The 135,918-nt window shown below is 41.4% G+C and overlaps 9 protein-coding genes and 1 non-coding gene across 25 annotated transcripts in view; 2 read left to right on the top strand and 8 right to left on the bottom strand.

Annotated features, from left to right (window-relative positions):
• Window positions 1-15,315: 15,315 nt before the first annotated feature.
• On the bottom strand, window positions 15,316-23,907 carry prkg3 (protein kinase cGMP-dependent 3). The gene is made up of 21 exons (XM_040125727.1): window positions 23,820-23,907; window positions 23,267-23,329; window positions 22,973-23,099; window positions 22,643-22,809; window positions 22,303-22,416; window positions 21,932-22,037; window positions 21,611-21,674; window positions 21,160-21,237; window positions 20,958-21,046; window positions 20,058-20,123; window positions 19,832-19,879; window positions 19,697-19,738; window positions 19,492-19,603; window positions 18,505-18,641; window positions 18,284-18,373; window positions 17,712-17,853; window positions 17,417-17,580; window positions 16,870-16,986; window positions 16,458-16,520; window positions 16,160-16,235; window positions 15,316-15,815 (listed from the first exon to the last, which is right to left on the bottom strand). Exons 1-21 carry the CDS (start codon window positions 23,905-23,907, stop codon window positions 15,729-15,731), a joined length of 2,040 nt encoding a protein of 679 aa, XP_039981661.1. The 3' UTR covers window positions 15,316-15,728.
• A 4,074-nt stretch (window positions 23,908-27,981) lies between these two features.
• Window positions 27,982-33,462, bottom strand: LOC120788563 (phospholipase ABHD3-like). The gene is made up of 9 exons (XM_040124418.1): window positions 33,366-33,462; window positions 32,417-32,577; window positions 32,098-32,280; window positions 31,811-31,856; window positions 30,460-30,572; window positions 30,139-30,312; window positions 30,000-30,048; window positions 29,715-29,880; window positions 27,982-29,507 (listed from the first exon to the last, which is right to left on the bottom strand). Exons 1-9 carry the CDS (start codon window positions 33,369-33,371, stop codon window positions 29,302-29,304), a joined length of 1,104 nt encoding a protein of 367 aa, XP_039980352.1. The 5' UTR covers window positions 33,372-33,462; the 3' UTR covers window positions 27,982-29,301.
• A 1,530-nt stretch (window positions 33,463-34,992) lies between these two features.
• ctsbb (cathepsin Bb) lies at window positions 34,993-37,618 on the bottom strand. Its single transcript, XM_040125568.1, has 9 exons — window positions 37,496-37,618; window positions 37,229-37,314; window positions 36,942-37,056; window positions 36,667-36,782; window positions 36,488-36,573; window positions 36,265-36,408; window positions 36,041-36,157; window positions 35,214-35,342; window positions 34,993-35,087 (listed from the first exon to the last, which is right to left on the bottom strand). Exons 1-9 carry the CDS (start codon window positions 37,616-37,618, stop codon window positions 35,011-35,013), a joined length of 993 nt encoding a protein of 330 aa, XP_039981502.1. The 3' UTR covers window positions 34,993-35,010.
• Window positions 37,619-42,417: 4,799 nt separating this feature from the next.
• On the bottom strand, window positions 42,418-49,645 carry fdft1 (farnesyl-diphosphate farnesyltransferase 1). Of its 4 annotated transcripts, none has more exons than XM_040125801.1 (8): window positions 49,446-49,645; window positions 47,417-47,514; window positions 45,943-46,126; window positions 45,653-45,781; window positions 44,760-44,951; window positions 44,147-44,323; window positions 43,688-43,840; window positions 42,418-43,592 (listed from the first exon to the last, which is right to left on the bottom strand). In XM_040125801.1, the coding sequence occupies exons 1-8, from the start codon at window positions 49,542-49,544 to the stop codon at window positions 43,365-43,367; spliced, it is 1,260 nt and encodes a 419-aa protein (XP_039981735.1). In that variant the 5' UTR covers window positions 49,545-49,645; the 3' UTR covers window positions 42,418-43,364. The 4 variants fall into 4 exon arrangements, with proteins under 4 accessions (XP_039981735.1, XP_039981737.1, XP_039981736.1 ...); XM_040125803.1 differs by lacking the exon at window positions 49,446-49,645 and adding an exon at window positions 49,086-49,242; XM_040125802.1 differs by lacking the exon at window positions 49,446-49,645 and adding an exon at window positions 47,712-48,855.
• A 6,263-nt stretch (window positions 49,646-55,908) lies between these two features.
• On the bottom strand, window positions 55,909-86,648 carry ppp1r13bb (protein phosphatase 1, regulatory subunit 13Bb). Of its 3 annotated transcripts, XM_040124631.1 has the most exons (19): window positions 86,597-86,648; window positions 84,912-85,465; window positions 84,472-84,640; window positions 76,985-77,132; window positions 75,469-75,588; window positions 74,286-74,356; window positions 69,145-69,246; window positions 67,613-67,787; window positions 66,861-67,060; window positions 66,573-66,713; window positions 66,092-66,284; window positions 62,432-62,565; window positions 61,765-62,218; window positions 60,100-60,884; window positions 59,859-59,996; window positions 59,639-59,772; window positions 59,350-59,516; window positions 58,921-59,120; window positions 55,909-58,359 (listed from the first exon to the last, which is right to left on the bottom strand). In XM_040124631.1, exons 3-19 carry the CDS (start codon window positions 84,478-84,480, stop codon window positions 58,318-58,320), a joined length of 3,213 nt encoding a protein of 1,070 aa, XP_039980565.1. In that variant the 5' UTR covers window positions 84,481-84,640; window positions 84,912-85,465; window positions 86,597-86,648; the 3' UTR covers window positions 55,909-58,317. The 3 variants fall into 3 exon arrangements, with proteins under 3 accessions (XP_039980565.1, XP_039980563.1, XP_039980564.1); XM_040124629.1 differs by lacking the exon at window positions 69,145-69,246 and having other exon boundaries at window positions 66,549-66,713; XM_040124630.1 differs by lacking the exon at window positions 69,145-69,246.
• On the bottom strand, window positions 86,028-92,935 carry LOC120788674 (histidine triad nucleotide-binding protein 3-like). Of its 7 annotated transcripts, none has more exons than XM_040124636.1 (7): window positions 92,337-92,935; window positions 91,743-91,967; window positions 91,528-91,645; window positions 90,810-90,879; window positions 90,453-90,579; window positions 89,380-89,446; window positions 86,028-86,543 (listed from the first exon to the last, which is right to left on the bottom strand). In XM_040124636.1, the coding sequence occupies exons 2-6, from the start codon at window positions 91,827-91,829 to the stop codon at window positions 89,399-89,401; spliced, it is 450 nt and encodes a 149-aa protein (XP_039980570.1). In that variant the 5' UTR covers window positions 91,830-91,967; window positions 92,337-92,935; the 3' UTR covers window positions 86,028-86,543; window positions 89,380-89,398. The 7 variants fall into 7 exon arrangements, with proteins under 7 accessions (XP_039980570.1, XP_039980572.1, XP_039980573.1 ...); XM_040124638.1 differs by lacking the exon at window positions 86,028-86,543 and adding an exon at window positions 86,733-86,818; XM_040124639.1 differs by lacking the exon at window positions 86,028-86,543 and adding an exon at window positions 86,832-87,136.
• Window positions 92,936-93,054: 119 nt separating this feature from the next.
• LOC120788673 (histidine triad nucleotide-binding protein 3-like) lies at window positions 93,055-95,857 on the bottom strand. The gene is made up of 5 exons (XM_040124632.1): window positions 95,628-95,857; window positions 94,474-94,591; window positions 94,096-94,165; window positions 93,768-93,894; window positions 93,055-93,488 (listed from the first exon to the last, which is right to left on the bottom strand). Exons 1-5 carry the CDS (start codon window positions 95,727-95,729, stop codon window positions 93,408-93,410), a joined length of 498 nt encoding a protein of 165 aa, XP_039980566.1. The 5' UTR covers window positions 95,730-95,857; the 3' UTR covers window positions 93,055-93,407.
• Window positions 95,858-96,320: 463 nt separating this feature from the next.
• On the bottom strand, window positions 96,321-114,017 carry LOC120789182 (nuclear receptor coactivator 7). Of its 5 annotated transcripts, none has more exons than XM_040125743.1 (17): window positions 113,748-114,017; window positions 112,613-112,796; window positions 108,177-108,334; window positions 105,941-106,011; window positions 105,717-105,824; window positions 105,524-105,625; window positions 104,554-104,679; window positions 103,868-104,052; window positions 103,181-103,335; window positions 102,184-102,789; window positions 101,797-101,968; window positions 101,396-101,543; window positions 101,071-101,196; window positions 100,812-100,964; window positions 98,456-98,551; window positions 98,290-98,363; window positions 96,321-98,135 (listed from the first exon to the last, which is right to left on the bottom strand). In XM_040125743.1, exons 2-17 carry the CDS (start codon window positions 112,648-112,650, stop codon window positions 98,000-98,002), a joined length of 2,454 nt encoding a protein of 817 aa, XP_039981677.1. In that variant the 5' UTR covers window positions 112,651-112,796; window positions 113,748-114,017; the 3' UTR covers window positions 96,321-97,999. The 5 variants fall into 5 exon arrangements, with proteins under 5 accessions (XP_039981677.1, XP_039981679.1, XP_039981676.1 ...); XM_040125745.1 differs by having other exon boundaries at window positions 98,000-98,135; window positions 103,181-103,302; XM_040125742.1 differs by lacking the exon at window positions 113,748-114,017 and adding an exon at window positions 113,573-113,691 and having other exon boundaries at window positions 98,000-98,135.
• Window positions 114,018-114,042: 25 nt separating this feature from the next.
• trnae-cuc lies at window positions 114,043-114,114 on the top strand. Its single transcript has one exon. It is a non-coding gene; the product is annotated as a tRNA-Glu (tRNA).
• Window positions 114,115-131,123: 17,009 nt separating this feature from the next.
• gata4 (GATA binding protein 4) overlaps window positions 131,124-135,918 on the top strand; it is a 9,741-nt gene continuing 4,946 nt past the window's right edge. Inside the window, exon 1 of the mRNA XM_040125208.1 lies at window positions 131,124-131,905. Within this exon, the coding sequence (XP_039981142.1) occupies window positions 131,383-131,905 (523 nt within the window). The 5' untranslated portion in view covers window positions 131,124-131,382. The remainder of the gene's footprint in view (window positions 131,906-135,918) is intronic.

The raw sequence follows: 135,918 nt of genomic DNA, 5'->3' as shown, positions 1-135,918 counted from the left end.
GGTGGTATTCAGTGCTTTAATATTCAATACATTTGATAGTGCTGTTTTCAGTTTGTAGCCTTATAAAACACATTTACAATACAGTCATGTTGCAAACCAAGTGTACTTGTTATTCGAAATGTCTATAATTTAGGGGTTATTGGGTGGAAAAAAGAGTATGTATTGTTTTAAAAATTGACTATATTTGTTTTTTGTTACAGTACACTTCCACCGTCTGTTAGTTTTATTCCTTAACTAAACGGTAGGACCCATTTGCACCAGCTCTATGTAAATTTAGATGTAGCCTAGTTATAACTTAAGTGACTGAGTGGAGATTCATACATCACTAAATTAAAACAGGTTCCAACAAACAAATCAGGTTTTACATAGAGGTAAGTATTTACTAAAAATTTACACTCAGTAACTGCCGGTGGTAACTATTACGTAGCTAACCGACCCAGCTGACAAATGTTAGCCCGCTAATATATTACTCATTTAGAAAGAAGACTGAAAGAGGTAACGGGACCTGGTCGACATACCTGACCACAAACTTGACTGTCTAATGATGTGTCCTAGTGTATTTAGGAGATTTTAGAATTTAGCAAAGATAACAGATCAAATTACAAAATGTTATGCCAATAATGTTATCCTAAATGACCAAACATCAACAAAACAACATCAGCTAAATCAGCATAATTGGATATTTCCCACTCATTCTAAACTGGATTTATATACTACTAACTCTGAAACGCATAATGTATTTTTCCATGTATGCGCATGTAAATGAAACTAAGTAATCCAAAGATTTAGGAAGGATCAGTGACTTCCTGTTTACACAGTTGATGGCTTTCATTAGAAAGGGTAACAGATGTTTCCTTGAAACTGACCCATTTACACTTTACGTTCCTAACGCCATCTTGATTCAGTAAATTAATTTATGAAAGTAGCCAGTAGTTCCAAAGAATTGAGAAAAGACACACAAATTTAGCAATGGATTTACAAACAGCTGGTGCAGCCTAATCCAGGACTATTAGTAGGTTTCAGGTTTGCTCTCTTTTTCAATTGGTCTACTACCTTAAGCGTGAGCGCTGATTTGTGCAGAGCTGCTACGACTGCAATGTAAGGTCATCAGCTGTCATGTGTAATCCAGTCAAAGAGGAGTCACGAAGAGATTATGAATAAAATAAGACAAGAGTAAGGATATGAGCATAAAAATAGCAAAATGTTCTTTTTATTATGCTTCTGAAAAGCAATCAATAGCATCGAAACACCTACTGTCTGTCATACTGACTTGCAACACACAATGAAAGAAAGACTACCAGTACATTAATGCTGAGTTGCCTGGGGGGGGGGGCGCAATCCAAGCTTTAGTGCAGCTGCTCAAAGCAAAGCCCTAAAACTGTGGTCCTACTGCTTTTTCCCAGTCAGTCGTGTGATTGACAGCCACTGAGGGGCGAGCTGTCAGTGCTGCAGAAAGTCAAGGAGTGCTGTCAGTGGAGCGTCATGTGATATGTCAGGCCATGAAAGGCCAAATGTGAGGATACATGTGCATTATTGTGTTTACAGTAAGTGTGTGCGTGTGCATGAATGAGTGTGCGGATGTGTGCGTGCATTGGTGGTTTGAGGAAATCCACTGCATTTCCACCCACACAAGCATTTCCACATGGCATCGTCTTCTTCTCCCAGGTTGACAGTTTTTAATTACGTCTGTACCTCGCATCAAAGTCCCAGTTTGAGCATGTTGAATGTATCTAATCATCTATGACAGAAGAGAGGAGCCTCATTATGAATGTAAGCACATTCATGATTTAACATTGTGATTTGTATGTATGCAAAGGAGTTCGATTAGCTCAGTGGGTATAATGTGAAGACAACTCCGGGCTTCTTAAAGCCACTCGCCCTCATTTACCTAGAAAACATGATGTCATAAAAACATGATTACGTACCAGTCACAGACACAATGATAGATAAGAGTTATCATGTGGTTTCAGAAAATCGTATTAAAAATGTGCATTAGTGGAGTCAAGATCCATTTTTCATAAACCGCAACTTTGGATTAGATTTAGTCATTTGCTAAAATTTCTGCATGATGATCTTTTTAAAATGAGGCCCGTTGTGTCAAGGAAAGTCCGTCTGTAATTTTTACATTTCTAATGATCCACCTGTAAAAATTTGCCAATATACGCACATGTGAGGGGTCATGTACACACATGCACATTTAAAAAAAAAAAAATCGTCATGATTTCAACAAGTGTTGCATGCTACTGTAAGTGATTATAGATCAGATGTGTCTATTATCCCAGGCTTTCCTTCGGTTTTAATAACAGTATGGCAACCATGTGTTTCCAGTATGTTAATATGTTAAATGTGGGTATGTCACCTCAAATCATGACAAACTTTTCAAAAGGTTTAGAATAAAATATTTTATATTACCGAAACACTGAAGATCACTGGTTTTCTTTCCACTTAAATTATAAGTATGGTGGTGATTTATTATTTTTTGAATTGTCAACAAATCCCATGAAAAGAGCAAAAAAGATGGTGCATTAGTCTATTTCTCAATACCCTCTGACTTCCCAAGCCTGTCTGTGGCCCTCAGCACAGTGACCCCTACTTAAGGTATAACGCTTTAAAAAAAGCTCACAAATAAAATAGTTTCACTTTTTTATAAAAGGCCCAGAACAATGTGTCTGGACTAAAATATACAGACATAACTTTCAGAATATGATTCCTATTTTATTTTGTATACCAGCGTATTGCGTTCCTATGCTGTGGTGGTTATAGTAATTTGTCATGGTGAGTTTCCACATAAGACCCTATTATTCCCATAGAACTGCACAACAATGTCCCCAGATAAAGAACGTGCAGCAGACCTTTCTTTGCAGCTCAATAATAAAGGAGACAATTGTGTTGTAATCACATGAACACAATGACGGCCACCACCTGATAATGGATCAGGGCTGACAAATGGATGTGAGTCACAAGTTACAAAATGTTCTTCGTGGCCCACAAGCACAGCGTGGGCCGCGAAGGCTGCCACTCATAAGTCGCTGCTTTGGCACCTTCACTTAATTTGTATATCTTACAGTTTTTTGCAACTGCTTGCACACGGGTTGTGGAAGTTGGCTCATCATACACAAATATGACACAACACTTGGAGATGAACATCTCACTTCTATGTCAAAATGAAACTCTAATCAAAACTTAACGGTCCTTTTTTAAAATGGCATTTCTGTCACAAAATGATACACACATGTGCCGTTTGAATTAGTTTTTCAAAGCAGCAACAACACCACGATATTCTTTATACAAAAACACTGCTGTCTTTAGTACTTTGTGTACCTTTTTAATTTTCTCATACAGGCTTCAGTAAAAGATATCGGTACAGGACATCTACTCTCATTATACAAACTCAAACAAAAAATTACAGTACATAATCAACACAATATGTTACTGTAAACGCACAGAAACAAAAAATAATTAATCTACAATGATAAACAAAAAATAGTATTGAAAGGGATTATAAGGGATGGGTCGGATGGTTTATGGATCCTGCCTTCTGTTAGGGTCTGGCGACATCTCCTCATCCACACCACAAGCAATGTCCTCCCTGGCCAGGCAGCGGGGCGAATATCACCTCGCATGCTGTGTCCAACCTTGGACTGACCCATCCTCAGGCTACAGGCAAGCTATAGGTTCTTCGCAAAGTTCCCACAAAAGTGAGCGTACCTGAGGTCTGTCTGTAGTGCTACGGCTCAGACTGATTGGTGTTCAATTAGTGTTTTCATGTGTGTGTGTTCGTGTGTGTGTTGCCAGTTTCAGGTATGTTTTGCATTTTGAATAGGAGTGTTTTCCCAATGATTGCAAGAGATTTCAATCTTGAACAAAGCGTCTAATGTAAGAAACAGTGTGAAGTGTTTTGGAAGAAGTGTGTTGCAGAATTGCAAATGTGCAAAGCAGAAAATGTGTTTGTACATCTGGTGCCTTTGTTTAAAGGCATGGTTACAAAAGTCAAGGTTTTGATGCTTTTTTCTTAGCATTCACTTCCCGTGTTGTTAAGCAATCAGCAAAAACTGCAAAAACCTCCCATTTTGCTTTGAGGATTTCTTTTTGTAGTGTTTGTACAATAGGCCGACTTTCCTACAGTCCGTCTTCTGCTTTCCTCTATACATAACACAGGGATGCAGAGATCTGATCAGAGTCTTGGACAGTTTCCCTTAATGTGAGCTGACAGGTTACTTAAGAGATTCTAAAGATAGAGAGTGACATTGCGCGTCGCCTTCCAGCCTCTTCCCTGTCAACAGACAGACAGAACCCATGAGCACATCCTCTGATGCTGGACACGACCATCAACTCTGCGCCTTTCAAATGGAAGCCAGTATGACTCACAGATGTGTGAGACTGGCTTTATATAGATGCAGAAAACGCAGAAAACAGCCGATTGCATGCTTTTGCTTGGTGTTTAAAGCTCTAATCTACAGTCTCACTTCATATGGTAAATACTGTAAATTTAGAAGAATTGGTAGAATTGAGTAAAACCTTGAAAGATTTGCTGTCAGCACAATATACAGCACAGAGTAGACTATCTTTATCTGCTATCTACGCATAACTGTATTAGTGAATCCATGCAGACACTCACAGCACTTAAACGGCTGCTTGAGATATACTTAGATGTAAAGAGGGAGTAGTTTGTGTCCTGCAGACAGGGAACCACAGAGCTAGGCCGGCTGGAGATTGAAGAAAAAAAAAAGAAAAAAAAAACAGTAACTCAGCCAACAAACACTACAGTCTGGGCCTGGAGGGGTACATGGTGAGAGCGGCGGCTACCTCACACATCGAGAGCGAGCACAACTGTGTGTGTGTGTGTGTCTGTGTGTGTGTGTGTGTGTGTGTGTGTGGGATCACTTAATGTGAGAGGTCCTTTTCACACTGTCCAACTCTACAGTATTATTCATCTTATAATTGGCCTCATAATGTCTTTTCCTTTTTCTTAAATTTGTTTTAGATTTAGTTTTTTTGCACCTATTAAGAAGCACTGAGCCAAGCAACTGTGACCACAAAAAGCCCACACTATTCTGTCCCCCCATGATTTTGAAGGTTTTTTTCAGGATTGTTGCAGTATAAACTGCCTGATTTCACGGTAGCTTTTCCGGTAACCATGTATGTTTTAATATAACTCTGATTCTTTCAGGACTTGCAATAGATCTGGATGTAACAGCCTCTGTCATGGTGATTTGTCTTGCCTGTTGTCCACGTGTTTCAGCCATTTTCTGGGTGTGTTTTGTGGCAGAAAAATTGTTCATCAGTCGATGACTTGTTTTTGCTCCACCACAACGTTGCACATGGTACAAAACAATTTACCCCCGCTTTCGTGCAGAACATCAGGGAATTGCCTTGCACGGTCTTTACCAGTCATTTTTGTTGGTAAATGTGAGACGTTCATGTCAAACATTTACGAACTTTCTGAATACATTTAAGAATATCGGTTTTGCAAATACTGTTCGGTTGACTCCATTGTGGTATCCACCTACTGTCTATTTGTATTGCTGGTTGCATGTCGCTCCCAGCAGTACAGTATTGACAACCTCGGCTGAATAGGACATGTGTCGCTGTAGTTACACGAAAAGGAAGGACCTCTGACGTTCTTTGAAAGTCAATTAGTAGCCCATCAATATCAATAGGCCTTCAAAGAACAGTGTGACATTTTTAGAGACACGCTTATACACTTTCTTGCAGACAGATCACAAGATCGATACCACTCTTATATCAGTGTGTTAACTATGCAGCTGAAGCCAGGAGGCAATTAGCTTAGCTCAGCGTAAACACTGGGAGCAGAGAGAAACAGCTTGTGTGGCTCGCTCCAAAGATAAAAAAGACTAAATCTACCATACCACGCTAGTGTCTCTGAGGCTATACTAGCTGTGCCTCGTGCTAAGCCTTAATGTCAGTGTGACTAACTTTGTTCGGTCTTTTGCGTGTTTGTGAATTAGAATGTGTGGTCCCCTGTGGGTAATTGGCCCCGATCTTTCTTCCTGGCGCCCATCCTGACAACCTTTATTGGAGGGGCGTCCAATACACCTCTCCAGTCAAGAGAAAGCAATTTCCTCATCAGCATACTCCATATATGTCCAATGCATTTACTCACCATGGATATCTCTGCCAGATAATTGGCAATCCATCTGGTAATTGTCAAGACGTGTCAATAAAAACCAAAAATGACAACCTCATGGTGGCACATTGGGAAACGTTTTAGGATCACCAAAGTCTGTAGGTTTCATCCTCTAAGCACCGTGAATATCACAGATAACAGATATTGAACAGATAGAGATTTTTCAGTCTGGACCAAAACAATGGGCCGAATTACCAAGCACTCTACATTTCCAACCTGAAAATATGAGCAGCATGTCTAAAGCTCACAGATAAACATGTAGCATTCTTTTAATCTGTACACAAACCGGGAGGAGGGGGATTTATGTTCTGTACCTATTTCTTGGTTTTGAGTCTTGTCACATTGAACTTGCCAGGCAACCAGCGGAAATGCTGCACAGTTAGTGCTGGGTAGATGGATAAACTATTGCAGCGTGTGATACTGAGGTGTTGGTAGATGTGTTTTTGAACTTTGGTAATAGCTGGGCTAGCTGTTTCCCCCGTTCCCTGTCAACGTGCGGAGCGAAGCTAATCATCACCTGGCCCTAGTTCCATACTTAGACAGGGTGACATTTTGGGAAATATGCTTATTCACTTTCTTGCAAAGAGTTCGATGAGGAGCTTGATACCCCTCATGTCTGTATTGTAAATATATTTGAAGTTTAGAGAAAACTTCAAAGAAACAACAACGCTCTAAACAATGACCCAATCACCTGAAGCCTATGAAGTTGGATATCCAGTTTTCTTCCATACTAATACAGAAACTATGTTAAACAGGGTGACGGCCACTTATTTTGACCTTTTAAATCAGCTAATCACAAGTCTAAAAGCCAACTTGACAACAAAGACAAACTCTTTAACCCAGAGGGGAATGATTTAAACTTTGACCTTTAGCTGAATTTAACAGCATTTTCCTGTTGTGTCCAGGCTGTTGCAGATAGGATATCCTCTCACGCTGAGAGGATAAATGACATCCTGACCTTTACTGCTTCCATACTCCCTGTGGAGTATGAATAGATGTAGTTGGAGAAGGTGCCCTGAATAAATAGTAATGACAGCAACCAAGCACTAAGGCTTTTAACATACTTTGAAAATTTTTTTTAGCGTGTCACTGACAAGCTAAGACTCCTTTAAGATACATAAAGGTTGCAAAAATTGTAATTATTGTTGCAATCCAAAAACAAAAGAAATTTTTATTGGGTCTCAATTAAAATTCATCATTTTGATTTTAGATTTTAGATACTGAGCTACCATTCTTGTTATGGCTTACTTTATATGCTCTCAAAGTCTATTTTGGAGAATCTCAACATTTTACCTTAAAATCCTTCAGATGTTAGTAAGAGATTGAAGCATCTCTGAGAGGCTATGCAGCAGGAACTCTTTGCCTAAGGCATTACGGTTGACTTCTCAAGCTCAGGTCAGAACAGATTTCTACTCCCTGAGACACATTTGTGGTTTAACAGCACGGCACAGTTGTCAGGGTGCTTTTATGCCTGTGAGGTTTTTTGGGAACTTGCATCCGCTGCTATTTGATGCTTTAGCTATATCTTTGAAACAGGTTGAAGGAACAGGTTGCTCCAGTTCTTCCTTGTATAAACAATCCACAAAATCTCTCTTGAGACAGAGCTTTCTTTCAGATATTTAGACAGTTTCTTACAAGGGGCCTTTTGTGAAATAGCTTAATTTTGCACCAAAAATTGTTTGTATGAATTATTTGGGGTGGCTCAAGTTTAGGGAAACGATCAGATGATGGTCACCAGTTCATTTAATCTAATTTGAAATCAGCTCATGAGACACAAAGTGGACCAAAAATAGTCACAGAGAACAAGTTAAGCTTGAAATGTATATATAATTAAGACTGTAAAGAATCAAAGAATGAAAGATCTTGGGCATTCTGAAGCCCTAAATAAATTAAATCTTTTATTAGAACATGGCAAGAAACAGGAGAAAAAATGTATTAACAACTGTGTAATGTGAAAGGAGTTATTCGTAGGAATGAACCAACAGATTTCTCTTCAGCTCTATAGAGTGTTTTAGCGACAGCTCGTTGTTTAGGATGTAGTGTTTTGTTTCAATCTCACATCTCTTAACAGCATTGTTTACAGCTTCAGCAGGCAGCTGGTTTTTCAGTAAACAAACTCAGATAAACCCACTGTACATGCCTGCTCAACACCAAAACGCGACTAGCTGGTGGTGCATTTAACCGGATATTTCCCTCTCGTCTTGTCATTCCGCACCTCATTGGTGGAGACCAAAACTATCGTGAATACTGGACTTAAATTTATCAGATGGCCAGAAATACAAAGCGAATGCCACAGACGTGATGATATGTCAATAAAGTTTGCCTCCAAGTGGCCAAAAAAAAATCTATTAATACTGTTTGAGTTAACTATCATTAAATATTTATACACAACTGTGCTTACGAACTGTACTATATACTTATTTAGAGTCAGATTACTATTAAAGGATCATTTAAAGTCTTCATGTTTTTCTTGAAGTCACACAAACTTAGATTCATCGCTTTAAGCACCATCTGCACTGTTCAGCAGCAGAGAGCTGTCAAGCCGATGTGGAGGTCGTTGAGTGACTGGAGTCGCAGCAGTTGTCACTGTTGATATTTTTATTAAAATCTCTGTGCCTCTGCTGGGTCACAACCATATCATTCCTCGACGTAGACAATGAGGAGAAAAAATAAAATGAAATTTATCCAATTTGGAACGTAAGGCTACATGACAGTAGACTAACTCCATTTGGTAAAGCAGGAAAACCACAGAAAGAGTCTCTGTAACATCTAGATGCCCAAGCAAGCCATGGCAGCAGCAGCATGCCCAGTACCTGTGCGCTCACAGCCATCGTTAATGATACTCATGTCATGTCAAGGCCTATTATGATGACATTGTGTTTGTTTTTTCAGTAATGTACAGCTGCCCTTTAAAGGCTGAGGTCAATTGAAAGAGCTATTATATCCTGTTCTTTTAACTTTTTTCCTTCACGGCCCAGTTAATTATAGGTACATCAGAAATAGAAATGACGGATATGACACACAAACTATGTATACCTACTCAGCCCGTGTAGTTCTCTGCTGAAGCATAGAAATTATACATTGTAGGTACCTGCAAGTGCAGCTGTTCCAGAGGGATTCATGTGCATTCATGCACAAGAAAAAGCAATCACTGAAGCCAAATAAAGAAGCAGCTTTAGATCCTTTGACATACACATAGAATTCACGCACAATCAAACTCCTGTAACTTTAATTGGTGTGCAGAAAGCTTTGGCCTGTTGGGAAATCTGACATAATCGTTGGCCTCTTGGGAAACAGCAGCAAGCAAAACGTCAGCATTATACATACAACGGAACAGTACACACAAAGTTAGAAATGTGCACCTATTTGGCAAAAATCTGTGTGCACTGTTCATTCAGCTATTATTATTTGGCGAGCTGCATTTTCAAGTAAGTTTCCATGCAATTAGAGATGGGAGGTTGAAGGGTAGAGGGAGCAGAAAGTTGTGATGTAATATTTTACAAGTCATACTACAATCCATTGCTTTTTTTCTATTTTAATCATCTGGAAATTTCTCATCATCTCTTTGTTGTGAATGTTTTCATCAGAGATAAGGACCGACGACTTAATAAAGAAGGTCAATCAGCAAACACACTGATTAACATACAAAGAAGAGCAACTCAGCTTTTATGCCCAGTATCTAAAGAGCTTTAATGAGCCCATTATTCAAATACGCACAAGCAAAATCACTGACAAAACTACGAAACTGCAGGGCTTCACTGAAGACTGCAATTAATTCAAGACCGAGACTTCCTCAGTTAAAATGTTTCATAACTGTTACACAATGATTACTGGCAGGAAAGCAAAATATGTTGAAGGTTAAGGCCCTGCATACAAACTGTTTATGCCTCTGCAGGTACAGTTATACCGTGCATACACAAGCAGCCACAGGCAGTTTTATAAATTATAAGCAGCAGAGCAGATGTACTATCATATAATTGCTTTGGAAGAAAATATTTCAGTTTCATCATTGAGATCAGTAAACAAGCTGTATTTACTGCCAGTGTGAAGCCCAATAAAGTGGATAGTGTAGTGACAAGAGAGCAAAGCTGCATTATTCCTGGCCCACTGCAACAGGTGGGGATTGGGTGGATCAAATAAATAAGAGCTGCCAATTCTTTCAGTCACAACAGTTAAAACGCCCAGGGGAGACGCCTGTGATAAGTCAGGGAAAAACAGAGAGAAGGAAATCTCAAAGGAAATCTCACACAGGAATTGACACAAGATGAGAGTCCTAACTCTGTAAACAGGAACGAGCGTTTTGTCACAGTAAAACACAGGAGGGAAGTGAACAGCAATCAAGAACTTCCATAGACGGCATAACAACAAGTTCTATTTTTTTAATTCTATTATATTCCCTGCACATGCCAACACACTTAATGCAGACAATTAAAATACATGTGAGCTCGGTGTTGGTGGTGTGTCTTTTTCTAGGATTGGTGTGCTCTCTGCCATTATGGCTACTCTAATCAATATTCTTTATATTACAGTAACAAGGGATAAAAGTCTGTGTGTAAGTCTGTGTGGATTTGCAGGAGATAACCCATAGAGAATTTTCAACCAAGTCTGCCCTAAGGAGTATAGCTTCTCGTAATTAATTGTTTTGGTTTATGGCCTGCACTTTGACTGTTCTGGCTGAGTCTCACAGTTCTCATTGGTGTGAAACCCAACCTCAGCTCCCCCCTCCTCTAAAAAGTTCTCTTCAACTCATCGTACAATTCCTCCCGAGCACTTAAAAAGACAGGAAAGCAGAAAAAGTACGAAACAAGCTGGTGAACGTAGTGGAGCAGACATTTCCCTTAGGAGTTGGTGGAGACCAAAACAGAGCCAAAGGAATCTGAATAGGGGACTTCTGATGCTAGCCACATCATAGTCACATCATTTGAATTAGCTACTTTTGCTGTATCAGTGTATTTGGATCAGTTTGTTAATAGAAACCAGATACGAACAAACTGAACAGCTCCTCTTTAAATTTGCCAAACAGATTCTATTAGCCTTAATAATGGATTTTATTTAAATGTTTCAGCCAGCAATAATACAATGGTTTGTTGTCACTTCTGTATTTCTTTTCACAAAGTAGGGATATATCGTTGCTGTCGGAAATTCCCGAGTCGGAAAACACATTCTCTGTCAGAGAATGTGTTTTCCGACTCGTTTTTTTCCATACGGTCTAAATGATTAGACATGAACGTGCCTTTACATTCACCAGGTGGCCAGAAACACAACTGTACATCAATGCAAATGTTGCTCTGTGCCTACTGGATGTATAAATAGGTGACTGTTTGTTGACATGTTTGCATTTATAAGGTGATAACATGTGAATGTAGAGTTTTGTTGCCCCCACACAGCCAGAAAAAAAAAAAAAAAAAAAAAAAAACTATAAATATTGGTTTTCAGATTTTGGGATATTGACAGAAGGGGGGACTCATCAAGTCTTGGAGTTCCTCGCAAATGGATGTTAAAGTGAAGTGTGCAAACATGGGTTGTTGTAGTTATCTAACATAGTCACTGTTCCTATGGACTTACACTCTACCATCCCTGTATGCAGACTGCTGATTAAAGTGGTTACATAAGCACACTTGTGATAGGCTCAGCATGATCATGTCTGTGCACCCCAAATAAACACACACATACAAACACTTGTTATATATAGCAAGCAATGTACTGATGCATTAACAGGCATGTTTAGGATACATAAGCTTGCATAAGAAACATGCCTATGTTGTGCATCAGCTTCCCTGCAGTCTCCGGTTATGAGATGCCAGTCCACATCGGGGAATACTATCAAGCTATGTGATGCAGAGCAGGATATTTAAAATGATGACTGAGAAGGAAACACTCACTTTTAAACACTAAATTGTGCATTAGAGCAAAAAGAGACCTTTGAAAATATTGTAAGTGACATGAATGGAAGTTCATGTTGTGAAGACTCTGACAGAGACCGAACAGAGGGTGACTGAGAGACTGGTCAGCATCGTATTCTTTCTCACAAAACTAAGGCAAAAGGCAAAAGCTCTCGGCAGGTCAGCAGGCTGTAGCTAGTCATTTATCAGGACTGCCCACACAGAACCAGATACACACTCAGACCTCTCAAATATAATGGGAAAAGCAAAGCTGCGAGCAAACACAGGAGCCTAAGTAGACTGAGCAAAGGTGCAACCAATAATAAATCAACACAGGTGTAAACACTGAGTCCAATTAGCCCAAGGCTGCTCAGAAGAGAAAACTCAACATCCAGTGACGAATCAGATAGGAAAACTAACAGAGCAAAGCCCTGGTGGTCTAAACTGAACCTCTGGCTGCAGGAGTCAGTCCTCACGGCACACCGTGCTCATGAAGACCGTGAGAAAGACGTGAAGATGTTCACAGAAAGAAATCAGGAAACTGTCTGTTGTTCTGTGCGAACGTTTGTTTAAATTCTGTCTGGTTGACATTTACAATCTGAGTCTGGAGATACGTTCACTGCTAGGTGGGTTCAGTGAACAGCGTCATATGATTGTTGTGTCAGTTAGATAAAATCTGTGAGTGGTAGAGGCCAATATGTATCATACGCCGCGCCATGATGCTATATGTGAAACATACAGTTCAACGCATAACATGATTATGTGATATGATTTCACCATGGGCTGGAACACAGTGATCTTCAAACAATAAATCCTAATTTCATTTGTTATTGTGCTCTCCATTACGAGTAGTCGTCCAAAACAAAATGAGAAACGTTGCTGTATTAATAATGGACATTTAACTCACTATAAGGCCCATGAGCAAAAATGTGCTGTGGGCCCACGTATGACCCTCACCTCCTCCTTTTTCTGTATGTATTAAACGTTCATTAATTTAGTGAAATGCACCATGTGAGCACTATAAAGACTAAAATAATAAAACCCTTTAAAAATACATTTTAATTTAAATATTTGCGGTCAGTTAAATTACTACAAACAAATTTTCACAAAACCCCCTGCGAGTCTGGGGCCCAGTTTGCCCAGTTGGTAGTTCTGCCTTGGATTAATACACCATTCCTACTTAAGATCCCAGTTTTTTTCATTGGTAGAAAAATGTTGTATTTTTAATTTTTTCCCAAAAAAAGAGAACGATCCTTCACAGCCTTAACTTAAATTGATGGTCATTTCTACTGTCTTATGGGAGAATGTCAACTTTTAAACAAAATACAGATGAAATGAATTAATATTAATAGTTTTTAGTTAAGTTTACTGCTGTTATTAAAAGTTAATAATTCAATGTAATATATACAATAAATGTTATATATTAAATGTGCAATATATATGATTTAATATATTATACTACAATTAAAAACAATCTAATAGGATTTGATACGACACAATCAAGGTCTTGTTCCAAGACCTTTAGATATTTGTGTTTATGTCTGTGTTTTCCTATTTTTATAAGTGTTTATTTGTGATATCTGTTTACATTACATAGTTTAGAAAAATGCATAAAAACAAACATACAAGTGTTTGTATTCAGCAGGACTGATACCAAGGCTGGCGATGTCCCATTAAAAGACCAAAACCAACAACGACTTTCTCCTGCTAACCAGTTTGGCCTGTTTACTCAAAGCCTAATATATGTGTGATACATCTGTGCAATACCAGTTCTAAACTATTTAAAATACATCGGTAAGGGCCTAACTGTTGCACTGGATGGCATGTTCCTTCATTATAATAAACATGGGGACTGTAGTTTAATTGTGTCATTTCCACATACACTGTCCTACTGCTGCAAATACTTATAAAAGCACCAAATGTGTATCCATCCACGGCTGAAAATAGTTCCAAATAAATGCATGTTTTGCTCCAGTTTGAGTAATGTTTGCTAAAAGCTACAGTGCCCGGCTCTTATAGGAAATTACTTGTAGTTTTTTTTTTTAATGAAACTATGTATCGCTGACCAGTATTTTCAAGACCTTCATCTTCGCTAATAACAGATGGGCTTGTGGCTGAATGCCACAGACAGTAGCCGATTCAGAAAGTATCGAGAAAAGGAATGACACATTGTTGATTATTGCTGTTTTCATAGGATTTGTTCACAACAAGAAAAATACAGAACAACACATATGCACTGCAGGTAAAAGAAGGTTGTCTGCAAATAAATCCCGATCCTACATTCAGGAGAGCAGGAAGCCACATTTTACTGCTGCAGAGAGATCATTTTGTACTAAACAGTACATCCTCTGGGCCACTGCTGTCATTGCTGTCAATGTAATAAAGTCTAGACTTCAATGTGTTGTGTATTTTCCTGCAGGAGGGAAACATCTGGTAGAGTATCTTTCCCACTATGGAAGATATGATTCCTTTCATGTAAGGTTTTTTTTTTCTGTTTTGTTTTTTGTTTTTTTTTGTTTTTTGATGTGGAAAACTGGTCTCAGCAGTCGAATCACAAGCACTAACAGGAAGGAACAGGATGACTTCTTCCTCCTGCCTTAAAACGCGCTGCCATGACAGACAGCTGTAGCTCTCCCTAGGGGTAAACTGCAATCAGCTGAAACCAATGACTTCAGATGAAACATCAGATTAAACCTGTAAACCCCACACTCTGTCTCATTTTTATCAATTTTATCTCTCCGATAACATCTTTATAAGCACAATATTTCCCCCTCTTTATTACTCACTACCTCACATGCAATCTCCAAAACTTTATTGCTTACTGTTGGCTGTATGTGTTGTCATGATCTGCCCCTCTCAGTGACTCTTGACCCAGACTCTGCATATTAGTGCAGGAAGCAAACACAGCGAACTCGAGCCCATGAGAGCACTTTTATTAAGTAAACTCTGGACATGTGGAAATTTGTCATCAGGATATTCTATGATCTTTTTAAATTACAATCAAGGTGCGTGGAAATAATCTGCACACAAAAAAGGGGGCAGACTTTCCAGGAACAAAGGAAAAACTCTAAAAGAAAGTGACAGTTTATAATAAAGCAACAACTTTAACAATGCTAACAGCCTTGCAATGACCAGGTAAGCATGTTTTATCTCTAAAACTAACGTAAAAATATGGCAGATATGGTAGCATCAATTTTTCAATTGGATTTTCAGGTTTGGTATGAGCTGTTTTTTTTTAACATATTGTACCACATGACTCAAGTCTCTCACTTTATTCTGAGCTCAGCACTCGAACGGGTGTTTTATTCTCCTCAGTGAAGAGCATCATCCCGATGATGTTAATAAGAATTCCTCGTCAGGCACCAAATCTCCCTGCGCTGAATTTGGAAACAGAGTGTCCGGACCTCTTCCACAACACTCCCACATATTTCTGCTTCAATAAATATACTGGAATTGGTGATTCCCCGCAGTTCCACTCTAATTTAATAATCCAATTAGTATGAAATGGGTTACGCTTTTTCAATATAGAGCTCCTACCATCTACTACCATCATGTGGCTTTAGCAGTGTTTCTGCTCCGGCTGAAGTTAAAAGTCTCGAGTAAGCCAAGGTCAGCTGGAATTATTCTGATTTGGCTCCATAACGGGGTGGTGTGGGCGAATCCTGTGGCACTGGATCCTTTAAACTCGGGAGTCATAATCAGAAATCACGGTCCCACCCGGAGAACTCCTCCTCCGCCTTCGTCTGGTCTAGAGGGAAACGATCAAAGTTGATGTAGCAGGGGCCCTGATGGAGCAAAAAGGGATTGTTGATTGAGAATTGTGTCGCATGAGATATTTTGGTAAACCACAGCCAGACAATCCCGAAGAAGCACATTGGCTGTGTGTTTTTGGAGTGTTAAAATCCTTTCCTTTACAAAGAATTAGTAATGCATATTCAATGTTATAGAGAAATACTGAAGATTTTAAAACCACACTTTAAAGAGCTTTAAAAGTCAGTTGATCTTAAAAAATTGCTCCACAAAATCCTCACTGAAAGTGAACCAGCTGAATTCTTGCCTCCATTTTCCTTAAACCACACAAAAGGTGTTAGCCACTATTCACTCGATAGACGCTGGTGGTTTGACTTGCCTTGCGTATGAGCCTGACCGTGGGGGCATCGAGCTGGCCCATCCGCAGCTTGTGCCAGTTCATAGTGCTGAACCACCTGAATGGAAACGATGAAGGATATTAAAAGTAAGATATAGTGAGAAAGGACTGAAATTATTGATGCTAAATCGAAAAGCTCAGTCAGCAGGAGAGGAACTTAAACTGTACAGGCGAGAAAATGCGTCCAGAAGATAAGTCGGTCTTTTTATCCAAGGACTGTGTGGTAATATACCTACTTTACATTTTAACACTTATTTGTCTGACATGTTGCCATGGTTACCTGTGATGCCGGACATCTTTGATGCCATTCTTGGTGTTTCCTAACCTCTGACCTGGCCGGGGTCTGCGAGCAAAAGTAAAGGACATCATTCGGACAGAGAACATTTACATATCATTTTTATTACATGGGTTTCCACTTTTCAAGCAATTTGTATTCAGAAACCATAAAAAACCCAAATGCATGTTATAATACAATGTGTTATTTTCTGACATGTTCCATAATTCATGATACACACTGGGAGAATTGTATGAAATGTCCAAACCTCTATGTAATTTTCACATATTTGTTGCACGATCCAATTCTACTTTATGAGAGAGCCATTCAGGCAACACATTGAGTTAATGCAAACTGCAGCATTATCAGTACCTAAAATTTTAATCATGATGCAGTCAGTAGCCTATATGCTTCTCACCTGCACAGCTTACTGATAATGGACCTGGCTGCTTCATTCATGTAAGGTGGATACTTGAGCACCCCGTCCAATATTTTGGCATAAATCTTCTGGGGCTCTGAACTTGAAAAGGGAGGGCTGGCAAGAAGAAAAAGAGAAAACAATTTTGTTGTTATACAATCTTTTGATATAAATATCTTATGACATTAAGTCTCAGAAATCATTCATTGAGGCCCTTTTGGGTAACTTTGAACCTGTGACCGCCCACACTAGATTATGAGAAAAGACAGAGATGTGTTTCACCGCTGCAGATGTCGGCCCATACTTTCCTGCTGCCATCTACTGGTTAGCATTAAGACTTGACTCATTCAGGATTTATTCTCACTCAGCCATAGTTGTGTGACTCCGCTATCACAAAATCTTTTTTTTTGTTTTTTTTTTTTTGTTCCTTAATAAATAAAAATGAAAAGCTTTGGTCATTTATCTTTATAAGTTTGTGAGATATGAACCGTACAAGACAGCAGAAAATTGCCAGGTTATCCAGACGGGGCAGGTGTATTAGTATTACCTTCCCACAAGTAGCTCATAGATCAGGATGCCAAGGGACCAAAAGTCAACTGCAAAGTCATGTCCCTGGTTCTTGATGATCTCTGGGGCCATGTACTCAGGCGTACCGACAAACGAGTAGGTTTTCTCACCACGCACCAACTCCTTGGCGAAACCAAAGTCCACCTGGACAGAGACAGACAGACACACAAACACAAACACACACTCACGAATGGAAAAGCACAAAAATGCTCACATTTTCACTTTCAAGTGTATTTTCTTAACATTTAATTTGTTCTAATAGATTAAGGACTCACTAGTTTGACGTAGCCCTTTACATCCAGCATCAGGTTCTCAGGCTTCAGGTCTCTGTACATGATGCTCTTCTTATGGAGGTAGGCGTAGGCCTCCACCACACAGGCAGTGCAAAACACAGCGATGGGCTCGTCAAAACGCCCCCTGAAATCACAGAGATGCGCTTTCATTTGCTTTCAAATAAATTAATTACACCCCAACACTTTTTATTGCTGTTATTTTCATCCGTCTGGGCAGGAGCAGCTCTTGGGAATTGAAGTTTATTTTATTGTTTGGCACTACAGCTTGCATCAGCACGTATTTCTCTGTGTCCGACAGTGGCAGTGAATGTTGGTGCAGTTTCGGTGTCTTTCAAGTGGTGAGCTCAAGTTGTCCCAAAGCCAACAGATTGAGTTTCCTACCAATAAAACCATCACAGGTTTTAACAGTGATTAAATAAAACTGCCTTTTTTCATAGTATCCTATTGTTTACGCTGACGAATAATTCTACCTTGTGTAACAGCCTGCCCACTATTCTGCTTACATAAAAAAACACAGTGCCATTTCACTCTGACTTTTTGTCTGTTTCTCTCACACTTCTTTGAGTTTGGTCCAGATCTCCCCACCACCACAGAACTCCATGACCATGTAGATGTATCGCGTGTCTTTGAAAGCAGCATGAAGCCTAAAGAGAGAGAGAGAGAGAGAGAATAGTAAAGCAGGATAAATTACTAATATTTTTAAGTTTTCTGTGCATCCAACTGTTACACATTGTTATTAAATGGTTAGAGTCAGCGTTTCTCAAGTCACAGCTACCTGACGATGAAGTCACACTGGATGGCTTTAAGGATCTTCTTCTCAAACAGCATGTGCTCCTCCTGTCTCTTGGCAACAATGTGCTTCTTGCTGACTCGCTTCATGGCGTAATATTTCCCATGGTTCACTGTGGTCATCTTAGAATTGAAAAAAATAAATAAATGAATAAAAAAAGATCACCACTTAACTCTTAGTGCGAAATGTCCTGGGTTTTTACAATATACTGTATAACCCAAAGGAAATTCCACTATCATTCCACTATCACACAAAAACATGGGGTTTTGTGATAGATGGATGTTGTGGTGGCATTTTTGGGTCTAATTTGGAGGTAGAAAATGATCTTTACTGGATGAGTTTAGAAGCACAAGTTAGCTGATAGATAAACTCAACTGGTACAGAGACAGTTGTGGTAAAATTTTAAAAGTAAAATAGAAATGTCACTGACTTTTTTCCCTGAATATTTTATTAATTACATTTAAAGGTGGACAAACTACCTGATAGTTGACCTAAATGTCTTTACTGTAGGCTAATATTGTTAGTTTGAAGCTGGAGTGTCAGCAAGGTCAATCTTCTGCTTAATGTGGCTTTGTTAGGGACTGTATGAAAATATTAGGAGGGGAGAAGGGGTCAGAAAAAGATGGAGTTAATGCATATTTTTCTTTTTGCTAAAGGGAGGTTCTATGTTATTCTTCCATTGTGTCTCTTCCCTTATAGTAAAAAAAAGCATCCAGTAACAAGAAATACAGTTTATTTAGCAGCACCTCTCTCAAAAATAGGGAGCAGCTGGATTGTGTGGGGGGGGGTCACGCTTTTACAGGGCTTCAGTCTGATGTATTTTAACCAGAAAAAAATATAATTAAAGTTTCTCTCCTATCTCAAAGTATTGCTTATATTACAGATATGGTTTCGGATAAGAGAACTTGTGCATTTCACACTCCAGCAAATATTGAAATAGAGGTAGACAAAACAAACAAAAAATACACTCACTAGATCAACACGTCCAAACCCTCCAATTCCAAGAGTGACAGGATCTCCTTGGTAGCGACCCTCCTGGTACAGCACAGGAACCAGATCTTTAAACCTCATAGTGGAGGTGGGACTGAGAAGGACAGACAACATTTAGTTAATGAATTATTTCATCTCTAGGAACTCATTTGTGTGATTTATATGATTGTGTTACATCAACACTCACCTCAACATTTGTGCAACTTGTGCCTCCTGCAGCATTTTGGAGCTGGTAGTAAAAACCAAATGACAGTCAGTACATACTAATCTTGGAGAGAAAGGGATAGAAGTAATGACTGGAAACATTTGTAATGGTACGCACTCATCAAACAGTTCCAGGTGTTCTATGGGAATTGTCTCTTCAAATACCCTGAAGAAAAAAAGCATAATTAATCAACCTGACAAACACGCAACAGAAAGCAAACACAGTGCAAACAAGGCGGCAGTGACAGAGAAAAAAAATACAAAGGAGGAACTCCCTCAAGGATCTTTGCAACTCCAGGAACAAAAGCCGTCTCAACATCAATTTAATGTCAAGTCAGACTCACTCCTTGTCGATGGAGAAGCATGTAACGGGGCCGTCAGCAGTGCAGGTGGCAGTTCTCAAAACTTCCCTGCAAAAAGGAAAAACATTGCATGTCAACCCAGGAAAACTGTACGTGCTTACTGTATATAGAAATCTGTCAACACCTCGGTGAGGAAAAAGTGAATTGTATCTGTCAATAATTTGAGGAAACGTTGAATTAGCACCTGAAATCAATGATATCTTACATGTTTAATCTTTTGTTTTTTCTGCAACAGGACTGTCATCATCTAATTTAATAAAATACAGCCAATAGTGGAAGATGATTTGTTGATGTACAGGCTTTTCCAGCACATTGATATATGTGGATACAGAAAAGTAGTGTTTTCCAAAGGAGTGAGGAAGTGTTGCATATTTATTAATTCATTGATATCTATGATGCACAAATCTGCATCTGAAAAACCTTCCGATAAAACAACACATATGCTGCCTTAAACTCAACAATTTAGAGGCACTAGCTGGATGGTATTTTATTTTTTACAAAAAGCCAATATCACCTTTATATAATCAAAACATGTCTGTTATTCTCCTGGAGATTACATAATGTATTCTGGGTTTTCATGCAGCACTACTGAACACCACAACAATCGGGTGCAAGTTTCCCGCATACCATTTTAGCAACTTGAAATTTGCTAAATTACAGAGCTCAGTGATTTTTGGAAACTTTCAAAACTGCTTAATTTAGCAAAGCAATTTTAATTTTCTTCAGTGGCTGCAAATGACTGTTCCCATGTAGAGGATGATCAGCAGGTTTTCCGACCAAAATGTCAAAGATGACAGCAGCCAAAGAGGGTGCACAGAGCCGTGGATGTTGCCCAACGCTCTCACAAATGTCCTCAGGCCTGTGTTGCGTTGCCATCGTTACCGTATGAGGGCTTGTTCCCCGAAATGCTCCCCTTTTCCCATCGTGCGAATCTGTTTCTGATGCCCATTCACGTTCTTCGTCACCAGGACCTGAGGGGGAAACACACATGGGAGGAAGAGAGAATGAGTGCATACACACACACAGGCTGGTACAATATCAGGTTTAAATATGAGTTTGTGCGCACAATCTGACACTGTATTACCTCTCCTTTGAGGATGATGTAGAATGTGTTCGCTTCAGTTCCCTCTCGGACTATAACCTCTTTGTCCTGGTACTTCACCTGGGAAAGACAAGACAAAAAAAGACCAGAACATTGAGATTCACTTCCATGTATTGACACAACATTATCATATGTTTGTCTTGAAAGCAAAGCCTGTAATTTAGAGGGGGAAAAAGCCATAAATTTAACTCACTAAAGCTTAGAAAATGCCTTTTATCCTGGTCACTGCAATTCAGAATATCAACATTTCACAAGCTAAAAAAACCTTTCTGTGTTTTGCATGATGACCATCTCTGTTTGAGTTTATCCACTGTGTTTTAAAATGTCTTTTATTATCTTTAATGCAGGTTAAAATCTGGATTTTTATTGTGCTTTCACAAGAAAATAGTTATCGGCAACATCCTAGTTCACAATGGGACATCTAAGTGCGCACCTCCTCCATGGAGTCAATGATCTTGGACAACTGGACGTCATTCAGGTCCTTCAGAGTACGAGACCTGTGACGGCATATAAAAAATATTGCGTAAGAGTTAGAAGTAGTTGTTACATGGTCCATTAAACCAGGAAAAAGACTGTTATGGTAGGGTGTTACAGTAAGGTGAAGAAGAAACCACCAAATCAAGACCCCCAAAGTATAAGAATAGCTCAACATGTTGGGATAATAGTTTCCAAAATGTTGAGCTCTCCCTTTAATTTGGGCAAAACCATGCTGATAATAAATTCCTACCAGGTGCAGAGTATACGATAAACTCACGTCTTCAAGAAGCCCATGAGCTGCTCCCGTTTCTTCTTGGACTTGTTGGTTATGATGGTCCTGTAGGTCTGTCGCTCCATACACCAGAGACGCACCACTGTCTTTGCTGCAACATAAGAGATGAAAGATTAGCAATTAAGTCTGGTTGGAGGGTCGTTGGCAAAGAGAACGACTGATTAAACCACACAATGAGATGAAGACAAGGCCCCGAGAAACATTCGTACTCAGGGCCCCCAGAGAGTTAGGGGCACTCCTGTGTGTCTGCGTGTGCAAGTGTTTGAATTACAGTCTATACACTGTAGCATATAGGTGTTTTAAACTCAACTGCACACGCGGATAATCCCACTGCACCGTGTAAATTACAGGCTGACCTTTGACCGTTGCTGTCCGTTTGCAGTTGTACAGGATGGCCAACTCCCCAAACACATCACCACGGGCTAGAGTTCGGAGGTCCCGGCCGGCCTGGGTGACAAGGAGCTCACCATCTACGAGTAGGGAGGAACAGAGAGAGTTGCTTTATACAGAACTGTGTAGAATTTTCATTATATTTTAATTTATTTTTTACATATTATATTTATAATATAAAGATGTTTATTTTTTGTAAATAAACAGAGAGCCTTAGAGCATAGTTTAAAACATCAGAGCTCAGTTTTTGCCATGGCACGGCAGAGAGAAACACACACATCCACACACACTCAGGCGTGGCCCCACCTGCCACAATGTACATGCTGTCTCCCTCAGAGCCCTCTTTAATGACTTCATCCCCCGGTTTGACGTTAGATACCACTAAGAGGTCCACCATCATGGCCGTTTGCTCATCGTCGAGGCGGCTCAGGAAGTCGTTCTTCTGGATGGCTTTGACTATCAGACCCGTCTCACTGGTGATGCAAGGGGATACCGGTCAACAGGACATAGATTGTATGGGTTTTTGACATGTGCTGCAGAGGCGCTTAGAGTGGATTCGCCACACTAGCGAAGCAAAACTCCTGTGCTGTCCGACTTAAATGGAATATTCTCTCATCAGCCGTTCTTATTACCAACCTGACAGTTTTCTTGACCCCGGTGCGGGTAATCTCCAGGGTCTCGCGGATTGGTTCGGGGGCAATGACAGCCGCACGGCTCTTCCTGACCTCCGGTTCAATCTCATTAACGCTGTGGGAGGGAAACTCTGGAACAGATAAACAGAGGAGCACAAATAGAGGGTTAACTACTGTAAATGGCTGCCAAGTTTCAGGCGAATGTACAATGAAAGATCATCTGTTGTGTGTGTGTGTGTGTGTGTGTGTGTGTGTGGGGGGGTGTCCCCTGCCCCTGGTCCCCACATTGGCCTCTCACCCAGGTCGTGATACTGACTCTGAAGTTCCTGCAAGACTTTTTCTTTCTCCTGCAGTCGTTGTTCTGTGAGGATAAAAGCAGAGGAACTCAAGTTTACAAAACATCACAGAGAAGATCCTACTATAATGTGGCACTTTCTCTGGCAGGATTTATGTGCTCCTTTCATGGCAGACAGGGATGAAAAATTCTTCTTGTACAGCCCGGCCAATACCGGATCTTTGAGGCCGATACCAATTCCGGTATTTGAGAGTTAAGAATATCCGAGAATGATATATTGGCCGAATCTTTAGCTATTCTATCTTTCTACATACCCCTAAGCAACTGCGGAAGTACCCCTTGGCCTGGGGCACAAGTAGCCCTGCTTCGGAATCACTATACTGTAGTACATTGCTACGTCACAGCTGGGTGTGGTCGCAGCCCAGCTACACGCGGACATCGCTCCAGTCGCCGCTATAGATTGAGAGGTGTTGGACGTGTTGAACAGTGCCTTTCCTCCATACAAGATCTGGTGCGGAGTCACCCTTTAAGGTGATGTTGTTATGGCTGTGCTCACCCAGGTCTTTATTTTGCCTCTGCAGCTCCTGGTTGATCATACATTGCTTTTCTAGCTGCTGCTTCAGGTCCTCAAGTTGCATTTCCATGGCTACAGGGGGGAAGAAATACAAGAAAAATAAAGATAGATCGGGAGGAATCAATTGAGTGGTAAACTAGATTACCTGCAGTATAATCATGATAGACAGGTAGGAGGTTTAAATTTTGCATTTGAACACAGACAACACAATACGGCACCAAACATGTTGATATGTGTGGAGACTTAGACACACAAAGCCCTAGGTATCATATTCATATTGTATCTGACAATGCTGATGCTCCGAACTCTGCTCCACTGCCTGCACGCAGCAAGAGCCGCTCTGAATAATGCAGACTAATGATGGACAGTCAACAGGGTGCTTTCTGAATGCCGTCACACCCTGCCAGCTTTTCCTAAACATCTATTACTGCTCCTCTGACTGATAACGGCTCCAAACCTGTCAAAAATAGCATAAAAACCCTTCTATAACAGTTCCCCTGCTGCAGACTGTGTGCTTGTGTGCATTTCTTTATTCTTTTCGCTTGTGTGCTCCTATGATAGTGTGGGACATCAACCACCACTGCCGCACAATTTAGCGTTCAAACTTGAGAGCGGAAGCAGCAGAACAACAAATGTGAGCTCGTGCTAACAACACAGACTCATAAGCACCGCTGCGTGCGATAGGTTAAGCAGTATCTGTTTTGACCCAGGTGATCGGTTCGCGAAAGCCCTGATAATGAGGCTTTCTCCACCTTTTTTTCATTTTGCTGTTAATGGAAGGATGTCTCTGCCTCAGTTGACAAGCCAAACATTACAATCAATACAAACATAAGTCCCATGGTTACCCAACTAATTTGCTACACACATACACACAGACACACACACACACACACGTCCACTTCAGTAAAGCCTTTGGTTGACAAGTTGTTTTTGCCTGTGATAACTGTGGCGATCACGCGACCCCAGTTACCACTGTCTCACCCTGAACATTGAACGGCTCGCAGATTAGACAGGATGTTAAAGCGTATCATAAAGTCACTCAGCAATAGACAACAAACTGTGACGGGCGAATATAACATTGCCCCTGTTCCGCTCTCAAAGACGACTGTTTCTTTGATGCAGGTCTGCGCCGAGGGATAAGAACCTTAGGCGCTTCAGTAGCATCTTTACAGCATTCCCATTCAGCTAAATTGGATGTGATATTTTCCATTAAACCTATGACACACAATCAAAGGAGACAACGACGTGATAATACAGCCCGGTGCATAAAACGATGCAGCTGCAGTGCCAAGTGTTAATGGGCCTGTGTCGCAGGAAATGGTTTTTTTATAGGGAACATAATGGCAACAAAAAGATTACAGTGCATGCTGAAGCACACTTCGAATTCAAATTTGCCTCTGGGTTTTTTATTAACTTTTAACCGACGCGCACGTAGTCTGAGCAGCGCACAAACACAATTTGTAAGCTTTCTAGGAACTTGCAGCAACAAATAAAGACGGCCGGGGCAGATAGAGGTGATAACGTTTAGTGCCTGCTGGTCAACGTTTAAACCATTCTCAGTTTAACTCGGCACTTTTAGCCTGAGGCAAAAGGAATTGTAACAGTGATCCCTACACGTAGCTGCACGAAGCTTGTTGTGTATTAGATGTTTTATTCATTTATTCTTTTTTATTTATGTGATGCAATGACTATAAAAGATTTGAGATGCCAAATATATTTTTAGCCATATCAGATGAATGGTTAAACACTTTTAAACACTGATTGATCTTTGGAAGTCAGCAACATTCATAGAAGCAGTGATTCATCTGGTTCCTTTTTCGGGGGAGAATGGGAAAATAAAAATTAGCAGAGATGGCTACAAAAAAAAAAAAAAAAAAAAGGGGGGGGGGGTATTTGTGCCTGCGTTTCAGCTGCACAGCAGGAATGTGATGCTAAACTCCATACTGCCTCATTACTAATTCATGGCCAAGTGTAAGTACAGCTGAATTCTCATAAGAGGCTCTGTGACAGAAACCCGGAGAGAACATGTGTCTCATCTGATGGTGTGTTTGAGATGCGCTCTTTCACCGTATATTGGGGTTTTTAGCACGTTCAGGACCTCATCTTTTTACCTAATAGAACTGCACTTACAGTAACTGCAGTGCCTCAGAGAGGGGGGAAAAAGTGGATTTTGCCGTTTACAAGCCTTTTAAAGCTAACAGTCGATACTTTAAACACACTGAGCCACCTGACAAAACATAGATCTGCCGCACAGACTCAACAATAAAGCTTCCCCAGCGCCAAAAAAAAAGCTTTACATGGCATCCAACACTCAAAAGACACCAAGACAAGTCAGAGTTACACTCACCTGCCGGCTGTGTGTGATCAAGAGAGAAGAGGAGTGTTTGGCCAGCCTATAAAGGCCGCATGGATCCTGGGAGCCAAATTATCGCTTGCAAGATCCACTTTCAGTTGTACAGAAGTACCCACCTTGTAAACAGTTTCTATGACCTTCTTGACCCCTACAGACTGGATACACCTGAGCAGACAAAATCTTGCGGTCACTGTGTGCTACCTCTCTGGCATTACTTCTTCTGTACGCTTTCTCAGCTCACAGTGCCATGTCTGCTCTTCAGTTCTTAAAATTTTTACTCTCTCTCTCTCTCACACTCTCGGTCTTTCCTCTTCTTGCTCTAACTGTCAGTCTCAGCAGCTCTGGTGTTGAATCATTAACCATGACCTGAGGCTCCTCCCATCACACCAGGTAGAGGAATACAGTCAGGAGGAGGAGGAGGAGGAGGAGGAGGATGGAGCGGAGAGAAAGCTGAAGTTAGGTGTAAAAAAAAAAATCATGCTCAAAATGCAAAGTTAATGTGATTTTTGTGGCATTTTTGTAGTTATACTAAACATGTATTCTAGCAAGACTTGTTTTCTCTCAAAATTAAAGTGTATATTGTTTTTTTTTTACTTTGAAATATACTGATTTGTGATTTCTGTAACATTTAGTGGTGATATATTATTTCCTGCCGACATAGAGGACAGATACCTGCGAAAATGAACCTTTTAAAATACACCGTCCCGCCCATGGGATGCCTTGGCCTTGGTAGCGTTACGTTAAGTTTATTTCCGTCAGTATCTTCGCACAACCGTGACAAATTATACCTTTTGTTTGACAGCTCTAAGTCTCTTTGATTCTATCTGTACGAAGCATTTTAGGATCCCCATATCACTGCAACAGCTGCTACAACACAGAATTGGTTCAGACTTGCGGCTATGTCTCCAAAGTGTTTTCCAAACCAAAGGTACTATCACAGGCCTTATTTCCCCCTTTTTTATCCCAAAAAATAGGCTAGGCACACAAAACTTAAAAATTTTATACCATGTCTGTGCCTCTGTAACTTTAATTCAGTGTCTCTTATACTCATTGTGCCTTTTTGGTTGGAAATATTTAGAGTTGCCTTTCAAAGGGGACCAGGGTTATGATTGTAATCAAAAGGGTTGAAGAACAGTAACCTTTTTATTTTGGGAACATTGTTTTTGGGCTTTATTTGGATTTAGAGGGGACATTCAAGTAAACAGTGTTAATCCGTCATCAGTGTTAAACCTGTAGTAAAAGATGACAGAAAGAGGAAGTAAAATGAAGACTATATGAATATGATAGAAGGCAACAGCTGGAGTTGTGGAGGGTTATCACATCTGAGGGTAAACAAGACAATTCACAGATTATATCTACCAGAGTTGGAAAGTGTCTACTTCATTAGGTTTTCTTTTTTTTTGGTTTTTTTTTATAGAGTAAAAGCCACTGGATGCTTTCCAGGCTGAATTACATTAATCTAAATGAGGCTGAAGGGTTAGCATTGTGACAGAGGGTGTGGGTCTTTACTGTTCAATTAATTATTGATACGCTGTCTGGTTAATCAACTACATTAATGATCCCAGTGCTCAGAGATAAAAGGGCTCAGATTTCAGCAGTGGAGCTGGAAAGAAAGTGGGACAGACATTTTTCCATTAGGACCAGCCGGGTGATATGTGTTCATCAAAACAAACCCAGGCTGAGCTAAGTGTTGCTGTTGATCACAGCCACAGATATCTTCAGCTTACAGTCACTTCATTTAAACTCCAGACGCAAAACCACCAGCTGAAATTAAAACGTGTATTATGGCCATTCTTTAATTCAAGTGTAATTTAAAAACCAACAACCAAACAGAGAGTCCATAATGCCCAAAGGTCTTTAAGATTATAGGTAGCAATCTTGATACTGATACTGCAATAACACTGTGATTATGGTTATAGCTCATACAGAACCTCCAACTTAAAAAAAAATTCTCCATTAACAAATACACAGCAATTAAAGGCAAGTGAACATGCCAAACTTCTGCAAAGAGCCACATTTCATCCTGAAAACGGAAAAAAAAACAACAACAACCTCATGCTGATAATAATTAGCACCATTAATATTAAAATTACTGACAGCAGGTAAAAGTACCTCAAGTACCACACTGAGCTTTACTGGTTCATACAGTGTCAGCTAATTTACCTCTGCTGCAAAACATAATTTACATTTCAAACCAAGCAAACTGCCAAAGCATATACAAGCAATACAATACTTTGCCATTTACTTTTACATTTAACTGATTTACCTTTTTTTTTTTTTTTTAAATTAAATAAACCTATCTTACAATCGTACACATGGCAGATTTGTACAGCATATTCCTGCTGTTGAGATTGACAGCTCTAACAAGTGAAGAGTAAACAGGATTACCCCTGCTGTGGTCTGGTGTGCGCTGAAAAACGGTATGTGAAATATGCATGCAGGGCTAAAACATGGGGAAGTATAATCCCTTAAGGCTTCTCACACTTCAAGGAAAACACGTCTTGCAAAACAAAAGAAGCATATGAGGCAAAAGAAAGAGTACACCAACATCAACACTACAATACAACTGTTTTCTAATTTACATATTCATTTCTATTTAAGTAACATCATTTTAAAAAATGCCTAAAATCCAAGCACCAACTTCCTAATGGAATAATTTTTTTCCCCACTTTGTTTTCAACACACACTGCAGTGCATCATCTGAAGGTGGGACAGTAGGAGGGAGAAACATTATGATAACTAAATTAGGCATCAGCTTATTAGTTGGATGCAAATATTTCAGTAATTATTAAAAAATAGTGTCCACAGCTTGATTTCAGAATTGTCTACTTTTAAAAAAAAAAAAAAACCTTCTTGGATTTCTCAATAAAAGTACAAACTGAGACCATAAAGGAGGTAGATTAGCAGAGTTGCAGTGAGGTCATATGATTGTACAATGCAGCTGGTCATTCTCGGCGCAAACGTGAAAGAGACGCAACTTTTTCTGTAGCAGTGCAACAGCATGCAGAGCTAAGCAACACATTCTTGTGAATTGTTGTTCCACCGCTATAGTGCAAGTGACTTCATATTCTTCTTCCGTCAGGTTCAGAATACAATCGGGGTGAATGACAATCAGCTCGTCTGTTCCTCCTTGATGCCACAGGCTTTGTTGAGGTCCCTCGGTTGTTCAAAGACTGCTTGGACGAACTGGCCGAACAGGCGCTCCATGTAGCTCTCACCGCGTGGAAACAAACCCTGCAGGAAGGCGATGTGTCCACCATGAGAAGTCAGCAACAGGGCAACATTAGGCAGGCCCTGGACTATGGTCAACGGGAAGGCTGGGAGGACAGGAAGAACGTAATCAGAGGGCAGGAGCAGATAGAATAAGATCTCATGTAGCATGGGGACTGAAATGTAAACAAAAAGCAAAAATAAAAAAATAAAAAATTCCAACCTCAAAACCCAGGATTAGGAATACAGACAGTCCAAAAAATGAGAAAGTTTAAGCCTAACAGGATCTGCATCTGCTCCCGCTGTCTACTCACCATTTTGGGGAGAGAAGGGGTCATCGGCAGCGTTGAGACACAAGATGGGTACCGCTGTATTGGGGAGTTTTTGGTCTGGGCTGGCATCGCGATAGTAGTCCGTACAAGATTTATAACCAAAAAGCAAAGAGGTGAAGCGTTCGTCAAACTCACGGATAGTCCGCGCCTGGAGGATACAGTGGAAATGAGATGAGGGTAGAGAGGAAAGGCAATCAAGCATCAAGGGAGATTAGAAACTATGACAGAAGGGTGGATGTATAGATAGAATGTATATGTATAGCATACTTTCAGGACATAGTCGACATCCACTACTTTCTCCAGAATTTTCCTGTGCCTGTGAGAAACAAATCAAAGAAAAATGGAGTCAAGGCTGCCAATGTGTTAAACTAAATTCAGAAATGTGTGAAACCCCAGCCTGTCTGACCTGGTGACGGCATTGCACAGGCCGCTCGTGAGGTATTTGTTGAAGAGCAGCCAGTTGAGCGGTTCTTCCATAGAGGCGGAGGATTTCTGTGCATCCCAGGGGACAGAGATGGTGAACCCCGCCACCATCCCCGACTCCGTGCGCTTACGGCCCAGGTAGTTTAACAACAACATGCTTCGGAGGGTGAAAGAAAAAAAAAACAAAACAGAAAAGATGTTGGGTAATTGAAGGGGAAGAGAGAGAACGGACACTAATCAGTGGTCATTCTGACCCATTTTCTCAAATAAATGCAAGCCAATGGAAACCATTACACCTACTCACCCTCCCATGGACACACCAGCACCAAGCAGAGGGGCGTGAGGGTAGAGTCTTTTGACGTGTTGCACCACACGCTCAAGATCCGAGGTGTTGGCGGCGCAGTAGGTGACAGGCGTCTGAAGCGAGCCGGAGGACGGAGGACAGAGAAGTGCCAGATTTTGTACTTGAACTGGTATACTAGAGCTGGCATTATTCTCCATTTATCTGACTGTCAACAAAGCCAATGAAAAGACCCAAACCAACAATGCCTTCGTTGGTCTGTCAGTACTTTTCAACATACCCAAGCTGTCTGTGGCATTTAAGTCCATTTGTTTCTACTGAAGATGTAAATCTCTCAAAATGGGTCAAAATATGCAATATATATATTTCAAATTAAAGGTGGTTTCCTAAAACAGCTGGGCGCTGTAATTTTTAGCAAACATTGCTCAAAAAGGAGCAAACAGTTTTGTTTTCGCTGGGGACTATTTTCAGCTGCAGATGAATACATATTTGGAGCACTAATGAGCACTGAAAGAACAAGTCACCGAATGCAACAATGTGGCTCATTAATGTGTTATTGGACAACAATGGAGATCTGAGGCACAGAAGAACAAGATATATCAGGCTTTGACTACACTTGACAGTATTTGTTCAACTGATTGTTGATTTTGGTCTTTTCTTGGGATTTGCCGACAACAAGAAAAATACAGAATACCCAGCTTTGTCCTTAATTTTTTTTTTTTTTTAAATAGTAGCAGTGGCTGCCTTCCTAAAGTGACATTGCTCTCAAATCTGCAATTATTTGCACAGTGTGAAAAAAAAACAGATATTACTGTATATAATTTTCAACTTCATACTGGAAGTGGCAGATTTTTGGGCACACTCACCAGTACTGTGAGCACAGATTGGCTATTCAGATAGTTTCCTTATTTCCGTCCCAAATTAATATTCAGTAAGAAGCAATCTGACTGAAACAACTGACGTCTACATCCCAAAATTTGCACGGTTCATTGATTTGACACGTGAAGATGTGGGGGAATCAGGACAATAATCGGGCTCATTACAACCAACACATCTATTATAATGAGACACCATCATAATCACCCAAGACTGCTGAAAATAGTGTTCCCTGCATATTGACATACAGATCACGAATAGATACAGATGACAGATAGATCAATCTGTTTTTTTATACATTAGGTTTATAACGTCTTTCACATTCACGGGTAACACAAGTATCAGCTCTGCAGCAAACAAACTCTTAAATCTGAAGTTACTTCACAAACAAAGTCCGTTCTAATGACAGCGGGGAAAAAGGACATTTCAGAATTAAATGCAACAGGACCGTAATTCATTAGGTAATCATTGCTCTTACCAACAACTCTTCCCCTCCAACCCCCCTGTTGTTGAAGACCACACATCTAGGAAAGAAAATGTCTATGAAAACGGCTTCAGGTATTTTATTCCACTCAGTAGTGTCACATACGATTCCTTCTTACTTTAATTCAAACTTTCCCGCTACAGATTAGCCTCAGATGTAATTATTGGATAGAAATGTTTAGGGTGTCATGTGAGAGATTTTTTTTTGTCACTTCTGATTTTGGCACACAGAGACAGAATTTTATCCATTAACACAGGAGACAGGCGAGGAGCACGGCTGACCTGTAGCCGCGGCGGGTGGCCTGGCTGACGGCGTGGAGCACGTAGGATTGCTGGCTGTTCCCTGTTATGCCTGGGAGGATCAGTATTGTGGGGCGCGTAGAGGATTCTGGGTGGGCCGCGCTGGCCTGATTGTCCACCCAGTCCAGCGAGAGCTGACCACCATCGACCGTACGGATCAGCTCACTGTGGGATGAAGGGAGACGAAGGAAGAGGAAGACCGAAGGGAAAAGGATATTCATGTATAGTGTTTTACTGAAAAAGAGGTAATAAGGTGTGTGTTTCAACCAGCAAGTGGAAGATAACAGGAGATTCTTCCTACTTGCGATAAGTGACCGGGGGTTTGGACTTGAAGAGGGCACAGAGCAGCGTTTGGAGGCGGCCTCCCCAGCACCATGGAGTGGGACTGAGGCACTCAGCCACCACAGGACAGTGCTTGTGGAGGAACGCACCGAAAGCCTCACTACAAACCAGAGCTGGCGTCTGAAAAAGGAAAAGAGACAAAATGAAGAAATATGAAAACGCCAGGGCTCTGAAATGAATACCTGTGACAGACAAGAATGCATGCAAGACTGGGTGAGAGCAGAGAGCTTGAGAGGTTCGGAGCTCCAAAAGCAGGGTCTGGTGTGTGTGTCTGTGTGTGTTTATGTGGCGTGACGAATAACACAGCATTCTACAAAACAACTATATCACTTGAAAAAGCACATCCACATTTAATAACAATAATAAAATAAAAATAGAGTTAAATAAAATATATTTTAAATAAGAAAAATAAAGCAAAATGCATTAAAATGCATTAAGAAAATTGAATAGGATAAAAAAAATTAATATAAAAAAAATAAATTGAAAAAAATTAAAAAATAATATAAAACTGAATAAGAAAAATTAAATCAAGTGGAATAAGATAAAGTGATTTTTAAAATTTTTTAAATGAATTTTAAGTTCATGAGCTGAATAGATTCAATTAAATTAACAGAAAATAGGATTAATGAATAAATACTTTTATTAAAAGTGGATTAGGTGCAGCCAGGACCGCCAGCCCTGACCGCAGTGACTGGCCCCGCAGAGAGCACCGTCCGGCCGTGGGGGAGCGGACGGACACCGTGTGAGGTCTGCAAACAACACTCCCGCTACGTTCTCCACACAAGAACACGGTAATAATAATCTATCTGGCTACAGCAGAGAGCCGAGACCTGGTAGCGGACGGCAGGCACACGACCGGCGGACAAGACGCCTGACGGAAGGACGTTAGTCACTGTAGGACAACCTGCCTTCATCGCCGCCGGCTAACGATAGAGACGCTTCACGGCCATTGCGCTACCCCGACACGTCCCCTGGCTGCTCCGACGGGAAAAAAAAAAAAAAAAAAAAAAACAGAAACAAAGAGCCGGTATCCGCCAGCGGGGCTTCATTCAGCGGGGTTCTCGGGTGTGTTCTCCGTTTCCTGGTCCCGGTCGCGACCTCACACCGTCTGTTTGGACAGCGGTTCCAAAGTCCGCCCTGTAGGACCAGGACGGTCCGCCTCTGACTACAAATATGGAAGTTACCTAACATGCGGGACAAAGTCTTCCTCGTTCTTTTTTCTTTCCTCATTTTTAGGTGCATTACCGCCACCTCCTGCTGCATGTGCCACTTCACAAGGTCCTTATTATCCTTATATTAAAATCCTGAATTCCAGCTTTTCTTTTAAATTAGAGCCAAGATCGAAACTAAATGAAATTCCCTGAGGATGCTCTCACATTTTATCTCATTTTGAGGCCCCGTTTTAATTGAGGAACCCCTAAGTTCAAACATTGTGCTTCTATGGTGCGTATACACGAACTTGTGTCTAATGAAATTATTGCAGACTTAACTGATTTACAGCACAACTGGAAGTATTCCAGTCTAGGAACACTGGTCGGTTTCCGGGGCTCTGGGGCAAAATCCAGTAGGGTTGGGGTCTGCATGTGGAGGGGCTCAGGAGGGGCCCGTGGCTCATGTCCCCCCGCCAGCACCCTTCAATAGGTTGATCCAGCTCTTCTTCTTCCGTGTGTACTTGACTCTTCCAGATTTGACTCACAAAAGCAAATTAGTCCCTAAGTTTGTTCCACAGGGGACTGTGCAGCTACTGGACTGACATTTACTCATTTCATGAGAATATTTGTCACTGGGCTAAAGGATATGCCTTTGCTATCCTGTTCCATTCAGTATGTTTTTGCCCCTGGTGTTTCTTTTTTCACGAGCTCAAATGTTATTGGGTGTAACTTAATGTATTATTATTACATCGGTGATACAACCCAATCCTAAACTTCAGTACTATAAGAAAAAAATGATAACTGGTTAAAACATTTTTTAAAACTAAAATTGCTCTGTGGTTCCTACAAATAGAAGCCGAGTGAGAGCTCTTTTCTATGTATGAGCTACGGCCTGGTCATTACTGCCCTGACTCCTACCTCTCAGGAAGTGCTTCCTCAGGCTCCTTAGTGTGCATCCATTATTATTAAGTCCACCTCCACAAACACACAGGTCATAACACCGAATACAAACACATGTCCATATCACGACACAGCAAGTGTCTGAAGTTTCACATACAGGCTCACTCAAAACGTCGCATTCAAACCTTCTGAGATTGCTCTGAACGTGCTTTTGTTTCTGCCATTTAAATTGCCTTGTGAAGCTGTCATAATACCGTGTAGCCCACTGGGGAAAAAAAGAAACCTGGAGATCCTCATAATGGTTTATTTACATCAATAACAGAGCGAGCACAGAAGCTGTTGTTTCACCTTGCTGTGCAATTTATTCACGGTTGATTACATGAAATCTCTGAATAATTGCCTTCAGATGCAACGGTTAAGCCTCTTACAAAATAAGGCCTTTGTTTTAATTCCTCTTGATTGATTGGATGAGAAAACTGTCTGCAGCCAGGACTCATTTCGTCTAGTTGAGTGGGATTCCTGTAACCACCTCCGACTCGATGCCACACTCATCGTGTCCACGCTTGATCTTGAAGAAGCCTGAAATCACAACGCAAAAAACACGATTCAGGGCAAACACTTCTTTGTCAGATCACTCACCACATTGCCAGATTATGTGACATGGGTGTAACGTTCTCCTCTCCCAAACCCCGGTGTTTGTCGTACCTTTGTCTCCCCAGTCACTGTTCCAGGAGTTCGCAGCCAGCCAGTAGGGCGTCCCATTCTCCTCTCCCCAGCCCAGGATCTTGATGGCGTGACCGCCCAGCATGCCCCCTGTCACATGCTGATACACACCTACAATAATATCCAGTGCAATCGCACACGGCTCAATGCATTGAAAGACAACCGTGGTGGTCTTTCATATTTCAGCCCATTTACTACAGATGTTCTAAAGAATAAACTGAGCTTTTAGATTGGTGGTGTGTTCAAGTAACTCCAGCGTCCAAGATCTGACGGTCGACCTCCAAAAAAATTTCTACATTTACCGTATGTGTTGTGGGACGGTGGGTCCCAAGAGGGCCTTAGTTGAATCACAAAGGTCACGATATGATTAGAGAAAAAAAATAATGCTGACTTGTACTTTTCTTTTTTTTTCTTTTAATAATTTTATCCCTTCAGGCCTGTGGAAATCCTTCAAATGAAGCAATCTGAAGGGATAAACGAGTCTTTGGTAGAACTGCTCACAAATCATGTGCACACTAAGGCCTTAACCTGTGACGAGGGGTCACGTATTGTTCCATTTCAAGTGGTCAAAAAAAGGCAAACTTCAGGTTGATTTTGCTCTGAAATGACATTAAACTGCTTCATAGGAAGAAAAAAACTGAAGAAACTAAGGTGATGCTTTGGAACTAGGTCAGCACTAATGCAAAGTATAAGCAGTTTGTAGTTACAAAGATTTACCATTAATACACGATACAGGTTCTTGTTTGAATTTTGGTGTGTGTGTAGGGGAGAGGCGCATACGGTGTGGAGAGTAGGAGAGGAAGCCTCACCGGTCTTATACATCAGAAAATCTTCATAGACAGAGAAAGCTGCCTCCACGGGCCCGTTCTTGTACAACTCGGTCATGATCTGCTCCTGCTGGGACGGGACGCTGTACGTGCGCCTACCTGGAAGGGAGACACCGCGAACAATAGCATTAAAGGTATAATCGAGACAGGGCACGATGGAGAAGATACTGTAGGGGGAGGGATGAGATCGTTTTAAATGTCTATACCAAAGTGTTTGTCCTTCTGATAGGATGGTGAATATCCATCAACGCACTGCTCCTCACACTTGGGAGTCTCCTCTTCACCCTGACAGGGAGGACGGGTTCCGTTTACATGATGCTCACAGGGAGCGATGGTGTAGGGCCTGCAGCCTGTAACGCGCAAAACCACCCTCAGTTTCAGTCCAGACTTTCCGAGCAGTTGTATGAACCCGTTCCACTTCCCACTCACCAACTTTGGAGTCATACAGGCCTCCTGTCACAAGCCCCTTCTTTGCCCAGAATTCCCAGGCAGCGGAGGGAAAACCGCCGTAACAGCTACAACCGCAGGGAAACAAAAACAGCACGCGTGATGTTCGGTGTCCTCTGAAAAGACCTGGAATACACACATTTTGCTCCACAAATACTCACCCCATGCCACAGTCATCGCAGCAGGACAGCAGATCCTCAGCCGAGATCTCCACAGAGATCTTACCATTGCTGTGGATACATAACCTGTCGGAAATCGCCTCAGCTGCCCCAAAGGCCTGTGAGAAATTAAAAAAGGGAAATGTTGGTTCTAAAATGCGCTTGATTTATCTTTTGGTTCCCCTCAACTGAGCAACTTTAAGCACGTCTGCAGCCTTCGATCATCTCTTATCTTCTTTATTCTGTTTTTTTTTTTTTTTTTCGTTTGTCAGGCTCACCCAGCAGGATCCACACGAGCCCTGGTCTCTGATCTGTTGGATTGTGGGACAGTCGGGCCACTGCTGGCGCGGGTCAAAGCTGTCTGGAAGCTGAATACCTTCAACATTATGAACCCTGGACAAGAGAGGACTGTCACTGTTGCACTGCAGATAAGATGAACCTGCTGTCTCTCACCTGTTTGGACACGTGAGAGACTACAAACACACACACACACACACACACACACATAAATCCATGCCCACACACCCTCACACGCAGTCTGTAGTGCGCTGTAGTTAAAACTTACACCTCTGGCAGCTTGGCTCCTTTCAGTATTGTCCCACACAGTCCCTTCACATAGCCGACATCGACGTTGTGGAAGTTCTGCGCGGCCTGGAGCACAAGAGGGGGGCGATTAAATTCAAGATTAGACACATTAATCCATGCAAGTTTTCTTCGTTATTGAGGCTGTAACTCCTCAGTTTCCTATTGCAGACGGTAATAGTTGCATAGATAATCGCCGGAAATGCGGCAAACTCCCTGAAGTATGATCAGGGGATTAAGATGGTCTCACCGTCCAGGTGGTGTTGGCCTTGTTAATAAAGTCGACCATCTCTGGGGAGAGAAGAGGGAGCTGAGGCCGAGACCAGGTGACCGAAATGGCCGCCAGCACCCAGACGAAAACAAGTCGATGCATCCTGCGAAACAGACTACAGTCAGCAAGCCGATTTTAAAATAATCCCCTCCGCTACAATGTGTTGCACATTACCCAAAAGGGAGAAACTGCTGATGTTATGAGCCATTACAGCATGAAGATTACAGGGTAATGACACTATAATAGCAGGTCGGTAATTTCTCAGCGTTGTGGCTGTGATTTCACCGGAACATCTCAAACAATTAAAAATGATTTTTCCCTTTCGAAAATCCAATGTATTGTTGTTTGCAACAGCTGAAGCCCACAGGGGCCAATACGCTCCCAAATATCGTGGTGTATTTAGAGCATCGTTACTGCTCAATGGTTTCAGCTAGAGACGTGCAGTTTTTTTCCTGTTAAACTGGAGAATCGGTGATTTTCAGCGAGCCCCCATTGGGCAATGTGTGCCATTTACCTCCATTGATAAACTAATACGTAAAGTTGGAAAAGATTTGGATAGTCTCACCTTCTGCATCAATGTAAATTTGACCCAAAAAACTATAAAATAACACCAAAATCGATAACATTTATATATTAATTTTATATTTACAGTATAGTATATACGTGTGTGTGTGTGTGTGTGTGTGTGTGTGTGTGTGTGTGTGTGTGTGTGTGTGTGTGTGTGTGTGTGTGTGTGTGTGTGTGTCTCTATGCCATTCACTGTCCCTCAGGTTGCAGCATGTTGATAGATACTGGGCAGCAAGATATGTCCTGTCTCCCCGTCGTAGTAGTATTTTTTAACTTTGAGATGTAATTTAGTTCATTGACATTTGGAATTACAGAGTTGAATTAACGTAAAAGTTCCTTATTTCATCCAATGATTTACATTTCAGGAGGAAGTGCATCTCTGTCTCGACCTCATCTGTCGAACACTGACCACATGTTCTGCCCTCTTTCAGTTAGCATGGTCTTTGTGTCGTCCTTGTTCGACTGCCAGTCTGTGGTCACTGAGCCTGCACTTGGTCAGGATGTGCCTCTGCTTTCTGTCATACAGTTAGGAGATACTCTGCCCAACCCTAATCCCTGTTTAGCTACAGAATACACTCTAATCTACTTTGGCTTTCAGTTTCTTCTTTTGAGTGTTTCAAATAGGTTCCTTTACATTGTGTTTTAGTTGGGTTAACCCCGATTGGTGTTTGGAAAGCAGTGTTGTTGTGAGACTGGTCAGAGCGTCTTTGAGAGGGGGCACTTAGTCTCAGTACCAACTGACATAGGGGGCTCAGCTCTTTGGACAGCTTTGGAGTGGAGGGTGTCTGGGAGGCTGGATCCAAGGTGCTTTTTTTGCTTAAACAATGTGAGTGCTCTCTTTTGAATGTTAATTATCACTGGGTGTCTGCCCAATTCTGCCCGGCAGGCATTTGTCGGCGCTTTTCCTCGCACGTGGAAAATGTATCTGCAGCATTCTGCATGGAGAGATCCTGTTGGGTGTTTATCACAGTGGGTATAGCTATGATGATTGAGTGGACCCCGTACTTCACTACCATGTACCGCAACGGGCAGAAAAACACTATCAAATATTTTTAGCCAGATTTTAATTGGAATTTGGAAGCTATAAGATTTCCTCTTAGTTGCATCTAGAGCTCATAGAGCTTTCCCTTTTAGTGCATTCACTGTCGCGTTGAAACTTCCTGATGCTGGTATTGTTATACCAAGGTAGGTGTAGCTCATACTGTTTTCGATGATTTGAATATTTATGTTGAACTGGTATTTGTTTTCCTGATATCTTGGGCGTATTTGAAAAATAATGATATTAGTTTTCTTCATATTTACTGCCAGGGCCCAGTCCAGCTGCGATGTCCAGCTGTTGCTGTAGCCCCGGTTGAGCAGGAGATAGTGGAGCAAGGTCATCCGCATAAAACAGAGACTTCACCTCTGCCAGGAGCAGCACATTGATCCAACTGAACAGCAGGTTCATTTATATATATATATATTGAATAATGTCGGACTTGAATTGCATCTCTGACAAACACCTCTACTCTTGGCGAAGAATTCAGTTTGTCCTCAATTTTAACAGCACACTTATTTTCCAAATACACTGATTTAATCAAATCCTATATTTTGCCCCCATACCACATTGTAGAGGTCTGTAATAGAGTCCTTCATGGCAAATGGAGTCGAAAGCTCTTTTGAATTCAATAAAACGTGAATATCTTCCCATTTTTTGTTTGGCGTATATGTTTGTAAATTAAAGTTGGAGCGTATATACATGGCCGGCGGTGTGGTGTTTTGGGAGGAAGCCAATCTGATTTTGAATTAAGGTGGAGTGTTGGTCAAGGAAATCTAGTATTCCTTTATTTAGAATACTACAGAACAACTTACCCAGACAACTGCTGAAACAGATGCCACTGTCATTACTCACTTCAGATTTGTCTCCACTGTTCTAAATGGGGGGGGGGGCCCTTTGCACCAGATATCAGGAAAGTATCCTCACTGTAATACGATATTGAAAAGGTTTCAGCACTGCACTCGGCATCTCTGCTGCATTTGAGATTTAATTTTCAATGCTGTGTGGACCACAGGCTTTCATTAGCTGCAGAGATTTAATACGTCTGGTCAATTCTTCCCAAATGATGGTGAAATCAAGGGGGTTTTGGTTTCTTATTGTTTCTCCTGTTTGCAATTTTTCTTTTATAATGTATTGATCTGAATGAATTTCATTTATTGATGTCTTTGTACAGATCTCCAGATGTGGTTGTTTTGCGTTGAAGTTGTTCCGCATATCCCAGGACAGATTTTGGTTAAAGCTATAATCAATATCTTCAAGTTTCACGTGGGTGAAATTTTATTTATTGTTCCTCATTGAACTTTTAAATTTATTCCAAATTTCACTGCACTTGAAATTCCATCTGTACGTATATAGATGGATTCTCATCCGCCATCTTTGTTGGCGACGTCTACAGTCACATTTCTGAATTGGACACTCCTATTGGCTCCAGTAGGTGCCGTCAAAGCCAATCGGAATGTCTGATTCAGAGGCCTGGCTGTGAGCTGTGAGTTGCTTGTATTGGAGCCACACTGGATTATTCTTATTCAAATAGAAGTTGGTCTCAGTTTATTGTATTGACATTAAAAAAAAAAAAAATAGAAATATATGATGGGTAAGATATTTAGTGCAGCTGAGGCTGATTTTGCAAGATGTTGAAGAGAAACTATCCAGACGGACCTACTGTATCTATAATGATAATATTGTGTGTGTTTTCCCTGTAGGCATTACTAATCATTATAGCGTGATAGGGTATAGTATGTAAAAAAGACTATTATTGTAGAATAGGGTATGATGGAAGTAAATAGTGTGTGAAAAAAAAAAAAAACTCTGCTGTAAACTATTTTAGGCATTTCAATCAAGAGAAAGTGCAAATGCGCAAGATAAGAACCCCATTCTGGTGCAAGGAATGCCAGGTGCCCCTGTGTGTGATTCTGGACAGGAGCCGCCATGATGCATATCATGTTTAGGGATATGCCGGCAGAGGGGAAAAAAAAGACAATTCCTGGCTAACAAAAAAAAAACAACAAACATGGACACTGCCCAAAAGAATGGGAATAACTCATAAACAGAAGGCACAAGAGGCTTCAAATCACTTTTAGCACAATCCAAAGAAATGTTTGCCACTTTCTGTGTTGACTTTTTGTTTTGGTATTATGGTTTGCAGTGCTGTTTTGAAGCAACTAAGTAAAAATTCAAGTTCCATTTTTTTTTTTTTTTTTATGGCCTAATATCCCCTGTTATAGTGTACACTAGTTTTTATTAATGGCATATACCATTAGCTGAGGTTGTGCTGTTTCCGGGATGTGTAAAACTTGATGACACTGTAAAAAATGAGAACTTTATAAGGCAATACACAAAGGTATGCAGAAACAGAAAGGTCTTAGCGTGAGCCTCAGAGGGTTAAAACCAATTTTAAAGGATGGAAATTGATGCTTATCAAAGCCACATTTTCCCAGGCAGTAGGTGATTATTATGCTAAACTGTTGCACTAAGGTGACCTTGTGAAATGACCAACCATTATAAAATTAACCATTTATAAAAAAAATACATTATAAAAAACCATTTATAAAACTATCAGAAAAAAATATTTGAATTTCAGCTGAATTTAAAGTACATTTGTTGGTAATAAGCTGTATCAAGACAAGTTTACACATTAAATTCTCTTCCTCAACAATCAACTCAAATATAAGATATAAGGTGATGTAAACACCAATTATCATTAAACATAGAAATTAAAGTGATAATAACAGAATAAAAGAAAAACAATCTCCCAAACCTAAGTAGCAACTTTTACCTGTGTTTTTTTTCCTCGAAGGTTGCTCTTCTTCTGGGCAATTCCTTATTCTCACTGAACACCTTTCCACTTCAGTCTTCTCACTTCTCGCTGTCCTTTTTTACAAGACACAAGTTACAGAATCACATGTCTGTGCAGTGAATGCTTCATCAGTATGAATCTCATGTGACTGACAAAATGTCTTTCCGAAGCTTGACGGGTGCTCTTAAACTTACGATTTGGCAGTGATAAGGAACAAATATTCAACTTACCATTATTATTAATTTATGAAAATCATCCTTACTTATCATTTTGTTTAATATGTATGCTTTTTCCATGTATACACAGACACAGAAAGAAAGCCAAAAAAATCCAAGCACATCACAGTATATGAACCTTGAACCTGTGCTGTAAAATAAAAGAAAATCATTTTACAGTCTAGAATCTATAAAATCCTCCACCAAGGTCAACCCACTAAAATCAACCAGCTTTAACCTAAAACATGATTTGTGTTATCTGCACAATCAACTTCCGAGCTGTTAGATCACTTCATCTCTTTATTTGTTCAAATACATACAAATAAAAATTTCACATTACATAGCAATGTTTGTAGCTCTCCTTTGGTTCTGTGCAAGGTTACTCTGTGCTAGCCTTTCTACTCACCAAAGCTGCATTAAGGACACTTTAGCTAGCAGTCTGAATATGATTTTCTCTCCCACATCAAACGTATCAGAAATTCCATTTGCTCAATATATATTTGATCTCCCTTATTCATTTCAACAGTCCATGTCTGATAAAACTACGCCGGAATTGCTATCCACATTTATACAGCACATACATACAGCACAAATGCCTTAAAATAAAGTGGAATACTATGCTAGCTTTAATTTGACATGACAAATAAGAAATCTAAGATCTGAGACAAAATTAAAGGAAAACTGAATGAAGTTTTGTGATTGTGCTCCCCAAAGTCCTAAAATGGGCAGTGTCATGTTTTGTGTATTTAAACATTTCAGCTCACTCAACAGAGAAAATTAATCGATTATTTTTCTGTTTTGAAATGTTCAAATATGATGAACATTTTCAATCAATCCAAACAATGGGTCAAAATGTTTCAAACAAATCGAACAAAAAAAAGGAAGAAACACACGATCAGCAGAAACATCAAATGACAATAAAACACCCTGAATTGTTTCAATGTGCCATTTACGCTGGTGAATATAACCACACGACACTGTGTGTAAATAATTAATCCAGATGAAGGATGGATTACCACAAATCACTATCAATCGACCTAATAAGACCAGCCCCGCTACCAGAACCCCTCTATAGTGTAAATATGTCCTTGCTCCTGTAACGGCCAGAACAAACAGGGCAGAGTGGGGAAGAAGTGCTTCAGAATCCTCTAGTGAGAGGAGAGCCAGACCTCCAGAGTGGGCAGAGGGATTTTCTTAGTCTGTAGCCTTCAGGAAAGGTGAGGGTGAAGGGGTTCACTGTCCCTGCATGTCGCCGGTGCCCTGCGCCTGCGCTGCCGTAGTGCTGAGGTACTGCCAGCTGAGAGCGGCCAGCAGCATGGCAGCAGAAAGGTACATGGGCGACAGGTGGTGGGTCCTGGAGGGGAGACTGGACGGCAACGGTGTGGACTTCTCTTGGATTAGAGCCAGGATGTGCAGGGTCTTGTCCCGTGACGGGTCAGTGAGGGAGACCTTCTGTAAAATCTGCAGAGAGTAGGAACGAGGCGGATTGCGTTCAAGTGCGTGAAAGTGCAACAACATGGTAAAAGCCGGGGAGACGGAAACGACGACACACCCACCTCCTGGCTGTACTGGGCGATGATGGTCTGCACAGCTCTCATGCTGGTGGCTTCCATCATGAGGGTGACAGCTTGTCCCTTTCTGATCTTCACTACCCCCTGGAACACCATGGGGTTGTTGTAGCATGTTGATAGTGTAGCTATTGCCATCACCTGGACAACAGAGGAATTACATGTAGTCAAGTGGAGGAAATGAAACTAATGTACTGGGTAATGTTGGGTGGACAAAAGCTGTGTGAAGGGCATTTTTCCTCAACCCTAAACCCCTTTATACCCTAAAATGAATTGCATCAAATTAAGCCTTACAGGTTTACAGGTTAAGTATTTACATAGCAATAGAACCACATAGAGCATGGAGAGCTGGCAGAACACCAGAATCGGTGCTGTTTAAGTATCAAGTCACACAAATCAAATGAAATCCCTTCATTGTTACAGGTAAAGCGGCACATCGGGCCACACCTGTGGAATAGCACAGAAATTAAAGACGCTCTGGTTGCGCAGGCGGGAAAGGTAGGCGATGACGTCGGGGACGTGTCGCAGAGCATCAGTGACCAGCAGGTTGAGACAGGACAGAGCCGACTCCAGCTTCTCTGGTTGGGCCAAGTCCTCAACACGACCTGCAAACTGACTCCAAGCCTGCACGGGGACACAAAGACAAAAGTTAACACAACGTCACCGTGGTACAAGGTCTTCTTCTTTCGAGGAATACATGTATAAAAGAGTCATGTCGGTTAGTCTTTTACTCTCCCTCTACTGTGTCCTTCATTAACGGTAACAAACGTTTTTATAGAGAGAAAATCAGCCTAAAAGAGATGCAGAAGATCTACACATGCTGTTGATAAAAGGAGAGTTAATATTTAAGTTTCAGTGGGTTTACTATCAAATGCACCCGCTGCTTCAGTGCCAACGAATGAATAAGTACCAGAGGTTATATAAACACCTTTTGTACAGATATAAATTTCACAATGCCCACTGGAAATAGAGAACAGTGAGAGGTATTTTCTTTAACTATGGGCTCAGGTCAGACACACAGACAAACACACTCCTATCAGACAAAAGAACAATGTCCTACCTCCTGTGGCCAGAAGGTACGCCCCTCCTGCGTGTCCTCCAGGTAGTCTCGGATGATGTTGGTCTTCTGGAGGAACAGGCCCATGGAGTTGGCCAGCTCGGTGTCCCGCCCCACCTCAGGGTCCTCCAGCTGGGACGCAGAGAAGAGCTGAGATAGACCGATGCCGACCAGCCCTGCCACATAGTGGCAATACTGCACAGAGGACAAAAGAAAAAACGTTGACACTTGCAGCGCGACTTGCCTGACAGAATACCGGCTTATAACTGAACACACACACACAGTTATAGTCATATCTGGAGAGAAAGTATATTTGTCAGTAGATTTTTACTGATTAACCATTTAATCAATACTGTCAGAGTCAGAGACGTGCTTCTTCTATGTTGGCCCTAAAGGATGTTTTGCACAGTATGTGGAAAGAATCGAAGAAAGTTCCGATACCATTACAATTGCAAATACATCATTAAGTAGACAGTGGATCAAATCTAAAATACAAGGGATGTTGTGTGAGTTTTGATAAACAAAAGTATTCATTTACTTTTGATGTTGTCAGCACTGATCAGCCATATATGGTCATTTTGTGCTATCAAAGACAGCGCTATCAAATGACGACATGTTTCCTTCAAAGCCAAGGACACAGTATGAGGTGTTGCAATATGTTGCCACTTTACTCAATGTTTCTTTTGGATCTCTGCTCTAACTGGCCAGTTTACACATTTCCAATGTTATGGGCTACCAAAGAGTGCCAGAGTTTGTGTTTTTATAAGATTCAAGTCGTTTATCACATACTCCAGATGTTTTTGTTGATGTTGCTCCTAATATTTCTGTCATTATCCAGTGCCAGAAATATCCTGTATCCTATTATCCTCTAATGGTAACAAGAGGCTAACATTCACCTGGTCCCACTCCTTCATGGATCCCACTTTCTTCTCCAGGAATTCAGCCATTCCCACTCCCATACGGTGGCAGATGTCTGAGATGACGTCTCTGTATTCCTGAGCAAGGTTTCTGAACTCCAGTGATATCTGGGTTAAAAGAACACAAGGAGACTGTAGTTACTGTTTATTAAAGCCTTTAATCTGAGTGACAAAGCTTTTATTCCGGGAGTCCATCAGTAAATAAAGCCTTAAGAGCCTAATGTAACTGCCTACGGTGCGTCTGTGTACCACCATGCTGAACTACTGACCGTAGGGAAATCCTCCAGAACCTGCCGGTCTTTCTCCTGGCTCTCAGTGAAGGACCAGTCGTCCTGGTACAGGTAGGTGTGGAAATCATTCAGCATGGGGACTTTTTTGTCCAGAGGGATGGTCATGTCGTCCTCCACTGTGTCGAGCGCTCGCAGCACCAAGTAGAAAATACAAACTGCATGTCTGGATCATGGAGAGAAGGGGGGGAAGTGGGTGAGTCATCTTTAAAACACGAGGGTGTGGTCACCGGAGTGAGTAAAAACTGACTGAAAAGTTGCCTCGTCATTGATTTACAAAATGAGAGAAACAGCAAACTTGTCAAGGGGGTCTTGACAGATCAGGTTAACCTATATGTAGAAAATTCCCTTTGAAAGAAGATATATTACGTGCACACACGCACTCACTAGAGACGCCTCTTCTCAAAACAGCTGACATTTCTTTACTGACAGTTCTGACCTGAGAGTTGAGCTTAAATTAGACACAAAGCAGCAGCAGCAGCAGCAGAGTTCCCTGTCTGTAATACTACCAGTTTCTTTTTGGATTCCTGAGGTAGGTTATGACGGGTTACCGGGAGAATTTTTTCACGTCAGGTGTTACCGGTCTCTTACCGCTACTCTACTTACAGACATATAACGCCTCCATCTGCACTGCTGCATCAAAACCATTGGTTTTATAATCTATTCCCACACAGCACCTGGTTTTCTTTAGTGGGTGACGTTGGGGCTGAAATCATTATAAATAGTAGATAGAAAATTAATATGCGGCGTCGGTAATTAATCATTTAAGTCATTTATAAAGTAAAAAGGCCACACAAAGCAAAGATTTTCTGCTTTATTATTTTCATATCATTGTAAGTTGAATTTTTGTGAGTCTGTGACTTTTGATAGGGCAAACGAAGCAAAAGGGAAATGTCGCCATGGGCTTTAAAGAGCTACAGACTAAGCGATTAAAGGGCTGTTTGGAAAAATATTGTATAGTTTTACCCCCCCCCCCCCAAAAAAAGTTAGTTGAAGCTCTAAGCGACATGTTTAGCTGAGTGTTGTGCTAAGTCCCACTGTATCTAAACACATCTTCACAAATAAACAAGTACTTTGCTTGAGAATCGACACAGACTGGATCTTATCATCCAACAGAAAGCAAACTAATGAAGCGTAGATGTCACTGCTGATGTGCATTTGAACTGTTGTCAGTTAAATAACTAACTGTGCACAAGTCCCTAAGAAAAGGCTTGGGCCAACCATGAAGTGCAGGGCATTTTGGTTCATTGAGGCTACCGCCTTTGGTTGGACCGACAAGTTAACTTTGTACCAAATATTGTCCAGAGTACGGAGTCTGGTTTTACACAGGAAAGTTCTAGTGGGGGAAGGAAGGTGCCCTCTGGTTCTGCAACTGAGGAAAGCGAACATGCCCGCAGACACACCCCTCCTCACCCTCACCCGTCCAGCCCAGCTCGCAGTCGGGCTTTCCACCCACCGTAACTCCCCGTCCAGCGCTTGAATCACAGCTGCAAAACTTCGGCTAGTCTGGTTCAGGTACAGGTAGCAGGTCCGCAGACTCTCACTCATGGACTCCTGGCAGGAGAGACAGAAGAAGGCCGTGCGTCGGTAAAAGTTTGCGGGTCGCAGGGCGCTGGAGGGTCGGGCGGCCTCCTGCAGGCCCCGCTCGCCTAGCCTCCAGCCCGGCAGGAGGGACCTTGGAGCGGATCCGCAGCCCCGCGGCGCCACCGAGAGAGAGCGCTTGAACACGGACAGGGAGACCGGACACTTACAGCAAGCTCCGGCCATACGAAAAGCCGATCCCGCAGCTATAACGTGACGGCGTCCATGCCACGGCCGGAGGGGCTAGCCGGAACACTAAGTCCATGCAGAGGACATGCGAGGTGAAAACCTTTCGGAGGTGGTCGAGGGAGTGCGCAATCAGGCGCTCCACTGATCTGAAAACAGACCGACCTCACCGTGCGAACCGGCGGCCGCTGCGCACAGCGTTTGCAGATCTGTTGTTATGATTCTTCCCGCCCCTCCCACCTCCACCCGAACCATCGCCAACCGTCACTTCTCTCAGCTTCGCCAACCTGCCTCAGGCAGGGAAAATGTGTCTGTTCCGCGCAACCACGACTACTTGTCCCAATAATTACCGCTCATTAAACAACCGAGTGACATTAGTGGATACAGTTTTTTTTCGAGACGGGCGCGCGGGCCTGGAATGTTAAATAGCCTCGGTCGATACGTTTGCTAATGCTTCCTTGTGGCGATTAGCCCCACGCGCGCACATAAAAAGTGCAAACAAAACTAAACAAAATTAAACCAAAAAAAAACAGAAGCTGTTACGGGAAGTGTGCTGCAAATACCAGAAATGGGTTTCACTGACACCTGGTGGTAGAGAGCGGGAAGGACAGGGGGACGTACAATACGTGTTATTATATTAACCGGTCCGGTGGCCTACCCCGGACTTTTTGTGACCCGATCTAACCACCTGTGGTGGGACAATGTGTGACCTGCCTATGCAGCGTCACCGTTTGTTTTTTTTGTTTTTTTGGCAGCAGCAGTCGAAGTGTGTCCTGTGACCGTGGCCGAAGCCGTTCTGCGCTCAGCCTGACCATCGGACCGCTTCGCCATTTCCCTGTTCCCACCTCGTCATTTGTCCATTTGAATCGGTGGCCGAGTTGTGTCCATGGGGCCTGGAGCCGAGATGCTTTCGCATGAGCTCCGGGGCTCCTATTCCTGACCGGGTCACAAAAAAATCTGATCAGAGAAAAAGTGTAATACCGGTTTGAGCGCCGGCACCAACGCGTCGCGATGGTCAGTGATGAAATGCACTCCCACCACTAAAACAGTAACACTGGTCATTTATAATTCACGGAACATTCTGGGGGATCTTGTATCGTGAAAATCCGCTGTGGCCACGAAGAGGAAACTGATTTACGGTTGGATCCACTTGCACAGACGCACCGTGCGATTGCCACTGAGTTGTCTGGCGCGTGCAACCGAGTGGGTTGTCAAAGTAGGGGGCCCCGGTAAAGGGACTAGGACGAACCACGATGCAGTCGACGCAGGGTCACGCTGGTGTTAAAACAGCGGGATTAGCCGTCAAACGTGCGCAAACAGCACCTCTCCCCGCCGTTGAACCCCTCCGAGCTCCTTACGCAACGCAAATCCCGAGTCAATGGTCATCTCCGTCTCTGGGGAATCTGAGCCAACACAGGTGTTGAGCGTAGGCTACAGATCTAATGCGACTGAGTCCGGCGATCCGACTCTTGTCAGACCCGTTCGGTCCGGTACGGGGGCTGCAGACGCCGAGCGCCTGCACGCCTATGAGGCCTATGGTCCGCGTTGCCACTTTGCAGCCTGTCGGCGATGATGCGAAAGGGAAACGGAATATTATGTGGTGGCTGATCCGTCAGACAAGTACAAGCCTTCATCCTGCCTGCAGGCGAATGCTTGTCTTGACTCGGTTTATTCTCAGTAAACGTGTTCGAGAAGGAGGTTGTTTTTTTTTTACTCACATAATCCAACTTTGGCATGACGGCCCTGCAACCCCCCATCTTAAACTTAACCAAGTTGAATATTTCCTCCGGGTGGCCCAGTGACTTCAAGACGTCCATGATGATCCGGGCGTTCAGCTGTTACTCCGGCAAATCGCTGTGCGAACACGGCGAGATATTCCCCCATCAATGCCATTCGCGGCTGAGACGCCGGGGGGGTGTGGGGGGGGGCTGCACCAGCGGTAGCAGTGTGAGGATACGGCATTCGCCGTGTAAAAAAAAAAGAAAACAAAACAAAGAAAACAATCGTCACATCGACTGACGCCTCTGATTGGCTTGCTATTCATGGGCTTAGCGCTCAACGTCCAATGAGCGGGCAGAACGTCTGGTGTGATGCCCCGCCCCAGCGGACTTTCAGCTAAGTGCGCTTTCCCATTGGTCCGTTTTTTTATCCGGGGAAATTTACCTGCTCGATGAACCCTGATAATCCCAGGGCTGTCACCGGTCGGCTGTGTTCACACATTGCACTGCCGGAGACACTGCATGTTATGCATATCCTCTCGGGGAGGGAAATTAATTCATCTTCACAAGCTGCATCTGTTTTTAAATAAGTTGCTCTATTAATATGAATAGACCCCCTTTTTCATTGGGAGTATTCCAAGTGTCACACCAGCAGAAGTACAATATAGGCATAGTATAGGTAAGTCATTTTAAAAAACAAGAATACGGTATAGTGTGACCATCTAATATACAAAGAAAAGAGAATAAATGGTACAAAATACTTTTTACACCAAAAAAATACTAAATAGTAAGTGTATAATGAGGCAAAACTAGTCACAAAGAAAGGAAGGGAACAAGGAACATGCCAAAAAATGAAAACAAAATGATTAATGAAAAGTCTGTTCCAAAGATGTTTTCTTATGAGATGCCGACCTTGAAACCAGCGAGGCACCATTTCCCAAACTGGATGGTGCACTTGGGCGGCAGTGGATGCGCTGATATCTTGACATCGTTGACTTCTACATGACAACATTTGGCACTCCCTTTGTGATACATTCACCAGTTTCACCAGATTCATGGCTCAAATTTCCTCACTTACAGTCGTGTCTCAGTAAAGCCTGATTTTATTCAGGCATAGTCCTGCTTCATTTACAGGACTGAATGTGTGAGTACAGCGTTTCTGAAGAAAGCCCACAGGGGCAGCTTAAGAAGGGCGGGGCAAATTCAGGATTGTCTGAAGCTAATTTGAAGTCTGAATCTGGACATTTATTTCAGATAGAGTACCTACCGCTTCATCTATCGATAAGGTGTGCCCATGACGGATACTATTTAAATTTTGGACTGTGTTTTTTTTTTGGTGGATGAGTTCTGTCATACTTGTGCTTGATGTAAATTGTCCAAGTGCTGAATTGCCCTCGTAGTGTAGTTCGGCCTTTTTCTTCTTCACGTCCAGTAAAATGCAGAGAAGCAATGTTTGAAGCATCCATCCAAAAAACACTGCGCTCCCTCGGATCCTCAGCAATACAGCCACCAAGTTTGAAGTCGATCGGAGGAGCAGTTGTCGAGAAAATGGAAATACAGACAGACGGACTCAGATTTCTCTATTGATTAGCGGGATTTGTTTTAGGGAGGTGCTGACTCAACTGTATGTATGTCAACTGAGTGTATTTTCACTTGTTCTGGAGCCGGTCCTGGTGCGGAGTGACTGACAGACTACCTGTATGGACCAGGTCAGGAGGGTCATTCACCGGTGAACTCGAGTTGTGGACAATGTTTCTGCTTCGGTTGCGCTGTAACTGCTGTTATTTCTCTTTATTTCTTGGTGGAGTAAGCATTTTCCACCATTTCCATTTTCCATTTTATGCCGTCCGTTAGCTTGTAATAAGTTTTCGGTTCACCGCGGTTCACCGTATTAATGGCGTATTTTTCCTTTAGTTGCAATGAGAGACGGTCCATTGATTCTGGTATCCAGTTTTTTCGGTAATTAAATGTTTATTTTCTTAATAGCTTCCAATTTTAATGCACTTTATACGCAATTCTGAGTTAAGTATAATGTGTACAATGCAACGCAAAAGTTGGTCCGTTTTTCCTTGGTGTTTTGACCAGAGAGGGGGAGACAATTAGCATCACAGTTAATGTGAATTATGGATGCACCTTGCTAACCAAGCCAGCCAGCACATTCATAAAACAAACAAACCAAACAAAAGACACTCAGCACACTTACCTGACATCGTAAAATAAACAGATGATAAAGCCGCAATCAAACACAAATCTCACAATAAGCTTAAATCTGTGAGTTTCATGATGTCTTAGTAGTTAACAGTGTCATTGTGAACCCACAGCGTCAGATTAACTCTAGTGCATCTTTCCAGAAACAATGTTAGAAACAAAATGAGATGAACATTTTTTTCTGAATGGATTCAGTTCTCCCACTTCAGCCATGTGATCACAATTGTTGTCCACTTGAATCCAACGAGTTACATTTGACTTCCAGAAACAACGTCTGCACTACACTGGATAAATCACAGACTTTCCTGTGAACAGTTTTCACTGGAAATACTTTCTTCAAGCGAAATAATCCCTATGAAAACTATAGCTTGTGTGTTGTGTGATTAGAGTAACCGGGGCGCTGTTTCTGAAAAGAGATGCTGCTGCTAAATGTGATCAAATCTCTGAGAAATGTGTGATCAACTATTGTGAGCACGAAAAACAAAATCCCATTAACTTCCACTGTACTGGACTGGTGGCAGAAATCTGACAGGTGGATAGTAGACCCCAGCATCACGCTTCATATTCTCGAAAGGACAAATAAAAGAAGTGCTGAATGAGGGACCGCACTGAGTTACAGAAACTAGGGGAGCAGAGGCTAGCCTGGATTCCCGCCAGTGAGAACAGCTGACGGTCCAAGTCCGCCATGTTGTGTAATGTTGATTCACATCCAGCTCCTCAAACAGGCAGGCAAAACTGAAACTTAATTCAAACTTTCCGTGAATCATTAAACACCAACAACCCTATTAAGCTACACCCTATTCACAAAATTACGATTAAAGCGTCCCATAGTTAACTGATGCTAAATGCTCTGACCACGTTTCTGAAGATTCACAGACAGAACACCAACCGTAGATGGCTCAACAGAAGTAGCTGCCACAACTGGGGCTTTTTATACTGGCTTACGCTGGAGAAGCTCTGCTTAATCTGATTGGTTAAGTGTCATCTGAGCTCTTTTCCTATTGGTTAAAAACTGTCAACACGGTGTCAGACAAGAGTACTGCATCTGGTTATAAGGATTCCCAGAATGATCTTAAAAACATTTTTATTACAAATCCTCTTTTTATTCTTGCCAGATATCAGAGTTTTTAAAGTACATTTACAAAAAACAAAGCCTTTTTACATTTTGAGTTTTTATTTATATATTAATATTATTGTTATTATTATTATTTTTTTATATTAAATTTTCCAAAACACAATGATACAAGACTGGTGCATAGAGGAAAGAAGTAGGCAGTACTCATACATAATGTTGGAAACAAAATGCAATTTTTCTGAATGGATTCAGTTCTCCCACTTCAGCCATGTGATCACAATTGTTGTCCACTTGAGTCCAACGAGTTACATTTGACTTCCAGTAATTCTAATGGTTTCTTCCATTTCTGCAGAAAAACACAAGTCCTTCCATCAATACCAGATCCTAGTCTTTCCAAAAGTCACAACCTCAGAAATCAATGACTTCCACTTAGAAATAGACGGAGGATCATGCCCGACCCACTTCCGTCATGGCTTTCCTTGCCAACATTAAATATATATTATTCAGAATATTATACTGTAACTACTTAGACCTATTACATGTTCAGACTTGGGAACAGCAGCAGGATCGTATCACAGATATTATTATCTATCACACATTTGAGCAGTGTACAGCAAGATGTTCTTCACCATGCAAGTTTGTCCAGGTTCAAACTAAATATGTCAGTATAAAAGTTTGATATAAAGTGTTTGTGATCTCTATGGTCCAAAAAAAACCTCTTTAACAGGTGAGTCATTTGTAAACTCTGCTTTCTTATACACATAATGTCCAACTTGTAAGTGTTTACAGAAATCTGTATTTGAAATGTGATACTGAGCTTTCAGAGATTCAAATGTTTTAAATCCTCAATTCTCAAAGAGATCATAGATTTTATTTATGGCCTGCTCGCTTGCTAAAATGTCAAATTTGGTCCTGTGCTCTGTAATGATAAATCCCAATTATCCACCAATGTTGTAAGAACATTAAGTCGGTGAGTGCTTTAAGACATTTTCCCTTCAATTCTACCCCGCGTCCACAAATCACTGTTTTTCACAGGATTGTTCCTGACAACATGTTGCAATTCATTCAGGCGTTTACCCAGCCAGTCCACGGGAGAAACAGGTTTACAGATCACTGACTCTGTATCAGACCAAAGAGATTCTGATTGTTCATTCGCCCAGGTAGAAAGGATTCTGGCTTGTATGGATAGAATATGGTTTTCTAGGTTTGGTAGTGCACACCCACCTTGTTCTTTTGGCAGCTGTAATACCTCTAGTTTGATTTCAGGTTTCCTGCCAGCCCAAATGAAGTCTGACTTTGCTTTATTGATAACTTCAATACCATTTGACTTTAAATCACAGACAACATAGATGTAGAATATATTAATTTTAGAAGGACTGTCATCTTAATAATGTTAATTCGGCCAAGAAGTGATGTAGGTAGGTTCCTCCATCTTGTTAAGATTTTCTCTGAGGTTCTTTATCCGGGGATTAATATTTTCTTCACATAGCTGATTAACTTTAGGTGTAGCTTAAATTTCTCATTACATAAATCCTGATGGAGCCCAGCAAAAAGGTGTAAAATATGCAGTGTTCCCACCGTTGCCCAGAGGCATCATTTCTTATTTGTCCAAATTTACTTTTTACCCAGATATTAGGCCAAATTCTCTGATACATTCAGTCAAGGCTGGTAATGGTTTAGCAGGGTCCATTTGTGTCAGAAGGACATCTTCGGCATATAATAGAATTTTATAGTGTTTCTATTATAGTTTCTATTTTGCAGGGCTATTAATGATATGCTAGCCATGTACATGGATTCTGGGAGTTTAGATTTTTCAAATGACTTACTAAAAACCCTTGGCAGCGGATTATTAATTTCCCTTTCATCACTGTAAAGCATTCAACCGGGAAGCCATCCACTCCTGGACATTTCCCTGACTGAAGTGCAGGAATAACTTTATCTACTTCTTATTGGGGAAATAAGGGATTCCAATAGGTTTGCTTGATCCTCTGATATCTGTGGAAAGGTTAAGTGATTTAAGTTGAAACCTGTCCCAAGCCTCTCCAAATCAACCTCTGAATTATATAAATCAGCATTGAATCCTTTGAAACTCTTGTTAATCTGACGATTGCTCACTTGTTTTTGATTATTCTCACCCAGTATAGCTGCAAAGAAAGATTTCTAAAGGGGCATTTTTTGCCAGCCTCGTTGAGATGCGGTTTAGTTTGTTAACCAATTTTAAAAATGTTTTATTTAGCAAACAGAATATCCTTTCCTGCTTTTCTACTAATCAAATTATGCCATGCTGTTCTAGTGGACCTCAATTCTGAAAGAGCAATATGGCCTACAGTATATTTACATGATAAGCTAAATGCACGAGACATTTCGAAACAAGATTATAACCAATGCGTGACACTGACAGATGAGGTTGAGAGTGGGATGTACACTGCTTTGAAAGGGGGTTATGACGTCTCCACATGTCTAAGAGGTCAAACTCCTTATAAATATTTAAAAGAGCCTCGGCATTTTTCGATCAAACTGTCTGCGAGGGACGTCTGTCCATCATCGGACGCAACGTTCAGTTAAAGCCAATCAGTGTAAATCCCCCCTCACTGGAATGCAACCATGAAAATACCAGTGTGTCTTTGATTATGTGTTATTACCATGAAATAAGAAAAGCCCCGAGTTGCAGAGGCACATCGTCCTGGACTCAGAAGCCATACCTTAAGCAGCCCGGTCTACCTGGCCTCACAGCCAGGGGGTTTACTTTGATGCTGGCAGTTTATTGACATAGTCATTGAGTTCTTCTGTGTGTAAGAGGGAAGAGCTGGTGCCATTGGGATGAAAGATTTTTGAGGGAATTTTGATTGTTTGCAGTGTTGTTTGCTTCTCTACATCCTTTTCTTGCTGCAGAGTATATGTACTTGGTGGACCTTGACATGGAAACGGTTGGGAGTCCCTTTGTTTGTGGTACTTTCACCAGTTTCTCCGTATTCAAAGCTCAAACATCCTCAATTACAGTCGTTACTCTGTAAATCCTGACTTTATTCAGCCATAGTCCTGCTTCAGGATCACGTTATTATAAAGGGAGAGACTTAAGCCAGATCGCCAACCTGTGGTTGTTACCATATTTATACATTTTGAACATTGAACATTGAATTATTTGCGTTACTTTGCTGATACGACACTGAAAGACATTCGTCGTGCCAGAGCTTCTGTTTTATTGTTCACATTTACAGAATTGAATGTGTGAGTACAGCCTTTATACAGAGAGCCCACTGGTCCATACAGAAAACCGACATGTAACACATCTCCTCACACTATATAAGCCATGATGAAGCCTGGGCCACTAGCACACTTCTCATAACACTCAGTCACTCAAGGTTCAGAAAAAGTTGGAGTCTAGATGTTTAATACTGTGACAGACAACATGTGTATTAGTGTTACTGGAATCGTGTAGACCTGAAACGGGGGCAGCTGGAGGAGGAGAACGGGGGCAATTCAGGATTGTCTGAAGCTAATTTGAAGTCTGAATCTGAACATTTATTTCAGACACAGTAACTGTCTCTTTATCTATCAATAACTTATGCCCATGACTGATACGGTTTTTTAAATTCTGACTGTGTTTTTTTTTTAATGTTTGCTGCTCAAATGAAGGTGATGTTAGTAGAGAATTAAATTAGAAATATGATCACTAGTTTTGTGGAGAAACAGTGTTAGCAGCACCATGTTGGTCCTGAGATTGAGTGTTTTCAAGTGAGGTTAATAAAATTGCCTGTTAAAATGAACTTTGTCTAGTGGGGTAAAAAAAAAAGCTTGTAAACTGGTCTGGCTGATGATTCCAGTGTTTTTGAGGTGCAATGTCTGGATTTCCTTTAATACTTCATTAGGTTTTCAATTTCATGTCAAGTTACTGCTTTAAGGCGTTTGTTGTTTGTTTCCATGTTGTCTAATTGTCGTTTAATCACAAGAAAGGCAAAAATCTTATCAGCTGCCAGAAATCAGAAAAAACAAAACAAAACTATGGACTGTGGAAGTGAGATTGGATTTAACGTAAATGCCTGGACTAATTAAAAAGATGATACGTACTGTGAATGACCAATATTAAAGAAAATAGCAAAACTGACCTGACAATAACATAGAGGACTTACATCTTTCTGTCAACTGAGTCTTGCCTGTCTCTGCAGTGCAACATTTTAAATCATGACTCAACTTGTGACCAAACTTAGTCTGTGAAATTATTTCCCAAATAATAATTCCTGAAACACCAAAAGTTAGAGATATTTTAGGTGTGTATCCTTTGTACAGACACGGGTTCTCAGTGTATTTGGCAACCTTTTTTTTAGTAAAGAAAAACCCATTTCCAAGATAATATCTGAACTGCAGTATATGACCTGCTCATTTCAAGAATAATCAGATTAGCAAAAATATCAACACCACGTAAATATTTGGACTGTTCATTCAATCAGTTTGAAATCTCCTATTACAGAAAAAAAACAGATTATAAATCTGAAGCCTCACTTAGAATTTATTCATGTTCTTGCCACACATCCACATTAGTCCTGAATCCAGATTCTGAACAGATGACACTGAATAAACAAACCCGCCTTGCAATGATGTTCAGGAAATACTATTCATGACTAATTTGTGAGTCAATGTTCATCCTTGCTTTAATGCACTGGATCTGTTTTGACTGGTCTGTGTAGTTAATACTGAGGATTTACAATTTTTTTTTCTATTTTCCTCTACAAAAACAATGTTCTGCTCCATGAGAATATCTAGAAGAACTTTAAATCAACTCCTGGGAGCTGTTAGTCATTACTGATAGCAGCAAATCAGTCGACTATCTCACACCACAACAATTCTGCTATGTCTTCGGGAGTAATTGAATTAAAATAGTTAAATCTATATTTATCTTTGGTGGTTCCACTACAGTAAAAGTCAAACACTGAGCACATTTTTCTGTGTTTCTACGTGCGAGGGGATCAAATTGGTATTAAAAAATACTTCATGTCTGATATCAATTTACATTTCACTGACAAATCAGCAACTTCTCACCCTTAAAGATGATTTTTCCAGTCACCATACAGTGTCATGTAAACCAGTGCCACCATAGACCTCATTAGGGAGATGGAGATGACTGAAGAAGTGTGATTACTGCAAGAAATACTGAGACATGGGTTAGTGTTTTATTCTTCAAGTTGATGTCTGATACAGAGCTGACATTGGATTGGGGTGAAATCAAGTTGGGACAATGACAGAGTGACAGGTTGAAAGGTGTGTGTGTGTGCGTGTTTGTGTGTGTGTGGGTGTGTGGGGAGGAGTGGAGGGGGGGTGAGGTCAGGATGGAGTGGTTTAAGAGATTTTCGCATTTGGAGTGCTTGTGTTTCGTTTGTGTGTGTGTGTGTGTGTGTGTCTATGCGTGTGCAGTTGTAAATATGTGTGTCAGAGTTCAGTGCCCACTGCTTCAGAGAAAAGGATTTTGTAAGAAGCACAAGGCCCGGGGAGGTTTTGGCCACGGGGAGGAGACGGAGCGCCAGGCTCCTTTGTTCTCTGCTCTTGGTTTTGTCACTAGTCCAGCTGTTAGCCAGAGGTCGGTGGAGGGAGACACTACGCCAAGGAGCGCTGGCGAGGCTTGATCCTAGGATAGAGCTGCAGAGGAAACAAACAGAAAGAGGAGAAATGTTTAACATGGTTCATTTGACCTGCTCGTGTGTGTTATTACGTACATTGTCACTGACGTCTCTCATTTATTTCTTGTTCATGTGCAGTATTATGTTCTTTTCTTTTTCATGGCTTATTTAAAACCTGGGCCAAATCATCAATCCCTTCCCGACTGAAATTTACTAATATTATTGATTGATAATTTCTCAGCATTATGACAATTTTAACAGTGAATCGCAACAGTAGCCAATTACATCTAAGCAGAAATTCAACTTGCCAATCAGCCCATGGATAAAGTCAACAAGCAAGGATTCTTGCTTGTAAAGAGAGTTAAACAATTAATCAATTTAAAAAAATTAGTTGGCAATTAGTTTTCTGTGGATCAACCGATCAATTAATCCACTTATCACTTCAGCTGTAATGTCATTAATCAGGATAAGTGCCATGTACTGATAAACTGTCTAGCACCACCCATGACAACTTCAATTTAATGAGGTTAACCAACTGATAAGCTGATAGAAACCAGAAAAAAAGTGATTTTGTTGTTACCCCCAGCAGGTTGCGGGGCACATAGCCCTCACTGTCTTCGAGTCGCGCCCACCACCACTCTGTTTCACTGTCGTCCTGTCGTCGCAGAATGGTGATGGCGTCCCCCTCGCTAAACGACAACTCGTCCTGGTTCTGAGCTTCGTAATCCCACAGAGTGTACACTGTCCCCTTGTTCATTACACCCAACTTCTCCTGAACACCTGCACGAGAGTCCAAAACAGACTGTCATTATTGCAATTGTATTGGACAAATCAATATCCATATGTATATTAATCTCTTTTAGACTGTTTAAACCAAATGCCGCACAAGAACTTTTTTCAATTTACACCAAGTTGCCTTACAGTTGATGAAAAAATGCTTAATTTTGAAGACTAGTCCTTTTAGAATCACATTTGTTCACCCTGGACTGATTGGTAGGTAATTTCTTACCATATAGGAACTGAGAGCACTGGATATAGCCTTCTTCCATTTCTTCGCACTTATCCGCAGCAGTCTCCACATCACTAATGGTGCTGGCAAAGATGGCTGCTCCCGACTCAACCAGCAGCTTGCAGAGATGGACACTGTTACAGGAGGCGGCACAGTGGAGCGGGGTCCTGTTCAGGCAAACACAAATACAACAAAACGATCATGTAAAAATCGAACTCGATAAGATTTTCTTCGACATTTGTGTCATCATCCAGCTCTTCTGTTGTTGGCCTTGAAACTCGGGACTCACCATCCATCACTGTCCGCAGCATTGACGTTCACACCAAAATCCAACAGGAACTTGACTATGTGGTGATGCCCCGCACACACTGCATTGTGCAGGGGTGTGATGCCCTCATCATTGGGAGTGCTTGGATTCTCCACCTGGGAAAAAGAAGATGAAGATGATGATGCTTATCCTACGTGCAAATACACATAAATGGACATATGCTGAAACAGTCACGATGTACCTCATAGATGATCCTCTGGACGAGGTCAAACTCTCCCTCCAATGAGGCGTCCAGCAGGAGGGCCAAAGGGTTGAACTTCACTCTGAAGCCGTGGCCAGTGCGCTCAGAGTTCGGCTTCTTCAGGTTTGTGCGTTTCTCCTGTAACAATGGGGAGAGGAAGCATGAGTTACAACTTCATCTATTCAAAAAGTAACTCTTCAGATTTAATAATACAGTAAGCCTGTGTGTATGTGTCTCTCACCAGGGGCTGCGAGTCCACCGTGCCGCTCTCCTCTGGAGTGGTGACCTCTGGCACAGGGCTGGGCAGCAACGCCTCCGAGCTTCCCACATTGTTGTTATTATCATCCTCTGGTCCCTCCGCTTCAGCGGAATCGGCCAGCCCTTCTGCCGGCGAGGGCGGTGGCTCGTTGTCGTTAGCGTCAGTAGATGGTAGTGGAGCCTCAGAGCCCAGCTCCTCTGCCCCTGGTGGTGGCGGTAGCGGTATCTCAGAGAGGAGGTTGCCATTGTCTGTATCTGCCACAGAGTCACCTCCCAGATATCCAGGAGGATTAGCCGGCTGATAAAACGGCGTTCCATTACCTGCGCCGTTTCCACCTCCTGATCCACTGACTCCATTTCCCTCCATGCCTCCTGCTAGAGTGTTGAATCTCTGGTAGAGCAGTTTCTGGATGTTGGGTCCGCTGGGGCCCTCTGGTTCTGTGATGGAGCTGCGCTTCTTGAGGGGCCTCGGAGCGTTAGCCAGCTTTTTACGGAGCACCTCGAGATCAGCGTCACTTTGGTAGCGCAGCGGGGAGTGTACCATGGGGGTTAGCTTAGTAGGACTGAGTGGTCGTGGGATGTTCTCCACACTGGGGGGAGGCGCTGAGGGCTCCAGATGCTGGAAGCCCTCGTGATCATCAAATTCTCCGTCCAGAGTGTCGTCACCGCTGGGTTGGCCTTGGAGCAATGGGAAGGCCCCTCCTGCCTGGACAAAAGGCAGGGGCGAGGGGGGTGTCGAGCTGGAGGGGAGAACAGGCTTCCCATATACTAGAGGCAAGGAAAGAGTGTGGAATTTAATCTGAGGGCATTGACATTGGGGCTGCAGCCAATCATTACTCTTTTCATTGATTCATCTGCCACTTTTTTTTTTCATTTAATTAATTAGTCAGGTAGCCTGTAGTCTACTAAGTCAAAAAAATGAAAATTGGTCATCACCATGTCCCAAGGCCCAAGGTGACATGTTAAATTTCTTGTTTTGTCTGACCAACAGTCCGAAACCTAAAGGTATTTTAAATTACAATGATATAGATGAGAGAAAAGTGGGAAATCCTCATATTTGAGGCTGCAACAAGCTAATGTTGCATAATTTCTTGATACATGATGTAAAAAGATTAATCAAAGTCAAAATTGTTAAGAATAATTGTTTAGATTGTATAGACTATCTTACCCAACAGCTACTTTTAAGAATGTGCTTGTTTGTATATCTGTAATTTTTTTAATTTACTACTCCTTTTCCTCTTTATTGTATTTTGTCGCTGACCCCTTTCTGTTTTCTTTTATAATGTGAATCTATGTTCATGTACCTTACTTTCAGTAAGTCTAAAAGTCAAAAAAAGGTAATTGACTAATTCTTTAAGCACAAAATGACACTTTAAAACAAATGATAAATGCCAGAAAAAACGTCCTGCTGTAACTTTTGTAAAAACCTCATGGGCCAAATGACCATTGTATTAATTTTTTCAAGACAAAACTGGATCTAAAAAGTAGCAGCAGGACTGAAAGAGACACTATATCTCACTACGAAGTGTGATTGCAATGATTCAACATTCAACTATTGAACTATCCAATCATGAAAACACATTTTTCCTAATGGAATTTTACAGTAAGGCCTCACATATTGGACCATCTCTTCAAACACAGCTCTTACCTGCTTTGAGAGCAGGCTTGAGTGGCTGGCTCTTTGGTGCTGCCTGCTGGAGGTACATGTGATAGATGGAGCTGGAGTTCATGGTGGGTGGACCCTTACGGGGCGACTGAGGCCGTGATCCTCTGTCTGGGATGAAGGGGCGTACTGCCACAGCTGGCGGTGGATCAAGTCGCTCGCTCAGCCCGGGAGGGAAAAGCGGTGCAGTAGGCTGGAAGGTGGGGCTTGGTGGCACTGAGATACGCTGCTGGATCTGCTGGGAAGACGAGCCTGTGGAGGGGGGGACGCGGGGCCAAGCAGGAGCCGGCGGGTTTGGGAGTGGGCGAGGTGGAGGAGGTGCATCCTTGCGGCGCTCCAAGGAGCTGGCTGAGTTGGCGGAGGTGAGGTGGGAGCCATAGGGAGGCGGCTGTGGCTTGGATATGGCAGGGGAAGAGACAGCCATTTTGGAGTCTAGCACCTGTGAAGAAGTGTGAAACCACACAAACATCCACCACTGAACACTGTATTTTGGACAGAGAAATGAGACCTTAATCTTAAATTCTTGCGCTAAGGTTATACTTAATCTCAAACATAAAACATTTTTTCTTATGGATGTGATATTACTAATAGCTACAGAAGGAGATGAACACCCTCGTAGCCATTACTGAGGATAAGAAGAAAGACGACTAACCTTTTCTGCACTTGGAGTGATTGGGGAGCCTGAGGGAGGGCTCTTGCCCTGGATATCAGTCCCTGAGTCTCTTCTCTCAGGAGGCTTTAGGGTTGTATTGGTCTTGCCAAGAGTAGGCCAACCAGTGTCATTAGCTACGGCAAAAACAGGACGCAGTAAGCGTGTTGCAAAAGAGGAAAAAATACCATACCCAGTGACTGAGGTGATGTGAGACTCATCAGCCTCTTTTACAACTCAAGGTAGTGACAAAGCATGTCCACCAGAGCTAGGTCTAAATGGTATTATTTTCTTTTTTAATATTTGAAAAGTGCCTAATTAACCACATACAGTGGACCTTTGGTGATGGTATTTCAAGAACATCTGTATGTGTAGGATTTTATACACATACTGCATGTGTATATGTACCATTTTGACCTAGGATTGGTATTAAATGGAGGGTTCAGGATTTTGAGCAGCCTATCCTATTAACCAGACACTATTAAGAGACTTTCAAACTCTCCTTGTGGCCATTTTGTTAATGCAAATATCAGCATCTTCCACAGTTATAAGCAAAGACAATGAGAAGAATCAAACCAGTTCTCTAAAAATCACAAATTCTTGGAAAAAGCTTTATTACTTACACTACCAGTATTGCCAAAGTCATGGAAGTTATGTGACATTTTTCAGAGAAATGGCTTCATGTGCCATTTACTTAAAATATATTTCCCATATACTCCTTTTGCTATTTATGGTCAGTTATTCATCTTTTCAAAATTTCCATATTTTATTGATGGTCCTTGTTGCCAGACACATCACAACATTTCTTTATTTGTTGCACAAGGATACGCAGGTTGTCCTTCTTAAAGCAGAAAGGTATCAAAAATACAGCAGACTAAAAGGTTTCAAGAGGGGCTGTTGATCAATAGGACTAAAATCCTGAGCCTTCACTTCAAAGCAGTGATGACAATGAAGGAGTCTGCATTAGTTTTTTGCTACCGTGTGCTCTTGTAGTGTTTTAAATTTAGTCACATTTGGTAAATAGTAACTAAATTGTGATTTGGTAAAAGATTCGGGGATGCAAGGTAAGTACTACCACTAATGCCGGTACTGTTTGTCTCCTAGATTAAACTGATTACTGTAAAAAAAAACATATATGTGCAGGATTTTAAATGCATCTTTAGACAGCAAGGAGAGGGTGAAAAGAGAGTGGATGGAAAAAGGAAGACACAATGAAACAACAGCAATAGGTCAGATTAAAAAAAAACTAAATGACAAGAATGGGTCTGTATAATAAAGCTGCAGTGTGCTTACCAACTAGTTACAGACCCAAAAATCTCAAAAGCAATTTACAATAGTCCATATAATACCTATGGTAACTTTAAATAATTAACATTGTGTGTGGTTGGTCTGCATTACTTTGGTTCACTGGGAAATCTTTTCTTTAAAACATCTTTAAATGCAGCTTTGCCAGAGATTAATATAGCAACAGTGCAACAGTTCTACCAACACTAACCAGAGTCTAAAAGGAGAAAAGACTGGGGTCAGATCTGGGTCTTCACAGATTATTAAGATCGACATTTCCTAGGTGAATCCGATGACATTTTAGCATGTACAAGTTAAATTCCTGTAATGCATGTGAAGTGCATTACAGGAAAAAGTGGTTCTCACAGCTTTTTTGTTGCGAGAATATGGCGTGAAGGTTAAAGTTAGAAAGGCCGGGAATGTTATGAAATTAGAACAAAGCCCAAATATTTTGGACCGTTTTGCACGGGTAAATTTATGAGGCACTCAACTCATTGAACCTTCTCAGAAGTGTACAACAAACACAGGGTCAGCAATGCTTTGTCAGTGACACTGTCTTCATACGAGGCGTGATGTCAACTCAATGAAGAGTGTAAACCTTCTGCAGATGGCAGCAAAGTGTTTCACGATGGCACCTCGCTACTTTGACGTCATTAGTCGGTCCACAGAGGAAACTCTAATGAAATGTCAACATTTACAATCTCCAATACTGCACAGGCAGTAGAGCTTAAAGAGCTAAACAAGGATGCTTCAATCAAGTCAGCTGATTGTTAACCAGGCACAGATGTGCTTCTCCTCCACAGCTGTGCATCTAAGCTTCAATTTGCCTGGGACTGGTGGAGCAAATCGACAACGTCCCATCACTTTTAAACATGATAGGTTTTGTGGAATATGAAAACAGCAATGGGTGATTAGGGCGTAGGGAGCTCATGGTGTGAGTGGGCAGAACCAGTGATGGTATATAAAGATGGACGATATGACAGCTCCCCAAAGGTAAAGCCAAAACATCTCGATCGCCCCCTGGTGACTGGCTGCAGAATAGGTCATAAACCCCTTCGCCCTCCATGTTGGCGTATGGGACATGGGCCAAACTAAAAAAATCTAAGTACACATCAAATAAATTTTTCCCAAAGATGGTTTCTGTCATTTGAGGTAGTTCTTATCACGCTGATGTATGTTCAAGTGTTCATTCTTCTGATAAGTTTGGTTGTAATCAGTTGATCATTTGATGTCTTAAAAGGGGGTGTAATGTCATGATTGACAGCTGTGTGTGTGTGCTCGTGATTGATTCGGGCTGGTGTATGGGTGGGATCGCAGTACCATGTCCCGACCTGTGCAGACTCTGGCTCCAAATGATGTTACCAGCGCAAGACGGTAGTGCCCAAATTCGGGATATTTTGGCTTCAGTTTTGTACAGTGGGTGGATGTGGAGACACGTCGTCCATATTTACATACAGTCATTGGGCAGAACCCAGTCTTTATACTCTTAAACACCCGACCAATTCAAGAAATAAGCAATTTGTTTAGATTTAATTAAGCTTATATGAGTCACTATGACAAGATATGGTTGTAATATGGAGTAAAAACTCCAGTGCATGCTGAGGATCCTGTGCTACAATCGAGAGAGAAGGTTCAGAAGGTGCCTTCCCTCTGCTTATGCGGCACTGTGCACTCACGGGACGTGCCGTCAGAGCCACTGGAGGCTCCAGGGCCTGGGTGTGACTCTGGAAGGGACGGGGGTACCGGGTCCACAACGATGTCTAAATCAGACACCTTCCAAGGGCTGGGAGGCTTTCGCACACCGTCTGCCCCAGGAAGAGTTGCCCCCATCCCCACACCCCAAGTGAAACAGAGATGTTACAAAGACAGGACAGCACAGACACATGAGAAAGAAGGAGAGAAAAGGGAGGGAATCACAGTTTACAAAACACAGGAAGAGAGCGAGGTTAGACAGGAAGGAAAGAGAAATACAGAAATCAAGTCCAGGCGGAGATTACACTGAGATGTCAGGTAGGAAGGAAACAGAGTAACAGCTGGGGCCCATGAGGGAATTTCACTCACAAGGTTTTCATGCAAGTGTTAAATGTGTAGTGGTGTAAGACTTCTGCCTCTGGGACATGTATCCAAGCTACTCTGTAACTGAATGCAGGCACTATCTTCTCATCTACTGTTTTCTATTTTAACTGTTCATGTTCCTGCTTTCTTAATGAGGAAAAAAGACAAGAAATTCACTCAAATTTTCAATTAAGACTTATCCTAAAGACAGTGTATCACCTGGTATCGACTACTACAGTTGTGCTTCACTTTTGTGTTTTACAAGTTTTTGCATTTTAGGAAATAATACACACTGTAAATATAATTTCAAGGGACTAAACCAACCTGACTTGGTGCGGCCATGGTTGGCCTGATTACTGACGCCCAGAGTCTGAGGCTTCAGTGGATCAGGTGGTATGGTGTAGCCTCCTTCCTGTCGGCCTGGTACAGGGACTTGGATGTACGGCCCAACAGCAGCAACGCGGCCCAGAGTCCCAGGAGCTGGCTGGGGAGAAGGAGGCCCATTGGCTCTGTTCAGCTATAAAGAGGAGAGATTCAGAAAAGTTTCAACTGTTGGAAGGGCTGAAAGGGAAAGCAATCAACATTTACAGAGACATGAGAAAAAACTTTTCTCCACAAGTTTCCACTAAGACTTGAAATGACAGAAGAATTTTAATTTTTCATTTTCCATTGAACAACTGGAGTGTCTGAAGGGAGTTCGTTAGAAGAGAGGGACTTTTGTCAGATGCATTTCAACAAAAGAAATCTCAGGAGGAGATGTGTTAAGCGCTCCTAGTCTTACAGGGAGGTTCTCTTTTTGACGTGCCTCAGCTTTTTTCTTGTAGAGGCGTTCCCGCAGCTCGCTGATACGCTTGTCCATGAGCGTCACTTCCATGTTGCGCTTGTTCAGAAGCTCCTTCTGTTGCTGCAGCTTGCTGTTTTGCTCCTGGTTCAATTTGTTCCGAATCTGAGGATGACAAACGAGGATGCAAACACATGTACAGATTCACTAGAACAATTGACCCTGCTATTAATGTAGTCAGGGGTAAAGTAAACATAGTGCAACCTATAAAAGCATTCAGCAAACATTGCACTTATTTCTGCAGCGCAGTACCTGAAGCTCCTGATAGAGTTTGCGGAGCTCTAGGGCTGCAGCGCCGGTTACTTGGCCACCCAAGGCGGTCTGTATGCCGTTGAGCTTTCCCCTCCGCAGGTCCTCCAGCTGCAGGCTGAGCTGCTCCACCCTCAGCACCGCTGCCTGTAACTCTGCCTGCTTCTCTTGGAAGAGGCTGCTAACTTGCTCGATCTCTACCGCTGCATGTGAGGAATGAAATAGTCACATCAGGTCACTCATAATCTCACTGTAGGGTAAATCATCAGGTTACTTGGGTCTATTTCGTTATAAACACAACCGTGACGATGACCGTCAAAATGTTGATGTGGTGCAAAAATAGTTTTTTTCCTCATCCCTAGCTCTCAAACTCTGTAAAGTACGATTCCTAAAAAGTAAAAACATTATCCTCCATGAAAAGCTATTTATATAAAAGATAAATTCTCAACGCTAGAATTATTTGAATTTCAAATCAGCCAAAAGTCAATTTTCTAGATGTGTATGCACAAATATAAAGTCTGAGATATTTATACATTCACAGTCTATGAAAATGTGTGAATCCACAGTCCTAATCTTCAAGTGAGTGAGCTCAAGCCTTTTTCATTACTCTTTACACTGATACATTTAAATTTAAATGTGAGCAACAACGTGAATAACATGAACTCGCACCTACAGTCGTAATTATGGCTGTCTGCATATTCCTAAATACGAGGATACCTGTGTTTTATGTACATACTGAAAGTAAGCATACATACACAGGTTGCCATTGATGACCTTGCTGTAGTCCACCTGGCCTCTCATTGCCCGAATCTTCTTGAGCTTTGCCTCCTGGCTCTCCACGCGTTCCTTTAGCCTCTGCAGCTTCTCGCTCTCTGAAACGGTTTGCTGCTGACGCCGCTCCTGCTGCTTCAGGTAACGCAAACGCTGCTCCTTCAGAGAGCGAGACGGAGATTTAATAGGTAAAGGGGTAGATACAAGGAACAAAATTATGTCAAACTGCACCCAGCAGTCCAAAGGCTGAACACTACCTGCTTTCGCAAGTTTTGAAGGAAATACTAAAGACAAAGGCTTTTGAGTATTTCATCTGTTCAATGCTTATGTTTTTATGTCAAAAATAAAAACACAAGCTTGAATATAAAACCAGAAAGGCACCACCCCAAAGCTTAAAGGAAATCTCTGTGGCAGACACACCCTAAAACTAGCCTAAATCTTTCTACTGTACGCATTAAGTGAAATGTTGTGCTGTGTCGAGACTCTCTGAAGGCTGAAGAAAGGGTCAGATGACTTCATCTCTCTACCCCACGGAGAACTGCTCCAGTTTAGGGTCCTAAAATAGGAGATGACAGGCCCAGGTTTCCAAATGACTGCAGGGCTTCAAGTGGGCCTGCTTTTCAGACACAACAACAAAGGCAATAAATAGTCTTCCTATCGTCGGGTCTACAGTGGGCTTGGTCTTGCGTGAATGATCAGCACACCACAAGCACAGTGGTCAGACTGTGTTAGTGTACAGGAAAACCCCGGAGACTGACAAGGTAGACTGGTTGTGTGGAGGTTTGCTGCCAAACTCCAAGAAGAGATGTGCTTTTTATTAAGCAGTGCAGAGCTGTAATTAGTTAGAAAAAGGTAGTATCCTTAGTGTTGGATGTTGCTGAATAATTGGTGTGCTTCCTTTAACACTGTAATGTCTGTGCACATGTTCCTCTAATGACTGAAGTACATATTCTGACATTCTGGACATTCCTGGCACCGTGACTCATACTGCATCCCAACTCGTTTGTTACGTAACCGTTTGCCCTACTTCAGGTCATGATGGGACTGTTTGGATCAGAGCAGTTCAACTGCAGTCCAATTTCCGTCTAACAGGAAGGCTCAAGGCTGTGTCTTGAACCACCCCGGCCTGTTGAGGCCTTGAACTCATGCCCTGTCTGTGTCTGTGGGATCAGACTACATGACACAATATCAGACCGAGCTGCACCTTTCCGGTCACCAATGTACAGTATGTCATGCAACACGTGAAAGGTGGCGAGCTTTGAGCGGTCAGGCTTCTACATATAGTCTGCCACATCTCTCGCCCAGGTTATCGCAAGAAGTCTGGACTCTATGATTGCCTCATCTGGTGCTCATCGTATGTTTCCCACTACTAACTAGATCAGTCCAGTCATCCACGAATGCCAAATTACAGCGACATGCTTTTTTGTTAGCAAGAAGCATATTGTGTACGAAAGACCATCAACATATTCAGCGGAATGACTCATAGTAAGACAAGAGAATGAAGACAGGATGTTACTTTTGCAACAAGCATCTGCTGCTGAGCCTCAATTTGCTGCTGCTGCCGTGTGGCCATCTCCTGCAGCTCTGACAGCGTGAGCTCCACACACTGATTCCCGACCTACACACACACAAACACACACACACACGAACAGGTCAAGACAGGTCAAGAAATTAAATCTCTAAATTCTGAGCAGTGTCCAGATACTGACATCTGACTGAGGCGGATGATGAATAAGGATTTCTACACATTTCCGACAGTGAGGTTGTGTTTGTTGGGGCTTAAGGTTTTAATTCACGAGAACAAACATTTTAATTTTGTGCAATAAGCCCATAAGTTTAGGCCTTATCTTCCTCATATTAAACGTCGTTTGAGTCAGACCAGAGCATGACCCAGGGTCAAACAGTGTGAGACCTAACAGCAGTGAGAGTCCGCCTCTCCTTCCTCCACAACAAGGCTCCAAATATCAGTATGATGGGACATTAATTGTGATGAGACTCCGTTTGTGAGAAGGACAGTTGAGGCTCTGAGGGCAATGTGTCATTTGGTGTTTGTACACATGGCGACGGCTTCAGATCGCGTGGGGAAGAGTATCCTGAGCTGTTACAGTGAAGCTATCACCAGACAAAAGGTCACTGCGTTACACAAGCGCACAAAATTAACCAAAAGACAATTTTGCTATGGCAAAATAAAATGTGAATTTGATTTCAGTGTTCAGTCAGATATGGTATCCACTCTAATTTCTTTCCATCCATTTTGTCCAGAAGACAGAGCAGAGATACCTTTTTTTTAAATTGGAGGGAAGCTGTACCTTTTCACTATGTCCTCCAGTGAACACTAGTGACACTGGAGACTACAGCTCTGATGACTGGAGGTATGTATTGTTTGGACACAGTAACTCTATTTTTAATGAATAAATGTCTGTGAAAGATTAAAAAAAAACAAAACAAAAAAAACAAAAAACAAAACAGAATATTGCCGTCTATTCACCAGTAAATGCACTGAACATGTTTTATTTACAGTAACCTAACTTTATTTATATATCATGTAGCAACAAGCTGAGGAAACCAGTTGAAAGTGCTGATTTGGGCCTGGGGACTGCAGACCACCTGCTGGGTATGTGTGTATAAATACTGAAATAATGTATTTTTTAAAAACCTATAAGTATTCTATAATAATATTTTTGAGTGATTATGACTGAAGGCGCCTGTGTCATTTTTCATTTATTCTGGGCTCCCAGCAGCTTTATACTTCTTGACTTCTCATTGTGTATTGCTGAGTTTGTGCTGGAAAAAAAAGGACACGCTCCATGTGCGCTGAGGACAGTTTAAATGGTGCTAACAAAGACAAAAATGAAAGCATGGAAAGTAGGGAAAATGAACCAAAATTGATTTGGACTCCAGAGGGTTTAAAAAACAAAAACAAAACAAAAACAAAATTAAATCACAAATTTCTAAAGCTCAATTTGCTATAATCTAATTTTTCATTTAGTCCACAGCCTAAAGATATTCAGTTCACTACCACAGATGAGAAATAAAAGCAGAAAAGCATCACTATTGAGAAGATTGAACAAGGGGATGTTTTTTTAACACTGAAAAGTGACTGAAACAATTAAAAGATTATCAAATATTTGCCAATTACTTTTATATTAATCAATTAATTGATTGAGCAGCCAAGCGTTACACCTCAAATAGTAACGAGAGACAAACTCTGCACAACTCTCTTATCTATCCTCAGTAAAATTAGTTAAAGTTAAATTGGCCGCACTTAAAATGAAAAAAAAGGAGCTTCACCTCCAGAAACTGTTCAGATGAAATTCTCTTCCTGAGCCAGAAACCAGCAACCATGTCTTGTTTGAGAGCTCACAGAATAAAGGAGGACGGCCTAATCATTCGATTCACACATTCAGTTCTGTCCCTCAAACTGCCATCCTACAGACTTCTGAATTTCCACAAAGGCAGTTGCTTCAGTCAACACACTGGCGGACTACTCTTCAGTAAAACAGCAAACTGAGTGAGCAGTGAATACGTTCCTCCAAACGACGAGCAGTACTGAAAGAATGCTGAAGCGCTCCCAGACTTTTGCCTTTAGGAGCTGTGTTCAAAGAGGGAGGACAGAGGAGGCGACACAGGAAATGTCATGGTGTTTTTTTCCAATAACACTGAAAAATGTAGAATAATCGTTTGGATATGGCACTTTTTTTTCTTTTTTTTTTAAAAACGTGAAGAGATTAGTAAAAGGCATAAAAAGGATGACGACATGGAAAATAGAAATACATCAGTTTAAGTGAATGTTATGTTAAAAGCAGGAGACATAAGAAAGTCCTGGTGAAATAAACATGGCCTGGCAAAAGGCAAAATATTGTATGCAACGCTCTTACTGGATTAGAGGCATACATTTCTGTGACTCAGCTAGTCTGAATAAAACATGTTTCTTTTGTTAATAATTTGCCTTTTATGGTATTGTGAAGTGAGGCATCAATGGCGCACATCTCATACATCATCTCATCTCAGGAGACATGCAGCCTGGCATTTGAAGCTTCGCCCATGTGGCTCAGACAGTGTTTTTCCTAACTGGCATTTGGTAAGGCATTTAGATATAAGGATGTCTACGATGACTCAACCCCTACCAAGATGGAGAGAGCGGGGGAAGTCACTGGCGATCAAGCACACGCACACACAGCCACGCTCAAATGCACTCAGTGACAATTCACCTGAGGGAGAAACAGACACACACATGCTAGTTGGAGAAACACCCTACTGAACAGTCCTTGAAAAGAGAGAGAGAGAGAGAGAGAGAGAGAGAGAGAGAGAGAGAGAGAGAGAGAGAGAGAGAGAGAGAAGCCCCAGCTCACTGGGGAGGGGTGTTTTCCTACTGGAGCACATAAACCCATCAGCCGGCTGTATAGATTTGTCGTAATATTATCAAAATGATCATCAGAATTAAGTTTCAGAAGAACAGTTATTTGTGACTATTACTGTGACATGCAATAAACATTGACAGAACATTTTCAGCGACTACTTTAATAAATCGATTAATCTTGTCTCAGGAGGTAAAGTGAATGTCTTTGGGTTTTGGACTACTGGTTGGACAATACAAGACATTTTGAACATGTCATCATGTGCTTAAAGACACTGTCGTGACCATTTTTCACTATTTTTCACTATTACCTAACATTTAAGAGAAAAATATTAAATCAGTTAATCAAGAAAATAAACTGCAGAGTAACAGATAATACAAATATTCTGGTGTTTCAGACCTAAAGCTTATTGACATGGACAAATACAGGGCTGGACCTGACAATTATTTTCATTTTCAATTAAAATGGTTTGTGTAAAAAAATGACAAAAAGAAAAAGCCATCACATTTTCTCAGGGCCCATTGCAATGTCTTCCAATTGCTAGTTTTGTTGACCAGAACCCAACGATATGAAATTCACCATCAAATGTCAAAGAAAAGCAGCAAATCCTCACATCTGAGAAGTTGTAACCAGATGGGGAAAAAAAACAACAAAAAAACGCTGAAACAATTAATCTATTGTCAAAGTAGTTGCTGATTTTTTTTTTTTTGTGTTGTTGATTGACTAATAATTTCATGTCTCGGCAAATGAAATGAGGTGTACCTCAGCGATGCAGTTTATGTTATCCCAAGAAGCTGCCATCATCAATTATGTAAGCTAATATTGTGATATATATTTAAAAAAAAAAAAAAAAAAAAAAAAATCATTGAAAACGCGTGCGATCATTATAGTGTTCCCTTGAGGCACCTCTGCTCTTTACGAGGCAGCGTCGCTCTCAGACGATGATCAGTTCTACTCAGTGGAGAGAAAGCCCCTGGGGTTTGGGCAGCAGTCCGAGGAAAAGCCAAAGCAATGATCCTCTTAGGGCCCGTTATATCATCCTGTAGGCTGGCTGGTATAATCCTCTAAATCAGATATTAGGAAGAAACTCGCACACAAATGAACCTCGGCACTTGGGAGGTTAAGAGGCGCCAGCCGTGCCGCCGATAATGTTTCCCTCTTTGAGTGAACGAGTGGTGATGATAAAATAGATTTTTTTTCTTTACTTGTCATGGCATGGCGTGGGTTTTATGGGTTAGTGGCATGATATTTGCAGTGTTATGGATCAATAGCTGATATGTAGATCCATAGAAAGATGTATAAACACAACACAAACAAGAGTCAAAAGTTGTGGATTTTCAGGATGATAAAAGGAATGGCTTCTGGCTGCTCTTCTGGTACACTGCTATAATCTTTTTTTTTTTTCCAAAACAAAAACCACAACCCTTCCATCTCCTGCTGTGATGGATTCTACCCTCCACCCTTAAGGTTGAATTAGTTACGATTCCTTGACCGCAACACTTTCTTATTGTGAAATCTGGGACAGATGGTCGGAGAGAGAAAGGATGCCACCCCAGGGGGTGCTCTTATCAGAGTCTTTCACGTCTCTTAGCACACGGATCCTAAAGCTAGAGATGAACATCCACAACAAGGGGTACACCTGACAGGGAAACACTGACAGCGTCTGGAAATGGAACAGTCTGCTCACACCAGGGTCTGTGCGGTTACTCTCAAACATCGGCATAAACACTTTTACACCGGAGACTGGAGTTATGTGTCATTCTAATTACTTTCTAATACTTGCTTTTTGCAGTCTATAATGTATAAACAATTCAAAAGAGAGCCGACCGCTCTGAATGCCTTTATGTTGGTGTAAGAAAGCCAATAAAATCTCAAACTTGAACTTCAACATTTTGCTGGCACTAATATCTAGAACCCTTGTAAAGCATAAAAAATTTCATGTTATTGATGTAATATTTTTATTGATTTCCTTTTTTGTCTCTCTCTTTATATATGTCCAAGCAACTGAGTAAACCCCCCACCCTCCCTTTTACATATCATCCTGCTTCTATATGTAGTTCATTGGTTTCATAACGGCCTATGGACCTGGTTTGTTCTGGTCTTTCTTTTAATTAAAAACAATAAAAACACAATCATATACACAAAATGTGTTATGACATTTTGTTGTACAAACTTATACAGTATATAACCTTCACCTTAACCCCGGTCCTATCCATGAAAGGAGGCACCAAAATACAGTACGTTATTGCTAGGACATTTATCTTTTAACATCATTTAGATAATGCTAATTAAGTCTCACCCCGTTCTCATTGTGCTTCTCTCCAGTGTTTCCACTTCTGCGACTCGTCTGATCCTGAGACTGCTGACTCCCTGCAAAAAGAAACAGTCACCATCACACACACACGGGCAGGGCAGGGACACCCAAGTGTGCACAGACGACTGCGCACACGAGAGCAGATTCAGAGACAACAGCCATTGTCAGGAATAGTTTGAAAATTCACTGACACGATTGCACATGACAGATGGATTTAAGAACTGGGACAAGCACTGCTGACTAGAGCCACCTAACTCAAACTTGATGGAAAGATGAGAATAATTGATTTCAAACTTCACAGGAACAGATAGAAAATTGGCCACTTGTGCCATGTTTCTAAAAAAAAAAATCACCAGATATCTTGATGGTACCTTTGCTGCAAAAATGCACATTCTCAGTCAAGCTCTAGATTTACATCAAACATGAATCAGATCAAGATCACATCACAGCAAGTTTGTTTCTCTGCCACCAGTTAAGTTCCTGTGTAATTCTTCTATATATCTACACATGTACTGACTTTGATTAAATTCAAACAAACATTAATGTGTCCTAGTGAGTCTCTGATCGTGTGCAGAGCTGATTTCAGTGATTGATTTTAAGCTTGGGTGCATCTTACACCTGGCCTTTTATGTGGCTATACTCTATCCAAACACCAATGCAAAAAGATCTGTGTTAATGCGGTGTTTGTGTGAAAATGGGACAGGGATTTATTCCTTTGACGTGCCCCATCAGGCATCAATTAAACTTAGCTTTTTCATCCTAGACAGCCTTTTAAACTCTTAATACAACAGGATACCACATAAGAACTATGTTTACAAAGTATCTGTACTCTTACAACTTGGTTCAAAGAGAAAACCAAGACCACACATGGTTTGATTTTTATCCAACTTAAGAAAGTTGATACTAAAGAGCTTCTTAGGTGTGTCCATCTTTTTGGCGTGTGAGGTGCATCAAAAGCAAGACAACAAGACAGCAAAAACGCCTAAATCCAAAAGACTAGAGATACCAGGGTAAGAAAGGGGAGAAAGAGAAACTCCGACTGACACCAGCTGAGCAGCCATCCAGAACAGGTGTCAGGACTTCCCTGACAACTTTCGACTCAGGCCTCCACGCTCCTTCATGAAGAGTCTACACAGCAGGAGCCAGAGGAGGCCGGGCCAGTATGTACCTTGATCGCTGCTCTCAGTGGGTGAATCTTCATGCCGGAGGAAGAACTTGACCTCTTGTTTCCGAGGCCCCCATTTCTGCAGGTGTTCGTACATCATGTGCTCGAAGGGGATCGCTCGCTCTGCAGAGACAGAAAAGTTCAGGAAAAGGGGAAAAGACTGATTAGTTAGTCCCCTTCGTTAGTAAGTCCAATGGAAATTTTGTGTGTTAAGTTAAAAGCACAGTGAACAAAGGATGAAAAGAATAACATTCTCACTGGGGGCAATTTTGCAGTAAAAAAGTTTCCTGTTCTCTGTTGTATCAAAGACTTTCGTTTTTGCTCCCATTTGTGTGGGTTGTTTTTGTAACACATACAGTATCAAACTTGAGGTTTGTGAGCTGAAAAAAGCCTTACACAACCTTTCAAAGACGATGTTGGTGATCGATTTTTTTTTTTTTTTTTTAACCTGTTGCCTGTACAGGTGCCTCTCCGCAGGCCAATGCAAACACAGCAGCATGGCAGCATAGGGGGAGTGTGTGTGCATTTTGCTATTATCTAGTGCTGACAATTACCATAATTGAAAACATAACAAAAAAGAAAAAAGAACATCACAAAACATTGGATACATTTATCCGAGCCAATTTATGGTACCATCTGTTTGTGTGTATGACTTTTTAGATGAGGTTTTCCACTGAGACTGTTGGATAACTATCTTTGCTAAAAATGATTTTGCATTTCAAGAGGACAGCACACTGTGGGCACAGAGAGACAGCGAGAGACAAAGAGATGGAGACAAAGACAGAGAGGTTTTAGGAGGTTTCGAGGGCTCATGGCTGCATTGTCAGGCACCAGCCGTACACGATTGCATAACGTGGGTTAATAAAGCTCTTGGCTCGGATGCTGTTTTCAACAGAGGAGTGGCCCCTCAGCAAAAAACGCTGATAACACCGGGCTTGTCAGCACGACGATGGTGGTGGGACTGAAAAGTTTGGGCTGAGTGGAATCTTTTGTGACAGTGCTGTAGACTGTACTGGCCCGTAACCCTTCTCTCACCTATAAAATTTGTACTTTAAGTGAATTACACTCTTCTGATAACAGCTGATGGGAAAGGGAAAATGTATTTTTGTTAATACATGCCTTTCTTCTAATTGAGGGTGTGAAACTTTTGCCTTATTTATGGCTCCTCCATGATTTTCCTCCACTCGGGTAGTAACGCATGGCCCTGTTTGGCACCTGAACTTTCTTTAATAGAGTGCTTGTTTTACCATTAATGAGGAAAACTAAAGGCTACTGCTTCGTAAAATTAAATTCTTGTGCGTGTAAGTGAGGTGTCAAGCTCAGTGATAATGGAGTTTCAGATGACTTCCCCTTTACGTATTACTTCTGACGGCCTCTGTTCTTTCTCTTTAACATGGCAGGCCACTGATAGCTGCTTCCCATACAGAAAAGTTCTGAATTTTTTGGTAATTTTGTGTGCTGCACTGCAGCAGATAAAACAGGCTCCATAACACGCAGCACAGCTTCATCCACTTCTTACCGTTGCCTCTCCAGACCTCAGCCAGGTGGCATCCGCTCTCGCCAGGCTCTTTGCAGAACTCGACGACATCGCGGCATGTCGTCTCGGGGGTGATGGGCACCTCGGTCACGGCCTGCTCCCCGTCGCTGAGGTACACCGTCAATATCATCTGAAAGAGGAATAAAAAGATGCTCGGTGATCCCAATGACAGTAAATTAAAATTTATCGAAAAAAAGAAAAAAGGATTTGACGAAAAATCATGAAAACATAAAAACATAATAGCAGATATTGATAGCAGAAATAAGGATTAAAGACAGTATTATGTATAAAAATATAAAGATATATGGAATATACAAGAACTGCTTAAACCATTCTTGCACTGTACAAAGCCCACCATGCTGACGCTACATTTTGCTGTCCACTGGCCTCGTCTGTTAGTTTGAGCTGCTGGTGGATTCATGCCTGTGCCTGCCCCATTTCTGTTTACTATGACTAAGGCCAGCCATAGCGTTGAACATACACAGTGAGCTAAGACATAGCAATGCAAGCCCTCACATGCTTCTGTCTACACTCGTATAATGGCAAAAGCAGAGGCCGTACTGTCCTTTCTCAGTACTCAACAGATAACCTTCAAGACTTGTTTACTCTGTCGAAATGTGAGGAAACTGCAAGTCTATCCTAAATTCTATCCCACATCTAGCCTCCTAAATGCAAGCTGTTAAATGGCTACGAGTAAAAAGCCTGGAGGCAGTGTACGGAAGATAGGAGGAGGACTAAAATGAACTTCATCCGACACAGAGCATCTCGAGAGTAAGAACTGGAGTTCAGGGGGCCTCAAGTACTACTTTGTACCCGCAGCTATTAAACTGTACAACACTACTCGACCCAATCGTCCTGAGCCAACTAGTAGTGCGACCAGGCATTGTAGCTGTAACATGTATATGACCCTTGGACTAGTCCATATGGAACTGCCTGCATAGTCTTCAGCTTGAATAAAAGGGCTGAACAACTGGTTGATTAATAAACCAGCTAACTGACAGAAAATCAACACACATGGGGAAATACCTATTTATTATTACTATTATTTTTGTTGCCAATATTGGGATTTGATTCAAACGACAATATTCTATAAATTACTATCATGTTTAATACCGCCTGGACCGCTAGTTGGCGGCCAACACAGAATTAAACATGATAGGTTTGTACCATGGATCACAAATCTCTGCATCAGTGAAATGATACACAGCGGTGAATCTTCTCTCTAGAATAGACCATCTTTGGCCAACATAAAAAGTGCAGAAATCTTATTGAACTGACTATAGCTGAGAATGTGAGAAATTGGCGTCATTCAGCTGCAGCTTAGTACATTTGGTGGCAGCAACTGTCATTTTAGTCATCTAAATTGTCAAAGTCACAGACATTTCTAACTATTTATTTACAGGGGCCGCAGCTTCTCAAACACAAGAAAAACATTTTTGCTATATCCCTTTAAACTAAAAATAAAAATAAAGGCACTTTAAGACATGGATTTGGGCTCAAGTAACTTGTAATTGGGATGATTTGAGCATTTTAAAGACTTTACAATATGAATTAATAAAAAAATGTGATTTAAGGTATGCATCATTTTATGTACATTTTCTCCATCAGCAAATATTTTCTAGGTGCATATCATCTATCGGGATGGGAGATCATTTGTGGTAATCTCTTTAACCCTAAAGGAGTTATGCTGGAAGAAGAGGGGGGGGGGGGGAAATCCCCAAATCCAGATGGTCCAAGCTGATAAAAACATATCTAAGAAGATTCAGCCATGGCAAAGTACTGACTTACTGGATTTAATACTTCTTTAAGTCAAAGAAAATGCTGATCCACTTTGAAATTTAGGTTAAATTTTTAAATGTAAAAAAACTGAATTTAAATTTTACAATTTGACAACTTTAAAAAGCTATGGATCCTCTGATGATATTAATCAACAATTTAGTTGAATAAAGCCAACATACTGGATGAAAGTTGCAGTGGATTAAAAAAAACAAAAACAACAACTCAAGTGCCCTATGCACACACTGATCAGAATATTTTACTTCAAAAAAAGAAAAAAGTTATGCCATCAAAAAGTTATTCAGTTTGACAAAGGCGAGGAGATTTTCCATCTACCTTGTTTAGACCAGTCGAGTTCTGGTTTAATAGGAGTAAACTCTTCTACATTCAGTGTTATGGCACATCTACATGACATGTTTTTCCTTCTGCGGTGGCGGGCAGATTCTCATTGTTTTCTGTGGCATAAAGCCCTCCAGGTGCCTGAGGTGTGCCTTCCTGTTTCATGTGACAGGCTCACTACAGTATAGTGTCACTACAGAAAAACAGGACTGTGAAGAGCTCACAGAATAAAGTGCAGAGAACCAAAATGGAAAAAATATCAATAACAAAGCTGAGAGTTTTGGAGGGATGTTCAAAATGAGGGCCTTCGTGTAAGTTGAATGTGAGTTCATCCAGTTAGTAAACAGAGTAGAAAAGGGGGATCTAGATTCTCTATACTTCGGTAGCTTTCTTTTAACCTGCTCAACTATTCACATTTCTTGTAAATGTTTCAGTGGTTGAACATCAACCATAACAGGGAGGGCTTTGAGACAAAAGAACTTCAATGTAATTATCTGAGTAATTTAGACTTACATTACTTACACTATCAAATGGCTCTCTTGTCCTACTCTTGCCATCTAGAGCAACGACCACACCACATTGGTTAGATATTGATCACAATGCTGAACTATAGTGTACAGACTCAAACCAAATCAGTGGAAAATCTTGCAATAAAGAGGAAACACTTGCAAAAGGGCAAAAATCAAACCGCTAATATCTATCCACAGTGTTTATAGAATGACTCAGTGTTTTCAGGGGTCATTCATTTGTCAGGGACACAACGATTCTGTCATATTAACTTATTTTGATTAATGAAAAACAAATATTAAACACATAACCTGCAATATTTTACACATGCACCATTTAGAAGGCACTTCATTGCAAAGATGTGAAGTGTGTAACTGTACATGTGGCCTCAGGGTGCACTTGTAGTGCCACAATAATTGCCAGTGTATGCCATATATAATCCTATATAATCTAGCATTAGTCACTGAGTTACCTATAGATTATTACTCCTGGACTTTGTCCGAGACAAAATGACTCATTCTTTGTAACGATGCAACTGTGTGATTAACTGGCATTTTCTGCAGCAGCATAACTGAAGCAATATGATCATTTGTGCTTGGGAGCCGCTGATTATGACCCTTAAAGCTCATACTTTGGCCAATTCCATAACTGGTTGTGATGAAATGGTGGTGTAGCCGAGACACAGGCAAATGTCGTATTTTTAGGCAATGCTGTGGCTTTCCTTCACAAATCCAACAGACATCCATCCATACCATCCATCTATGAGCTCACGCTGCCTCTGTCTATGTCCAGAAAGACTGGTAATGGATGACATTTTTGGGACTTGATCTCAATGAGCATTAACAGTTAAAAAAAAAAATTGTAAATATGTGGGATATCCATATTTTTTTTGTCCATATTTTACTGATAATTACTTTGTTAATCCCCAAGGAATATTAGAGTGCCAGCAGCTGCATAATAAGATACAACACAGTACAGGAATAAAAATAGTGAACACAAAACATCCCAATGGAGCCAGCAAGAACATCAGTTTGAATACAGATAAGACTGATGCCATTACTTGAATTTGTTCTGGTGGAAATTGTATGTTATATGAAATTAGTGTGGGGACATATTATGCATTCTTATTTAAATGAATGTTTTACAATCATGCTCAATTTAAGAAATAACATGACTAAATAAAGGTAATGTAAAATAAAATAAAAATAAACAGCCAGTCAAAAACTGCACTCCTACAAAACACACAATTTACTTTTCCTACTACTACAACACACGATGAGATGTTGAGCAAATATGTGCCTAATTGAAAATGGTCACAGAGGGCCAATACAGAATATTCTCAAACATACCTTCACATCGACAGAAACTACCAAATCATGTGAATATACATTCAAAGAGTGACAGTGTAGAAAAAAAGAATCTCCAGGGGCCCAGCTCACTGACCGCTGGAGAAATACGAACCGCCCTAACTAAGCTGCGTCTGCCCATGCTCTTGGCTCTCTTGACCGCCCTCCGTTTCCTCCTGATCTCCTTCTTTGGTGGCCGGTGGTACTCCTTTGCCCAAATGGGGTTCTCCTTGGAGAGGCTAACAAGGCCACGTAACACTATAGCCACAAACCTCTTCATCATAGCACTGCCGCTTTTGCAGGCATGAGACTTAATTGTTATGCCATCCCGGGCAGACCCCTGAAGCCGACAGCGGTGCGTGCTTTAGAAAAGGGCTGCAGAGGAGACTTCGGAGGAAAAAACACTTGCTGTACGTGTAATTCAGAGAGGGAGGGGAGGGAGAGAGAGAGAGAGCTGAAGAGAAACAAACAGCAAAGAGAGGGGGGGAGTCACAGGGTGGTGGGGGTGGGTGGGGGGGGTTGGGTGCCAGCAAGTCCTTCTATTGGAAAAGTGTCCCTGGGTTCTGCCAGTGGCTGCAACACCAATGACTCCCTGCTAATGAGAGTAGTTTGGCCACAGCTGTGACTGGCAGGCGGTCAGGGCACAATCATCAAATCATCAAAGGGATCATCTGTACGCTGTATGTTGGCTGTGCATGACTAGAAACATACAGTGTCTCTCTTGCCTGATGCATAATGCTACAGTGGGCATCAATCGGAGACAGGGATATCTATCATTTTAACTTCTGAGAGGGAGAGGGATGCACGGCTGGCCTGATCTCCAGCAGGATGACTCAAACAGTCATTTCCTCTCACCAACCCCGTCACTCATTTACTCACAAAACGCCAGCCACAAGGAGGAAGACTGATCTAGTGGAACAGTGTTTCCCGAGAGCACAAACTTTAAATCAAAACTTGTTTTTTTTCATGGACAGGCTTTTTTCTCAAATGCCACTGACTGAAAACAAACAAGGACAAATGAAGCTCCTGAACTTATCTGCTCACATTGTGGAGCACACAGTGGAGCCGTAAAATCATTTTAACCAAAGCCAAGCCCAAATGTGTAGAGCAACTAGGTCAGATACAAACACACAAATAACTTCAATCATGGCTAAATCCATTCGCTGGGACATGAGCGGGTTGCCTTTGGCATCCTTGACTAACGGAAAAGTGTCTTGTAATCTAGACAGTTCATGCAGCCCAAATATGCCAAACACTGCCCATCTGGCTAAAGATGGCACTGAACCATATGGAGGAGAGATGAGGTCATGACGTGACAAGCGATGGTAAAACAAACTGTACCCTCCAACCAGCCAGGCTTTCTGAAAGCTGAATTAGGAATGCTGCTGTTACTTTACAAGCATAAAATGAGCAACACATAAAAATATGAATATTTTTCCTGTAACTAAAGCTCAAAGACAGTTCGAAAAGATGCTTCAGGACTACAAATTTGAGGGACCTGTGCTGATACTGACCTAGACAACCCAATTTTAAAGTACAGCAGCTTTGCTATTACATACTAATTCTGGTAGAGGGTAGGTGTCTCTATTAATTCTATTGGTATTTTACATTTTTATTTGGAAAAATCTTTGCTATTCTCTTGAAAAAGACTGAGACAAAACAACAAAATCTGGACAGAGCAATGGGAAAATATCAGGTCACTCCAAGATTAATAAGGTGTTTTAAAAACGCATATGTCCCTTTGAAAGAAAGTTTTAATTAATAATAGATACTTTTTTTAACAAATAAAAAAAAAAAAGATCTAGGAGGACGAAACAGGTGGGAGTTGATAAATAAATCAATAACGGACTCTTTTCATCTGTTCATAGTAACTTTGGGGAAAAGGTTTGACAGTAATAATCACAATCCATTAAATTTATGACATTTACTTTTTAATAATGATTGCTTTATACTATAACTGTGGTGGCTTGGCTGACACCATTTTAAACCAGCGTACCTCAGAAAATGAGAAAGCGACAATAAGATGCAATGTTTACTTTTCCTGTAAGTCACGCTCTGCCCAGCTCCACTGTGTGAGATTAATGCCACTTGACAATCTACTCAGCTCAAAAGTTCCCCTTAACAACAGAGCATTAGCCGACGCAGTCACACAGACCTAGATCTGCCAAGGTCTCATTGGCTGCTGGAGTCACGCGAGAATCGAGTGCAGGGCAGCCTCTCTGGTCGACTGGCTCTTTGACTCTGATAGCCTGTTGGTGCCACAGGGCACAAACGTGCACCGAGGCTACCGTCACAGTCAATCCCGTGAACTCGATGGCGACAGCGGATATTGAGCACTTTGTACCCCTGGAAACTTATAAGACTCTCTGAAGCGATGTGTTTTGATGACAAGAATTTATTGTAAACACAACTGGCCGAGAACTGAATCCCCCTCTATTTTTGACGACACCTGACTGAACCTACTGTAAACTTATCCTGCACCTAAGTTCATGTTCCACTCCCCGAAGGCCAGAAGGGCCACAGTCCCTTTTCCCACAGTCTATCGCTGCATTCTCAGCACTATACTTAACAAAGGAGGTCCCAACAAAGCGCTGCTCCAATAGGGTTGCCATTCAGGTGTTCTATTCTTTGCTACACATTGAGTCTTGAACAATAACACCAGGGAAAAGAACAGAATGAAAATAGTTCTTGATTGTACCTACTGCTTTAAATATAGTGATCCAGTTGTTTCAGCATTATTCAACACAAATTCATTGTTATTATAAAGAGAGTAGAGGTCATGAAGTTAACTGGTCCTATTCTGATATACAGTATCGTAATTCTACTTGCTCAGTATTGTATACCGGCTAGCATTGACTACATGTTCAAGTTGCGAAGAAAACACATTATTGATTGTGTTAAAAGCATACAACCTTCAGCTAGATCACAATCCCTGTTCATCAAGTTGTGACAAGTGCCGTTTGTGTCTCCCCTTCCTTGTGTTTCAACCATTGTAACCATAAACATGAAAAAATATTTCACCCCTGCAGCTGTGGAGTCACATCACATAGATACTGTACCAGAAATAAAGTTGTAATAGATAAAGTTCAGCTTTTAGGAAGTGATCTTACTTATAGATTAGCCAAATAGCAGTGGGAAAAGACAAATGGATCGATATCAATCTTGCTCGAACCTGAGACTTGTGTTTAATGTTGCACGGATTGTCAGAAAATCAAACTGTGCTCTTCGTGTACACCTGGCTCTTTCATAATTTCATGCCGAGGAGCCACATGACCATCACACTTGAATGAAAAATTGTGTGCCTCAATCAAAGTACGCGCTCCGCTGGCTGCCCCCTGTGAAGAGCACGACACCTGACAGTTTCCACCTTGCGCACAGCTTCGATTCTGTACAAAAGCGGGCAGCCCAATCAATAAATCAATAGCTGAGAAGTCACTGGTCTTGAATTAATAAATGACAGTCAGTTTTTATGCTGGGAGAACATGGGCTGTATGCACTTACCGGCATCATACTGGCAGCTCTGGCAGGTCAAAACTACGGGTGCATCGGCGAGCTGTCCCACTGTTCACCCACTCGTCTTCAATGGCACCACCGTAGAGTCCGAGACCCACCTCGCGAGTTACGGGTTCTGCTTACTCCAGTGTGACAACCAACTGGGCCTCAGTCGTCTCTGTGAAACCAAACAGTGGAGCTCCGTTGAGTACTATAAGACTGAACACCGTGGGGTGTTTGACGCAGACTGCTCAAGGTAACGTCTAGTGTTAACGGCCAGAAAACGTTCATTTAAATGGTCCAGGCGTGGCTCCCCGTAGCTGCGACCATAAACAAGCCGACGGTTAGCCCGTCACTGTTAGCTCGCAAAAGCGACACCGAAGCAGGTAAAAACAAACGACGTGCAATGCCGTGCTGTTACTACGTAGTGACATACTAATTATACTCACCAATGTCAGAGATGATTCATTGTTCCAGCGAGTAGATTTGAGCCACGTTCCCGCTAAAGGCACGTATCTGACTGGACCAGCTGTCAGCCAGCCAGCTAGCGTTATCTCCAGCGAGGCGTTAGCAGTGTTAGCTGGTTTCAGACGCGGCTAAAGGACGGTATGCAAGGCGATCTCGCCACTCTCCGTCGGTCCTTTAGCTTGGCTGCACATCGGCGAGAGCTATCGGCGGAGTGTGTCTCAAGCAAACAGAAATGAATAAACATCCATCCAGATCGGCTCACTCCGTTTTCTTTTCCTTTTTCCCCCTTTTGTTTTTAATATATATTTTTACGAACGCAGTGAATCACCGTGAGCAGGCTAGCGATGAAAACACAAATAGCTGAGATCCAGCTGTTGACGGCGGGGAGGGGCGGGGCCACACCGCGGCGGCGACGCTGACGCCTCGACGTAGAATGTCAGGAATCCAACGTCCCCGTCCGGGTCAGCGCGTACCTGGGGCTGGATACCGGTTTATCAAGCCCCGGTGTGACTCCAGGTTTCTCCAACACTGGCACCTTCAACCAGAGTCAAACGGAAGATTAATTAGATTAAAGGTAATCTAACAAGCTCCTGTTTATAGCGGCAGCTCACGGGTTTGAAACGCGACAGACGGTGGACACCGGATCCATCATCAGACACTTATATTACAAACACAGCAAATTGACTGGGGCTACAAATGTACCTTTCCTTAACGATTCCGAAAGTTAAAAGGCTAAACGAGATAGCAGATAAAGCTGAGCTACACATATGTGCTGGACTACCCGCCGGGCAAAGTGAACCGATGTCAATCGGCCCGAAAAAACCCAGGTTTGCTCTGTTTAAACTGACTTGTTTTCGGGAACATGCAACACCTAAGCACAACATCACCCAACGTGACAATGGCCTCATGGTTGGTCCTGCTTTATTACCTGGTCTTGAGACCCTCTCATGAGGGGAGGTCCCTGTGCTGAAATTAAATTCCAACCCCCCCCCCCCCGACCTGTACTTACGTGTAACATATTCCTTAAAATCATTTGTGTTTAATCAAATCGCCACACATGCTGCTGATTCAAACGACCAGCAGACATGATATAAAATGATGAACATGAATAGGTGTTAAGTCTCATTTATAGCCAGAAAAATGCAACAGCAACTCACAGGAATATGTAGGTCACTTAGTATTTGTTAACAATATCTTATGGTAAAACATACATTTACATTCTTTACCCATGGCTGTTTTTAACAAGTTTTCAATAGATTTTAATGCTTTATGCATCTTACATGATTATAACTAGGTTATAATTTACTTTTAAATATAGGATCAAATATATCTTTTTTCAGCAATGCTTTTCTCAAATATCTTCTGAGGAAGCTACCTCGATCAAAAGGGGTGAGCATTTTGTTTCATTATAAATATTTGTAGCCAACACTCGTGAATTCTTCAGAGTAAGGTGCAGGAAATCTGTCCCCAGAACACATAACAGACACTCGTGACAGATTCACGCCGCTCATGTCTCCCCTAGTATCCCTGTCCACACCAGGCTCTGACCTGGCCCTCTCAACCCCGGGGGAGGTTCATTTCAGACCTGCCCTGAAAGATACACACCTCTGCGTCTGTAAAATAAAATACATTTGACCTGGTTAAAACAAAGTATGCAAAGACTCACTAGCATCCCATTTTATCCCGTCAGTTCATCTGTTAATCCAGGAGAAGTTATCCTGTAATTGCAGACCTTGCAGAGGGTTAACAGGGTTGAGGATGAGTTGTTGTTGTGTTGTTGCTTGTGCAGGTTGAGATGAAAGTTATATGAAGAAGCATTTGGGCTTGAGAAATGTTGTCAGTTGCCATGAATGCCGTATGACAGCTCCTTCCAGACTCTTGACACGTGCTGGTGATGACAGATGTTATAGTTCTGGGCCCCTTCTTCCATCATTTTAGCAAATTCATTCTCGTTTTTCGCAAATTCAAAGTGTTTTGAATAGCTTTTCTCTGTCCATCTCCAACCTTTCTCAGCACTGGCACACAAGCTTGCAAGATAATGTCAGGCTGAAATGAGATTACCTGGATAATCTCAAAGATGAACAAAGTCTATGAAGAGGAATACTATAACATGTGCTAGCAGTGTTTGTACAATGTAATGTTTTGTATTGCGGAGGTGGAATAGCATCTGTTCATACAACAGGGATAACACACCATGAAATGCAACCTAAAAAAAATGTAACAAAGTACAGTTTTCAGTGAAAAAATTTGAAGATTTTACCAAAATACCCATTTAATTACTATTATATTACTGTATTTAAAATGTTCTTCACAGCAGCGACATTAAATTAAAACAGCACCCACCCAAACCTTAGGCCCTCGGTAAGAACTAGGAAAAACTCCCCAATAAAAGCCTCCATAAGAAACCTCAGGGAGGCCGACTGAAAGGCACCCCCCCCCGGGACGATCAGTGGGCGGGTGCCAAGGGTGGGCTGGGGGTTACTTTGTGTGTGTTACAGAATACAGTTTTGACCATGCTCACTGTCATGTTTTAGCTATGGAACTTTTTTTTTTTTTTTTAATTAAAATGCAGCAAAAAAACATTTGGAGAGTTGTAAAATTAAAGTTTGTGTTCAATGAAATGTGTATATTTTTCTGAGACATGATCACGACACCCTCTGCACCACCTGTGTGATGTTATACTTTTGATGCTGTGGGGGCGTTAAAGTCTCTGTCATTTTAAAACAAGTTACCAAACAACAAAATAGCAAAATTTGAGGAACTGACCATGGGACCCCTTCAAAACGGGGGGTAACAGACAGGCATAAACATTTAGGACTGTGACAAACATACCAGTAAAGAGGGGTAGAAGAAAGGTCTGATGGCAAATGACACAGTGTATATGTTTATGTTGTTCCCTGCTTTATCACTTTTAAATGAAAAATAAAAAGGTTGAAAATCACTTTATGAGGCCCGTTGGTGCATGTGGGCCCTCTACCCTGCCCCTCCATAAAACAAAAAATATCGACTATCGTTTTGAGTTGCAAGTTACTGTAGTGACATCAAGTGGCGAATAGAAAGAACCGTCATTGTTATGAAGAGTACGACCTGCAAAGCATCTTCAGTCACTGTTTAGTGATGACTTTGTTTTTGAAGAGCAATCCAGCATTTTATTAAAAAAGAAAGGTTGTGATACTATTCAGAACACAAATATACACCAAATTGTTATTATTGAAGTGAGTATATGAATGAAATGGAAAAATGGTTAAACCTGATGAATTAACAATGGAAGAAGTTGCAACTGCCTTGCTATATAGAACTTGGTTAACATGTAGAGCCTTTCATATATGAAAACCTCCTTGGTCTAAGAAAAGATATACAAATGGTGCTGCTGACATACTGTCACCTACAACTCCCAAAACCTGTGCAGTTAAAAACACTAAAAGTCAATTCTTTCTATCATAATGTTGATGTAATTTTCTTACGTAGAAGTATACAAATTATTCGGAAAAAATGACAGAAAAATTGAGGTAAATAATGTCTCCCATGTGGCTTAATGAAAACAAACAGCTAGCTGCCAGTTTCTAATGGTCCAACTTTCATGTGAACGAACACAAAGACTTAAAACCCACATCTTATTGAGCAGTCCGATTGGAAATTCACAGATTTGGCCAAATTTTGAAGAAGAAAAGAAAACCTGCCAACAAACCCTTTAGATATCTATGCACCCACTGGCACACGCTGCCAATTAACATGATCTGGAAAGCGCTAATGGAATCTTGAGTGATAATAAAAGTAAATAATTAAATTAAAAGGAACCATTGTATCATTGTTTGCTGTATTTAGGCCCATGTGGACCTCCAGCATTCCCACGGTAATCTAATGTTTGGGTTTTTTGTCTTCTCATAATGAATTCTGTGTTTTTCCTCCCAACAGTGTTGCTCAGACATTTGTGTAGGTGCTGGCAGAGAAACAAAGACGTACATTAGGACCCATTGTCCCCTGTGATTACTAAAGTAAACAGAAATACTGAAAGGTTATCATACACAGCTGCACACACTTGAGGCTGTGTTTGTGAAGTACAATTGTCCTTCCAGACATATACATGACTTATGGTAAAAAAAACAAATCAAATTCCTATATGTGATTTTAAAACTGTATAAAGATATCAGTCATCACTTTTCAATGTTTGTATTTCAGTACAAAATAAATATCCTAAAAGCTGTAGTTCTCCCCTTATTGTTGGTCCAGTTACACAACATGACCTTTGATAGGACTAGGGAACACATTAAAAAAAATATTCTTGCAAAGGTCAAACTTACAGCTTCCACCCAACTGAATCAGCAAGCAGCATGGAGAACTATACATCATTTGCCACATTTAAGTCAGATGGAAAATTGATTTAAAATTGCAATCAGTGAGGCAGAATGACAAAAAATAACCTGTAAACATCAAACAAGATTGTCTCACCTTGATGCTTCGATGCTCCTCATTTGACCTTGCCATCAGTCTTCAGCTGAGAGAGCACTTTGTCCACCTGCAACAGAGCAGAAAAAAGAACTTATACAATATTGTGGTTCAGTGTAGTGCTAATTAAAAGTTTGTATAAATCACATTTATACTTAAGGAAAAACAACAGACATACAAGGCACATCAAGAAATAGATTATGTAGCTCGATTTTGATATTGGATTGATGATTGATTGGTGATAATAATAAGAGAGTTACCGATTAAGTGATTTTACAAAAAACTAAAAGAAGACCTTTTGATTTGGTTTATAATATCTGCATGTCTTTAAGTTTTAAAAAGGCAACTTTAAATTGGATTGTCAAAAAAAAAAAAACAAAAAAAAAAACTATGACATGGGATATAGTAAAAGGTCACATCAGGACATGGAAATAACAGAAAATGAAAATAATAAATTGTTCATTTTTCAATTGTTCATTTAATAATAACCATAACACATTTAAATTCCTGCATAACCGGAACATGAGCTTTTTGTAATTGGCTAATTTAGGGATAAAGGAAATTGCTAATGTCATTAAAGGTGCTATATGTAAGTTTTTGCTATTACTACATAGCCAACGTTAGCATTAACAGCCTTTTACTTACCAGTCTAGAAGAAACACTGTGAATTCAACATCAAACTTCATTCCTTTACTCGCCAAGAGCTTTCCTTGTCAGTCGAAAGCGACGCCAATGTTTACCTTTGTTTTGCTTCTATTTCTAACGCTTCTTTTCTTCTACTGACATTAGCATGCTAACCAGCTAGCCCCGGCCCGTCTCGTCACTTTCCGATAGCCTGATTGGCTGAAGCGCTTGGAAATCACCACCTGCTCCCGGAAAAAAAAAAACACGTCCGGCGGCAGAGATAACGTACATATAGCCCCTTTAATCGCTATAGGCTATATTTTTTTAAATTTTACTAGAAATAATTAAATCAATTATGATTAACTGCTACAAAATGTAATTAAATGATATTCTGTTGGCAGACTCCAGCCTCCATACAGAACTGCATTGATCAAAGATGCGGTAAGACTCACTGTGATGAACCAGTAAGACTGCGGCCCATAGCGAAGCTGCGACTTCAAGTTCATCTCACTGGCCGGAGCCAGGGCATGGAGGTGGAGGTGGGGAACGGATGAGAATGGAGGCAGATGAAACCCCAACCTGCACAGATTCAACGTGGGACTGAAACATTTTTGTAAATGAAAGCAGTTCACAGACCGCACCGGGAAAAACTACCACTGGTATTACAACACATTTTCAAAAAACATTTATTAAAACCTAAATCATTCAAGAAGACCAAATAAAGACCTGTGAAGCAAAGCCTCCGGGAAATTATTTTAAGCCGGCATGAGTCACAACTGTGGTGATCTCAGAACAGGGAACTGATTTACCTGATGTCATCTAGGTCGCAGACTTTGTTCTTCTCCAGTATACTCATTCCCATTTTTTCCATCCGCTCCACTATCAACAAACAAATCACATCAATATGGCCCATTCTTACAACTTAATGTGCCGAAAAGGAGAGTGCACACGAGTACACAGCAGTATGGCTTTTGGAGACTCGTGGAAAAACATTCTCTGAACTTAAGGACAGCAACACATATTCATTCAGCGATTTTCCAGTGATGACAACTGGAATCTCGCGGTCCACAGTTTGCAGTGTGCCTATACAGTTCAAATCTGTGTTTACAGAGAAGAAGAGGTGCTTAGGAGTTCGGGTTATTCCTGTTCCTCAGGACACTTTGATACGACCTCTTCAGACACTTATCACAATGCCACATTATGGCTTCACTGACAGGTATGCACCAGAGAATAAAAACCTGGTGGGTCAGTAATAAATGACTAATTCACTGCCAATAGAGCCTTAATTTTAAGTAACATCAACACTTCATTGGTTATTTCTCCAGCTTCTACCTTTGACAATACTGACTTGAACTGTCTTGGCACTTTCAAATAATGTGGCTTCTCAGAGTCTGCGACATTTTCCTGCGATCGGTCACGCACACGGCCGACTCATCGGTCTCTGCCGAGCTGTCACCGAACAGTCGTGTACCGTTAACGTGCGGTCCGAGCACTTGGCAGACCGAGCTCAGCCGGGGACTCGCTCACCCAGAGGGACGCTGTCCGCCCGGAGAGTTTTACAGTTGTCGATATGCCTCCTGGGAACCACGAGGTAGTGATGTGCGGCACCGGGCTTCACGTCACGAAAGCACACCAGCTCGTCGCCCTGTTCAGGGACAGAGGGAGGGTTAGGAATTTCCAGAACGTTGGAGGTGTTTTTTTTTTTTTTTTTCCTTAATGAGTGCGCTGGAGTCTCTACTTACACTCAGCAGGATTTCTGTGTCAGTCCGGTTGTTTGCTATTTGGCAAAAATGGCAGTCTTCGCTCCCCGAGGCGTCCTGAGACCCCATTATTGCTGTTTTAAGTTGTTGCCGTTGGGAGACTATGGGCTCTCTCCTGGCGGACTACCGACTGTGACACCTGGGCGTGTCTGCGATCAGGAGACAGGGCAACCAGCCGGAGACAGAGATAATAGAGCCGGTCCACTGCTGCGTTGAGGGGAACCGCGTAAATTCCCACTCTGAAGCGCTTGAGCGCTAAATACAACTTTGCCGGACATGGCATCAAGAAAGCCCATGTTTCAGCCAACACAGAATACTGTATTCAGTGGTTAATGATTACTGTCAAGTTAATATACGCACATGCAAAAATTTTAAATGGTTTAGTACATGAATAGTTTGATATTTTGGGGAATACACTTATTTGCTTTCTTGCCAAGCATTAGACTGATACCAGGCTAAAGCGGTTAGCTTAGCATACAACTGGAAACGGTAAACGGGCTTCCTGGCTACTTCCCAAAATAACAACATTTCTAAAAGCCAGCTCCTCTAAGGCTCACTAATTAAAAATATACTTACATATAACCATCCATAAAACCACAATGGGTTCTTTATTTCAACACTTTGGTTTTTGTATGAAATATGATGCGTTAGGTGGGTTTTGTTACCGACGGAGCAGGGCTAGCTGTTCCCCTCCGTTTCGATCCTTATACTAAGCTAAGCTAAGCTAAGCTAAGGGCCTCCTAGATGCAGCTTTATGTTGATTGAGCAGATATGAGAGTGGCATCAATCATGGCAGGAAAGTAAAGAAGTAGATTTGAAGATAGAAAATGTCGAACAATTCTTTTACAGTTACACACAATTACTCTGATTTTGTTGCAGCACCCAATAAAAACCCTAGAATCCCCCATAATATCCCCCAGGCTCTAAGACTGGATCACCAACCAGGCAAAGTGCGCTACTGGCACGAAGACCCGGCCCCTTCAGATGCCCTGAAGCCCGCGAACCTCCACCATGTTGCAATTACGTCGTGATAATGTGGTTAACTGCATTTCAGACAATGTGCCCTTCTAAAGAAAAACATGAAGTGACATGATAAGGTGATGACCTGATGAGTATTACCTACTCTGCAGGCTCTCTGTGTCAATACCAGTTTTAGTACCTTTACTGTTTCGGTTGATATTCGTGCACAAATGGTACATATTCTCAAATAAATGGGTTAAAAATGATACAAGCTAACTGACACACAACAAACATGGAGGCAGGTAGTTAAAAAAAACAAAAAAAAACTTTCAAGTAAATGAGTTCATTTTAAGATCCAGTATGCCTCAACAACAGATCATACATTGCATCATGGTGTTCAGTGGAGTCCATAAAAACAGAATTCATTCACGTGTAATCCATTTCACAGTTTGCTTGTTTGCGCTTAATGTGCGTCGCGCGTGTAGTCATTTCTCGGCAGTGACATCTCCATGCTATGACTTTCCTCTCAAAACTAATGAGTGCATCTGCTTCATCATCTCATTTGCAGACTCCATTTCCAGATAGTGTTCTGTCATTTCCGTGCCTTTTCCGTGGGGCTGAGTCTGATTCAGAGGCATTTTAGTGCTCTGCAGTAATCCAAAGTCCAGTTTTCGAGGCGCTGCTGGCTCACAGAAAACACGCACAGCTCCCGAAATTATACTTGGCTGGCGGAGACTCATCCTCTAGATGCTTCCGTAGACATTCTTCCTGCAAAAGATAAACACATTAATTTAAAGTTGGGCATGGAAAGGACATAAAGGCTGTCAAGATCAAAGGAGGATGCTTGCTGAAGTTACTGTATGTTTCAGTATCTACATTTACATATTGTTTAGCCGTTTAAGTAACTGCAAGTTTCTAGCCATAAAAAAATTAATTAAAAAATAGTAATTTCAGAGCCATTAGAGTTATAAGTGAATTAATAAGGAGAATCAATTAAATATGGAGTAAGGAAAGTGGCAGAGAGAACTTCTAGTCCTCAGCACTCACAGTAATAAAACTGTAGGTCCCTGGAATGAACTTATACATCATGTACTTGGATATTTGGCTGGTGGGGGCGAGCACATGGAGATGGAGGTGATCTACGGAAATGTAGGGAGGTTGGTGGAACCCCAGCCTGTCGAGGAGAACACATCAGCGCACCGGTCAGCACACTGACGAGCAAAATAACCAACTCTGATTTCCGACAGAGTGCGTGCCTAACCCCCAGGTCTCGTTCCGTTCTAAGCTACACTCACACGGTTTACATCAGTTTTTGAAGAAGAGACAAAACACACAAACACACACACACACAAACACACTATCTGCATCCACCTACCTTATGTCCTCCATATCAGTGATCCCTTGGTCGCATAGCACGGCTCTCCCCATTTCTGCCATCTTTTCAACTGTTGGATACATGACTTGTTATTTATCTGTGGAGATCTGATTAGATATGAAACTACAATCTGTGCACGTCTAGGCAGCATGAATTAGTACAGCAAAGGCTAATGGCAGCAGAGGTACAGTTGCAGTTGTAGCAGTGGCAGCAGCAGCAGCATTATCAGCAAATAGCATCCTACTGTAAGTAAGAACAGACGTAGTGGCAAGCGTATTAACAGCAGTATATTGTAGCAACCGCATACTGCATTGTAGCAGTAGTAGTAAAAGATAGTATTATTTGCAGTAGTTGCTACAGATCCGTTTTCTAACTGACTGAGGCCGATGTGTCCCCTGTGCAGTGAGAGGCAGCTGTGTATGTGCTGTCTGGGTACCACCAGGTAGTGATGAGGAGCAGCCGGGTCGATGTCCCTGAAACACACCAGACTCTTATTCTGGGGGGGAGAGAAGGAAATAATCAGAGATGAAGAGACACGCTCAAAAGACACACACGTTAAGCCACGGGTCCCTGAATGCAGCTTTGCAGCACTCATCTGCCTTCAGTCTGTAACAGTGGCGTTTATTGGGAGGTAGTGGGCGTTGACTGATGCTGGTCTGCCGTCACAGGGTTGCCACTAGGAAGGAGATCTAACTGAGCTGGTTTTCCTGCCCGTTTCCCCCTGACAGCTGGGTTCAGAGGGATGTTTTCTTCGGCACACACATCCCCGCCTTGAGACCTCGTCACTGTTGGCAGCCTTACCTGCTGTTTATTCAAACCTTCACTGGCAATTTCACTTTCAAGAGCAGGTGCACGCATGGAGTTTTCATCAGTTATTTGAGAACTTCCTCAGCACCCAATACAGAAGGAACTGAAAATCAAACAAGCCAAGTCCCTGTCCCGAAACCCAACTTTAGCCTTTATGATACTGTGAATCTGAAAAGCAGCAATATCACGGTTCATTTTGTAGGCGTTTACCTGCGTATCACATAGAAAAACATCACAGTTTTAATCACATCTTTATCTTAATCTACTCTTGATCCTCTATTTAAAAATATGGACCATATTTAGACTATTCAAGGTGATTTATTTAAAGAAATATATCAAATATAAAACATATACAATATGTCGTGTAATGCAAAGGTTTACGCTCAATACATAAAAAATTTGAAGCCTACACCTGAGCTCCATCAGCTGATGAAGGACACGAAATGTAGTCGAAAGCCTACAGCAAAATCAAGTAAGCGGACCTTGAGACGGTTTTTTTTTTTTTTTTTTGGGTCAACCTTAAATGCAGTTACAGCTACGGCGCCTTCATATTTTTCTTTAATTGTACTTATCTTATCTCATAAGAAGTCAAAGAAGACTTTGCAAGTTTGAAACTAAGACTTTAAAGTTAAAAAGTGTCCAGGTAGATGTTTTCCTCCCAACACTAAGCCCACACTGTAACACACCGTTTCTGTCCATAGTTGGGCCACTTTACTTTTGTTTACCTTTTTAATAACCTCCGCTTCTCTGTCTTGGTCGTTGGCTATCAAACAGAAAATACAAGTCTCTTCAGCTCCTTTACTTGGGTTTGATTTGCTTTTCGCCATGTTTCCTATATCGACCGGGTATGATACGTCTCCGTTTTCCCTTCCTCAACTCGCTGCCGGGGTAAAACGCGTCTCGCCAAAGATCGTCTACGCTCGCGAAGAAGGATCCCTCAATGCTTTTTCCTCAATTCCTAAATCCCCAATACCAAACACTGTGGCTGGGGACGTGAAGGGCAGTTAAACTGGCGTCTTTTTAACTCACGTTTGAATCGCATTTCAGAAGAGGCAAAAATAAATAAATAAATAACCTCGTTAACTTTTAACAAATCCATATCACACGTTTCTGATCTTAACTATTGTCGTAGCCGCGCCTCGCAAATTCGCGACGGTGGATTTAAGACTACAAACTTTGGAATTTGTGAACATCACTTCACAAGCTCAAAATCTTGTTGACTATCATTTGAGTTCATCTCTTTCCTCCCTCCTGCAACAAGCCGCTATTAAACCGCTGGTAATGTAAACTCAGATATATCAACATAATCTGGATTTGATATCCCACTGAATGAAAGAAATGGAAATGAGTATGTGGGAAATCAAAGTTGGACATAAACAACACGATGCATTATCATATATGTATATATTTAACATTTATTTAAGTTTAGATGTGGTTGCAACAACAACACAATAAATAGATCCTTAGTGATATCACAGAACACAGCAGTTTTGGATTCACAAGAAAAATAATACTTAGGGAGCATTCACAGTAACAACACTGAACAGCTACAGACAACAGAGTTCATTTTCACATGAAGCGATATCTGGCATTAGTGAATAGTATGGCGGGTATCACAACAAGGGCGTCAGACATTTGCAGTATTGCATATTCATGCACTACAGGCCTGTGTCAGATATATAGGATATAAATGAATATTTCTTTTCCATGTTAGTAGATCTGAATTTTTAATTAGTGGCATATCAGAGTGCAAAAAAAAAAAAAAAATTATCCCTTTTCCGCCCATTTGAGTAAAGCAGACACTGACCTGTGGTTGGACAGGCAGCTTCCCTTCTGTAGTGGTGCTTAAACAACATTCAGTAACAAATTTTACATTAAAGAAATGCTTAATTACACAGGGCCACAACACAGCATGGACTGTTAATTAATCCCATAGTGCAAAGTGATATCATGAAAAAGCTCTACTGGCTGTAACTCTCAACAATGACCACAAATAAAAATCAAAGAGATAAAATTAGTCAGCGTCAGACATGAATACAATACTGAAAACAGTCATTTCTAGTGCTTGTTGGGTCCAATCAGAAACAGAAATATTTAGCACTACATTTTTATAAAAGTAGACCCATAAAAAAACAAAACATTATTTGTAAAAACAGAATGTAAAAATAAAATGTAGAAAATAAAAAAAAATCTAAAATATTTTATAAAATATGATGAGATCACAAGAAATATGAAATTAAAAAGAACATATTTGGTCAATGTTTCCTGGCTTCATCACTTGTTTTGGATTGTACAGGGAATGAAAACTTTATATGTACTAGTGAGGAACTGCAATGACAGATTCAGTTAATCTAAAACTCAAAATAAAGGAACAAGACGGCCTTCAGAGGAAGTGCAGCACTTCCAATGTAAACAATTACTACATTTCCCTCACTGAAAGTTAATTTAATGTTGGAGGATCTAAAATCCTTCCTGGCATTTTCCTCTTTCCTTCAAGCTTCAAGTTCTTTGCGTTGTAAAAAAAAAAAAAAAAATTTAAGCTTTCCAAACTTCTTCAGTACATAATCCTGTACATTCCCAAACATACAAATTACATCCACCATTATTTCTGCACAAAGCTACAGTATTATGGGACATCTTACTCTTTCATACAGACTTAAAATCTGCTCTTTTGGGGTTTCCCTCATCAGAAGCCATCCTCTTCCATCATAAGCTTATGGTGGTCAGGCAGTCTGCATGCTGGGAAAGCTGGGGCTGCAGTCACATGTCTAAGGCAGCCAATGAACTGAGAGCAGCAGCATTTTCTCACACTTCCACCTTTGAAGGAGGGAAGGACCAGACATAAAAGTGGAAAACCCACCTGCAGGTCAAACCCATGTCAAAACGGGCTACAGAAGACTGACATTTCCGTTCTGTTTTCAGTCAACATGACAACTCCACGGGCTGCTTTGCATCTTCTCTCACGGAACTTTCAGTGTCATTGTGGGGTAGCTAGGTTTGCCTCTGAATGGTGCGTAATAGACTTGGGGGTGTTTGACGTTTTGGGGTCGTGGAGCGGAGCGTGAATGCAGAAGTAGCTAGAATAGAGCACGTGAGGCTACTCGAAGGTCCAGACCTCCAGACTGTGGATGCTGAAGTCCTGCTGGGCGGAGAGCGGCTGGTTGTTGAAGGTGGCGCATTTGGTGGTGGTGCCTCGGTACAGCTCGGCGTCCAGCCACAGACCCAGCTGACCGCTGCAGAGGGGAGGGCAGAGATGCAGGAGGGAACATGGTAAGAAAAAGGTGTAAAGTATTTGATGAAAAAAAAACTTAGATTACCGAAATAACTTTGTTCTCAATCCCAGAAGCTGCATTAAATGAGCTATAGCTGTTTCCTGGTGGATCTTACCCTCCTCCTCCCATTTGAAGCGAATCAGTATAGCCTTTCACAAAGTAAGAATTCTCCCCCGTCCACCGGTACACCTGAAAAGAAACAGCAAACAATATCTGAATTTGCTGTTTGGGGAATAAAGCTAAATACCCCAAACTAGTTCTTAAATCAACTTAGGACAAACCTTGATTTCAGGACAGAAGCTGTAGAGGAACGTCTCTCCTGTGCCATAGCAGTGTTCGCTCACTCTGAAGGGATGAGTTGAGAAAGCCCCAAATATCTGTGATAAGAGTCAAAAAGATGAAAAGACTATTCCCTTGGGAAAGAAAACAAAACAAAAACAAGCCTGGGTGTATTTCTCCCATTACATATGACTATTACCGTATAGGAAGCAGGAAAAGATATGTTTGGTTTTGAAAATGTATACAGTAATGAATACTGTATTTTGTTGTTGGGAATCTTTTTCAGACCATTAATAACTGTTAGTTTGCACCTTTAACGACACTGTCATGGAGTTGACAAATGAACAACGAAGACTGATGACATGTGCTGCCGACATTTGACATGTTCAACACATGGTTGGGCAAACATGGATCCAGAGCAAGGGAGGAGACAAAAACTTAACCTCTCACTTGGAAATAACCTGGTGCAAGAACTTAATCAACACATACCCACATAGAAAAATACTAGTCAATAAATATAAGAACGCACAGAACTAATATAATTTCCCTTTGCCTATATTAATCGTAAACATGCATAACCTATTTATGTTCTGTTAAAAAAAAAAAAAATTTAAGCTTTCCAAACTTCTTCAGTACATAATCCTGTACATTCCCAAACATACAAATTACATCCACCATTATTTCTGCACAAAGCTACAGTATTATGGGACATCTTACTCTTTCATACAGACTTAAAATCTGCTCTTTTGGGGTTTCCCTCATCAGAAGCCATCCTCTTCCATCATAAGCTTATGGTGGTCAGGCAGTCTGCATGCTGGGAAAGCTGGGGCTGCAGTCACATGTCTAAGGCAGCCAATGAACTGAGAGCAGCAGCATTTTCTCACACTTCCACCTTTGAAGGAGGGAAGGACCAGACATAAAAGTGGAAAACCCACCTGCAGGTCAAACCCATGTCAAAACGGGCTACAGAAGACTGACATTTCCGTTCTGTTTTCAGTCAACATGACAACTCCACGGGCTGCTTTGCATCTTCTCTCACGGAACTTTCAGTGTCATTGTGGGGTAGCTAGGTTTGCCTCTGAATGGTGCGTAATAGACTTGGGGGTGTTTGACGTTTTGGGGTCGTGGAGCGGAGCGTGAATGCAGAAGTAGCTAGAATAGAGCACGTGAGGCTACTCGAAGGTCCAGACCTCCAGACTGTGGATGCTGAAGTCCTGCTGGGCGGAGAGCGGCTGGTTGTTGAAGGTGGCGCATTTGGTGGTGGTGCCTCGGTACAGCTCGGCGTCCAGCCACAGACCCAGCTGACCGCTGCAGAGGGGAGGGCAGAGATGCAGGAGGGAACATGGTAAGAAAAAGGTGTAAAGTATTTGATGAAAAAAAACTTAGATTACCGAAATAACTTTGTTCTCAATCCCAGAAGCTGCATTAAATGAGCTATAGCTGTTTCCTGGTGGATCTTACCCTCCTCCTCCCATTTGAAGCGAATCAGTATAGCCTTTCACAAAGTAAGAATTCTCCCCCGTCCACCGGTACACCTGAAAAGAAACAGCAAACAATATCTGAATTTGCTGTTTGGGGAATAAAGCTAAATACCCCAAACTAGTTCTTAAATCAACTTAGGACAAACCTTGATTTCAGGACAGAAGCTGTAGAGGAACGTCTCTCCTGTGCCATAGCAGTGTTAAGCTCACTCTGAAGGGATGAGTTGAGAAAGCCCCAAATATCTGTGATAAGAGTCAAAAAGATGAAAAGACTATTCCCTTGGGAAAGAAAACAAAACAAAAACAAGCCTGGGTGTATTTCTCCCATTACATATGACTATTACCGTATAGGAAGCAGGAAAAGATATGTTTGGTTTTGAAAATGTATACAGTAATGAATACTGTATTTTGTTGTTGGGAATCTTTTTCAGACCATTAATAACTGTTAGTTTGCACCTTTAACGACACTGTCATGGAGTTGACAAATGAACAACGAAGACTGATGACATGTGCTGCCGACATTTGACATGTTCAACACATGGTTGGGCAAACATGGATCCAGAGCAAGGGAGGAGACAAAAACTTAACCTCTCACTTGGAAATAACCTGGTGCAAGAACTTAATCAACACATACCCACATAGAAAAATACTAGTCAATAAATATAAGAACGCACAGAACTAATATAATTTCCCTTTGCCTATATTAATCGTAAACATGCATAACCTATTTATGTTCTGTTAAAAAAAAAAAAAAAAAAAAATTCCTCTTATATTTCTGCAGAATTGACTTCAATTGACTGCTATTCAGCTACTCTTATCATCTGCCAGTGAGTCCCTGGTCCTTAACATACTGTAAATCCATTTGGACAGTATCTACCTGGTTATCCATGTCTTTGATGACCAGCAGAACAGGACTGTCCACATCTACCAGGTTTCTGTACAGAGTCTTGAGGCTGGTCCCATGCTTCACAGTGCTGTAGGCCAGTCGCCAGGGGTAACCCTGCACGCGGGCTGGCAGGCGACAGGCAAGCTGGAGAGCAAACAGATTATGAGGCGTGCTGATCAGTATGCTGCATATTTCTTCCTCAAATTTTAATCATTTTCTTATCAGTAAGTGGGTTATTTTATTTTATTACCTTCTCAACGTGCGTGTCCTGCAGCAGGTCACTGGTATCATTGAGTATGGGCAGGGCATCCACAGACAGGTCTCCCTCACAGCTGCCAAAACTCTGCCTGCGCTTAGCCTCATCAATGGTAATGATCTAGGATCAAAACGCGCTTATAAGCAAGTCAATATTCGAGAGAAATCGATGACACAAAGAGCTCATGTCTATGCAAAACACAGCTTCAGTTACAAATAAAGCTCATTCAAAAATAGGATATAAAAACTGCAGGCTAATTTAACGTGGCTGTACTGGACCAACAGCATGTAGACAAACTGGCCGTTTCCGCTCGGCTCACCTCCCAGCTGCAAGATGCAGGGTCACTGAAGAAGTTATCGATCATGTCCAGCTCATCCTTCTCCACCACAACAAAGCCCTGCTCTCGGGCCTCTTTCCCGTACACATCCGGAGACCACTGCACAAAAAAGGCATACAGATGGTCCACCCTGGAGCGCACACAAATCGTGTATTAGAGAGGTTTAAAAATAAATAAATAAATAAAAAATCACATTGTTGGCTCACAGACCAAGTTCCTCGTTGATTTCTAGCATCAGACAGTTTATGGTTGGTTAATTTTTGCAGGCTTCAACCTGGCTACAAAAAGGTTAGTAGGCTTATGAGTTTTTATTTTACTTCTGCTGGATGTCAGTACGACAATGTACTTGAATTTATTTACGTACGACATTGTCATCATCTCACCTTTCTTGTGGCACAGCAAACCAGTACTCTGGCTGCTTTCCGCGGCCCCCGAAAGAGTGGGCGGGACTAGAGGTCATCCCAGTAGCAAAGGACTTCCTCATTGGCTTTCCCACTTTGAAGCAGAGGAACATTGGAGGATTTTTACTTTTCTCCTCTGATGAAAAAAGCATGTCTACACAGAACGGGGAGTCAAAAAGAGAGAGAAAATTTGGTTAGTGTAATGCCACACTCCTTGATTTTATTATATGCCCCAAACAGAAATGACATCTTTTCTGATGAGGACGTCCTTGATACTACCACCACTTTTATTTAAATGTGACATGAGGGGAATATTATAAAGATTATTATAAAATATTCTGGATTTAACATCTAGTATATAATTTCTACCTTCTATTGGAGCCTGCATCCTCTCCATCAGCCATGACTTCACCTCTGCTTCATAGTTTTTCTTGCGTCTCTCCTCCTCACTGAGTTCGTCCCCCTCTACTGGTCTGTCTGGGCTTTGTCTCTTAGGACTAGAGTTCCCACGAACCTCTGTAGCCTCGGTCAGACTCAACTTCCTGTTTTGGTCCACTGGTGCGCTGATTATTTTATCATCCACACCATTTAGCAGCTCTTCGGTCCCTTTAGGTCTGATATCTTTGGTTTCGGTTACCTCTTGGCTTGTAGGTTTATCGTGCGGGTCCCCCTGCTTTTCAGTCTCTGAGGAGGATTGTATTGACTCTCCATCCTCAATGGAGCTGTTCTGAGCTACACCCTCATCCTCTTCATCATCCAGTTTCCCTTTAGTCTGATCAAGCATCGACTTGTCCTGGGAGTCTCCCCGGCCTGGGTTGCTTAGTCCTAGGAGTTTCTCTTGGTCCCTGCTGACAATGCTGGGTGCTCTGGAGGACATTCTCTCTGCTTCTTCGGTGCTGCCGTTGACAGTAGGCTCCAACTCTGTGAATCCTTCATCCGACGGAGACTTCTCTGTCTGCTCTCCCTCTGTACTCCCTGGCATTGAGAAGATAGGTCAAGCTTTTTTAAGCTCAACACATTTTATAATAGGGCTGCATCTAAAGATCTCTTTTCATTATCAATATGTCACTTAATCGATTAATCATTTAAGTCATTTTTTATCAAAATTGTTGCAGATTAAATTATCTGTAGAGACACTCAAATAATTGATGTGAAAAAGAATTTTCAACCTCAACGAGGAGCCAGTGATAGAGAGCAAATTAAATGTTTGGCCACAGGATTTGAAAATTCACAAGACACTTTCATTTGTTACCTAATAAAAAGACAGAAAAAAAAATGTGTAAAATCTAGTAAATGAAAAAAAAAAAAAAAAAAAAAAGCCAGAACAACCACCAGTTGGGAAAGTTGATTACAAATGCCATCTTACCAGTTTCAGAGAGGGCTGATTCAATGTCGTCCAAGACGATTGGTCGCTTCGGATCCAGAGCTTCATAGCGGCTGAAGGGGTTTAGGTCCCGCTCTGACGGCAGCTGCTCCCACTCACCGGGCCTGTACACAGGGCACAGATCCTGCGGTAGGTCTCTGTGGGGTCACCGGGCATCACACATACCGCACCGCAAACGGATGAAAATGAAAAGGGAAAAAAAACAACAAAAGGACAGGTCCAACAGAAATTAAAAATGACCAGAATGATGAACAACTTAAAAAAAACTAAAAAAAACCCCAAAAAAAACAAACAAAACAAATGTGATGTCAAACAGCAAATCATTTAAATTAGAAAAAAAGAAGAACAAATTAAAAATGTAAGATTAAGAATTACAAACTAAAACAATTGGAATCTGAGAAGGATCTTTAACTTGGATCTCTGCAGACAAGATCCAGTGGAAACAAAGGGCGATTCACAAAAAGACAAAATAAGAGATGCAGTAAAGAGGAAAATGTGAAAGTTCAAGAAATCAAAAGGGTTTGGCACAAACAGTTTTATTGTTGGGAAGAACAAGAAAAACAGAAACTGGAGGGAGGAACAAGAAAGGAGGAATAAGAGCTCAGGACTGGAAGAAGAACGGTTACAAAAGAGGGAAATGAGGAAAGGGAGAAGGTTTGGAGCTCTTACGATGGCAGGGCGTCTTTGAGTTTCATGCGTGACACATCGTCATACAGCGCTACAGAGACGACTTCCTCCATGGGGCAGATGAGGCCGTACTCCTCACACCCGTGCTCAATCACCAGGGGGTCTGACTTGTGGGGGTCGAACATGATGTTGTTGGGGGTCACAATCAGCACGCCTCCCACCACGCCCTGCAAGATTAAAATGACACATGGACAGACAACAAAGGTGCTCAGCCAAAAACAACCAGCAGACAAGCGTGGTACCTGCTGGATACAATTTGAATTAGGGCAACATTTCAGTTATCCATTAACTGACATATTATTACACCCATAATAATGTGTGTATTTGTTTTTTTTTGTTTAGTATATAAAATGTCAATAATAAGCAAAAATCTAATCACAAATTATCATTCTAACATAATGACTTGAGATGGACAATTTTATATGTCCAACAGTAAAAATAAAAAAAAAAAAACAGAAAAACCCTACATTTTCCAAATACTATTGTATGAGATGCAGTATCCACCAAATTTGGTATTTCTTCTGTCTTAATTTCAACGATTGATAGATTAACAAAATTGTCACTGATTAATTTTGTCAATCTGCAAAAGAAAAAAAAAAAAAAAAAAAAGTGTTTCGGTAGGAATTTCAATTACTACCCGACATTACGGTGTTTTGGAGGCTTCTTACCATGCCATCAGTGAAATATTTGCAGCTCATCTTGATGAATTTAACCATTGATGGGCTCTCGTCCTCTGAGTTTGGGGAGAGCTCCCGCCGGATGGATTTTGCTGACCTGCAGTTTGAACTGCCATCCTGTTGGATGTACAAAAAAAGAAATCCAGATCAGAGACTTGATTGTTATGCTTTTCCATAGTATAGCTTGTTTTCAGTGTGTAATGACGGTGTGGTTTCAGTTCTCGTCAGTGTTTGACCTTTACTGATTCAGATTCAGAGATTTTGCGGCGTACAGAGCCAGACCATTGTTACCCACTTTTTAAAATGACATTATGTCTGAAGTAACTTTTTCACTTGACTGCCAAATGCTGGTAGATTAAAGTACCTTCCATTGCAAATTGGTAAAATAATCAGTCTCCTCTGTTTATGCACTAAGCATCAAAAACTGCTCACTCATGCTATGGATTAAATTTGTAATCCATCATGGCGGGTTGCAGGATTTGAACTACGAGAGAATAACAGAACACTTTGTAACATCTGAGCCTTCATTTTACTTAAACATAATTGCCTCACAGTTGGAACAGATGACAAAGTTTGAAAGGACACCAAAACCACTGTATATACTCCTGTTTCATCATCTACTTAAACAATATGTAACTCTGAGATAATTGGTAGAAGAGAAATTGTACCAGTGCCTGTTGTTTTAAACAGACCCTGAAGTAAATCAATTCAGGCAGTTACCCCAGATAAAACAAACAGTAAGAGCAAATGTTGATACGTTGATTTTGGGGGGCATTTTTGCCTTTATTGGATATTTTCTGAGTGAATTATCTGACGAGAAACAATTCCCTGGCCAGAATCGAACTGAATAAGTGCCAGGATATATGCCTCTTTAACAAATTTGTCCCTAAATGGCTGCTGTAAACTACCGCATAGTGCGCCATGTACTGTAAGCAACATAATGAAACTGTTTTTCACTTACATGTGATGGTTTCTCAGACAAGCCATTTGTGAAGGTGGGATCAGAGGAACTTGAAGACTTTAGGTCTGTTTCTGACTGGCTCACGTCGGGCACAAACAGCTTCTGTAGTAGGGACCAACAACCACTGATCAGCAAGTCAGATAAATAATGCAGAGACTGAAGCAGCATAATGTGGTGCCGCAAGTGTTCTCACCTGACCAGGGTAGACGCTGCGAGAAAAGAGCTTGTTCAGCTGGACCAGTTTGTTTGGGGTGATGTTGAACTTGAGAGCGATGCTGTTGAGGGAATCATTAGGTCCCACCTGAAATGAGAGATGAACTCCTCTGAGAAAATACTACATGATGCAATCCACAACCTTTCTAGCTGTTAGTCAGGAACATGTTATTTAAAATGTGTTGTCAGCGTAGTGTTACTCACAATGAACTCCACCGTTCCTGGCGGCCTCTTCTTCTCCTTCTTTGCCCGATTGTTGCCTTTACAGCCATCATCTGAGGGAGAGACAGAAAGAGAGCAAAGGATTTTGCAGATGGAGGACAATATCAACCTGACAATAGTCTCATAGGAAAAAAAAAATATATATATTCTTGAGAGATGAATAAATGGTTTTATTCTGTCCACCTCATACTTTCTAGGTTACTAACATAAGTATTTCTAATAGTCCCAGTGATTTTCTGCAGTAAACAATAAAAATGAAAGCACCACCCAGTGTGGCCAGTACAAAGAAATTCTACAACAGAGGACCTTCTAAATACTCTGTAGTTAACTACCCTTTGATTCAGTACCACTGCTTGTTTGTCCCATATCATTGTCCAGGCTTGAAAAGACACACACACACACACACACACGCTGAAGCAGTTATCGTAAATACACAGACAATCCGACCTTTGTAGTAGACAAGGTCCACAGTCAGCATTTTCTATCTTGCCAAGAACACAGAAGCTATTAGCACACCACTCCCTGCTGCCTTAATACACTGCTGCCTCCTCCATGGAAACAGAGGGCATGACTAAGCAGCCGGGCTCCCACTGTGTCTGCTCTGTACTTTACTGAGCATCAAGGACAAGACCCCTGTCACTTGTGGCAAAGGTGGAACTTTTTCACCGAACTTGTACGGGGCTCTCTTCTAGTTGAAAGCACACATAAACTAGAGAGAGAGATTTGGTTTATCTGGCTATTGCCCTGCGGAGCATCATATTTGATATGATGAGCTGCGGGCAATGACGGTGTGGTTTTATTAAAACAAACATACTGCAGAGTTTACACAGCTGGTTGACCCACTGCACGGTCGAGTCCATATCACTGTCAATATGCCGCCGTATGACACATAACACTCATAATGTTGTTTACACAAGACAAATGCAAAAAAAAAACAACCTGAAACCATGATTAAAACTGTACGTCAGTCCACGTTGCTCATATTGTGAGCATTCCTGTAATACTATCAATTTTTATAGGTTGAATTAGGGTCCTTCTCTTAGCTTACAGTGACACTCACGTCTGTCGATCAGAACGTCTTTTAGCCATTCTGAATGTACACACTGAGTTCAATAGTCTAAAGACAGAATTTAGTTGATATCAACTTACTATTATTGGCCTATTACAACCATTTTCTCCTCTGTCTGAAAAGGCCTAACCTTCGGAAAAAGAAAAAAAAAATGTTCACCTTCCAGAAACAAATTTTTAAGCAGAAATTAAGGGCATTATAGTATTTCTATTGCGATTTAACACTAGCACCAACTCTTATTGCCCACAAGTTTTGTTAATCCAGTGGCTAAAATGTCCTTATCAACTGTAAGGAAGCACAGGATATAGGTTGTGTAACTTCCTGTTTAAAACTGCTTTGGTTGTTTCACCGCAAATGGTTGCCAACACAGAGGACCCTTCTGTTGCACTGTAAATTCAGTCAGACGAAAATAATTTGAAATAATGGAACAGCAATATTGACAGTAATACTGCTTGTATAAAAACAGGCAGTTACAACGGCACCCAAAAAAAAAAAACAAAACAGTTTTGATAAGACAACAAAATGATTAGGCAGTAAAGCCTCTTTAAATAAAGCCGGTACACAAACCTTAATTGCATTTACAATATTAAACTCTGACTTGAAAATGTCTGACATCATTATGATTCTCGTGGGTTTTTCGAGTGATCATGCAGCAGTCTCATGGGAGTAGTGTTGCACCAGATTGTGCATTAAAGGCAATGATGTGCCATTTGTTGCACTGCCAAATGATTCGGGCTCATCTTATCTTACACTCATTTTGTGATACAGAGTGGTGGCAATGGCGGTGAACAGAAGGCTTGCTCTCTAAAAGGCTTAGCTACATGACGAAGAGCTAAACACCAGCTAAAAGCCTTACAGAATCTGCAGAGCCACAGCATAACGTGAGCGGAGACGTATAAATCAAACTTTAAGTCTACTGATGACAATCTGAAAACAGAGATTGTTTTAATTCATGTACATCTTTGCTACTAATGCTAGTTTTATAAATGTTTGCAATTCAAGTGTATCTGAAGCCAATTAGAATTTACAGGGTGTGTTCCAACATCTTAGAGCACTTTTTATTCAAGTGATTTTTCTATGAGAAATCAAGCTGCAAAATCTTTGGATGCACCGGATATCTTTGTTGTGAGTTTTTGACGCATGTTTTACCTGAGCCTGCAGGTGGCTTTGTTGTTATTCTCTGCAGGTCTGTCTTCTTATTGGGGTCCCTGTCATTTGGGATGTCTGGACAGGAGATTATTGCCGGGTTCTGATCGTTCACATTCTTGTCTGGTTGGCTCTGCTTGAGCTGTCTCCGCCTCTTCAGCCTGATGGGATGCAAGAGGAGGAGGATTTATTTACATTCGCTCATTAAGTAAGATACAGAAAATACAACACGGTAGGCGGCCATTTGATCACATTTGTTACAACTCATGCAATGACAACGCTCTGTTGATCTGTGGGATCAACACAGAGTATGTGTTGTGCACAGGTATATACTTTAACCATGTTAATGCTGTAGTTGATGTTTTCATAATGAAATACTGACATTTTTTTTAACAAGTGTTGTAGTTGACTACTGCAGGATGTAATGAAGCATTTAGCTTAACTTCATTACACCCATCAGATTTGCCTATTGTATTCTATAGTGTATTGGATCATACAACAGAACAATGATGCAGTTCCACACTGGAAGTAAGGAGTTTTTCTCTAATAATTTATGTCGGTTACAATGTTGTTACTATTTTACACGTATTTTTCAATCCATCATGATCTGTAATCACCAGGTAGCCCATGCTTATTTATTGTCAAATGTATAATGTGATTATTGTACAATGTCAACTGCAACAGACTCCAGTTTTGCATTCAGATCTTCTGTCCAAGTACTGTTGTTGTGCTCGAAGTTATCACATTTAGCTTTCACTCTTTTCCCTTCACTTTGCTGCGTCAGCTGTATCTTCTTCTCAGACTGTCCTTTTCCCCTGTTTAATCATTGATAGGTAAGAGAATAATGTGATGACATCTCCAGACCCTGTTGTGGTTCATCCATGGGGGACACTGCAGTGCAGTGCAGTGCAGTGGTACTAGATATTAATGGTGCACTTAAGGATAATGCACGCTGTACGAGACCCACTGAAACCTTAAGTGTGGATGTGATTATGTTAAGACAAGATATGTCTGAATTGATTTATCAAGTGCTTTGAGTGATAGGGGTAGTGTTGCTCTGCACAGCCCTGGATAAAGGAAGTATACAAGAAAAGTGAAAAGAGAAGCGCCTTAAGTGTCCAAGTGCCTTAACGGAAAGGGAAGAGTGGGTCGATGAGGCTGCAGACAGACAGACAGACAGAGCTCAGGTCTCTCCCACAGCCCCAGTTCACTCTCCCACTTTGACCGATGCAGCACACATCTGGTAGTGTTCTCAAGAATCTGCAGACGCTTTCTCAAAAGCTCCGTCTGTTTCACTGTGGGGGATTTCTCCCAATGACTCTCTCCCTGTCATCTCACTATTTTAGCCTTCTTCTCTTCCCTCTAATCATTCTTGGCACAATGACAGTGAACGCACAGCACTGTAAATAACAAGTGAAAATGAAAATACAGTTTAAAAAACCTGCACTTCCACTTACAAGGCTTTATTGTGTTAAAGAACATAACTGGGGCCATTGTTGGACCCAATTAGTGTGCTATTTATGTCTGTCAACAATTTTCACATTTTACTGTGTTTTATAACTTTGAATCTAATGTATTTAATTAACTTTTTTTTGACACTGCTGAACAGAAAACATGAAAAACTCAACAAATTGATCTAAGTAAGTATGAATATAAAACAGGAAGTGATAAATTTCCCTCCCCTCAAGACAATAGCTAACTGTAGCAACAATAATCCTTAAATCGCTATGGATCTGTCTGTATTTGAACTCTGCAATTTCTATATATTTGCTTGTGCAAAAATTCTCAAGCTACGTCAAGCTACCAGATAAACGTAAGTAGACAGACTTTTTCAAATAATGCCAGAGATACCAATGCTGATGGACGTCTAGACCCTGACTTGGACACTCCATGACATCAACATTGTTGTTTTTAGGCCATTCCTGTGCCATTTTGGCTTTATGTCTGTAGCAGTTTTGCTGGAAAACAAATCCTCTCCTAAATCGCAGCTCTCTAGTAGACACGTGTAGGTTTTCCTTCAGGATATTTGCAGCATTTATTTTACCCCCTACTTTCTTGTGGCACACAGGCATCACCAAAGCATGATGCTATCACCACCAGGTTTCCACTTTGATTCAGCGTTTCCCACATATCTTCTGTCAAACACCGGCCATGATATTGTGTGAATTTTCTCAACAGCCACGAAGCTGTGACTGGTGGAATCGCCGAGGTAACAGTTACTTCACGTGCAGTGTCTCTCTATCTCAGCCATGGAGCTCTGTAGCTCCTTCAGAGTTGCCATGAGCCTCTTGGTAGCCTCGGTCACTAGTATCCTTCTCAAAGTGTGTGCACAGTCCACTCCAGAAAAATTTACAGCTGTGTCTTAATCTTTACAATTTTTCAATGCACAATTTTACTGAACTTAGTTTATATTCAATGCCTTCAAACTTTTCAGTAACCCTACTGTGTCTTTGTCTTCAGGATGTAGTTTTTCAAGATATTAGCACATTTAACCCAAAATCACTTGTCACTTGTTTTACTTTGACATTAGTCTTTTGTTCTAATGTTCTGCGTCAAAAAATTAAAATTACTTGTACTGAGTTTCAGCCTTGTAAAACAATAAAACATGAGAGTTCATGGCCGGTTAATACTTTTTATTGGCTTTTACTATATGCGTGCATCTCACAATCGCCTTTGCCTTATTTGCCAGGAAGCAAAGTACCATATGGTGCAAATAGCAGGAGAGCTACATGTTAAAGCAATACCTGAGTTGGGAGATAAGGCTTATTTTCTTTCCTGACTTGTCCTCTCTGTCCATACAGGCACAATGTGTCTTCTTTACACTCTGATTTATTCATCTTGCACCCTTTTCCGCTGTCGTTTTGCTGCTTACTCCCACAGGTTTGCCAGGTTTGCACATTACATTCGCAGGAAAACATCATCCCTAATGCAAAGCCTGAATCCCATTAAAATCTAATACACTTACTACCTAATAATTAGAGTGTGCCTGGACTGCGGTGCCATTACAAAGCAATTTCTTTCCATAATGTAATATTTTCAGCATATGCCAATAAAATGAAGAAAAACAAGACAAATTGCGGGTTTGTACCAGCCTATCAGTGTAGACTGAACAAGTAACCTGAGATATAATAAGAAAGAATAAAGCCCATTAGGCTACACTACCTCACAACATCCATCAAGTCCATATTCAACAGCTTTGCTATTAGCAGTATACTCACTGAGTGTCTGCTGCTTATCCATAAATACATTTATTTATCCATTGTTGGGAACATCTCACTGTTCTACGTAGAGGCCTTAATTTTCACACACAAAAAAAATGTTTTTAAGCCATAAAACAAGATGAGGGGATAAATCAAACAGAGTAAATAAATCAAACTCTTTTTAGACACATTCAAACCATATCTCACAGAAGTCCACCACTAAATTCCGTTTATACACTTTCATTATTCACTCAGCTGTCTAAAACAAACACCTGCCAGCAGTCTTTAATTTGTCATTCATGCAGTTTTATTGCACACCTCATCAGTGTAGACGTCAGAGACAGAGGGATGCTCTTTGTTAATAACCTGCCGATTTTTTCTCAGTCTATGCACCGTAGCTGTGACAAGCCTCTTTCCACACACTTCCTGCTATCATGTTTCACAGTGCTGCCAAAATCCAATTTTAAAGTCAACATCATCCCAGTAGGTCGATTCATGCGAGAACTCTGGCGCATGACTCAGATGATGTGAGGCTGTATAACCTGGGTGCAGCACAAAGACAGGTGACTTAACTGTGCTGAGCCATGATTCGAAAAGGGGGGAATAAGTAATAAGTTAATGCACCGTGACAACAAAATGTCAAGGCACAAATGACTGTGCAGTACAATGGAAAAAGTGGCACTTTTCACATGCAATGCACAAAGAGGAGCACTTTCACCAAAAAAGATTTTTGGACTTTCCAGTCTAGCATGTGATCAATGGGCTAAGTGATATGGAGATTTAAAAAAGTCACAATTTAACCAAAACAATTCCTCCAACAGAAATATATTACAATGTCAGTTTGGTTAAGGAAAAATCACCATTTAATTTGATAGTATGATGCTTGTCATTCATTGAACTTGATGACAATGGCATGCCTATTAACTGGAGCTGTTATTTCAGCTGTAATTCTGATTTTATGCAATCAATTTACTGAATATTTTTCGTGAGAATTTTGTCCTCATTTGAGTTGAGGGTATTGCATGAGATTGTACCTGAACTAGCTCTAGCTCAACCTGAACTAGATCTACGTGGTCTACGGAAGCAATTGATCGTAAGCGTTAAAAATGCTGATTAAGACCAAATAAGAGCTGAATGACGGGGCTACACACCAGTTTTGCTGCATGAAAAATACCAATATTAAATGCAAATGTGATAAATTCAAAGTACTCAGAACGATACACACAAACAGTCTCTTACCTGGCAAAATATCCCGGCTTCCTGTCTCTCTTTTCCATCAGGTCAGGGTCCTAAATCTGCGTGCAGTCAAGCGCATCCATACAAACATACACCCTTAAATACACACCCACTCAGTGTGTCCACGCCAAAAGACACCTTTGAGAAGATCACCTCTCACACTGTGCTCTCACACTTCTTTCTTGTCCTGCAGAGGAAAGAAGTAGGGGGATTAGCAGGCTCACCGGGTGCCTCCTCACCCAACAATACCCACTTGGCTGCAAAAGCCCAATAACTGATGGCGAAGCTTCATCAGCCTAAGTGGAGGGCGATGAAAGCATCCTATAATGAGCATGTCAGGCCACTCTGCTGACAATGGCTGACCAACAGGAAGGAAAATGCATCTCCCTGGTGTAGAGGGAAACACATCTGCCACTCGTTCATGCTGCCGCAGTACACATTTTATTATGTAATTATGCTTCATTAGAATAGTTGGGCTATTATTAACCGCATCTGTTTGGGAATCCAGTTGATGTAAACATTCAGACCGTCATTGCTACACTATCAGCTAGCTGTGATACCACAGGGTTAATGGATTACATAAAGAACAGAAATTAGGCAACTGCAGTTCATCCAAGTGTAGCCCAAAAGTGTTATATAACAGGTAAATGGTTTATCACGGGGGGAAGGCTAAATTTTTAAGCAACGCTACCCCCACCTAGCTAGCTATGTTGTTCAGTTTGCAGCGGCTTGCTCAATGGGAATTCCTCTGTGAACCGGAGCGCTGGCTAGCTTTCAGCCTCGTCTTACGATGCAGCAGAAACAAAAACAAATATCCAGCCGTGCTGATGTGAAATCAGCCTGTGCCACCGCCTGGTCCCGTGCAAACACATGCACAGTGAACAAGGTTCAGTCGTTCCTCCTGACTTAACAGCTGAGGCTAAAAGTGCTAGCTAGCCACTTTGTGTACAAGACAATAGCAACCTGGTGGAGATGGTGAGGGTATTTTACTCGGCCTTGTCGCTAAGCCCGGTCTCTTAAAATTAAGCATTCCTGTCCATGTGACCTGGCCTAACGCTGACGCCAAATTCCGACGTTCAACGACGCACTTCAACGCTAAATTTGCCATAAAAACAGGTAGCTAAAATTGCCCACATACCTTGCGTGCATCCTCAAACAGCAAAGGTTGACACCAAAATGAAACCCCTCTTCACTGCGCCCCCTGGCGTCAGTGTGCGCGGTTAAAACAAGCGGCGGCTCACCACCTGCTCGTCTTTGGCTATTAGCCAGCTAAGCCTCCGTTGACTGTAGCTTAGTTAGCCAAGGTTAGCTGGGCTGAGGATTTGGTTGTTCGTCGGTGAATGTAGCCAAATCAACATAAACAAAATCGCTGCAAACATATAACACATATGATGTAAAGTGAAATCTACATGGTCCGACAGTACGCATAAGCCTCCCTGGTGGTCTAGTGGTTAGGATTCGGCGCTCTCACCGCCGCGGCCCGGGTTCGATTCCCGGTCAGGGAACTACTTTTCTGCTGTCACAAAAAAAAAAAATCCCTCCACCTCCCTTTAAATGTTAACCTAACTTGACCGAACAACAGCCGGTTTAAATATTAATACTCCGCAGCTTGAAGGAAGTTGACTGACACTCTTGTAACTTTCATGATTATATTACCATTATATAATCACTGGTAATAAGTGACTGGAGGTGCGTAACGCTATTATTTATTAGCCATTACAGTAACAGTAATAGCAGCGCCTTTGTTGTTTAACACAATTGTGTAACCACCGTTTTAAGTTTAATTTTCTAGAAAAATAGCAGCCTAGAATGGGCCACGTTTAGAAATTGAAAAAATTGAAACTGAAAATTTGAAGTCCGCGCAAAGCACTGCAGTTGTTAACCTCAGCCTAATGCGAGTACCGATTCCTTAACCCACATCCGAAGCAAGATATTGTCTTAAATATTTGTCGCTTGAAAATTCTGTTTTTATGTTTTTGCATTGCACTGTGTAGTCTGCTTGCTATAATCAGTGATTTTATTTAGTTTCCTTTGAATTTTTTTTCTTGTCTGAACAAAAATGATGCCTGAAAATACTTTTGTGTAGCATGTAATTTTTTATTCATTTTACCATTATTATCATTATTATTTTACATTTTCACCATCTTAAGACCCCCTCACATTAATCCTGTGACCTTTTAGATTGGTCCCGACCCCTTGTGTTGAGAAGCCCAGTGTGAAATACACAGTACACTCGGCTTTACCGGCCCCTGACCCTATGCCGAGCAGTTTACCGCCAGGTGGCGATGTTTCCCTACAAATGCTATACAAGAAACCGAGGTCCGCAAACTGCTGACGAGGGCCCACTGTTTTAGGTATCCAAAACAGTCCGCACGTAAAAGATACTGCACATTAAAACAACGTCTTCAGCAAGAACCATGTAAATAACATGAGCTTTTTTTTATTTGTCTTTACAAGTTAAAGAACAAAAAACATTCAAAAACAGTCTCTGCTGGATGAGTAAAGACTCCCTTTTAACACAGGAAAAGGTGGGTGAGGTAGAGACAATTAAATATCTTTAACCTAATTTTTAAAATATCATTTCTTCTGTTTCTACAGACAACTTCACACCCGATACTCAGTACATGTGTTTAACTTTAAATCGCATGTGATTGGGTTGTAAATGTCCTGTAGTAACTGTTTTCTACCATTCCTTCCGATAATGTTTAGGCCTAATTGAACTGAACCTGACTGAGATAGAGAGCAGCGAGACGCAGATAATGTGTGTTTGTGGAACTTGGGTCCCAGGGAGCACTCTAAGGTGGGGAGAGGCAGAGATCCCGGCAGGAGGCCCTCTGGTTGGACAACTCTGGAGTTAACCAGTTCCTGGCTGGCTATGTATCTTGGCAGTTATTTTGACAGGCGCTATCATTGTGCGAGAGGAGATAAGTTGTCTTAGGGATCGCCATGGCGCCGTTGTGTCCCTCCTCCGGCCTGACTCAGGCTCTCGTCAGCCCCTCTCCACCCCCCTCCTCTCCCTGCCCAGCTTAAGGCAAAGGATTGTGGGGGGCTGTTTGTTTGGGAGCAGGGTTTGTATTGGCAGGGACCCTGTGGCTCTGGGTATCATCGTCCCCTTTCAAGACCATCAAAACCTCCATGTGACTCAGAAACAGGACAGCTTGAAATGTCGCCTTCTCTTTTTTTCTAAATGCTCACTTTGAATTACTTTCTCTCTTTATGTCTCCAATCTGCTGCTTTCTCTTCATTTCCATTCCTTATTTCTCAAATTTTTTTATTGCAAGACGTCACTGAATTTCTTCCTTTTCTTTCCTGGCGGCACAAGGGTGGCTTTGAAAAAGACACAGGGAGATAAAGGAAATTAGACACAGACAGAGTAGCACATTTTCACAGAATTTTAAGCACTAAAAAAAAAAAACAAAAAAAAAAAAAACAAAACAAGATGAGCCCTAGCAAACTTTTGACTCTTTGCTGAGTAATGTTTTCAAGATGTGCCTCTGAGACAGAGGTATAATAACAGTAAAATAATAAAAGTCCATCAAACATATACTGTCCCTGGTCTCCCTGCCATATAAGATCTGCACAGTAGACAGGCGGTCTCATTTCAGCCTCTGATGCTAGAATTTTTACAATACTGTCCCGTCAGAGCCCACAAACAGCTTGGTAGCATTACAGAGTCTGTTTTTTGTGTTAATATTACTTCTTCGGGGAAGTTCAAAGTTACACACACACACACACACACACACACACACACACACACACACACAGGAATTTATGTTTCCGAAGATGAGCAGAAGAGCAGAAAGAGAGGAACAAAAGAAAAGATGAGTATTAGAGTATGTTTTTCAGGACTTTGTCTATCTTTATGTTTGTATGTATGCCACTAAGAATGCATATGTATGCACCAACTAATAGCAACATATTCATTATATATTTAATAATAAGCCATATGGCCTTCGGTTGCTTTTCACCGTCACATTTCAATTGTTTCTAAGGTTGGAATGAGACATTTAAAGAGCGGAAATAGCAGCAACTCAAATCGTACAAAGCAGGAATATTTCATTTTGTTCAGTGCCTTGTTTTGCTAAGTAAGTGCAAGGAAGTCAGTGTTTTATCTTACTTCTATCTTTTAAAAGTCAAATCCATGTTGTTGTCACAAAGGTCTGACCCAGCACAGGCCTTGGGGAGATTTAAAATCATTTTGCTCAGACGTCATACACTTCTAGCTTAGACTACAACCACTGATAACTTCAAGTACACTCTAGCAACAAGAAGCAGTAAAACCTAAACACTGAGAAAGGATATGTCACACAAATGATAATTAATAGCAAATATGGGGGTCGTAATACATTATAATAAACCCAACCTGTAAAAAAAATGCTGAAATATTTTAGAAAAATCTTCCATCGGGTAGTGTTTTTATCTGTATGTTTATGAAAAGACATAAAAATGCAGACAGTATGATGTGCCATAAACCAATTAGGGCAGACGTCTTAGAAACAGAGTGTATTATTGAGACTAATAACAACAACTGTTTAAATGAATTCCCATCAGGATTCTGGGTCCCAACGGCTCTGACAGATTTATAAGCTTTACTGAAGAGGTTGATAGAATGAGTGGCACAGCATGAGGTAGGTAAGTGGTTTGGTTCTTTCAGAAAGTCCTTGAAACAAAAATGATGACTATCACATACAGCAGATATTATTTGTATTTTAGTTATTACTGTTTGGAAATTTTGATTAAAATTTTTTGACCATTTTATTTCATTTCAAGTTTGTGTTGTCTGCTTTTTCATAGCCTACATAAGGTTATTTTGCTTATTTTCTGATCTTTATGTTTGCCTCATTCTGCCGTTTCTTGTTTCATTGATCTTAAATGATTTTTAATTGTTTGTCTTCAATGTTACTTTTTGTTTTGTACCCCAGGAAGACTAGCATTGTGTAAGCTAATGTGAACCTAAATAAAGAATAATGAAGACATGTCAGAGCTGAGGACAAGCTGATACATAGGTAAGATCAATTTAACTCAGTAAAGACTGGGGATGAAACCCAATAACTGCCAGGCGTAAGATCACGTTAAGCTAACCGAATCAACTGATGAAGCTAATGTTAGCCAGCTGATATAACACCCATGTAGGGTGATTTGTATAAGAGGTGATGGGGCATGAACAACACATCTGGCTTAACACTTGATTGAAAGCCGTTTTCAATTAAATCTCACAAAACGGACAAAATATACGACGCATCAGATTACAAAACATTATGATAATAATGTTAGACTGAACGACCAAATAACATACGTCCTAACAGATGATTCCTAACAGTGGATTTACAGCATTACTATATTTTAAAGGAATAGTTAGACATTTTGGCAAAAGGGCGTATGTGCTTTCTTGCTGAGATTAGAAGAAAAATAGAACATTAACAGACCACTCTCATGTCTGTAAATATGGTAAATATGAAGCTTCTGTCAGCAGCCCCTTAGCTTAGCTTATTGTAAAGACGGGGGAAATGGCTAGCTAAAGTAAAGTGTAAAAAAACCCCAAATGTGTGGTTTTTACACTTGGTGTAAAACGTGTTTATTTGTGAGATTTAGAGGCGCTGATTGGTGGATTTTTGGATTTTGTTAACTCTGGACAGAGCCAGGCTAGCTGTTTACCCCTGTCTCCAGTCCTTATGCTATGCTAAGATAACAGGCTCTCACTGTAGCTTCATATTTACTATACGAGCAGGAGAGTGGTCTAACTTTTGGCAAGAAAGTAAATAAGCGTATTTTCCAAAATGTCAAACTGTGGTTGGCTGTAGTAGCAAGAATTTGATAATTAAAACAAACAAAAAAAACCAACTCATGATTATGATGCATCTCAAGCTGTAATAGTTTGGATGCGATGGAGACACCCACCACAACCTTGGTGGTCTCTTCCAGACTGACTGAGAGACCACCATGAGGTTAAAGGCCCCTTACATACACACACACACACACACACACACACACATACACACACACACTCCCTTTGCATGCACACATCCTGGCCACTTGCACCAGCCAATTAGCAAAGACAGACAAAAGGAATGGAAGTGATGGAGACACAGCTTGAAACGGCTCTATACTGTATCCCATCCAGTGCCACTACACCCACTGTCAATCTGCCAAGTCAGCTGAGGCACTGCAGCCATGACCTTTGACCCAGGAACTGAACAGCAGGAGAAAGGTTATCAGTGCCAGGATTTTCGCTCTTCAAGCTAAATGTCCAGACGGTGCGGGAGCCACACCTCAACAAAGGGGCAGACAGTGTAGGAAACCTGAAGGAGAGATGGACATAAGCAGAATACCACCCTCCCTCGAACACACACATACACCCCTCTCATCTGTGTTTTTTGATCACATGACTGTGGTAGGGGAGCAAATAGTGCACGGTTGTTTACCCTGCTTATCAGTGGTGTTGTAACAACTAGGGGAACACAGAGGCTCACCTCAGCACACGCATGCAAGCACAACTGCTGAGAAACCTCACCTTGCGCAAATGTGAAAAAGCTCTAAAAATCAAACGGTATAGAGATGTATGTTCCTTTCCCCAACCATTTTCTGACTTTTGATAACCTTACTTGGCACACTGCGGTACATGCTAACATAGGTCTATAATGTGACACTTAGGCATAACCATACTAATGAGTATAGATCATGAACTATTAGCTAACATTAAGACATAAATCTCCCTCGGCAATCCTAAACTCTCCTCTGATCTCACCTGCCATAAAAAGGGTTTGTCATGTGCAGTTACGATCACTTTTCAGAAGAAAAAGCCCAGTCTCTACACAACTCATGGGTAAAACTATGAGCCCCAGCAAACACTGGCCAATAAATAACAGCTATAAATTCCTATATGAATTATGACTCTGCCTGCCCATTTATGATTGGGCGATAAGTCAACTTTTCATGTACTGTAAAGGTAGTATTCCTTTGAGAGGCTGAAGATATAAGGGCCATGTTGAACGTAACGTGAGTGTGTGCTTACTGTGTCTGAGTGTCTACATGTGCATGCCTTTTGATGTGTGTGTGTGTGTGTGTGTGTGTGTGTGTGTGTGTGTGTGTGTGTGTGTGTGTGTGTGTGTGTGTGTGTGCGCGCCTGTATGCGATCAGACATACACTCCCACTCTCACACTCAGACTCTGGTTAGTCCAAGCCAGCGCCACATCAGTCCATCATCACAGATATGGCTTGTGGTTAGATAGCAGGTCTGGCGGTGCAAAAGACATTTTGTCCACTCTGTCATGTTTACTTATAATGATAAGCTTTGATGGATTCCCCACAAGCCATAGACGCCACGGCGTGCGCGTGCACACCTCCTAATTCACACGTGCATGCTTGTGCACACACTAAGACACATGCACAGGACCAGAAAAGCATTAAAAAGAAAACATGTCAAAGGTAGATAAACTTGTGTAGAAAAAAGCTATATTTGGTAAGGTACAGTTAAGATGCCCATACAAATGAAAGATATTAGCAAGAAAAGCAAATTTAAAAATGCATTCTAGTATTTCCTGTATCTCTGTACCAGAGAACACATGCTTGTATGAACAGACAGAGCAAACTCCCCACAAGGGTAAACCTTTAACTTAGAAGTGTATCTGTTTTTTGCTCATCTCGGGAAGAAAAATATCTCTTGAACAGCTGATGACTAGGTGTTTTAAATCATTAAGCACTGAGGAGACTGGTCAAAGTTTTGTGGACATAAGAGAAGGCCAACTAGCTGTTGAATGAGGGGAGTAGATGTGTTTAGAAATGGATTCCTTGCGTGACTTCAAAACTCTGACATTTTAAAAGCTCAAAATTTTCATTTCTTTTACCATCAACTGGATGAGGTTCGGCCTAACTACTGTTAAACTCAGAAATAAACGATAAAATAACCCAGCATGTGATGAATTCCCCCTCTGGTTTCGTCTAAATCAAATACTGTCTTTGTCAGGCTCGGCGTTGCACTCTGATCTGTTGGTCTGCCTGTACAGTGTTTCCATGGGGTCGGTTTACTTAAGACTGGCATTTGGCCAGACCACAGACTGGCCCACTACAACTGCTCTGGACCAATTAAAAAGACTAATGAGGTCCGCGCTTACCATGTCACGCCGAGGGCAGAGAGGGGGGCACTGAGACAGGCATCGTGGCAGACCACCAAGCGATTAAAGGAGATATCACAATGTTGGCCGGGTGGGGATAACATATTGATGACTTCACATGACATCGCTCTTTGTGATTTACAGTTTGCTAATGAATCAAGCTTCTGTTCAAACACTTGCTTAATCACAGACAGGATCTCTAAGGTCACCCGTAGTTGTTTTTAAGCAGTTTATTGTTCCGGTGGCTGTCTTGCCACTTGTCTTTAGATGGAAAATCCAAATTTGGGATACAGTGTGGAGTCTGGGGGAATTTGAACTGGGACAAGCAAAACAAAAACCGCCATGGCTAATTGATCTGTCAGTGACAGAAGTATGCTCCAGTTTTCCCCTCTTTAAGCTTTAATATCCTCCTAATGGAAATTTCCACCGAGGAGACGTTAAAGAAGTGAAATGTGTTATCGATATTGGTATCTGTTCCTATTGATTTGATAAAACTGAGTTCAAATTATTTACAACATTACAGTCATTTCTTTTTGTTTCTGGACAAAATAAGTCTGTAAGAATGCAGTGGTTGGCTCCAATGTTGCTTCTTACATCGAACCGGAGAATGAACTTCTTAACTTCTGATTGACTGAGGCTGCTACCACTAACTTGTACTGCGCCCATTCGTTAACAAACGCCTAAGTTGCCACCAGACAGCTGCAGGCATTTAGTGATGTTATACAATCAGCTGTTGTTTAACACTTGCATGTCTGCCGATACAAATATATCTACAAGCTGCGTGACAACGGCTCCTTGTAGTTTAGGTGGATTCGCGAATTGAAATGTGTGATGTAAGTGTAGTTAGGGATTTGATTGTACATCCATTGGGTCAGTGCGCAGACTAAGAGACACTCCATCAGTCGTTAATAAGGCCCAAAATGAATCGTTTTGCTGCAGACACAGAGTCAGAAGTTCCGTAGGAGGGCAACTAAGCCTGTCCAAGCATGCAAAGAAATGTGTTTTAAACCACTTTTAACCTTTTACATGCACTTTGCACCTTTTAAATGGAGGGAACTGCAAAGTGCTCTCAAAATAGAGTCCTTCATACCACATGGGGACTTTAAAACTTTATTATCTGCTGTTTTTTCTGACTCTCTAATTGTTTTTAATCGTTGTGTCTTAATATCAGTGAGACTACCTGATTAAATTAAGATTAAAACAAACAAACAACAAAATAAATACTATTCGGTGACGCTCTAGGCTTCTCGATCGCTCTGGTTCAGTGAGCCTTTGGTTCCAAATTGCATCAGGTGCTTAGGCCCCAGTATATTTGCTTGCAAGTATAGTACAGGTTTGTATTTCTCAAGAGAAATTCTGGATTTTTTTGTTCTCACACTTGGAATCATTTTGGTGCCGCCACCTATACCGACCATTTGAGGACTTGCATTTTTAGTAACCAGTGCACTGACTTTCAACATTCAGCCAAATTGGTTGCAGCCAGATCCCATCAAAACCATTTCGGAGCTCCTGTTGATAACGCCACAATATCACAAATGATGTCTCCATGATGAATCCGCAGAGCACTCACAGTCTAAGATGTAAACTGCTGCCACAGTGTCATCCGTACCAGTATTGCAAGTTGCATTTTCTTCTTTTTCCCCATGCATCAAATCATTTCAAAGTAAGAGTGCACCCTGAGTGCAGCTTTTATTTTTTCCCTTTTGCACATCCACTCTCCTCCACTCCGAATCCACCACTTGTTTTGTAGTTATTTGTGCCCAAGCACACCATGGCCACTGGTGAATTTAGGGAGTGTGCTTCTGACAAAGAGAGTGAGAGAAAATGACAGCGAGAGGTGAAGGATAAGCAACTCAGAAACAACAGTCTCTTTCTTTCGCTGCTTCTTATTTTACATCTCACCCTTCTTCTCGCTCTGTCAAGGCCACTCTTTTCTTCCTCCTACTTGCTCAGCCAAGAAGAGGTCAGAGTAAGAAAGAGAGAGCAATAGACACACACACACACACACACACACACACACACACACACACACACACATACCCAAATCCAGGACTGTCCGACCGCAACCGTTACAAATCTACTCCGCCTTATTCAGGATAACACACTGATAAGTGTGTCTCCACTCCCCATCCGACAGATCCATCTCTGAAAACATCTGACACACATGTAGGAAGTTGTGGAAATATATGTGTGTGTAACTGGCAGATTGATGGTTCAATTCACTCCCATTTACTATAAATGTGTCAAACCAGAATTTAAGTAATGAAAAAAGATGAGCTGGGTGGATTTGGTGGATATACCGATTTTGCGGGATGATAATTAACAAGGTTTAGATGACATGGGCTGTGTGTGTGTTTGCACTTTTTGGGAGTGCCGCACCTGCAACTAATGATGTGAAACTTGCCAGCTTCATCTGCTGCAGCCCTGCACTCTTCGCTCACTCCCCACAGGTCAAACTTGCACCTGCTGACCCGTACCAACACACACACGCTCTCTCACACACACACACACACACACACACACACACACACACACACACACCCCATTTACTATAAATGTGTCAAACCAGAATTTAAGTAATGAAAAGATGAGCTGGGTGGATTGGTGGATATACCGATTTTGCGGGATGATAATTAACAAGGTTTAGATGACATGGGCTGTGTGTGTGTTTGCACTTTTTGGGAGTGCCGCACCTGCAACTAATGATGTGAAACTTGCCAGCTTCATCTGCTGCAGCCCTGCACTCTTCGCTCACTCCCCACAGGTCAAACTTGCACCTGCTGACCCGTACCAACACACACACGCTCTCTCTCTCTCTCTCTCTCTCTCTCTCTCTCTCACACACACACACACACACACACACACACACACACACACACACACACACACCTTTTACAAATTTCCTGGCATGACAATAGTTATCCCACCACTTGGGGCTGAGTCCCTCCTTAACCCTGACCGGCAATTAATTCCTTGATTTTTCCTCCAGTGAATTAATGTTTCATGGACTAATACCAACCCTGACATCATAATCGGTCAACTGCGCTGCAGCTGCAGTGTCTTTTATGGAGATACATGGGCTAAGACAGTTGTCACAAAAAAATAGCTTTATCTTCAACCGAAGTGAGAGCTCCCTTCTCCGCATGATATCTGATCTGACGCAGTTTTATCAAGCTCTGAGAGTGTTTGGGGAATTTCTTGAGAGTGAGGTTGAAAACATGTAACTTGTGATTCCCTGAACTTGTGCGCTTTTTTTTGTTGTTGTTCATTGAGAGCCAGTGAAATATTGTGACAAAAATGAGGGGAGATAAGAAAAGACATCTATTTTGCTGCCTTGGGATATCGGACAGACAAACAGACGTGCTATTTTTTTTATAGAAGTGGATGAGAAGATCCTCCTATTGAGATATTCGGCATTTGGGAATTTCGATAAGACACAGCTCATTAACTGCACAATTTATATCTGCTGTGGACAAGATCCTTTTGTTTATTTTATAGAGGCTCAAAGACACTGTAAAGTCTATGAAAGCGGAAAACGCGTGTATCGAAGATGAGAACACACTGTATATGCACACAACCACACAGTTTTGCATGCGTTTAGATATTTAGATATGGATTTGTTCCCCTATTTGTAGATGTGCAAGGTTTATCGGCTGTGATGTGGAGAGATACACATGGATCAGTGTCAGGGACACAGCTAGCAACACAAAGGTCTACACGGTGTTTCATAGTAATCTCCACAATGATAGAAAAAAAAACATTTGGAGGAGATATGCTGAAGAGTTGATTTATTTATTATCTTGTTGTCAAATTTAACCTTTGTATATTGAGTATGAAGATACTGGTTTTAGCCTAAGAAATACCCACTGTGAGTTATAATAGTAGAAATCCAGTTTTCCAGATTGCCCAAAATTCACAAAAAGAGTGTGTGTGTTTCCATGAATTAACCGTACAGTATTTCCCTGCGTCTCTGTGTGCTTGCGTGGTGGACGTGCGGGGCCACTGGGTCGAGGTGGGCTGGGTCGGTGGTTCCCACAGCTTGTGTGGAGGCAGCCTCTGCCGCGCTATCAGCCTCCGTCTCCGGCCCCCTAGCACCAGCGGGCCCCCTGACGTCAGCCCTGGCCTGATAACGGGGTCCACAGCAAGCATTTTGGGGGGGGGGGGGCGGGGGTCGGAGATGGAGGGATGAGGTGGAAGGAGAGCAGTCAGCCAACAGGGAGGGAGGGAGGGAGGGAATGGGGTTACACTAACAGAGCCAGCGGTGGATAAGACCCTCAGACAGATAAGACAGAGCAGAGTGTGGAGCCTCTTTTGTTTTCCACTGCTCCTCCTGTCTGGTGGCATCTCCCATCTCCTTCTCCCTTTCTCTTTCCCTGTCCACTTTCAACTTCTTGTCTCAGACTTAACAAATTTGTTAAACCTCTCTCCTCCGCAGCCCCTCCTCTCTTTTGTCCAAACAGAAATATCCCTGCTGTGATGGGACATGTACACTACGACAGTCCCTGGATTGAGGCACCCTTTTCTCCCCTGACTTCCTCGTTGTGTTTTTGTTTTCTCTTACAGTGTTTTCACAGAGGGAGGAGCCGGCTTTTGACTGACAGGAGGAGAGAGTTTTCGACATTGACAAAAAAAGCTCACGCACTTGTTTCCAATCCTTCCTTCTTCTATTCTCTCTCCACCCCACTCCGCATCATCTTCTTCATCTTCTTACAGCATTTGCGCCGCTCTGGCACCTCTTTCACCCTCTCTGCCTGAACTCTGCTTGAACTCTTCATAGACACCAGAATCCATTGTTTTGATGATGTCACCTCACCTTTGCCTAACCTGAATCTTACCCCCAACTTGCCCCCTCCACGTACAAACAAACAGCCTTCCATCTGCCTGCCACATCACACTGCAACTAAGCCCCAAGTATCAGCATATTAAACACTGGCCCTGTGTGTGTGTGTGTGTGTGTGTTTCCTATTTGCTCTTCAGGCCTTCTCTAGAATGCGGACTTTGGCCACTGCTTATCACAGGGAGAGGTCCTGGGATCCCCGAGTCTTCACTGCTAAAAATATATTTGCTATAGCTTACATACACACACAAATGTGCACACACACTCTATTATGGGACATCCCTCCATGAGGCTGTCAGTCAGATATCAGGCCAATAGGATTGGTCAGTGTTGGATCAGTGGTGGATATTGCATATGAAACCTTTTGCACAATGCTCACCTGACTATAACAAGTCACTCACAGAACTTTGGTAGGATTTTTTCTCAATTTCATAGCTGACGTTTGAGCAAGCAACACCCAGGAGTGGAATTTCAAATATTAGCATACAAGCGTCAAAGATTTTCAAATGTTTGTGTGAGAGAATTGTTTAAGAAGCTTTACAAACGTTGGAGACCATCAGGCACAAAAGAGATTTTGATAATTGAATTCTTATCATTTGTAATTGAGTGTTGTGTGATGTGTTTGCGCTGCTCTTCAAACAGTGTGAACCGAGAGCCCAATTCAGCACTTGAGACACATATGAGAACTTGCAAGTGAGGAGTTAATAATTCATTCAAAAAATACTGTGGTTAATGCTGTGTGTGTGTGTGTGTGTGTGTGTGTGTGTGTGTTTCCTATTTGCTCTTCAGGCCTTCTCTAGAATGCGGACTTTGGCCACTGCTTATCACAGGGAGAGGTCCTGGGATCCCCGAGTCTTCACTGCTAAAAATATATTTGCTATAGCTTACATACACACACAAATGTGCACACACACTCTATTATGGGACATCCCTCCATGAGGCTGTCAGTCAGATATCAGGCCAATAGGATTGGTCAGTGTTGGATCAGTGGTGGATATTGCATATGAAACCTTTTGCACAATGCTCACCTGACTATAACAAGTCACTCACAGAACTTTGGTAGGATTTTTTCTCAATTTCATAGCTGACGTTTGAGCAAGCAACACCCAGGAGTGGAATTTCAAATATTAGCATACAAGCGTCAAAGATTTTCAAATGTTTGTGTGAGAGAATTGTTTAAGAAGCTTTACAAACGTTGGAGACCATCAGGCACAAAAGAGATTTTGATAATTGAATTCTTATCATTTGTAATTGAGTGTTGTGTGATGTGTTTGCGCTGCTCTTCAAACAGTGTGAACCGAGAGCCCAATTCAGCACTTGAGACACATATGAGAACTTGCAAGTGAGGAGTTAATAATTCATTCAAAAAAATACTCGTGGTTAATGCTGTGTGTGTGTGTGTGTGTGTGTGTGTGTGTGTGTGTGTGCGTGTGTGTGTGTTTGTGTGAGTGTGTTAGTTAAAAAGAGAGAGAGAGATGACCTGTGTGGCTGAAGCCTAGGTGTCTTGCCGAGAGGACTTGTGTCTCACCATTGTGACTCCCTGACCTTACCTGGTCAAACACACTTAATCCACAAGCATAACACACAGATACCTTAGAATAACACAAAAAATCCAGACACTCGTATACTCAAACACACATATAAGCATGATCCCACAAAGAAATTATACCTAATAGAAAAGCGAATGTGTTTTTTTACATTAAACTAATTGAAAACATGAGAAAAACCCTTAATTGAACTAAATGACTTAACTGTAACCTAAACCAAAATATTATTACTGAAGCTTCAACCTCCAAAAGTGAACCAAGACCAAAAGTACTTGCATTTTCATAGGACATGGTGTGATGTACACATAAGTTGCTGTTGTGGGATATATATGATATGAACTGACATTAGCGGCCAGAAAAATGACCACAGACACAAAGAGAATCAGGTTTATTCATGGATAAAGTTTGGAGATCTCAACATAAGTATGAGAGGAGTATAAAACACGGTGGGAGTCAAAGTGAGACCTAGATTTCATGCTGAGGGTTGAAAGTAGAGCCTTTACTGTCCACTGCGGGCAATTTAATTTTCAGCAGTAAAATGAATAATACATACAGCAATGAAACAAACAAGAATAGAAACAGAAGTTAATGCCAATGTCACTTGTCACTAAAACTATCCAGAAGCAGTGAGAAGCTACAAACCAGGGGGGCGGTCTCGTTCACAACTGATAACCGGCCAAATCAGTTCCGTTTTGTAGTGTAACAAATGAAATGATGTGGTATGTGCACATGCTGTTTTACCGTAAATTGCCTGATTTAAAGGTCTGGCCCAATGAAGTAAAACCACTCAGTCAATTGAAACTGAAACGGAATTTAATAAACAGCATGAAAGGTGCAAAAATTTGAGAGTCATCGGATGCAATCACAGGTCTTCACGGGCTCATTGCACACACAGTGAGGCAACATTGATTAGCACTGTTTCAGCATGACCGGAATCACATGAGTGGATCCTTGATGATCAACCTTATCAGATAAAACGACACAAACAGGTGGTGGTGGCAAGAGCAGATGCAGAAAAGATGAAAGGACACTGGTAAACTGTAAAACTACATCCGAAGGAAGAACAACAACGGGTACAACTGAGTGACATTTGTGTGTGTGTGTGTGTGTGTTTCCCTGGTCTCTGTTGGTCCATAGTGACAGGGTATTCTGCCTCCTGGCTTTTCCTGCTTCTCCATTTGAGGTCCTCTTCCTGGAGCCGAGAGTCTACTAGCCTCAGTGTGTGCGCGCGTACTATATGTGTGTGTGTGTGTGTGTGCATTTGTGTGTGTGTGTGTGTGTGTGTGTGTGTGAGGAAGAAGGGCCAACGTAAGTCACCGACCTCAAATGATTGAGTCTCTGCCCCAGCCAGGACGGGGACAGTTTTCCTGGTGCCTGGTTTGGACAAAAACACACAAACACACACACACACACACACACACACACACACACACACACACACACACACACACACACACACACACACACACACACACACACACACACACACACACACACTTTCCTCAGCAACAGTCTGCTGCTGTCCACCACATTCCAGCATCTCTATCTAGTCTCTCACCCAACACCTCCTCATTCATACACACTGACAGCAAACACACACAGTGCACACACAGTTGCAAAGAATCATGGCTATAAACACACACACACACACACACACACACACACACACACACACACACACACACACACACACACACACACACACACACAGTTGAAAGTTTTCATGAGCTCTGGCCTCTGTCACTGTCAGTGATACAGCCTGGCATGTGCAAACACACGAATCAAAACACACACTGTACTGTGTATAATAACAGAAAAGAGGATGAACCCTGTTTGATTTTTTGGAATTTTTTGTAAACTCTTCACCCTATATTGGCTCAGATTAGACTGAGCGGTGTAGTAGTCAATAGTCGCAGGCCGAGAGAAGAGTGGCACCAAACTGAAGGAGGACTGAGTGATTAACTTGCCCTCCAAACTTCTTGAACAACATGCAAAGCTATAACAGGAACATTTTCCGTCCTTCTTTCGTTATATTAACTCATCTTTCAGGATGCCCTGTCAACGGATTCCCCTCTTCGCGAAGAAGTGCACAGACCGAACTTCTATACATTACCTCCGACCATAAAAGCATAAATCATCTCTGACTTTGGTGCAACTTTGTGCCCTGGCGGGCTAACGCCACCACGCCTTGATATTATTAGCCAGCAATTGGTGGATGTGTTATCAGCCGGCAGTTACACATTGATGACGGTTCTCCCATTTCCATTGAGGCAATATTGCTCTATTTGCCCGGACTTCAGCGAGAGAGGGTGGGGGCAGAGAATCAATACTACTGTATCACAAACGTAACTGAAAACGCCGGTAACCTCAGGGAGACCACAGCCGAGGCCAGATCCAGGGTCCTGCGGATGTGCATGCTTGGTGACCCACTGGCACGGCTTGCTGGGACACCTGAACGGCGCAGAATCCCGGGATATATTATTAGCTACACCTTCGATTTCCCTGCCATGACAAATCAAAACCACTAGAAAGGTCTACTTAGTGACAGAGGACAGCCTTGTCAGACTACAGCAGTTCTTAGTTTGTGAGAGAAATGGGAACAGACAGACAAGTGCTTATTTATTTCTCATGTCTCAGCATTTATATTCCAGTATATATCAGATGCGGCCTGGATACACCCACCGAGGGAAACACATTTCCTAATGATTTGCATCCCAGTGAGTTACTTCTGAGTTAAGCTGATCAGTTTGAAAAATTTTAAGAAAACAGGCCTGGTCATGGATAATTATCGTCTGGTTGGCCTTCTATCAGACACCGTACAAGACGGTGAGTTCTCTCCTATGGATTATAAAGTTAAAGTATGTCCCCTAAGGCAACTTTGCGTTCATTACAAAACTGCACCCACGCCAGCACCCATCTGTTCCAGGCACGCGCGCAAACACAAACACAAGCACACGCACACACACACACACACACACACAAACACACGCACACACACACACACGGGGGGGGCTTTATTGGCAGCCTGCGTAGAGGCACATAATTCAGTGAGAGGCTGTCAGTGGGAAGTGGCTGCACAATGAAATGGCCTCGTGTGTTTACGTTCACCAGTGTTGATGACAGGTATAAATCTGTCCTCATGAGGACAACAACCGCCGGAGACTTCCGACCAAAGGCGCGTCAGACATCCAGCACTATTCTTCATTTTTGTCACGAAAAAAATAAAAAATAAATAAAATAATAATAAAAATTAAAAAAAAAAGAAAAAGAAATCCCCCCCCGGTCAACAAGTCAGTGCGCAGGCCTTCTCCCCGATAATGGACGATGTGGGGACGGTAACTCGCGTATCGGTGAGACGGTGCACGGTTAATTGATGTGTCTGTCACTTGGGCCGCCACCTGCTCGCAGCCTCAAATTTCCCCTCATGATCCGCATCGATTTCTTGGTGAAACACGGGACCGGCTGCGAAAACAGGCCGGTGTTTGGTTGAGCGACGGCTTCAGCTTAAACATCCACCCATAAAAGTTGCTCGGATGCTTCGGTGTTCGAAACGATTTTACCTTACAGATATATAAAAAAAAAAAAATCGTTCGAGCTTTTGGAAATAATGAACTTCCATAAGAGGGAAGAACAGACCGACACGCGACCAACAACTCTACTGAAAACATTATGGATGATGGAAAAAAAAAAAAGAAAAGAAAAGAAAAGAAAACGTTATTTTTGGATTCAAATTATTACTGAAACAAAGAAAAAAAAAATTCCTTTTATCGATTAGCAGCCATGACATAATACTTTTTTTTAAGTGTCAGTCAGATCCATGGGACCCCAGGTGCTTAGAATAAAATGAAAATTAAATATAATTTAATTTGGTCCAATTTCTGCAAAATTGGGAGGTTTAATTGAAATTTGAAACATTTTGGCATGGAGAGAGAGAGAGAGAGAGAGAGAGAGACAGAGAGAAAGAGAGAGAGAGGGAGAGAGGGAGAGAGAGAGAGAGAGAGAGAGATGATAACAGCTGGATCTTGATCACAAGGTATAGTCTCTCACTCCTCCTCCTGTCTCATGTCTCCTCTCTCGCTTTATTCCTAATTTTCTGAATGTGGCGGAGTGCTTTGCTTGACCCAACAGCAGATCTGATTTTAATAAGGACGTGCGGGCTCTGTGGATTGTTTTAAACCGCATACTTTTGCGTTCCTTCTCAGTCATCTTGCGCGTAACCGCATCCATACTTTCACTATCCCTTCTATCAACACGGATGTCCAGCTTCAGGGAGAGGATATGTACCAGGGCATAATGACAACCAACCACGGACACCCTTCCTATGAGGCCGGATTTCTCCACAACGCCTCGGCGGGCACCTCTCCGGTTTATGTGCCCACCACCCGGGTTGTCACCCCCATGATCCCTGCGCTGCCTTACCTCCAGACGCCCGGTGCGTCGCAGCAGAGCAGCCCCGCGTCGAGCCACTCTGCCTGGGCGCAGCCGGGCGCCGACTCGGTGCCCGCGTACAACCACTCCCCGGTGTCTCAGCGTTTCACCTTCTCCACCAGCCCGCCTCTGTCCTCCGGGGTGGCCACGGCCCGGGAGGCGGGAGCCTCATACACCAGCCCGCTGAACATCTCCGCAAACGCGAGGGAGCACTACGGCGCCCGGGGCATCAGCGGGTCGCACTACAGCCCCTACCCGGCCTACATGAGCCCGAACGTGGGCGGAACGTGGCCGGCGTCGCCCTTCGATAGCCAGGTCCTCCACGGACTCCAAACAGGTGCTCCTCCAGGCGCAACACGGCACCCAAACATAGGTGAGCAACGGGGAAATGAAGTAAATACATATTTCTTTATTTTAGCATTTGAAAATCTTGTGTAAGAGTCCTGCTGAACATATTCTGCCCCCCACCTCACACACACGGCAGCATGTTTCTTTTATTTATTTTTGATTTGTCGGGGATTCATTGCAAAACCAGATAGAAAAATTGGGCTTTATTCGCTGAGTAAAATTACAATCTTGAAAAAAAAGAAAAGAAGAAAGAAAGAAAGAAAAAAAAAAACTCAAGTCCTGCTGCAAAACAGGTCTTAAAATGTAAACCTGCATTATTGCAATAATATGCTGATGACAAAATATATATATATATATCTGCTTGTAACAGAAATAATGTTTTAATTAAGACCCATCAAGATAAAGGCAGTAGTATTAATTGTAGTAGTATTAATTAATTACCATTAATTGAAAGGATAAACTGAACCGCTGGATTGCAATAATCTAAAAGGCCTGCAATATGATTTAAAAAGAACAGATAATAAAATAGTTTAACAACACAATGCAACACGATTAAATGCGTGATTTATATTTTACAACAAACTAAAATACAAACGAGTCATGAATTACGAGGAAGGTTTAAACTTTACGCCTTTTTTTTTTTTTTTTTTAATTTTTTTAATTTTCTATTTCTAATTTTTTTAATCTCCGACCGCGGCTGAGTGGCTGCTGCCGTTGATCCGACTGAACGGCCGCCACATGACAAGTGTCAGGGCCATAAATTCACCGTAGACACGAGCCCCCTTCCATAAGGATTAAAGGCTGGTTGTCACCTTTTGTAACCTGGATTTTTGTTCGTTTTTTTGTGTTTTTGTGTTTTTTTTTTTCCTGTGCATAACACGATCCCCAATTCGCAAGTGCTTTATCGGAGAGCGCGAATCAAAAAGGCACAACTAATCGTTTCCCGAAGATGTGTGTAATCTTATTCCTTTTCCTAAAATAGAAGTTGGGATCTCCTACTTAGAGTTAGTCGGTCATTTGTTCCTGGTTACAGTCAGTTGGGCGTCAAACCACGCATTTATTCACTATAAAGCCTATTATTTCTCTCTCATTTTAAACCTAGAAGCAATATCAAGTAATTTAATCAAACTCTTAAATATAGGACTTATTTTATTTTGTATTCTACTGCTGGCAAAATATGTTTTATATAAAAGAATTCTGCACCATAAATTTCGTTTTTTTTAAGGAAGACTATTTTATACTTTTCCGTCATAAATAATAAATAGATAATAGGTCAGATTGAATATATTAAAAGTATGTTATATGAATATATTCCAAGCGAGTTAACCTGTGGGGTTCATGAAAGTGGGTGTTTTAAATATTTAAACCTTTGAAAAGCCAACCACCCCCAAGTCAGACTTACAATTACCAGATAATAAACTAATCATAAATATGTTTTGTATATTTTTATGAATCAACGAGACACTACCGAAGTGACAGAAATTAATATTTAACTGCACCTGAGTTCGGGTAAACATTCATTTTAGTGTTTATGAGGACTGTAATTTATTAGGTGTGTTTGACTGTGGCCTCGTGGATCAGGCCGGATTGCATATGATTGCGAATTGGGGGATCAGATCCGGATCAGCAGTGCAGCACTCAGTGCACAGCTCCACTGAAGACTCCTTTCTTTCACTGAGGATACAGTGAAAACCTATTTATATTTTTGAGAGAGCTATTTCTTTTTTTTTTATATACACCTGAATTAGAGTTAGGCGGGATTATAATCCTAACAGTGGACTGCAGCCGAAGGTCACATCTGACTGACGGGTCCTTCAGGTCCCCGTGCTGGAGGTGAAGTTGGCCTATGGCCGCAGGTTGCAGCGTCTCCTGGACCATGTAGGATCACACAGTGATTTCACAACACACCGATTTAGCTTAGGTTGTGAGTTTTTACTATTCTTTGACTTGCGCCTTGAATAGTCTGCTTTACTAATAAGAACCTAGTCCGTTTGACCCGTGTTTATCTACATTTTCTGTACAGCTGCAAGGTGATAGGAATCCCAACCATTTCAATCACTTATTCTTTTCTAATCTGATGCTCGGGGTCATTGCTGGACGGTTTTTATTAAGTTAACAGTTGATTAACAGCTGATTACTTCCTCATTTATAAATATCCGCTCCCCTTTCTGTCTGCCAAATAATGTGTGACCCGTGTGTTGATAATTTGAATGGCCTTAATCTTCGCCTCGACAAGGACGTCCCCCCTTCGAGCTGCTTGATGAAGAAAGAGGAAAAGATCAGCTGCAACAGATAAGAGCATTGATCCAATCTGACCTCTTCATCTGACTACAATCATGCTGAACTCACAGTGCGGCCTGTTCTCTGATTGCTCTTGTTTATAGGTGGAAGAAAGGGCTTCAGTAACAGGCTGCATCTCATTGTTTTACAACGACATCAAGTGAAATCAAATCTTAGAGTTTAATTTAATCTCTATTGTTCTTCCAGTGCATAGAAGAGAAATTCTCTTATGGGTAAAGTTACTTCGCTTTTCTTTCTGACTCAGTCTAAAAGAAGGGGTAAAAAATCACAATCAGCATTCTTTTAATGTTAAATACATAAAATATCTCATTTATATTTAGCTTATTGTCTGGCTTTATTGAGGAACTTAAATTCTTTAAAACATTCGTGAAATATTTTTTGATCATTTAAAAATTGCTTAAATTAAATTTTTATTTACAATATGCTTTATTTTTCCATGGAGAGAAACAATTGTTTCTGCTGAAACTTGTGTTAAACTGAGTTTTAGTGAAAAATAAGTTGTTTCGCTTTTCATGTTCTGACTAAACATGATCATTCCCTCGTAAATTTGACCTTAAATTGGAAATGTAAATAGCAAAAACCATTCCTTCAGTGACAGAACTTACATTATTTCATTTTCTAAAAATATACCTGCATTATCTCTCTGATATGTCCCTAAAAGTCATAAAATGAAATGTAAGTAAAACATGCCTCTCCCTGTCTTAGCGATGGAATCTAAAAAAAAAAAAAAAAAAAGGTCAACTGCGTTACCAGTTTTTATATTCTCTCCCTTTGCATGGTGTCGTGCTGGGAGTTAACACGCTGAAAATCTGAAATCCTTTTCGCAGTTTGCTTGGCATTTGGGTAAACAACATGAGAGAAAATGTTACAAATCTTAGTAAAGTAAGATTTAAAAAGCACTGAGTGTAACATATACTTAAATAGCAAAAGCAAAAATACTTTTTTTGAAGAATAACTGTGATTGTAAAAATTACAATTCGCATTAAAAGTAAAACACCTGTACTGAAAATGTCACTTAAGAATATGTAGGTATTATGAACAAAATGTACTCAAAGTATCAACGGTAAAAGTAATCAATTCAGACAAGTAGCCTTTACATTTTATTATCAGATTGTTGTTACTGACACAGTAAGCAGGACTTTGCTCTTGCAGTAGCAGTTGAATCTATAACAGCGCCTCATATTTTTATAGGCTCATCATGTGTGAAATCTGCGAAGGGACTAGTAACTACAGCTGTCAAATGAATGTAGTGGAGTAAAGGGGTACAATATACAATTTTCCCTCTGAAATGTTGTAAAGTAAAGGCATAACGTAGCATAAAATGAAATGCTCAGGTAGAGTAAGAGTACCTTAAGGCTGGACTTAAGTGCACTACTTGAGTTTATGTACTTAGCTTCTTCTAACCACTCAGAATGGCCCCTCTAGGTGTTGAATTGTTGGTCAGTACGCCGTATATTAATGCAGTATGTTAGTGCCGGGCTTAACTAGTCCCACCTGAAGCGTGACAAAAGGTTAAAGTATGAAGCTGGGCAAATGAACTTTGTTGCCTTTAGGTGTTGCCACCGTAACCTCGTATCAGCGCTACCACTCTCATGACGACAAAAAAAAAAAAAAAAAAAAAACCCATTTAGAACCTGCTCAGACAGTTACTCTTTCGATGGAGCCTTTTATTCCCCTTCCACCTTCGGCCTTCCCGAGGCATTAGTGACGCTGTTTTAAAACTGCACCCTGATTGTC

The sequence above is a fragment of the Xiphias gladius genome, chromosome 4 (genome assembly GCF_016859285.1).
Source record: "Xiphias gladius isolate SHS-SW01 ecotype Sanya breed wild chromosome 4, ASM1685928v1, whole genome shotgun sequence".
Classification (NCBI taxonomy): Eukaryota; Metazoa; Chordata; class Actinopteri; order Istiophoriformes; family Xiphiidae; genus Xiphias; species Xiphias gladius.
Note: the sequence above shows the minus strand (reverse complement) of the source record. Positions and strands in the feature narration are given on the sequence as shown.

What these genes read in the sequence shown, in the direction of transcription:
- LOC120788673 (XM_040124632.1), bottom strand. Translation starts at nt 95,729, where the DNA reads ATGGCGAAAAGCAAATCAAACCCAAGTAAAGGAGCTGAAGAGACTTGT. An exon ending in AAGCGGAGGTTATTAAAAAG is followed by an intron (nt 94,592 to 95,627) that starts GTAAACAAAAGT and finishes TCTCCCCCCCAG; the next exon opens with AATAAGAGTCTGGTGTGTTT. An exon ending in GGACCTACAGTTTTATTACT is followed by an intron (nt 93,489 to 93,767) that starts GTGAGTGCTGAG and finishes TATCTTTTGCAG; the next exon opens with GAAGAATGTCTACGGAAGCA.
- ctsbb (XM_040125568.1), bottom strand. Translation starts at nt 37,618, where the DNA reads ATGCATCGACTTGTTTTCGTCTGGGTGCTGGCGGCCATTTCGGTCACC. An exon ending in AGGCCAACACCACCTGGACG is followed by an intron (nt 37,315 to 37,495) that starts GTGAGACCATCT and finishes CTTGTGCTCCAG; the next exon opens with GCCGCGCAGAACTTCCACAA. An exon ending in CAGTGACTGGGGAGACAAAG is followed by an intron (nt 35,088 to 35,213) that starts GTACGACAAACA and finishes TTGTGATTTCAG; the next exon opens with GCTTCTTCAAGATCAAGCGT.
- LOC120789182 (XM_040125743.1), bottom strand. Translation starts at nt 112,650, where the DNA reads ATGGAAAAGAGAGACAGGAAGCCGGGATATTTTGCCAG. An exon ending in TTTGCTGTGCCACAAGAAAG is followed by an intron (nt 101,544 to 101,796) that starts GTGAGATGATGA and finishes TGTGCGCTCCAG; the next exon opens with GGTGGACCATCTGTATGCCT. An exon ending in CTGCATCTTGCAGCTGGGAG is followed by an intron (nt 101,197 to 101,395) that starts GTGAGCCGAGCG and finishes TTTTGATCCTAG; the next exon opens with ATCATTACCATTGATGAGGC.
- ppp1r13bb (XM_040124631.1), bottom strand. An exon ending in CAAGCCTGCTCTCAAAGCAG is followed by an intron (nt 60,885 to 61,764) that starts GTAAGAGCTGTG and finishes CCTTGCCTCTAG; the next exon opens with TATATGGGAAGCCTGTTCTC. An exon ending in TGCCCCGCAACCTGCTGGGG is followed by an intron (nt 58,360 to 58,920) that starts GTAACAACAAAA and finishes TTTCCTCTGCAG; the next exon opens with CTCTATCCTAGGATCAAGCC.
- fdft1 (XM_040125800.1), bottom strand. Translation starts at nt 47,727, where the DNA reads ATGGCCGGAGCTTGCTGTAAGTGTCCGGTCTCCCTGTCCGTGTTCAAG. An exon ending in TTCTGGAGGATTTCCCTACG is followed by an intron (nt 45,782 to 45,942) that starts GTCAGTAGTTCA and finishes CTTTTAACCCAG; the next exon opens with ATATCACTGGAGTTCAGAAA. An exon ending in TCGCCCAGTACAGCCAGGAG is followed by an intron (nt 43,593 to 43,687) that starts GTGGGTGTGTCG and finishes TACTCTCTGCAG; the next exon opens with ATTTTACAGAAGGTCTCCCT.
- prkg3 (XM_040125727.1), bottom strand. Translation starts at nt 23,907, where the DNA reads ATGGAAATGCAACTTGAGGACCTGAAGCAGCAGCTAGAAAAGCAATGT. An exon ending in CAGTGTGACTTCATCGTCAG is followed by an intron (nt 18,374 to 18,504) that starts GTAGCTGTGACT and finishes CTCTCTCTTTAG; the next exon opens with GCTTCATGCTGCTTTCAAAG. An exon ending in TGGACCAAACTCAAAGAAGT is followed by an intron (nt 17,854 to 18,283) that starts GTGAGAGAAACA and finishes CTGTGATTTCAG; the next exon opens with GGGGCGTTTTGACGAGCCCA.
- LOC120788674 (XM_040124633.1), bottom strand. Translation starts at nt 91,829, where the DNA reads ATGGGGTCTCAGGACGCCTCGGGGAGCGAAGACTGCCATTTTTGCCAA. An exon ending in GGCGGACAGCGTCCCTCTGG is followed by an intron (nt 90,880 to 91,527) that starts GTGAGCGAGTCC and finishes GTTTGTTGATAG; the next exon opens with TGGAGCGGATGGAAAAAATG. An exon ending in AGTCTTACTGGTTCATCACA is followed by an intron (nt 90,243 to 90,452) that starts GTGAGTCTTACC and finishes TTCCGGGAGCAG; the next exon opens with GTGGTGATTTCCAAGCGCTT.
- LOC120788563 (XM_040124418.1), bottom strand. An exon ending in TTGGAGGGGAAGAGTTGTTG is followed by an intron (nt 30,573 to 31,810) that starts GTAAGAGCAATG and finishes GGCTCGCTTCAG; the next exon opens with ACGCCTGTCACCTACTGCGC. An exon ending in CCCCTTCTCTCCCCAAAATG is followed by an intron (nt 29,508 to 29,714) that starts GTGAGTAGACAG and finishes CTGTCCTCCCAG; the next exon opens with CCTTCCCGTTGACCATAGTC.